Source organism: Lissotriton vulgaris, chromosome 8 (assembly GCF_964263255.1).
Source record: "Lissotriton vulgaris chromosome 8, aLisVul1.2, whole genome shotgun sequence".
Lineage (NCBI taxonomy): Eukaryota > Metazoa > Chordata > Amphibia > Caudata > Salamandridae > Lissotriton > Lissotriton vulgaris.
In genome coordinates this window covers 1,442,669,910-1,442,814,088 of record NC_141696.1, presented here as the reverse complement: position 1 = coordinate 1,442,814,088, position 144,179 = coordinate 1,442,669,910, and the positions used below count along the sequence as shown (strand labels likewise).

Below are 144,179 nucleotides of genomic sequence, written 5' to 3'. Positions count from 1 at the left end.
CACATACAAATAAAGCGCTGTAACAGGCTCAACCCGGCGACGTTGTTGCCAACTCATATGGAATCAGATGATGCACCACCACATGATTGTTATTTGCGAACTGAGGAAAAAACGAAGGGTCGTGTTGACCTAAATAACACTCCATTGGCAGATCCTGATAGTACTTTGTATGTTGATGGTTCGTGCTTTAAGTTGCCAAATGGTGATGTGACGACTGCGTATGCTGTGGTGACGTTGAGTACGGTTGTGGAAACTGCGAGATTGAGTCAGAATTCCGCACAGGCAGCAGAGTTGATTGCATTGACGAGAGCGTGTGTTTTGTCGAAGGGAAAGCGAGTGAATGTGTTTACTGATAGTCAATATGCTTTTGGCGTTGCACACAGCTTTGGTCGTTTGTGGAGAGAAAGAGGATTTATGACATCGCATGGTACGAAGATCCAACACGGACAGCTCGTGAACGATCTTTTGGATGCACTTACATTGCCTAAGCAGGTGCCGATTATTAAATGTAGCGCTCACCAAAAGGTGACGGATGATGCTGGTCGTGGTAACGCGTTTGCGGATGAGATTGCTAAAGAGACCGCTAAGAACCTCGCAACCCGAATGTACGTTACGAGTTCAGTAAGGTGGCCGACAGAGACTGGTAGGTGTGAGGACACTGTTGAGAATGTGAAAGCGATTCAGAATGAGGCCACCGAAACTGAAAAGACTAAGTGGGAAGAAAGAACGGGAAAGTTAGATGCGCACGGATGTTGGATTGATTTGTCGGAAAGTCAGAGATGGATGTTACCGGATGCATATGTGCTAGCCGTTGTGACTATGGCTCACGGCTTGTCACATATTAGCGTGAAAGGTATCTGCAAGTTGCTGTCCCCTGTATAGAAGAATGATGGTATCGCTAAGTGTGCTGAGAGGGTGGTTAAGAATTGTATGGTATGCATGATGTACAATCCTGGCAAGGGCACTCCTACTCCACCTGGCCATTTTGCTCCTCCTACATGTCCCTTTGAGGTTATCCAATTGGACTTCATCCATATGGAGAGATGCAATAACCTAAAGTACGTTTTAGTTGTGGTTTGCGCATTCTCTAGATGGATCGAGGCCTATCCTCTCAAAGATAATACTGCCCTGTCCACAGCGAAAGTCCTACTGAAGGAATACTTTCCTCGGTATGGAATGCCACGGATTGTGTGGTCAGATAACGGAAGTGAGTTTGTGGGGAGTATGATGCAGAGTGTGTGTAAAGGCCTTGGAATTCGACAAAAATTCCATAGCGCCAATCATCCCCAGTCAGCAGGTTTGGTTGAAGGGTACAATGGTACTCTGAAACTGAAACTTGCTAAGATTCAAGCTAAGACTGGTCTGTCATGGCCTGATGCCTTGCCTCTGGCTCTCTTGTCGACCAGGGCGACTGTACACTCTCGAATAGGGCTTAGCCCATATGAGATTGTGTTCGGCCGTCCTGCGAACATTTGGGGGGTCCCGAGGCCTAGGGCCTTTGATAGTCTTGAATACCCAATGTTAATTGATTATCTTCATGATCTGACTGCTAAACTGAGGTTAATTCATCAACAGGTCTTTGAAGCTCTACCGGCACAGACTGAGGGTCCTGGACATCGGCTCTAACCGGGTGACTGGGTGGTCACCCGCAACTTCGGCAGGAAGCGCAATTTGGAGCCGAGATTCGTTGGTCCGTTCCAAGTCCTCCTTGTGAGGTACTGGGTTTTTCAGAACCGGTACTGATCCGGTAACCCAGCGGTGTCAGGGATAACACCCGTAGACCTCGAGTACTTTCCTGATTCAGACCACAGAAACACAAGTCTTCTAGGTGAAATCAAGGATCAAATTTATTGGCTGCAACCAATGTAAAAAGCGTCCTAGAAGTACAAAAGCATGTATGTTCTCAGGAGACTGCTCCAATGTACAAAGCCTGGTCTCTTCTTTTATACATCTTTTTAGGCTTCAGGCAACATTCTTAAGTTTACGGTGCAAACATTCTAGAATTTACAGTGGGCTATTCACATATTTTTCATTACAAGAGAAAAAGCAGAGTCATGGTGACATGTATACATTTAGTGTGTCCAGTTCGTGATCAATTACCCAGCCAGGCCCAACATTTCCATCAGATATCGGTGTACCCTCAATAAAACCGGGCTCCTCCTCATCATAAAGCAAAAGAGAAGAAAAGAGCAGAGCCAGGTGTGAGCAAGATTTGGGCAGGGTGTGTGTGCGATGTACGCGATTTATGGCCTGTTGTGTGTTGATGCTATCTCGTTCGGCCACTGGGAGAGGAACTGACCAAACAGGTTCGGCTTGGGGCAATGGCTTCAGCTTGACCAGGTCACAGGGAAGTCGATTAAGGTGTACGTGTCTTTGATATCAAATTCAGCTGTAGTTGCAAGCGTATGTGAAGGGCAACATATAAGATGGATGCCAAAACGCAAAATGGCGGTCAAGGGTTCAGAAACGAAAACGACGATTTCGTGGTGAAATCGTTACCTGATTGTGACGCAAATGCTTGTGCACAATGTACTAGTCATTATCGGTATTTTGGCATAAAAATCGTCAAAATACGACAAAGTTTATTTCACGGGTTCCTGAAATTTTCAGGAACTACAAACCCTACTTTTGCCCTAACATAGGCAATTAAACCTAATCTCATGCTAGTCTGAGTCCAGGTCGATATTCCTAAAGTCATTGAGATGTTGCTGCAGCATCATTCTGGTGCCTAGTTCGTTTTGTGACACAGGCTTCCTTACACATGATGTGCGCAGAGGCCACATATTGTAGGAGCGCACTGCACACATAGACAGAACAGGAAGAGAATGGCTAGAACAATCCCAACGACCATCAGAATTTTCCATCCCCAGCCAGATATCAGTTCCCAGAACCATCCCATGAGAGACCAATCTCCTTTATCTACATGAATTGATTCGGAAATCTTATGCAGTTTGGAGATGGCCTGGTACACTGTTGGAGCGTTATCTGGAATAAATATACAGCAACTCGATTGGATCAGCTTACATACCCCACCTCGGTCTGCAAGAATGACATCTAATGCGACCCTGTTCTGAAGGGTCATGAGTCGGTCCGACTGAAGCTCAGCAGTCAGATTACTAAGGGCACCAGCTGTTTCGATCACGGTGGATTCAACTACTCTTGTCAATTGGCGAATGTTTCTACTGTTCACCATGGGCCCCCAAAATGGCAGAAAACCTTTTGCGAAATCACCAAACTCTTGTCCCGCGGTGTCGTCTTTACTCACAACACCCCTAACTATCCTTGTCCTATGGTAATCTGCCGCGGCCGTGTAGGTGGGTGGCAGCAGGAACGAGATAAAACATGTGCCCGAGAAGTCAGGGGGCAGCCATGTGTATGCTCTATCTTGGCAGATGAAATACGTGCCCTTAGCTGCTGAAAATGAGGGAGAGGTCTGAGACGGGTAGACATATGTTTCGGTACAGACACTATTCCCTAGCTGAGCTTTGGGATTTTTGCCATTTCGTTGCAGACATAGGTAACCTTGGTGGGGCACTATCCAGATTGGGGAGGATTTCTTTGCTCGCTGACTCTCACTTAAAGAAATTCCATACTTTGTTACATTCCATCTACGGTAGGCTTCTAGTTCGTCTCTGGGGAGAATTCTATATGTGTCAATATTTTGGCTCATATTTCTGATCCCCACTAGTAATGCCCCGTTGACTGAATTGCTCCCTGTGGAACGTGGGGAATACATCGGAGTAACCACTTTCTTACCTAGTGTAAGTTGTACTCCTGAGGGAGAGCAGTACAGAGTCGCATGCAATCTTTTTAGCATGTCTAATCCCAACAAATTTTCACCACAACCTGTTGTCAAAACGAGGGGTCCTTCCAATTCACAAGGACCAACAGACAGGGACATAGGAAATGAAATCGCGTTCCTAACCGGGGCGCCAGAAAAACCTACAGAAACATTCATTTCGCCAGACAAAGGTGCGCCAGGGAGTTTTGAGTGCATCATAGAACTCTTTGTAGCACCAGTATCCAACAGAAAACGTTCAGACACAGCTGATGTAATCACCTCAACATATGGCCCACTCTGATCTACTGGAACTAAAACAACTCCCTCTCTTTGTCCATGGCTGTCCTAGCAATCATTACCTCCGGTCCACTCATCTTCTGCATAATATTCATCAGCATAATACTGAGCTGTCCTACCAGATGTGTTATTCTGCTGGTCAAACTTATTCATAGAATACTGAGGCGGAAAGGAGCGTGCATTCTGAGGGACGTTTCCACGTCCTCTACCTCTAGGTGTTTGCTGAACACCCCTACCTCTTGTACCAGAAACACCATTCATGCGTTGTAATAAAACGGGACAGTTATTCTTATAATGACCCTCTTCTTTGCAATACGCGCACTCGTTGGGCCCATATGGTAAACGTTGTTGGGGAAACTCTTTTCTTTGCGAGTTCCCCGAATACTGTTCAGGCTGCTGGAAAGTATTCTGATAGTTACTTTGGCTACCATTATTCTGACCATTACTGCCACGTGGCGGATATGCTTGCTGTAATAGGACCTTCATTTTCAATTCCTTAGTTTTCTTTTCTGCTCTATCTTTCTCATCTTTGTCTCTATTTTTGTAATATTGTGCAGTAGCCAATATCTGTGCTGAAGAGGAAACTGCCCATGAACTTTCTGAATCCTTCAACTTCTTACACAACTCTGGAAGCAGATTGTGCACGAATTTATCGACGAACAGTCGCTGACCACCTTCTGTGCTCATATCTTGACCACTGTGGTCAACAAACGTTTCTTCAAACCTGGTGAAGAAATCAGACACCGTTTCATCTTTCTTCTGCTTACACGCAGACAACTTATCCCAATTTACACGCAACGCAGGCATCATCGTTTTCATGTAATCTATGATCTTACAAGGGGGCTCAGTAATCAAATCTTCGGGCTTGGCGCCGCCTACTTGTCTATTGTCAGCATCTCTAAGGTTAACCCATGTATCACCCAATTCAACCACATGATCTGTATGACGAATCTTACTCCAAATAGGTTGTGGGACAACATTGCCAAACAACATGTCGATGTCTGCCAAATTCATAATACACGAACCCACAGTCTGAGTAAATTCTTTATAGTACCCTGCTGGGTTTTTGCGTGAGTCAGGCAAAGACTGCTTAATTGCTAACACTTCTGCACGTTTCCAGGGGACATGCACCCAAACACGTTGGAAATAAGCCGGTACAGCTGGTGGATTATTGGCCGGACCAGCGGCCACTGCTTCCTTCCATACAGGAGGAACCTCTCTCAGTGGGTACTATCCTTTTCTCTTAACGGATGAATCTTGTTCAAACAACGACTGAGAAACACCCTCATTCCTAAATGACAGTAATGTTGCAACTGCTTTGTCTACATCAGAACCCACAATCGTACCTTTTGCAAACTCAAACCGGACGCGACACAACTCAGGTGGAATAGGCTTCAAATCATTTTCCTCCAAATCCTCATAAAGAAAAGTACACATTGTATCAAAGACGTACCTCTGCTTCCGTTCTTCCCATTGGCGGAAAACATCCATAACAGACTCTAAGTCATATCTTGCGGGGTCGTTAATCCATTTACCCGCAAGACGATCTAATATTTCTTTCTCTCTAGAATCAGGCAGTTGACTACGTAACTGCGTGCGTTCCAAATCAGGGGTCGTACTATGTGACCCAAAGAAAGGAGAGAAAAGACTAGCAACAGTGTTTGTCATTCTCTGTCGAACCGAAGGAGAAGTCGACAGGACAGGAGATAAAGCAGATTGAGAAGAAGCTAAGGCAGGAGCGGTAGCAGAGGAGGTGGCAAGAATATGTGAAGGTAGAGACGGAGCAGGTAGCGAAGTTGGTGGCCCTAGAGAAGGCTGCACCGGAGGAACAGGAGCCAGCTGAAGAGTAGCTGGTGGGTGCTGTGGAGGAACAGGAGGCACAACAACCATGGGTTGCATAACTAGAGGTTGTGGAGGTGCGGTAGCATTTTGCGCATATGGGGGTGGTGAACTTAACAAATGCGACATTAGGGAATCTTTTCAAGCTCTTTTGCTGCTTCTTGCTGAAGAGGCGGCAAAACTGGATAACATTTATCTATTACCATTTTACGTTGCCTGTACAACTGCTCGCTCATCTGTTCTTCTTCATTGTCTTTATGCTGCCTGGCAGCTTGCATTATCGAAATACCCCTTTCTCTCTTAATCCTCTTCTCTAATTTAATTTCTTTTTGTTTGGCCTCCTTACGCCATAGGCGGAAAGAGTCAAACATTGCCGGCCGGACTTTCCTCTTAAAAAGTTTACCTTCGAGATTATCTAGTATTTCCGTATCAAAACTACCATATTGGGGCCATTTTAAAACACCATCCTTTCTGGTGTATTTGATCCATACTTCATTGTATGTGATGGGGCCTACCCCATGTTTCACATAAAGTTCATATGTTGGAGTTCCAATCAGAGGAACCGGACATGAGTCCTCTAATCGGGAATCCCTATTATTACAACCAAGGCAAAACAAATTTCCAAGTCTGCTAAGACCAGGCATCTTCGCTCACTAGTCTAGCTCCAAACTTCAAAGGATTATCGATTACGATATTTCTCGTGAATACACGAGTCCTTCGGTTTTGGTGCTTGCAAGTACCAATACAAAACGGTCCAAAAAGGACACCAAACAAACTAAGGACTGGGAGGCGCTCCACTTATACTTAACTGAAATATCGATGACGTCACCAGAAGACTCGTCTATCGTTTCGCTCTACCAAACATCAAGGGTCCAAATCAGGGCGGCAGTCAGGGCAGCAGTCCTTCGTAGCCGTCGGGACGCGGAGAACCTCGCAGCAAAGACCTTCGGAACCACGTCGACATGCAAGGGTCGCTGAAGTGGCTGGCCTTCCTCCGGAATTTCCACACGAAGCTCCTCACGAACCTCTGCCTTGGACCGGTACCGCTGATACCGCCCCACGTTGGGCGCCAACTGAGGTACTGGGTTTTTCAGAACCGGTACTGATCCGGTAACCCAGCGGTGTCAGGGATAACACCCGTAGACCTCGAGTACTTTCCTGATTCAGGCCACAGAAACACAAGTCTTCTAGGTGAAATCAAGGATCAAATTTATTGGCTGCAACCAATGTAACAAGCGTCCTAGAAGTACAAAAGCATGTATGTTCTCAGGAGACTGTTCCAATGTACAAAGCCTGGTCTCTTCTTTTATACATCTTTTTAGGCTTCAGGCAACATTCTTAAGTTTACGGTGCAAACATTCTAGAATTTACAGTGGGCTATTCACATATTTTTCATTACAAGAGAAAAAGCAGAGTCATGGTGACATGTATACATTTAGTGTGTCCAGTTCGTGATCAATTACCCAGCCAGGCCCAACATTTCCATCAGATATCGGTGTACCCTCAATAAAACCGGGCTCCTCCTCATCATAAAGCAAAAGAGAAGAAAAGAGCAGAGCCAGGTGTGAGCAAGATTTGGGCAGGGTGTGTGTGCGATGTACGCGATTTATGGCCTGTTGTGTGTTGATGCTATCTCGTTCGGCCACTGGGAGAGGAACTGACCAAACAGGTTCGGCTTGGGGCGATGGCTTCAGCTTGACCAGGTCACAGGGAAGTTGATTAAGGTGTACGTGTCTTTGATATCAAATTCAGCTGTAGTTGCAAGCCTATGTGAAGGGCAACATATAAGATGGATGCCAAAACGCAAAATGGCGGTTAAGGGTTCAGAAACGAAAATGACGATTTCGTGGTGAAATCGTTACCTGATTGTGACGCAAATGCTTGTGCACAATGTACTAGTCATTATCGGTATTTTGGCATAAAAATCGTCAAAATACGACAAAGTTTATTTCACGGGTTCCTGAAATTTTCAGGAACTACAAACCCTACTTTTGCCCTAACATAGGCAATTAAACCTAATCTCATGCTAGTCTGAGTCCAGGTCGATATTCCTAAAGTCATTGAGATGTTGCTGCAGCATCATTCTGGTGCCTAGTTCGTTTTGTGACACAGGCTTCCTTACACATGATGTAGCGCAGAGGCCACATATTGTAGGAGCGCACTGCACACATAGACAGAACAGGAAGAGAATGGCTAGAACAATCCCAACGACCATCAGAATTTTCCATCCCCAGCCAGATATCAGTTCCCAGAACCATCCCATGAGAGACCAATCTCCTTTATCTACATGAATTGATTCGGAAATCTTTTGCAGTTTGGAGATGGCCTGGTACACTGTTGGAGCGTTATCTGGAATAAATATACAGCAACTCGATTGGATCAGCTTACATACCCCACCTCGGTCTGCAAGAATGACATCTAATGCGACCCTGTTCTGAAGGGTCATGAGTCGGTCCGACTGAAGCTCAGCAGTCAGATTACTAAGGGCACCAGCCGTTTCGATCACGGTGGATTCAACTACTCTTGTCAATTGGCGAATGTTTCTACTGTTCACCATGGGCCCCCAAAATGGCAGAAAACCTTTTGCGAAATCACCAAACTCTTGTCCCGCGGTGTCATCTTTACTCACAACACCCCTAACTATCCTTGTCCTATGGTAATCTGCTGCGGCCGTGTAGGTGGGTGGCAGCAGGAACGAGATAAAACATGTGCCCGAGAAGTCAGGGGGCAGCCATGTGTATGCTCTATCTTGGCAGATGAAATACGTGCCCTTAGCTGCTGAAAATGAGGGAGAGGTCTGAGACGGGTAGACATATGTTTCGGTACAGACACTATTCCCTAGCTGAGCTTTGGGATTTTTGGCATTTCCTTGCAGACATAGGTGACCTTGGTGGGGCACTATCCAGATTGGGGAGGATTTCTTTGCTCGCTGGCTCTCACTGAAAGAAATTCCATACTTTGTTACATTCCATCTACGGTAGGCTTCTAGTTCGTCTCTGGGGAGAATTCTATATGTGTCAATATTTTGGCTCATATTTCTGATCCCCACTAGTAATGCCCCGTTGACTGAATTGCTCCCTGTGGAACGTGGGGAATATGGTTCGAGGGAGAATAAAAACAACGTTTGAAATGCCCACAAAGATCCGTAATAACTAAAAGGTAGGACAAAATACGGGATACCCTTATCAGTCGTGTGTGGCATGAGTCCACATACCCAGCAATTTGTCGTGTTTATTACAACCTGGTGTTGGTGTAGAAGTTGAATGAATGAGTTATTAATAAACTCTAATCTCCTAGCTGACTCATGCTCAGGAAGAGGTTGAAAAGAATATGCAGAAACAGTAGGAGGAGGTATGGGCGATATAGTCGGGGCAAAGGACACTTGTAAAGAAAACAGTGTGTAACCTATTAAAAACATCATTGTACTCAATAATAGGAAAATGCATAATAATAGAAAACTTTTTCTTGTCACCACTCCACATATTTTCGTTTTAAAATTTACAGTTTTGGCAGGTCTCTCCATGTTGAAAAACTCCATCCTCTATGTTGCTGCCCGCGGTGGGAGGTTGCTTCTGTCAAGGAGGGCCTCTGTTCAGTCCAGGGTAATTCAATCAATCAATCAATCAATCAAAGACATTTATAGAGCGCGCTACATACCCGTGGGGTCTCAAGGCGCTGGGGGGGGGGGGGGTGCCGCTACTGCTCGAACAGCCAGGTCTTCAGCTTCTTCCTGAAGGTGAGGTGGTCTTGGGTCAAGCGCAGGTCGGTCGGGAGGGAGTTCCAGGTCTTGGCGGCCAGGTAGGAGAAGGACCTTCCTCCTGTAGTCGCTTTTCGGATGCGGGGGACGTCGGCGAGGGCGTGGTTGGCTGATCGGAGGAGGCGTTTGGGAGCGTAGAAGTTGACTCGGCTGTTGAGGTAGCTCGGGCCTTGGTCGTGTAGGGCTTTGTGTGCGTGGGTGAGGAGGCGGAAGGTGATTCTTTTGTTGACGGGGAGCCAGTGAAGGTCTCTCAGATGTCCGGAGATGTGGCTGGTTCGTGGGATGTCGAGGATGAGTCTGGCTGCGGCGTTCTGGATCCGCTGGAGTCTCTTCTGGAGCTTGGCGGTGGTACCGGCGTAGAGGGCGTTGCCGTAGTCCAGTCGGCTGGTGACGAGGGCCTGGGTGACGGTCTTCCTGGTCTCGGTGGGGATCCACCAGAAGATCTTCCGTAGCATGCGGAGGATGTTGAAGCATGCCGATGAGACGTTGTTGACTTGCCTGGTCATGGAGAGGGAGGAGTCCAGGATGAAGCCCAGGTTGCGTGCATGGTCTGTCGGTTTGGGTGCGGTGCCCAGGGCGGGAGGCCACCAGGAGTCGTCCCAGGCGGAGGGTGAGGAGCCCAGGATGAGGACCTCCGTCTTGTCCGAGTTCAGCTTCAGGCGGCTGGTCGTCATCCACTCGGCTACCTCTTTCATCCCTTCGTGCAGGTTGGCTCTGGCGGCGGCGGGGTCGTTGGTCAGGGAGAGGATCAGCTGGGTGTCGTCGGCGTAGGAGATTATGTTGAGGTTGTGCTGGCGTGCGATGGCCGCGAGGGGGCTCATGTAGACGTTGAAGAGGGTGGGGCTCAGAGAGGATCCTTGAGGGACGCCGCAGATGACTTCGGTGGCCTCTGACTTGTACGGTGGTAGACGGACTCTCTGTGTTCTTCCGTCGAGGAAGGAGATGATCCATTCCAGCGCTCTGTCCTGGATTCCGACGTTGCTGAGGCGCTGTACTAGGGTGCGGTGGCAGACAGTGTCGAAAGCCGCGGAGAGGTCTAGGAGGATGAGGGCCGCTGTTTCTCCGTTGTCCATCAGGGCTCGGATGTCGTCGGTGGCGGCGATGAGGGCGGTTTCGGTGCTGTGATTGGCTCGGAAGCCGGACTGTGAGGGGTCGAGGGATCCATTCGTCTCGAGGAAGGCGGCCATCTGCTTGTTGACGGTTTTCTCGATGACTTTGGCTGGAAACGGGAGGAGCGAGATGGGGCGGTAGTTCTTGAGTTCGGTGGGGTCCGCCGTGGGTTTCTTGAGAAGAGCGCTGAGTTCGGCGTGCTTCCAGCTCTCAGGGAAGGTGGCGGTGTCGAGGGATGTGTTGATGATGTCTCGCAGGTGGGGTGCGATGACAGCGTCAGCCTTGTTGAAGATGTGGTGAGGGCAGGGGTCAGTCGGTGATCCGGAGTGGATGGAGTTCATCGTGCGGATGGTGTCTTCGGTGCTGATCGGGGTCCAGGCGTGGAGGGTGGTGGTGGGGGGTGGTTGTTTGGTCTTGGTGTTCGTTGGTTGGTTGTTGAAGCTGTTGTGTATGTCCGCGATCTTGTTGTGGAAGTATGAAGCGAGGGAGTTGCAGAGGTCTTGCGATGGGGTGATGTCGTTGTTTCCTGCGCTGGGGTTGGATAGCTCTTTCACGATGTTGAAGAGTTCCTTGCAGTTGTGTGCGTTGTTGTCCAGCCGGTCCTTGAAGGCAGTTTTCTTGGCGGCGCGGATCAGCTGGTGGTGCTTCCGGGTGGCCAGCTTGAAGGTGGTCCTGTTGTCTGGTGTAGGATCCTTTCTCCAGACTAATTCCCTTAGACCAACCAGAACTGTAGACCTAATCGTCTCCAGCTGTGCTCCAAAGACTGCGTCAACCGCGGCCTTAGCAGCAGAACCCAGGTGGCGGTTCGAAAAAGCAAAAATGAGCAAGTATCTCGGGTGGAGAGCTGCGTTTTCAAAAATAGTTCTTAAAGGGAAAAAAATGCTTATTAGGTTATTTTTATTAGTTCGTATTTCACGGCCTCAGATTATACCGTTGCTTTCCCGGTATTGTATGATCTTGAAACAGAGCTTCAGGGTCTGAGGTATCCAATCGAGATGATGATGGCACAGCTGCTTGTAGCAAATTGTCACTTTCTGTCTCTGTAATTGTTCCTTTTACACGAGCATCACTGAAAGGGATGAATCTTGGTACGGATTCTGTCTCTGAGTCAGCGATACCCTCCTGGACCCACCGGTCATAAGGCAAAGGCAGCGGGACCCGTTTAGTGTGGGTCCCGTGTATCCAATGTTTTTTTCTCTCCACTCGGACGGCAGATCTCGTCGAGAGAAGGACCAAATGAGGACCAGTCCACCGGGGCTGGTCGTTTCTTGTCCTTTGGAAATTTTTCACGAGGACATATGTTCCAGGATCAATAGGGTGTCCTGGGGTTTCAGAGGCTTGAGGCAGTGAGTCGTGAACCTGTTGGTGTAAAACACGCAATTTAGCCGTCAAATCATACAAGTAGTCAAACAAAACAGGATACTCTATTTCTCTAAATTTGGTGGGTCTAGGTACTCCCCATATATTGGCCGGGCGGCCAAAAACAATTTCATAAGGGCTAAGTTTTACTCTGGAATGCACTGTCATTCTGGTGGATAGGAGCGCTAAGGGCAGAGCATCAGGCCCTTTAAGACCAGTGCTTTCTTGGATCTTGGCTAATTTTAGTTTTAGGGTGCCGTTGTAGCATTCTACTAATCCAGCTGATTGGGGGTGATTTGCAGCGTTGAACTTCTGCCGGATGCCTAGCCCTTCACACACTACTTTCATCACTCGTCCCACAAATTCACTCCCGTTATCACTCCAGACCATTCTAGGCATTCCAAACCTAGGGAAGAATTCTTTCACAAGGGCTTTCGCTGTGGACAAGGCAGTGTTGTCCTTTAGGGGATATGCTTCTACCCATCTGGAGAAGGCACAAACAACAACGAGTACGTATTTTAAGTTGTTGCACCTCTCCATGTGTATGAAATCTAGCTGCAGAACCTCAAACGGATACGTAGGAGGTGCAAAATGACCAGCTGGAGTTGGGGTTCCCTTACCAGGATTGTGTTTCAGACATATCATGCAATGTTTAACTACATTCTCCGCACACTTAGGTATACCATCATTCTGCCATACCGGGGCCAACAATTTGCAAATCCCTTTCACACTGATATGGGCCATTCCATGGGCCATTGTAACAACTGCAGGCACGTACGCATCTGGTAGCAACCATCTCTGATGCTCTGACAATTTGACACAACAACCATTTGCATCCATTCTACCCGTACTTTCTTTCCACATGTTCAACTCTTCCTCTGTAGCCTCAGATTGAATCGATTTTACACTCTCTATTGTGTCCTCACACATTCCAACATCACCTATCCATCTGGCAGGGCCTGCAACATACATTCGGCTCGTTAAATTTCCTGCGGTTTCTTTCGCGACTTCGTCAGCAAACGCATTTCCATGACCAACATCGTCAGTCACCCTCTTGTGAGCGCTACATTTTACAATCGCAACTTGCAGAGGCAAAGTCAGTGATTCAAGAAGCTCATTCACCAACTGACCATGCTGGATCTTCGTGCCATGCGACGTCAGGAACCCACGTTCACGCCACAATCGTCCAAAACTGTGGGCCACACCAAACGCATACTGGCTGTCCGTGTACACATTCACTTTCATTCCTTTTGACAACACACACGCTCTTGTAAGTGCAACCAATTCCGCAGCTTGAGCTGAGTTAAATGGAATACGTGCACTTTCAATGACTGTATGCAAGGTGGTGACAGCATATGCTGCAGTCGTGTCACCATTCGGAAGCTTGAAGCATGAACCATCCACCCATAAGGTACAATCACATTCAGCAAGAGGAGTATCTTGGAGATCTATTCTCCCTTTTGTTTCTTCTTCTGTTCTAAGAAAACAGTCATGCTGTTCCTCAGCATTCTCAGTCTCAACTGGGATTGGCAATAATGTGGCGGTGTTTAGTGTACTGCATCTTTTGATGTGAACATGGCTCGCTAACAAAGTTAGTTCGTAGCCAGACAATCGAGCACTAGTTAAGTGCTGTGTCTTGGTTCTGTTCAATAGCGTGTCCACTGCGTGTGGAACCATAACCACTAAAGTGTTATTCATCAGCAAACCAGCAGACTGTCGAATAGAAACAGCTGCTGCGGCTGTGGCTCTCAGGCAACTCGGCAATGCTCCAGCTACCGGATCCAAAGTCGACGAAAAATATGCACATGGACGCTGCTTATCTCCAAACAACTGTGTCAACACTGATAATGCACAACCCTCTCGCTCATGGACATATAATGTAAAGAGCTTACTGTAGTTGGGGGTACCCAACACAGGAGCCGAGCATAATGTTGTGCGCAATTCAGAGAAACTTTTCTGACACTCTTCGGACCAGGGCACGGGATTGGGTGTATCTTTACATGTTAATGCCACCAATGGTTTGGCCAGTAAAGAAAAATTTGGAATCCACTGTCTACAGTACGATGTAATACCCAAGAAAGCACGCACTTCTCTCTGTGTTTTTGGCACACTTAATTTTGCTATTGCCTGGATTCTTTCTGGGGTAGGTTTCCTTCCCTCCTTCGATAAGAGATGACCTAAGTAGGTCACTTCTTGTCAACAATATTGTAATTTAGACAGGGACATCTTGTGATGCAGATCACACAAATGACGCACCAATGACAATGTGGCTTTTTTACATATTTCCTCAGAGTCTGCAGCGATAAGCAAGTCGTCGACATACTGAATGAGGGTAGCACCTTCAGGTAAAACAATCGTATCAAGCTGTGTTTTTAGAGCTTGACTATATATTGATGGACTTTCACAGTAGCCCTGGGGAGCGCGCTTAAAGCGGAAACTTCATCCTCCTAAACTGAAGCCAAAAATATCCCTGCTTTCCTCAGCAATAGGGATGCTGAAGAAAGCATTCTTCAAATCAATCACCGAAAACCATGTTGCAGAGGCTGGGATCATAGTCAATAGGGCAGTAATGTCAGGAACAACTGGAAATTGTGGCACCACTATTTTATTCACCTCTCTAAGGTCAATCACAATTCTGTACACAGGTGGCTGGGACGGGTCAGTTCGTTTCAAAACAGGAAGAACAGGACTATTGCAAACGTTGCCTCTTGTCTCTTCAATCACATCTTTTTCAATCAAATCGTGAATGATCGCTAATAACGCTTTCTCACCTTCACTGGAGATCTTGTATTGGGGAATGCAAGGCATTCTAACATTAGCTCTTAATGTCACAACATATGGTGGTATTTCCAAGAGACCCACATCGTTAGGACCAGTAGCCCAAAGAATATTAGGTAGAGACAGCAATTCCGCCGGGATTTTATCTTTCGATAAATACATCGGAGTAACCACTTTCTTACCTAGTGTAAGTTGTACTCCTGAGGCAGAGCAGTACAGAGTCGCATGCAATCTTTTTAGCAGGTCTAATCCCAACAAATTTTCACCACAACCTGTTGTCAAAATGAGGGGTGCTTCCAATTCACAAGGACCAACAGACAGGGACATAGGACATGAAATCGGGTTCCTAACCGGGGCGCCAGAAAAACCTACAGAAACATTCATTTCGCCAGACAAAGGTGCGCCAGGGAGTTTTGAGTGCATCATAGAACTCTTTGTAGCACCGGTATCCAACAGAAAAGGTTCAGACACACCTGATGTAATCACCTCAACATATGGCCCACTCTGATCTACTGGAACTGAAACAACTCCCTCTCTTTGTCCATGGCTGTCCTAGCAATCATTACCTCCGGTCCACTCATCTTCTGCATAATAATCATCAGCATAATACTGAGCTGTCCTACCAGATGTGTTATTCTGCTGGTCAAACTTATTCATAGAATCCTGAGGCGGAAAGGAGCGTGCATTCTGAGGGACGTTTCCACGTCCTCTACCTCTAGGTGTTTGCTGAACACCCCTACCTCTTGTACCAGAAACACCATTCATGCGTTGTAATAAAACGGGACAGTTATTCTTATAATGACCCTCTTCTTTGCAATACGCGCACTGGTTGGGCCCATATGGTAAACGTTGTTGGGGAAACTCTTTTCTTTGCGAGTTCCCCGAATACTGTTGAGGCTGCTGGTAAGTATTCTGATAGTTACTTTGGCTACCATTATTCTGACCATTACTGCCACGTGGCGGATATGCTTGCTGTAATAGGACCTTCGTTTTCAATTCCTTAGTTTTCTTTTCTGCTCTATCTTTCTCATCTTTGTCTCTATTTTCGTAATATTGCGCAGTAGCCAATATCTGTGCTGAAGAGGAAACTGCCCATGAACTCTCTGAATCCTTCAACTTCTTACACAACTCTGGAAGCAGATTGTGCACGAATTTATCGACGAACAGTCGCTGACCACCTTCTGTGCTCATATCTTGACCACTGTGGTCAACAAACGTTTCTTCAAACCTGGTGAAGAAATCAGACACCGTTTCATCTTTCTTCTGCTTACACGCAGACAACTTATCCCAATTTACACGCAACGCAGGCATCATCGTTTTCATGTAATCTATGATCTTACTAGGGAGCTCAGTAATCAAATCTTCGGGCTTGGCGCCGCCTACTTGTCTATTGTCAGCATCTCTAAGGTTAACCCATGTATCACCCAATTCAACCACATGATCTGTATGACGAATCTTACTCCAAATAGGTTGTGGGACAACATTGCCAAACAACATGTCGATGTCTGCCAAATTCATAATACACGAACCCACAGTCTGAGTCAATTCTTTATAGTACCCTGCTGGGTTTTTGCGTGGGTCAGGCAAAGACTGCTTAGTTGCTAACACTTCTGCATGTTTCCAGGGGACATGCACCCAAACACGTTGGAAATGAGCCGGTACAGCTGGTGGATTATTGGCCGGACCAGCGGCCACTGCTTCCTTCCATACAGGAGGAACCTCTCTCATTGGGTACTGTCCTTTTCTCTTAACGGATGAATCTTGTTCCAGCAACGACTGAGAAACACCCTCATTCCTAAATGACAGTAATGTTGCAACTGCTTTGTCTACATCAGAACCCACAATCGTACCTTTTGCAAACTCAAACCGGACGCAACACAACTCAGGCGGAATAGGCTTCAAATCATTTTCCTCCAAATCCTCATAAAGAAAAGTACACATTGTATCAAAGACGTACCTCTGCTTCGGTTCTTCCCATTGGCGGAAAACATCCATAACAGACTCTAAGTCATATCTTGCGGGGTCGTTAATCCATATACCCGCAAGACGATCTAATATTTCTTTCTTCTCTAGAATCAGGCAGGTGACTACGTAACTGCGTGCTTTCCAAATCAGGGGTCGTACTATGTGACCCAAAGAAAGGAGAGAAAAGACTAGCAACAGTGTTTGTCATTCTCTGTCGAACCGAAGGAGAAGTCGACAGGACAGGAGATAAAGCAGATTGAGAAGAAGCTAAGGCAGGAGCGGTAGCAGAGGAGGTGGCAAGAATAGGTGAAGGTAGAGACGGAGCAGGTAGCGAAGTTGGTGGCCCTAGAGAAGGCTGCACCGGAGGAACAGGAGCCAGCTGAAGAGTAGCTGGTGGGTGCTGTGGAGGAACAGGAGGCACAACAACCATGGGTTGCATAACTAGAGGTTGTGGAGGTGCGGTATGGGGGTGGTGAACTTAACAAATGCGACATTAGGGAATCTTTTTCAAGCTCTTTTGCTGCTTCTTGCTGAAGAGGCGGCAAAACTGGATAACATTTATCTATTACCATTTTACGTTGCCTGTGCAACTGCTCGCTCATCTGTTCTTCTTCATTGTCTTTATGCTGCCTGGCAGCTTGCATGATCGAAATACCCCTTTCTCTCTTAATCCTCTTCTCTAATTTAATTTCTTTTTGTTTGGCCTCCTTACGCCATAGGCGGAAAGAGTCAAACATTGCCGGCCGGGCTTTCCTCTTAAAAAGTTTAACTTCGAGATTATCTAGGATTTCCGTATCAAAACTACCATATTGGGGCCATTTTAAAACACCATCCTTTCTGGTGTATTTGATCCATACTTTATTGTATGTGATGGGGCCTACCCCATGTTTCACATAAAGTTCATAGGTTGGAGTTCCAATCGGAGGAACCGGACACGAGTCCTCCAATCGGGAATCCCTATTATTACAACCAAGGCAAAACAAATTTCCAAGTCTGCTAAGACCAGGTATCTTCGCTCACTAGTCTAGCTCCAAACTTCAAAGGATTATCGATTACGATATTTCTCGTGAATACACGAGTCCTTCGGTTTTGGTGCTTGCAAGTACCAATACAAAACGGTCCAAAAAGGACACCAAACAAACTAAGGACTGGGAGGCGCTCCACTTATACTTAACTGAAATATCGATGACGTCACCAGAAGACTCGTCTATCGTTTCGCTCTACCAAACATCAAGGGTCCGAATCAGGGCGGCCGTCAGGGCAGCAGTCCTTCGTAGCCGTCGGGACGCGGAGAACCTCGCAGCAAAGACCTTCGGAACCACGTCGACATGCAGGGGTCGCTGAAGTGGCTAGCCTTCCTCCGGAATTTCCACACGAAGCTCCTCACGAACCTCTGGCTTGGACCGGTACCGCTGATACCGCCCCACGTTGGGCGCCAACTGAGGTACTGGGTTTTTCAGAACCGGTACTGATCCGGTAACCCAGCGGTGTCAGGGATAACACCCGTAGACCTTGAGTACTTTCCTGATTCAGACCACAGAAACACAAGTCTTCTAGGTGAAATCAAGGATCAAATTTATTGGCTGCAACCAATGTAACAAGCGTCCTAGAAGTACAAAAGCATGTATGTTCTCAGGAGACTGTTCCAATGTACAAAGCCTGGTCTCTTCTTTTATACATCTTTTTAGGCTTCAGGCAACATTCTTAAGTTTACGGTGCAAACATTCTAGAATTTACAGTGGGCTATTCACATATTTTTCATTACAAGAGAAAAAGCAGAGTCATGGTGACATGTATACATTTAGTGTGTCCAGTTCGTGATCAATTACCCAGCCAGGCCCAACATTTCCATCAGATATCGGTGTACCCTCAATAAAACCGGGCTCCTCCTCATCATAAAGCAAAAGAGCAGAGCCAGGTGTGAGCAAGATTTGGGCAGGGTGTGTGTGCGATGTACGCGATTTATGGCCTGTTGTGTGTTGATGCTATCTCGTTCGGCCACTGGGAGAGGAACTGACCAAACAGGTTTGACTTGGGGCGATGGCTTCAGCTTGACCAGGTCACAGGGAAGTCGATTAAGGTGTACGTGTCTTTGATGTCAAATTCAGCTGTAGTTGCAAGCCTATGTGAAGGGCAACATAAAAGATGGATGCCAAAACGCAAAATGGAGGTCAAGGGTTCAGAAACGAAAATGACGACTTCGTGGTGAAATTGTTACCTGATTGTGACGCAAATGCTTGTGCACAATGTACTAGTCATTAACGGTATTTTGGCATAAAAATCGTCAAAATACGACAAAGTTTATTTCACGGGTTCCTGAAATTTCAGGAACTACACTTGCCACGAGAACTGCAGTTCGTTTGGAAGGCCGGAAAAACTGGGTGCATGCCACCCACACCAAGAAGGTGCCTATTCCTTTACCAGCAGATTCGTGGGTGAGGACAGGAATCGCCGCAACGGAAACCGAGACCCCAATAAAATTTGTGCCACTCAGTGATGCTCAACTTGTAGGAGACACTTCATTGCAGTCAGATACATTTGGTGAATCTTTGCCATTGGAGAACTCGAGACTTAAACTATCATCTGATCGACAGGACTCTGTTCCGCAATCTGAACAATTATTTGAAGAGCAGACTCGTCCAGGAAGAAGCAGATATTTTCTTCGTTCTCACAACAAAGACTAATAAAACTTTTTGTTTTTGCCCCTTTTTGAATTCATATTACCCCTTATTGACATTTTGAACATTATGAACAATTGTATCTTCCATTAATTCTTGAGTTCTTTTTCCACGTATGTTTTTTTCCACAGCTAGGAGATTCGCATTAAGAGCGAATGTTTAATTAAAAGAAAACCTTACATCCGGGTTGACCGTAGGGCCGTGCGGGTACTTCCTTCTGTTTAGCAGGTTCCTGACACTAGGTCAGTACTTTTGTCGATTCCTGGGAACTCCTGGGAATTGATAATCGCTACTCAGAACGAAGTGCGTCAAGAACGTCGCGGACGGTTTTTAGAGGATGGAATTCTCAAAGTTGTCGGAAGTGGAGAAGACGCTAGCTCAAAGATCGACATTACATAGGGTTGTACGATCAAAATGCTTTCTGTTTCAGGTGTTCCTGCTGTTCTTAACTGTTTCCATGCTACTGGTGGGTGGAGTGTACTTTGGAATACAGCCATTATTACCTTCTGCTTTACCTACTTCTTCTTCTGAACCGAAATCTACTCCCACTGTTTCTCCACATTCCTTTCATCCTCTACCCCAAAACGAACAGATTAGACGTGCGGAATTCATGAACAACTCCTTTGTCCAGCTTCTTCATCAGCATCAGTTGGTGATGAACACTACTAACTGTTGGGTGTGTGGTTTAATGCCACATACCATGGATCGGGGAATTCTGTATTTGGTCCTTCCTTATAGTTCCCAGGGGTCAGCTCGAGCATTCCAAACTATGTTTCGTAGCGCACTAGATTCCTACCCCCATTGAGAGCCACGCACTGCAGATCATGGTACTGGCCCGTACCACAAGCCTTTGGCAAGAGCGATTGCTGATTTAGATAGAGATATTTTTGATGCATCGCTTATCCCAGAAGGAAGAGGTGCGAGCGTACAGGGATTTGAGTGAGGCTGAGTATAGCATGTCAGTGGGTGATAGACAGCTTAAAAGCTCGTCTCCAATCTGGATCGTACCCCATCTCGGTAATTTCTGCTTGAAAGGTCTTGGCCGAAGCCCGCGAGCTCAGCTTGGGAGGAGTGCTTGCACTGAAACGTATGTTTTACCAACGCTCTCTTCCCCTGTTCTTCTGACTTCCAAGGGTACATACTTTGTATGTTACGACCGCGCATATACATGGTTGCCCCGTGATTTCTCGGGCACCTGTTATATTGCGAATCTGTTGCCGCCGACCTTTGCAGTTGGGTCGAACTATCACAAGACTAGAGTTGTGAGAGGTGTTATTAGCGAAGAGGATACTGCCGGTCAAGAAGCGGGAGACTTCTTTAAGGGTTTTCTGCCGTTTTGGGGACCTATGATCAATAGTAGGAACCTGAGACAGTTGACTCGTGTGGTGGAATCGACTGCTAATATAACTGCGAGTGCTCTTGGTAATCTGACAGCAGAGCTTCAGGCGGACAGGCTTATGACGTTACAAAACCGTATGGTTTTAGACGTTGTTCTTGCAGATAGAGGTGGTGTATGTAAGGTGATCCATTCGAGTTGCTGTATTTTCATCCCTGATAACGCTCCAACTGTCTATCAAGCCATCTCGAAGTTGCACACGATCTCCGAGTCCATACACGTGGACGTAGGTGATTGGACGCTACTCGGATGGTTTTGGGGCCTGATGTCGACGTGGGGTTGGAAGATTTTGATGATCATTGGGGTTGTTGTAGCATTTCTGTTCACGTGTTGTCTTTGCGTACAGTGTGGTCCTGCCTTATGTGGCCTCTGTGCTACGACGTGTATAAGACGGCCATTTGTTACCAAGGAAGCATTGATGGATAGAATGATGTTGCAGCAACATCTGAATGATCTGATGAATATCGAGATCGATTCTGATATTGACTAGTGCTTGCCTACATGAGGGCAAAAGGAGCGTCTGAGGTTCCGTGACAATTATAGTGGTGTTTTTAACTCGTTCGAATATGGACGAGTCTGGTATCTATGAACCGCAAATGACGAGTTCAGTGGGTATGTGCGTTTTCGCTATGCTGACCTGAACCGTTCGTCTTATTCGTGGGTTTCTTCATCTGAACCCACGAGTTCCATTTTAGATACGGCATCCATTTTGTCTCTTGCCCTCAAGTAGCCAGCGAACGGACACTGTCCGCTTCGTGACCCTGGGATGCCCAAGCTCTTACGGAAGACACGTGTTCCTTTGAGGGTGTCTTTATGACGAGGGGGATGATACCGCAAAGGCAGATGGCCCCGCTCGAGGCTCATCTTGCTGTGCCAGCCTATTGTTTCAGCCGTGCATTCATTAGGCACGACTCCTTTGATCCTGCAATCATGTTTCCGATATCGCCCCCTACACCAATCTGCTGTCTATCTTTGTCTTCCTTCCACCTGTTTCTGTTTTCTCTCAAACTCGTTTACAGCCGGAATGGAATGTACTTAATGTTGGGATAATGTACTTTTACAGTTGGGAACCGGCGATGCTACTGTAATTATGTTCCGGGATCCTGAATACATGAAAGCAGCCCTTTTTGAAGTTTACTGTGGAAACTGAGTTGTAACCTTTTGTTCGCCATGTTGTGCTATGACGGAAATCTGTATAAAAGGAGCGATCCACTATTGCAATTTGAATCAGTCTCCTAGAACCTACACATGTTGTACTTCTTGTGACTTCTGTGTTCCCTGCAGTAAATAAACCACGATCTTTGACGTCGAAGGAAGTGTCCTGTGTCTCTGTGATTTGTACGCCGGAACAGTTAACCCACGAAGGTTTCAGGTGTTGTCCCCTGGCACCGCTGGGGCTTAGAATAGCCCAGTCCTTCAAGTTCACCCCCCATGGAAAAGCTGGCGGAAAGGGACATTGGGGGACCATAGCATGCCCCTTTCCCCCCTGCTCCCAGTCATGGGACCTGGGGGTCATCTAAGATGCCCCCCTACATATCACTGGACCAAGTGGCAGGCACCGCATTTCGCCTGCCACGTAGTGCAGTGATATATGTAACATGCCAGTTTTTACATTGTGGCGGATGATGCAGCCAGCAGCACCTGCTGCAATGTAAAAGATGGGCACTGCTAACGCCATAGTGGCGGTCGCATTGTAATGCCTATCGTGGGGCCGCAACCTTGAAGGCAAGCGGTCCCGTTCCCCAATTCGATGGGGACGGAGTGAAGTCCGACTGCCTTCGTTATCAGACCCTAAGTTTGCAAACTTCATGGTCTCTGCTTCATGCACAAACACTTTTAACATGTGCAGCCTGCTTTCAGGCCACTGGAGTTATGCAGCAATGGAGGCCAAAATTATGTTGCAGTGTTGACTAAATTATGCAACAATAAAAAGGCTGCAGCGTAATGCGGTGCATTTTATGATACTTTATTATTTTGACATATTTATACGTACTAGCAAAGCTTTTGCCTCATTAGTATTTGTGTAACATACAAATGCAGCAGTGGGAAAGGTGACCAGTCAACCGTTGCAAAGGACCCTACACTTCACAGCAACATAAATCACATTTCTTTTTGTAATTTTTGATCCATTTGAGCTACAAAATTGTTTTGGGTCAAATTGTTACTTTATGCAGCAAATGATGTATTATGTGGCAAATATGATACAGCTATAGTTAAGTGGAAAACATTTTTCCACTTAATTTTGCCCCAGCATTGTAGTTGATCAATTTGTAAGTTCCCCAAACCCAAAAGTCGAGTTTGGGCACAAATTGCATTTTAAAAGCAGTCATACAACACAGGGCTACTTTTAAACTGACATCAGGCTTCAGGAGTGCACACATGCAAATGCAGAAAGGGCTGCCTGCCTCTAAACTGCTATGCCCTGTTATATTCTAGGGACTTAAAGGTAGTTCTAATCCCCTTGCCCTATTATGTACTAGGGCCTTATAGGAGAGGTCTCGCCAATCATAGGGGTACCCTAACCCATAGTGCACCCTAGTGTATGTAGGTGTTTTCACTGTATTTTTAAGTATCTCTTTCATCATAGCACTGGCCCTGGGCAGGCAGAGCCCAGTGTCTGTCAGTTACCACCAGTACCATTCAGCAAAACGTTGGGGAGTGACCAGGGCACAGGATAGCTTTGCAACACTAAAGAAGCACAAACTCAGAATTTAAAACATAACACCATGGTTGAGGGTTTCTCTTTAATAATCAGAATTGATTTTTATCCTAATGAACCCATTTTCCAGCATTAGGATAAGGAAAGACTGGGGAAAACCATACCGTTCTAATCTGTAACTTGTAGTTTTCATGCAGCTCTTTGATGACGGTTAATAGCTCACTGTTCACTGCTAGGATTTTAACTTATAAACTGCAAATACCAAAAGAATCTCTCAGACAAAAGCAGTAACTCACTGACCTATTTACATGATATGCATTTTGTGATCTGCGTGGTACACGTTCTTTGGAGCAGGCATATTTCCCCATGGTGGCTACCTTACCAAGAATCAAAACTTCCACTAGACAAATCTCCGATCTCTCTCAATAAAGAACATTAATCACTGGTTATCTTCACATTTTTATTGTTGCCTGAAAATTGCTGGAGACCAGGAATGCAGCAGCAGGTACTTTGCAAACCATAATGCACTTGCAAACACAACACTCCCACCCTAAGTCAGCGACCTTTGTTTGCTTGGTGCATGAAGATGCAACATTCATATACATGTTTTTTTAACATTTGGTCTGATTACTATATGAATGTAAATAACAATAAAGCACACATGCAAACTGTGACAACATGCCTGCTTTTCTCAATATTTTTAAGTATGCGATTGTATTTGTTTTCCGGGCAGTGATTTGTATAGGGTAACTGGAAAGTCCACAAGGTTGTCCCAGGACCCCCCAGAATTTTAGTGTCTCCTACGCCCCTGCCATAAGAACCCTGAATGATCGATTGATAAAGGCAGAGTGGTGCCAGCTTCCTGAGGTGCTTGCAGAGGCTTGCCTCTAGACTCTTCTGAGGAGCTCTTGAGTCAGATATGAGGGTTTTCCATGCTGAGTGTATTTCTGAACCTGTCTCCTCTGAATTTTGGAGTCAGACACTATTGTTTTTTGCTCTTGGTGGCCTCCGAAGCTTGCCTGATGCTATCCATGCTTTCTTTATGTGCCCAATTTAAGTAGGCACTTAATGCAAAGTGTGGTACCTTGTGTTTTGTTACTTGAATTCCCTGCAAGCCTACGCCTGGAAGTTCTTAGTGCTTAGAATTTATTCGAGTACAGCAATACTGTTCACCAGGCTAGTTGCCACAGTCTCTTGACATTGACATTGTTTTATACATGACTTGTACTAAGGTGATCTGAAGGTTCCCTCTGCTATCACACTGGAGGGCCCCGGACTTCTCAAGAGTCTTTTCGTGGCTTCTTTGTTGTGATTTACTTGTGATAGCGTGATATGTGTTTGACACCAGGGTACTTGCTACAACCTTCTACATTACCGCTCACCGGCTGAATGGAAAGGGGAGACCACTCAGTCATCCCGAACATATGGATGGGTGCCCCGATCCCCCGGGAAGCCGTTGCGGGCGGGGGGCGTGTCCCGGCCGGTATGCCCATAGCGGCGTGGCTGGAGCACGCCCCTACCACCCAAAAAGGGTTGTCCTAAACACCCGCCCGGAAGTCCGTGTACCGATGGTTGTGATGGGGGCGCGGCCCCGCCTTCCCGCTGCTGGATAAAAGGCGCGGGAATCCAAGGAAGCGTCCTCTTGTTCCTGCGCTCTGAAGGCTGCACAACTCGTCGCTCGTGAGCCCCTCAAGGGAACAAGCTGCAGTTTTTTGAACGTGTAATTGTTGTTTTTCTGTTTGTCATCAAGGCGTAGCTGGAGTTCGAGTCACTTCGGGAAGGCAGGCTGAGCTAACGTTGAACGCGGACATGCCTGGCAAGAAGTCTGGAAAGAGCTCCGAGATGGAACGTATGCTGCGTACATTGGTGAACCAGGTATCGGCGATGGACCGAAAGTTCGGTAAAGTTGACCAGCTGGGTCACGGCTTAGCGGCCCTTAGGAAACAAGTTGAGGCTCAAGCTGGCCCCTCAGGGCGACCTAAGAGGGTCATAGGGCCTGCTTTGCCAAACGTTACCCCAGGGGGGGATAAGGGGAAAAAGAAGAGGGTGAAAGCGGGTCTTAGCGAGGCCCCAATCCCGATGGAGGTCCCCCGATCCCAGTAGCGCCAGCATCCAGCCCGGTAACAACACCGGATGGGGGATTGCCAATCCCTGTGGTTATCACACCGCTGGAGGACGATCAAATGCCTCCTGAATTAGCGCTTCAGTTGGCGGCTGTGTTACCCTGGTTGAAAAAGGGAGCGGAGGGATCCGCGGCTGTGGAAGACCCGGCCGAGGAAGCTAGACTGATTATTGAACAGTTACGGCAGACAAGGGGTGCTGGGGCAGCGAACGTGCCTTCTATTTCCCCACAGGTGGCGAAGGTGGTCCCGGCAGATAACCAGAATAAGGTGACGGACGCTGATGGAAGTGCGGCGGGAGCCGGTAAGAGATCGCTACCGATGATGGGGGAGGGCCCGGTACCCTCAAGGCGGGAAAGCTTGGTGCAACATGTTCCCATGGTTACTAAGGAGATGGTGTGGGCCAACAAATACATTAATATGTTTTCACTGTTGACTGATCATCGAGAGTTAGAATATGCCAAGACCCAGAAAGATTTATGGCACCCCAGTGTATGGCGGGCAAAAATGGCGGAATTCAGGGTCGAGGAGTCGATGATAAATTGGATCAGGGCCTTTTCTATCTTTGTAGCCATTATCCCTGAACGTACACCAGAATTGTTGAGTGACTTGGCTTGTTATCAGAGCAGAATCACGAGCTTCCATGGGAAGTATGGAGGTGAGGAGTGGAAAGGGTATGACATGGCTTTTAGAAAAGCGAAAGAGTTTAACGAAGCATTGACTTGGGATTGTTTGGATACGGTATCATGGCATGCGCAGCTCTTGCCAGGATCAGCGAGTGGTTCGGGGTCAAGCACGAATGGCTCCAGGGCATTTCCACAGAGACAGTCACAGCTCTTTCGTCAGAACTACGGGTGGAGTCTCAGCCTAGATCGGGCGGGAACGGAAATAAGCGAGGGGTGTGTTGGGGGTTCAATAAGGGAATGTGTAGCAGGCCGCAAGGAACGTGTAGGTTCAGGCATGCGTGCTCCGTTGTGGTAACACCTCACACCCTGAAACTAGCTGCCGATCCAGGGCCAATGGCACCGGAGGCAAAGTGGGTACCAAGCAGGATTGATACGGTGCCCCGGAAGTCCACATCTTCGGCCGTAGATATCTTGGCTTTGACCCCTTGGCTGAACAGATACCCTGATCATGCGCCCGCCGGGATTCTGCGAGATGGCTTCTCATATGGCTTCAGGATCCCGGCGGGTGATTTTCGAGGGACCGCTTCTTGTAAGAACCAACTGTCTGTTCAGCACAACCCGGCGGTTGCCGCCAAAAAGATCGCCAAGGAGGTTAGCTTGGGGCGAGTGGCAGGACCTTTTTGTGAACCACCAACGGCTGATTTTGTATGCTCCCCATTAGGGGTGGTGCCAAAACGGGACCTGGGGGACTACAGGCTCATTCATAATTTGTCGGCACCAAAGGGGGCCTCCGTCAATGAGGCGATTGATCCTGAGATTTGCAGTGTAAAGTATGCATCTTTCGATGACGCAGTGGTGCTGTTGAATCGCTTAGGCCCCAGTGCAATGTTAGCAAAGTCTGACATTGAATCTGCATTTAGGTTGCTTCCGGTGCATCCCCAAGATCAGCGCTTGTTGGGTTTTACGTTTCAGGGGAAATACTACATGGATATGTGCATGCTAATGGGTTGATCAATTTCGTGTGCCTATTTTGAAATGTTTAGCTCATTTCTGGAGTGGGTGTTCGCAAAGGCCACAGGGCACCAACATGTGATGCATTATCTTGATGATTTCCTCTTTCTCGGCCCAGCGGGCACTCGGGACTGTGCACGGGCATTGCAGGACTTCTGCGTGCTCATGCGGGGTTTCGGGGTTCCATTGGCGCCAGGTAAGACAGTGGGGCCGACTACCTCCCTGGAGTTTTTGGGCATAGAACTAGACTCCGTGGAGGGGTGCTTCCGCCTGCCGGCGGAGAAGATCGCCAAATTCAGGGCTTCCTTGTTGCAGTGTCTCCGGTCCGAGAAAGTGACATTGCACCAATTGCAGCAGACAGTGGGTCAGCTTAACTTTGCATTAAGGGTGATACCGATGGCTCGCCCTTTCTCTCGATCCATTGCCCAGTCCATGGTTGGCCTCAAGGAAGGGCACCACCGCACGAGACTGTCGGCGGAGGTTCGCCAGGACATGCTCATTTGGCTGGCATTCCTGGCGGACTTCAACGGCCGAGTGGTCTGGAGCAAACCCCCAGCCTCGTCGGCGGAACTCGGCTTGTGGACCGACTCGGCGGGCAGCGTGGGGTTTGGTGCGATCCTCGGAAACCGTTGGTCGGCACAAAGATGGCCGGCATGGTGGCAAACAAGCGGTTTGACGAGTAACATTGGCTTTCTAGAAATCTTCCCCATCTGGGTGGCTCTGTCGGCATGGCTGGAGGATTTCAGAGACCGCTCGGTGGTGTTTTGGTCCGATAACATGACTGTGGTTGAGTGCATTAATCAGCAGGCAGCACGCTGCAAATGGATATTGCGATTGTTAAAAGAAATTGTGTTACGATGCTTGAGATTAAACGTACAGTTCAGGGCAAAACATGTGCCGGGTGTACTGAATAATTCAGCTGATGCGCTATCTCGTTTCAAAATGCAGGCTTTCAGGGATTGTTTACCCTCAGCGGAGCTAGTGGCGGCACCATTTCCCGAAGCACTATGGCAAATCGGTGCCCCAGACTACAAAACCTCGTGGCAGCCATTTTAGCCCCCAGGACAAGGAGAGCTTATGAAGGGGCGTTCTGCTCGTACTGCGCCTTTTTGGGTCCGTCAGGGGAGCATAGATGGGGGCAGGAGGAGTGCTTTGTCCAATTTTTAGTGGCACTTCATGGAGAAGGCCGGTCGGCGGCAACCGCAATTCGGTATAAGGCCGCCATATCATTTATGGCTCAGCTCCACAGGATCAGGGACCCGACGGACTCCTTTCTAGTCAGGAAGGCTCTGTGCGGTTGCTAGCGCATAGAAGGGTGCAGAAAGGATAACAGGCACCCGATAGGATTTGATAAATTGACCACCTTGCTGGCTAAACTAGAAGAGACATGCTCCTCACCTAACGAGGTAATACTATTCCGGGCAGCGTTCGCATTAGCGTTCTATGGGGCCCTGCGGGTGAGCCAACTAGTGGTGGCAAATAAGAGAGATACGGAAGGAGGTCTGTGCAGGGATCACATCCAAGTAAGGGGGGATTCTCTGCTGATCTCGATAGCCAGGTCAAAGACGGACCAGGAGGCCCAGGGGAATAGTGTTGTGTTGCAGCGCGCTCCAGGTAGTCCCGGTTGTCCAGTGAGGCATGTTGAGGCCTACCTAAAACAAAGGTTGACAACGTGGGGGGGGGGGGAGCCTTGCTGTGACATACGGACGGCACCCCGTTGACAAGGTTTCAGTTTCAGAGGGTGCTGGCAATTACGATTGCAGCAGCGGGCTTGAACCTGAGTGATTTTGGGACACATTCATTCAGGATAGGGGCCGCTACAGAAGCTACGGCTCTAGGTCTGCAGGCAGACGAGGTGAAACAGTTAGGCTGCTGGTCTTTGAATTGTTTCAAGAAGTAATTGCGACTGCACATGTTATAAGTTACTGATGAAGTGCACGCACGCTTGTTGTCTTTTGTTTGGATTACAGTTTCACGAGCCTGTGACGCAGGGCGGAAATTGGAACCGGCCCAGTATCAGCTAACCACCGCATCAGGATTACGGAATGTAGGACGTGTGGTCTGGGTCGTGGGCCACTCATACGTGAGGCGTGCCGGGGACATATTCAAGACAGGTGATGCGATCCACACATCTGAGGAATATGGGTTCAGGGTGTCCTTCCATGGGAAGGGCGGCCTGTGTATTGACCGACTGCAAAGTTTTGTGGAGGAATTATTAGGGCGGCACAGGTCACCGCCATCTGTAGTCATAGTGCACATTGTGGGCAATGACTTGGTAAAACTGGGCAGACGAGCTTTAGTTGAGCAAATACTTTCTGTAGTTAGCTGGCTAGCAAAAAGGCTCCCGGGATGTACGATTGCTTAGTCTCACATGATTCCGAGGAGGGTATGGCAGGGTGGTTTGTCCACAACAGCGTTGAACCATTCGGTAAAGAGGGTCAATAATAAAATGGAGAAATTGTTTCGCTCTGCTCATCTCCAAAGCATATCTCATGGGTGCATCTGGGGTGATCACTGTTATTCTGATGATGGGGTACACCTGTCCAGGGTGGGTAATGACTTACTGATAGGAGACATGATAGCTTGGCTAGTGGGTTTGGGGAGACATGGCCTATAGGAGGTGTGGGGGGGCCAGATAGTCGGTTAACTATCTGGCCTGTGGCGGTAAGGTCATGATCGGTGAGCAGTGATTTCAAGGTCCCTAGGGGGGGCGCCACCCAATATGGATAGGAGCGCCCGGGGGGAGGCGGCCATTGGCCCCTCCCAGAGGGAGACGGCTAGATGCCCCTCCCTAGAATTTCCCGGGGGCCGGATATCCGCTCCGGCGGAAGAGAGTGCGGGGAAAGGGGGGGAGTCCACGCTGTCCTTCTTACGGATACCTCGCACGGAAACTCGGACAACCTTAAGATGGCGTCGAGTGAAAGGGGGCCCCCACGACAAGGGAAGTTACAGTTGGCTGCAAGGGTAAAGTCCTCTGCTCATGCGCCACTCACACGTGAGGGCGGGAATTTGGTGATAGGGATCTGACACCGGTTAAGACCATGCCATTGGCCCTTAATGTTAAGATGTACAAATTCGAATGTAATGCATTTGTCATGATTTTAGACTCGGCTAGGAAATCTTTGTATTAGAGATTTGTTAAGGTTAGCCTGAATACCTGTCTTCATCAAATGTAATTGAAGTTGAATTCGTACATGATACATGAAACGTTTTAATTTAAAGTTTTACAATTTTGTTTCATATTTTAGTAAATACGGCCGGGTTGGTCGTGAGGCCCCCCTGCCTTCCAAAAGTTCAAAACTGTGTCTGTCTCCTCCCATTGGGATTGGTGGTGGAAGGGGTGGCGGGCATCCCGGACCATATGGAAAGGGGAGACCACTCGGTCACCCCAAACGTATGGATGGGTGCCCCGATCCCCCGGGAAGCCGTTGCGGGTGGGGGGCGTGTCCCGGCCTGTATGCCCATAGCGGCGTGGCCGGAGCACGCCCCTACCGCCCAAAAAGGGTTGTCCTAAACACCCGCCCAGAAGTCCGTGTACCGATGGGCGTGATCGGGGCGCGGCCCCGCCTTCCCGCTGCTGGATAAAAGGCGCGGGAATCCAAGGAAGCGTCCTCTTGTTCCTGCGCTCTGAAGGCTGCACCACTCGTCGCTCGTGAGCCCTCAAGGGAACAAGCTGCAGTTTTTTGACCGACCCACCAGCCCCTGTTGCAAAATATTTGGAATGAATAAAGTCGTATGTTGCTATTTGATTGTAATAAAATATGTTTATTGGAATCGTTGCTTTCATCGTGCATTGATGACAAGAGTATGCATGTAATTGAATACTTGCTTATAGGCCTTTTCTCCCTTGTAGAAATGTTAAGTAATGTATGCAATAAAAAAATTTCTATGCTTTAGGACCTTTTTTCCTTTGTAGCAATGTTGAAGTCAGTGGATTTATCATGCTGTTTACAAGAGTAAGCATAGGTTTTCTTTCCCATAGTAGGTAACTAATTGTCGTATTTATTTAGTCTTCGGTCGGGCGGTAAGGTCATGATCGGTGAGCAGTGATTTCAAGGTCCCTAGGGGGGGCGCCACCCACTATGGATGGGAGCGCCCGGGGGGAGGCGGCCATTGGCCCCTCCCACGGGGGGCGGCACCCATTACGGATGGGTCGCCCAGGGAGAGACAGCCATAGGCCCCTCCCAGAGGGAGACGGCTAGATGCCCCTCCCCAGAATTTCCAGGGTGCCGGATATCCGTTCCGGCGGAAGAGAGTGCGGGGAAAGGGGGGGAGTCCACACTGTCCTTCTTACGGATACCTCGCACGGGAACTCGGACGATCTTACGATGGCGTCGAGTGAAAGGGGGCCTGCACAACAAGGGAAGTTACAGTTGGCTGCCAGGGTAAAGTCCTTTGCGCATGCGCCACTCACACATGAGGGCGGGAATTTGGTGATAGGGATCTGACACCGGTTAAGACCTTGCCGTTGGCCCTTAATGTTAGGATGTACAAATTCGAATGTAATGCATTTGTCATGATGTTAGACTCGGCTAGGAAATCTTTGTATTAGAGATTTGTTAAGGTTAGCCTGAATACCTGTCTTCATCAAATGTAATTGAAGTTGAATTTGTACATGATACATGAAACGTTTTAATTTAAAGTTTTAGATTTTGTTTCATATTTTAACCCCTTCGAGGCTATTGACGAGCTGGGCTCGTCATCGCGCTTACCTGTCGTGCGCGGATGACAAGGCCAGCTCGTCACGTAACGCGGTAATTTCAAATCTGCCGCGCACAGCGGGAAAAGCCGCCGCAGCGATGCGGTTAATAAATACGGCCGGGGGGGTCGTGAGGCCCCCCTGCCTTCCAAAAGTTCAAAACTGTGTCTGTCTCCTCCCATTGGGATTGGTGGTGGAAGGGGTGGCGGGCATCCCGGTCCATATTGGGGATTTGGTCATAGTAGGGGCCTAATCTGATATGATACATTTGAGATCCCTATGTGATACCTCAGCCGCGTGCTGGTCCCTTGCTGGTTATCTCTCTGTTGCAAGCAGAAGGGTCGTACCAGAGTCCCTGTGGGCTCAGGATACGATATCACCTACCTTACACTTGGATGATGTATTGGCTTGTATCAGCATGTTCTGTGCAGGTTAAATAAATGATTCAGTATTTTGTTTTTTAATTAGATCCAAAATCAAAGCCAACTTTTATAATGACCTGTTAAATTGAAAATCGTATGAGACAAACAAAAACAATATTCTTTTTTTATACGTGTTAAAATTAAAATGTGCCTCGGTGCAGTATTATTAAGAGTTTGCATTTTTGAGGTTTGGGTCTCTTTTGTGTAGATTAGAATATGAAATGAAATGCGTCTTTTAAACTACACGCCTAGCTTCCTTTGACTGCTCTTTCATTAGTTAATACTCCTTTACGATTGTAGTATTTATATCTGTCCTGCTGTAATGCTATGTACTCTATGCATGGCACCTGTTCAGACACACGCACAGCAATTATTACAGCGATGGCGAGAGACACACCCTCTCAGCCTGGGGTTTCGACGAGGGCCCGCTTTATAATTTGCTGCTGAAAAGAAAACCTCATGGCCTGGGGAGATCGGCTTCCCTAGTCTCTTGTTGTATACAGAAAGGTGCCTTTTCTTCAGACAGCTCATGACTTTAAAATACCAGTGGTCATTGTGCAGAAGCTGCCTTCCGGTATATTTGCACCCCACACACATGGTGTTACAGCTCTAATGTGCATGGACCGTGAAGCAAAAACATTTTTATTGACAGGTTCTCCAAAGAGACACGGGCCAACCAAAACACTGCCAAAACGACATCAAAGTTTGCACAGTTCCTTCATGTTTTATAAAAGCGCGTTTCACGCCCTCACCCGTCAAAAGCGTATATCATTTTTACTCGCCATTTCTTCCTGGCGTACTGTTTAACAATACGGCTTTATTGATAATAAGCGCAGAAAGAAAGCGCCCATCCCACTGGCGATCAAGTAGAAATCGACATTGTCCCGACAAATTAACAAACGTCACAGCCCCGGTACCCTGCTGCCCTTTCAACAGCCCCACAACCTCTGTAAAGGGCGACTGTGAATATAATGGCGCAATATCATAAACGTAAATAAATAAATAAGCATATTCATGAGATTTAAATGTATGCAGGCTGGAACAATACATTCCTCTCTCGGTGGAGCTCTGAAATAAAAGAAGGTGGGGCCGGCTGCTTTTGGGAGCCCTTCTGCTCGCCTAGCTTTTTTCGTCTTTCGCTAGTCGAGGAGCATTTTCAACCTGTTGCTGCTGCCGCGTTAGCTCGAGTTAGTATTTTGGTCGCTAGATAGCGAGGAAGAAGGAGGACTGTCTGCTGTCTGGTAGGAGGGCTTTGTCTGTTGTGCCTTTCCCTCTCTCTCTTCCTCTCACACACGCTCCCTCTTCCTCTCCCCCCGTCTCTGTGGTTTGTAAGGTAGGTTGCAGTGTGTGTGTGTATATACACATCTAGAGCAGGAAAATGGACTCATTAGGGAGGCAGGCGGTCATTACCACTCACACTGCACTTCCAGGGGGACTCCGGCTATAGGAAGAGAAACTCAGCCCTGGGGGACGAGGTAGGCAAGCTAACTTGTTTTAGGAAACACGAGCCCCTCCCCCCGAGCTGTTCACCTCCATTCCTAACTGTTAATCGCAAGTTTGGCAGCCTAAAATGTTGGCCATCTGGAAATTGTACCTCTACCCGCACCCCCAAAAAAGTGTTTAGTTCTACATTTTGTGATAAGGATGCAAAAGAGATTTGTGTCTGTTTTTCCCTTATTGTTTTCTAAAACAAGGACGTGAGCAGTTGTGTTTTGTTCTTCTATGAGTTTATTGATGCATCAATATATTTGCTTTGTGACAAAAGTAACCTTCTCTACTTGTTTCATGTGCTGCCCGTTGTATTTTTAATATGCCATATCTCTGGCTATGTATCATATTATTATGTACAGTAACAAAGTTGTTTTTTCAGCGTTTGCTTTTTTTTTGGTCGAACTTTATAACCCTGTCAAGCCTTGCTCTGAGGTTGTTTCTTTTGGGGTTGTAGCAATTTAAGGTGTTCATTTCTATTATACAATCTCCAGTACATACTTCTGTACCGAGCAGCGATTTTATTGTAAGTTTTGGAGGCTCCTGTTTACATAAATAAATACCTTTCTCTACCCTTGTTAAATAGTTATGGCAATGTGATACTCACATAAATATTATAGGGAAAATATGCCGTCGCTGTGTTTGTGTTACCCCCCAGTCTCTCTGAAGTGGACCTCAGATGCCATGTGTTGCTGGATGTAACTCATATAGAAACGCATAAATATTTGCTTGGAGTGTGTAGATGTTGTCTGGCAACTTTATATGTATAGCCATATATCACTCTATATCAGTATAAACAGGCAATCTGTCGTTTTGATTTTGCACAGCATCCTGTATTTACTGCTGTGGTTTGTATCAAGAGTATTTTCTTGCTGTATCTCCCGAGTTTTTTTGCAACGGCACAGATTGTTCAGGCCACCATCAGACGTGGCATTGATACTGGCTCTGAAGCAGAATGAAACAGATCTTTAATACAATTAGCTTTCTTTTCTTGTCCCCGAGATCTCAGATTAATACTGCTGCTTTGTTTTAGAAAGGCGAGCACAGAGCAGGGCCGATAGAAGAGAGTTACATAAACTGTTTGGAAAACTGCTCACGCATTTTATATAAAATGATGTCGGATAAGATGAGGCATGTAGGGAAAGAGTAATGTAAACACCCTTTCTATTTTTTGCATTAACACATTCTGTATATAGGAAAATGCCGGACGTCTTGTACTTGTTTCTTTTGTATATACAATGTATTCTTGTAGGCCTCTGACCGAGCAAGCTAGAATTGTGAAGCAATATTTCTCTGCACCTTCTGCCAAGGTCTCCGGGCTGGCATTCAAGATTCAGATTCAGTTTAATTCTCGTTAAAATACATTTGTCACGAGTCATTCTCCACAACTGAAGAAGAACATTTTTACAGCCAACAGGTTCCTCTCCCAGCCCCTGGGACTATTTCTTCTTGCTCTGCTCAATAGGCAGTTTCATTTCTGTGCCAAGTGGGTTAGCAACAGTTGAAAGGTATGCCGGCTCTTCATTTGTTGAAATAATGGCACCTGCTCGACTGATAAACACTAACGCGCTGTAAAAAGTTCTGCAGGATTTTTTTTCAACATTTTGCTTACATTGTTGTCATAGGTTTTTTTTTTCAAGCAATACTATCTTGACTTCAGGTGTATCTTAATTAATTGCTTTTGAAATCGCAAACCTTTAAAACGGGCACAGGTGAGGTATTATTTCCATATTGTGTATGCATATATATTTATATACATGTATGCATGTGTGTCTATATTTATTTATTTATATAATACGTATTTTTTTTAATTCGTTGACACTTCAGCCATCTAGCATGCCTAAAATGTCATTCCAGAGGGCACACGCATCGCTGTATACTGTAGCCTCTCACAGATATTTGACGATAAAACTAAGCGGGTCGGTCCACTGGCCTGGGCTCTCACTGCAAAGCCAGTTGAAAAGAGTCGGCGAAGGCCGGGAAAGAAACTGGGCATCCGTGCTCCTTACCTTGCATTTTCTCAAGTTTCTTTCTGTTTTTATTGGAAGTATACACACTGTGGAATGCTTTTCCAAGATGTTCGCCGAAGGAGGCCGAGATAAATATGAAACAAGAAGAGAGGTTTGTGCGAACGGATGGAGCTTTGAAATGGAGGCCATTGTAGCTTGATCAGTTGTACCTTGTATCAGTCCTTTGTTTGCAGGAGCTTGTGCTCAGTTTCTAAATCTGTAGAAAGAAAACATTTTGATTTAGGACCAGAGTAGCTGAAGAGCTGCATTTTTTGGCAAAAAATGCCCTTCCTTCTGTGGTCTCTTTTTCACAATAATGATCTCAATTCAGATTATTTTTTTGTAAATAGTTCTACAGATGTTTGCCTAAAACTTTTTTTCCTGGTCAATTGTTAATTTGTTTGTATGATTTAATTTTTTTTTTTTTTACAGTTTTTAGTTTAATTAAATTTTTTACATTGGCCATCACGTTAAACTGAAAGTAATATTAACCATTTTTTCCTTGGTTAGCCTGTCAGTTGACCAGACGTTGAGTAAGGGATGAGGAGAAGACAGGATGAATGTTTTTGCAATATAACTACTTCACGTGTATTGCTACAGAAATTACCTAAATCACACGGACCAGGTTTTAAATTTTTAAAGGAAATACAGCATTCAAGGAATATCCTAGAAAATGGCAGTCGTAAATTTTCAAGAATGTACTAATGCATAGTATTCCCTCATGCACAATTTTCATAAACATTTTTATGAGTAGCGTAACAGGAAATGTCTCCGACTAGCTAATCAATTTTTCCCTTTGGCCATATATTTTTGCTATGATTATGGCAAAGCCCTCACACTTAACCTTCTGTGCTGCACCTGTTTATGGCCATTCACAGGGCTACCGACACTTTATTGGTCTGCCCACCCTGTAGTGTAGGCGAAGTCATCACCCTTTGACCTCTTTACACAGTTCTTGCCTGCTGTTAACATTGTAGGCTTTGGAATGCACTAGTATAACCCATGTGTGATGCCTACTTGGCCCCCAGTTACAAATTGAGTGGTATGCGACCTGTGGGGGCCCACATTTGTATGATTGAAAGTCTTTGCAAACATTTGGTAATGCTTTAGAACATGCGCACATATGAGTACATTTGCAATCACAATCCAGGTACCTGTTAAGGTAAACCATAGCGGATCACATACATCTTTATATTTGAAAGAATGTTATGTTATGTTACATGTATACCACACAACTCATCTGGGAGGGTATCCTGGTGCTGAAGCAGGCACTGTGTGGGCCGAGCCAAGGCCAGGGCTAGATGAAGAGCCAGGTCTTCAGTTTCTGGTCGAATTGAAGAACTAAGACGGAGGCTCTGATGGGCACGGGCAAGGCGTTACAGCTTTAGGAGAGGGGTAGGAGAAGGTCCAACCTCCAAATGTGGTTCTGCATGTCTCGGTTGTGTGTGTGTGTCAGTAGGAGTCCGGCTGAGCAGATGTGTCTGGTAGGTTTGTGAAAGTTTATGCAGTTGTTGAGGTACGTGAGACCATTCTTGTGTAAGGCTTTATATGTGAGCATGAGGAGCCTGAAGAGTGCTTGTTTTTGGATTAGGAACCAGTGGAGCTCTTTGAGGTCCAGGGTGATGTGAGTGCAAGGCGGGATGTTGAGGGGGGACCTTGCCACAGAGTTATATATGGTCTGGAGTCTTTAGGTCAGTTAAGAATTGATCCCAGTCTGTTGCAAGATGTATGATGGAAGCTGCCTACAAAAAAACAAGGATAGCCCATCTATCCCTTCTTCATACCTTGTATCATTTGTTTCCATGACATGTTGGAGGGGAATATATACGGTTTCCTACCAGAGCCGAAACAGAACTTCTCTTTTCCATTAACAAAATGTATGGCGGTTGCACTATGGTTATCAGAGTGCATTTTGGGCAGAGACTGAGCTAGAATGTTCTTTCTCAGAGGCCTCTATGAAGAGCCAAATTTGTATGACTGGATTTTTGAGTTGGAAAGGATGCACGGACTCTGGTTAGCTGTGGGCTGCTTCCCATCTGCCAAGGCATAAAAGTATAATTTAGAGTTTCCCAACAGCTCACTGAACACCTTCCATGAGCCAGCTCTGCACAGAGTCAGTTGCTGGGGCTTCCAGACTATGGAGCTGAGAGCTGCTGGTTTGCTCTGGATGGAAACAGCACTGAAGCGCTTGCTGAAACTGTTTGCTTGACTTTGGCCTGTCAGTTTCCAGAGATGCTGACTAAGCATTTAGAAGCGTTACCTACCCCTTTACCAGAGACCGGAGGAAGGCTGCCTCAGGAACTTACTCCTACAATGGAGGGTGAGCTGAGTGGTGACTGCCTCGCAAGCAGATCCCTCTCCACACATACATTTAGTCTAGTGTTTTCCCTTTGTGTTCATTGGGTCCAATCTCTCTGTCCTTCAGCCAGGCTGTGGTCTTAAAATCTCATCATCCGATAGGTCTCCTCTGAGTGAGAAGCAGTTGACCCTGATTCCATAAGTTCCTCAGGTTGTAAAATGTCCACATTCAAAGGCAATGGCACAACTAATCCTAATCAGGAGCTAGTTGTTGCTTCAGGGTACTTTAACCCATTATTCAGAACACTCGTTTTCTTTTTACAGTGTTACTGTAGTGCTACAATTTTATTTCCTACTTTGTATCTTTTGGCTTAGTTGTTGTTGTGTTCTTTTATTGTTCTTGATCACCAGAATGGTGATCCCATACCAAAGTGACAGATTTTGGTGCATTCTACACAATTAGCGTTTATGAATGCTAGATGTTAGTAAAAGCTTTATAAGTCATTCTACTGTTTTATAGTATGGCTGCACAGTGTTACCTTAGTGTTTTGTCTTTTAGAGAGGGTTGTTGCTGTGTTGGCAATTTTTAGTGATGGCACCCAGGGGCCCAGGTCTTCATCCGATATTTTCATTGTATTACTGTCATATCGTGTTTGGTGATGTGTGTTTATTACTGTTAGGCATTTTTTTATAAATATATTGAGATATTTTGAGATATTTCTTAAGTATTGTGTAATTAGAAAAAACTTGCAACTCTGAATGGACAGCTATTAATAACATTAGTCAAAATTGTGTCGTATTTTAATGCACACAAAGTGTGGCAGCTTTTGCACAATCAAAATGCACATACTCCAGTAGCGGTTTTCAATACTGTGGTGCTCCACCTTTTATGGGTTCAGTCGCATGTGGACCCCAATGTTTCAAACAAAATTACAGAGTATCTAATAGGGATCATTCAGGCGATTTAAGTAAATATCAGTACATATGACTAACTCAAATATAGTTTCTTAGTCCAACAGAAATATTTTCAACATCGCAGTTAATTCTTCTGACTCGTTCATTTGAGGTTCGCTTCTCAATGGAATGTTCCTGGATGCATAAAGGATTCCATTGCCAGTCTTCGTATCATACAAAAATTCCTTTATTGTAAAGCCAAGTTTATAAAAAGCCGCCGCCCAGCCAAGACATCTAAGTGGTCTTTTTTAGCTTTTCTATTATTTGTGTTGTATTATATCTAATCTTATCCATGCACCATATTCTGTGAGATAGGCCTTGATGCTCCTCCACATCAACCCAGTGAGTTTTAAGCGGCTAACTTTTCATTACAGAACAAGCACGGAATGTCCTGGTTAGTTCAAAACACCAACATTGTTGTGGTTGATAGAGTTTGGTTGTCCATGCGACTGCAGAGTTCAAGGAAAAAGCAGTGCAGGTAAATAATGCAGAACTGTGCCTTTTGCATGTGGCAAATGAGGCAGACATTGTCTGGCACCATTTCCTACAGATTCAAGAAGCTGAAACAGGAGTTTTGCTGTCCAGCATTAAGTCACAGTCATCTGTACAACCTTGCCATGTGACATTCTGGCTTACTCTTACATCTACTATCACCAGTGCAGTAACAAAAATCATCATTGCAAGCCTCTTGCTTGGAATGATACCCAACAAATGAAAAATCGACCTTCTCTCCTCACTCGTTAAAAAAACCTAGTCTACCCTCTACAGCTATGATGATTTACAGACAAATAATCTTACTTTCTGCCTTAGGCAAGACAGTCGAGTGGTTGTTTGTGTACTGTCCAGGTTGGACTGTTGAAACTGCCTATATTTGGTAATACCCGACTGTCTTATTGCAGGGCTTTAAAGACTTTCTCACACAGTAAAGGTAAGAGGGTTAAACAGCTACTCTACGACTCGAACCCCCTAAGTCAAAATACTACACACGTAAAGGGGTGAAGAGGACAAAACCACAAATAATGAAATGTTAGAAACAGTGACAAACTCATATGTTTGAAAAAACTGCCCTCACTCACACACAAATGTGTGTGGCATGCTTCATCATCTGGTCTGCTACGACGCCCTGGGGTAGCCACACACAGAGCGGAGCATAGGGAGGGGGAACATATAACATGAAAAAAATTACAAACACTAGACGTGACAAACAATGTACTAACCAAGACGTGTCAGTACAAGACTGGGTGCAGTGATAGGACAAAAAAACGCAGTCAAAAAAGGTAGTTTAAAACTGTCTCATGGATACTTAATATCCCTTCCAAGGTCAGGATTAAAATTCAATAACGGATGGTGGTGTTAAGGAAGGAAATTTAGGACCCTATAACACCCCTCCTAAACTGCTGGAGTCAACATGTTTCGACCTAAGCGTGCCCCCAATCAGTAGGTCACATTGGTCTTCATCAGGACATCTATCAGTCCCAGTCCCAAATGAAAACTCCTTACCTCGATAAGTATTCAAGGAGATAATGATAGATCTAATTGATCTTGTCCATGTGGAAGAAGTTCCATCAACACGGAGTAAGTTCAAGTTCAAGTTCAAAAGTTTGTATAGCGCACTACTCACCCAGAGGGTCTCAAGGCACTTGAGGGAGGTGCTTTACTTATCTAATAACCAAGTTTTTAGATGCTTTCTGAAGGAGAGGTGGTTCTGTGTAAGGTGGAGGTGGGTGCGGAGAGAGTTCCAGGTCTTGGCCGCCAAGTAGGAGAAGGATCTTCCTCCCATGGTGGATCTGTGAATTCTCGGAATTGCGGTGAGGGCTTGATTGGACGATCGTAGCTGGTGGGAGGGGGTGTAGAAGGATAGTCGAGTGTTGAGGCATTTGGGACCTAGGTCGTAGAAGGCTTTGTGTGCGTGGGTGAGGAGACAGAACGTTATTCTCTTGTTGACAGGGAGCCAATGGAGATCCTTCAGGTGGCCGGAAATGTGAGCTTGTCGAGGGATGTCCAGTATGAGTCTGGCTGAGGCGTTTTGGATGCGTTGGAGTTTTTTCTGTAGTTTGGCTGTGGTACCTGCGTAAAGGGTGTTTCCGTAGTCCAATCGGCTTGTGACCAGTGCATGAGTGACCGTCTTTCTTGTTTCGGTGGGGATCCATCGGAAGATTTTTTTAAGCATGCGTAGGATGTTGAAGCATGATGATGAGACGGCGTTGACTTGTCTGGTCATCGAGAGGGAGGAGTCCAGGATGAAGCCCAGGTTACGTGCGTGGTCCGTAGGTGTGGGTTTGGTTCCCAGGGCCGGTGGCCACCATGAGTTGTCCCAGGCAGAGGGGGATGACCCTAAGATGAGGACTTCTATTTTGTCCGAGTGGAGTTTTAAACGACTATTCTTCATCCACTCGGCTACTTCTTTCATTCCTTGGTGTAAGTTGGTTTTGGCGGTGTTTGGGTCTTTGGTGAGGGAGAGGATCAGCTGAGTGTCGTCTGCGTAGGAGATGATGTTGAGGTTGTGTTGGTGTGCGATGGATGCGAGGGGACTCATGTATACGTTGAAGAGGGTGGGACTGAGTGATGATCCTTGTGGTACGCCGCAGATGACTTCGATGGCCTCTGATTTGAAGGGGGGGAGGCGGACTCTCTGGGTTCTTCCGGCCAGGAATGATATGATCCATTCCAATGCTTTTCCTTGTATTCCGACGTTGCTGAGTCGTTGTATGAGGGTGCTATGAGAGACTGTGTCGAAGGCTGCGGAGAGGTCAAGTAAGATGAGGGCAACTGTTTCTCCGTTGTCCAGTAGTGTTCGGATGTCGTCTGTTGCTGCGATGAGGGCGGTTTCGGTGCTGTGTTTAGCTCGGAAGCCGGATTGTGAGGGGTCGAGGGATTTGTTGGATTCGTGGAAGGCGGCGAGCTGACTGTTGACGGCTTTCTCAATGACTTTGGCGGGGAATGGGAGGAGCGAGATGGGGCGGTAGTTCTTAAGTTCGGTGGGGTCTGCTGTCGGTTTCTTTAGAAGGGCGCTGAGTTCGGTATGTTTCCAGATTTCCGGGAAGGTTGCGGAGTTGAAGGAGCAGTTGATGACATTGCGGAGATGGGGTGCGATGATGGAGCTTGCTTTGTTGAAAATGTGGTGTGGACATGGGTCGGTTGGCGATCCTGAGTGGATGGAGTTCATCAGGTGGATGGTGTCTTCGGTGGTGATGGGGTTCCAGGCGCAAAGGTTGTTAGAGGGCGGTGTTGGTTCGGAAATGGGTGGAGTGGACATATCTTCGGACTGGTTTTCAAAGCTGTTATGTATTTCGCCGATTTTGTTGTGGAAGAATGAGGATAGAGAATCGCAGAGGTCTTGGGAGGGAGAAATGTCGTTGGTGCCGGCGGTGGGGTTAGTAAATTCTTTGACGATGTTGAATAGTTCCTTGCTGTTTTGGGCATTGTTGTCAAGTCGATCCTTGAATGCTGATTTCTTGGTGGATCGGATTAGTTGGTGGTGTTTGCGGGTGGCGTTCTTGAAGGTGTCTAGGTTCTCAGTGGTTGGGTTTTTTCTCCAGGTTTTCTCGAGAGTACGACAGAGCTTCTTGGATTTCTTAAGGTCATTGTTGAACCAGGGGGCTTTTTTGCTACCTTGCTTGATTCGATGGTTTTTCAAAGGTGCAAGTTCGTCGGCACTATGGGTGATCCATTGGGTGAGGTTAGTGGCTGCTTGGTTTGGGTCCGATGATTTGGTGGGGGGTTTTGGTGAAGCGATGTGAAGAGTTGTTCAGTGGTGATTTTGTTCCAATTTCTTCAAGGAATAGGTTGTGGGGGTTTGTGGGTCGTGGACTTTTTGTAGGTGAAGTGAACGCAGCTGTGGTCCGTCCAATGGAGAGCTGTGGTGTGATCAAAGGAGATGTGCTTGCTGGAGGTGAAAATAGGGTCGAGTGTATGTCCGGCGTAGTGGGTGGGGTTGTCAACAAGTTGATTGAGTCCTAGATTGGCCAGGTTATCCAGGAGGGTAGTGGTGTTGTTGTCGTTTTTCTTTTCCAGGTGGAAGTTGAAGTCTCCCAGTAGAATGTAATTCTTGGAGGGGAGGGCATGTGGGCTGATGAAGTCAGCGATGTCTTCCGTGAATTGTGTGCGGGGTCCTGGTGGTCTGTAGATGAGGGTGCCTCTGAGAGTGGTTTTGTGGTCGGTGTGAATCTGGAAGTGAAGGTGTTCGGCGGAAGCGAGGTTATCATCGGAACTGGTCGTGATGCGGATGGTGTTCTTATGGACGATGGCGATGCCTCCTCATGTTTGGTTGGTGCGATCTTTTCGGATGATCTTGTAGGTGTCCGGGATGGCTATGGCTATGTCGGGAGCTGATGAGGCGTTCATCCATGTTTCTGTAAGGAAGGCGACGTCCAGCGATGTAGTGTCGAGTAGGTTCCAGAGTTCGATTGAGTGTCTGTGGACTGAGCGGGTGTTGAGCAGGAAGCACTTTAGGTGGTTAGTGTGGGGGATCTGTTTGGAGCTTGTGGATTTGGTGTGGGTCCTGATGCAGTCGAACTTGCAGGAGTGGCAGGTGAAGGGTCCATGGGTATGTCCTGGGGCGGCTTGGTAGCAGTTAGGTGGTCGGCCGGGGTTGAGGGCTGAGAGGGTTGCGGCGTCATATGTTATGCGGGTGGAATGGGAATTGCGGGGGTCTGGCGCTGGGTGCGGTCCGGGCGCGGACGGGCGTAGACGGGCTTATCTTTGGCGCACCTTCGGCGCGCATGGGGCGCGACCGCTGCCCGTGAATGCTGAGCGCGAATGCATCTGTCATATGCGGATAGTGGAGGGGAGGGGCGAGGAAGGAGCAGCTGGGAGGCGGGAGCGGGGTGGAGAGCCGGGCAGGGAGGCACAACAAGAACAACAAAAACAAAATGGCAGCAAGCCAAAAGCGAAACAGGATTGGGGCACAATATGTAAGAAACGCGATGTGAATGGCAGTGGAATCAGGCACAAAACCAAAATACAGGCAGCACAGTACAATTGAGCAGAACGTTGCAGCGCACTTTGGCAGACTAGCGCTACCATAATATGCAAATTAGCGATCAGGAAATAGACAAGGCGGCGCAGCACAATTGAGCAGATATTTAAAGCACAATATGGCGATCTAGCGCTACAAAAGTATTCAATTAGTGATCAAAGCAGGCAGTAGTCTGGCAGTAGGCGCTACAATACCAATTTGGTATGCAGGGCAGGGAGCAGCGTGAGGAGCAACCGCTTCTGAAGAAATCAGGACGGTCACAGCTTTACAGCGGGAGAGCGGAGCCTGACTATCAGTGGGAGGGAGGAGCAGCTGGGAGGCGGGAGCGGGGTGGAGAGCCGGGCAGGGAGGCACAACAACAACAACAAAAACAAAATGGCAGCAAGCCAAAAGCGAAACAGGATTGGGGCACAATATGTAAGAAACACGATGTGAATGGCAGTGGAACCGGCACAAGGCACAATCAGGCACAAAACCAAAATACAGGCAGCACAGTACAACTGAGCAGAACGTTGCAGCGCACTTTGGCAGACTAGCGCTACGATAATATGCAAATTAGCGATCGGGAAATAGACAAGACAGCGCAGCACAATTGAGCAGATATTTAAAGCGCAATATGGCGATCTAGCGCTACGAAAGTATTCAATTAGTGATCAAAGCAGGCAGTAGTCTGGCAGTAGGCGCTACGATACCAATTCGGTATGCAGGGCAGGGAGCAAGAAATAATCAGTTCTAGAGTTGCGCGCTTCAGCTACCATAGGTTAAATATAAATTATGGGTTCCCAGAAACTCTAATGTGGAATATAATGATTTGAGACCGACAACACAATCGATTATATCCAAGACTGTGTTGCAATAGAAGTTTCTCTATCAATCATACACTCTGTGAAATAGCCAGATGTTGTCACGAGTTGGCATCCACTTATCAGGAACCTAGATACGATGTTCCCACTAATGTCTTCTATCCAAACCAAATTTGGAACCTCAAAACAGGGGTCCATATTAGCCTTTGTCAATCGTTAAGTTCTATATAATGGATGTTCTTATTGAATCATGTATGGTGATCTAGATTATTTGGTTCATTTACAGAACATAGAACTTTACCCTGTTGTCTCATTCGCTTGCACACCAACGGTCACGGGCCCGGCTGGGTCGGAATTATCACCAGCTGTGCGGTGAGCCTCTATTCTCTTTATAGTATAGCCTCACTAGTTTTGTTTTTTGCCCAGCTACCATGACTGTGGCATAATAGTGATGAGTTTTTCCTTCTTTGTTTTTGGTCAATTTTTCTTGAATATACAGACCTTCTGATCTTGACACAGCCATCTAGGTATGTGCCCTTTTGTGCATGTAGTCACAGTTTTCTGTGACTTTTTCACACATCACAAAGCATGTAGTATGAATGAATCGTGCACGGATAGAACACCTTTTGTCCGTTATGGTATGTTTTACAGTACATATCGCTCACTGCAAATAATGACATCTAGATTCCCTCAACGTGTCATCACAAACTCACTGGTCACCAGCACGTCGATAAGAGAACGGCATTCAAGCACTTTCGACACGAATGTGTTCGGGTTGCACTTAGATGTAATCAGGTGAATGGATGTACATCCACTGTAGTGGAAGCTAAATTCAGTATTTACAGACCACTTCTAAAGGTCTTATTGTAACTATACTCATACATGATACATGCTCTATTGTTACTTATCTGTCTGTTTCAGCCCTGAGGAATCGCGAGTGCGATGAAACACGTGTCGGCTGGCTGTATACTTCATTAAAGGACTCCACGAATTACCCTTCCACTGGAGTTTCTGAGAAAGACTTTTGTCATTTTGATTTCTGTACTAAGTGTTGTATTGTTACATAACAATCTGTATACTGTTGATTTGAGTGCATCGGCAACCCAGTCAGTTAGTAAATTGGTAGTTTATCTACTCAATCTGAGTGGTTCTAAGGCCTTCCCACTCGCCGGTTTGCACCTTAGAAATCTTGTGCTCTGTAACTTTTGTGCGTATAAACAGGCAGTGCACCCAGTGCTGTAACTGAACAAAAAAGGCTTGCAGGATCCCTACATTTTTGTTAAGTAGCATGGAGTTTGTGATCTCATGTCACATTTATATTATCAATCATGATCAAGAATATAATTCGGCCCATAGTATCCTACCCCCTTCATTATATTATGCATATTTACTCACCAAGTTTATTAGCAATTTAAACTCGAAATGGCATCGTTGGGGTGGAGTTCCAAAGAGCACAACCTATGTTATCGGGGCACAAAAGGAAACAGATATAAGTGTACCCGCAATCAGAGCATCGGGAAGGTTTGTGCTTTGCAAAAGTTATGTTGTCCCCGGGTGTTTCAAAAGTAGGGCAGGGCAGAGCCCCGTAGGTTATCAGGGTTCTCCTTAAGTGTACCACGAGGCACCATGCTGAAATACCACAACCTAGTTTTAAAACTCAGTAGTAATTCACTTACGAGGTTATTCTCAGGTATTTAAGTTGTATACCAGAATTCACAGTTTCGCTCTTCCTCGGTAGCGATCCGTAACGATACCCCCAACGGTAAACCCGCCGCTATATTGCAGCCCGTGGTCGAGCACTCCAAGCCTTACAAAAAAGCCGTTACTCACCCCAGGGTGGATCCTTAGAGAACGTTACACTATTCACACCCGCACTGAAAGCCCAGTATCCCAGTGCCCCTCTTACTGCTCTGCTGGACGCCTCCGTCACCTCTCGTGCCCCTTGATCCAATGCCACGAAGGTGAGCGTGTTATGAGGCGTCCGCCATTGTATCCTTCTGTATCATCAGTATTGCACGTCCCCTGACGCCCCGATCGTGTTGACGTCAGTATGCGTCCGCGCACTTCACCAGGCGTGATTCATGGGAAGTGTAGTCCCGCCCGTTCATAGTCATACGTTAATACCCATAGACTGTTGATGCATAGCCCTGAATCAACAGAGGGTATCGGTGGTTATTGTAATCCGTTCATTTAATTAAATCTGGCCAATATTTATTAATTTTCCACATAACAGGGGTCAATAGAAAGAGGACCAGCAACTAAGCAGTATATTATGATCCCTTTATGCCCTGTCCCAAATACCCCATGGACATGAGTGGAGGCCTTACATTCACACCCTTTACAGCAAAAACTAAGCTTTATGATTTTATGAGAAAGGAAGAGTCCTCACACCACCAAGGCAGTATTTGCTCCTGTTTTAAAACCGTCTCTCACACTCGAACCACACCCCATGCACAATGTCACACTCCTCCTTTATTCCTGGGCCGTAATACGGAGGTAAGATATGAACAGTGGCAAACAAGGTATAAGGCATATGGTTTAAGGTTCTCTATGGCCCCTTCATAAAAGCTCCATGTATGGTCAAAGGCTCAGCACACAGTATCATATGTATACAATGGGACATCACTCAATCATGCGTCTACCTCCCGTCCAGCTTCAGTGACTGGGTAGACCAGGACTTTAAGAAGCCAACCCTGGATGTAGATCATCTACTCAGCGCATGCCAGGGTATGTCATCATTGAGTCCATTCAAATGGCTCTTGAGCCGGAACACCCATTTTTGTTCCCGTACAAATAAAGCCCTCTCGGATGGATGTGGTCCTAAAGATGGTTTTTTCAATGATTGTCCATCTAAGGTCATCTGGGGTATGGCCCGCCTCACAAAAATGGGATGTTAGCCTCGTATTAGATCTGCCACATCTAATCGTGCTCCGATGTTCAGAGATGCGGGTCTTCACCTTCCTGTTAGTCATTCCCACATATTGTTTCGCGCAGGGACAAGTAATTAAATAAATCACTCCCTGCAAATTACAATTAGTGCGTCCTCTTTGTTCCCAGAGAGTGGATAACCCCAGGTCAATGCTTTTGGTATTAGTGGTGAGGTGGCATACACTGCATGCCCCACACTTGAAGTGGCCAATCACTGGTGGTAAGCCCGTGACAGTAGACCTTCGCCCCAATACGGGTGGGATCCTAGGTTTTGTATGGATCAAGAGGTCCTTCAAGTTCTGGCTGCGCCGGAATGAGAGCAGAGGTTTTTCTATCACCATATTCCCCAAATTCAGGATCCTCCAATTTTTTAATACTGTTCTTCTTGTTGTGTTTTATCTAGGACCCTAATCAATATATCTCATATTTAATAATAAGCCACTGCAAACCAAATACCGCAAGGCTACTTCCTTAGACTCCTAGAAAGCACAACGAGTTCTTACAATATACCAAACCTCCAGCAACCTGGGAATTCACCGTGCCTCTGTTTTGATTTGTCTTAGAACTCCTACAAGCACTGAAAGAACGGTCAGTTCTTAGTGACATCTTAAATTGACGTCTTATGTCTAACCTTACGTCAAACACGGCACCTTCCAGGTATAAATATACCAACATTTGCCTTAAGCAAGACACGGTGGTGTGGAGCAGAGCGGCTATCTACTTATCCGAAGCCCAGCTGATGCGAGTGCCGAAGGTAGCCGTCCCTCCCATCTGATGCACTAAGAAAGACGCTGTCTTTTTCTCCTGCTGAGAAAATCCAGCTCCGGTGTTTCCAGTCTCCCTCACGGGGTACTGGGAGATCGAGTCCTGAGAGCAAGATACAAGACCTCCTCCATTCTAGAAACCAAGGTACGGAGCTGATTAGATCCTTAGAGAATTCTTGGGTCCGATACTTGGCAAAAAACTAACTTAACTTAAATTGCAGCCCATCTACTCCTTCCCACGTACTAGGCTTAGGTTAGGTACACCGGAGTAGGCGTATTTAGAAGCACCAGTTGAGTACGTTTAGTCAAGCTTTTATCTTTGTATGTAACTGTATATATTTTATACCTTTTAAGTATCATATGGCTCAGAAACCATATCAATGCTTTAACAGTATTATTTCATAATACTCCTTTTACTGTACGCACTTTACTTTATAACAAGTATTGCAATCATGGCAATTCATTTCTCTTGCATGAGAAAGAAGACTGTTCAATAAATAACACCTTTTTTTGAAAACGCCCGTCTCTCTATTTCTCTGCACTCTGGTGAAACTAAGTATGCACAACTGACTGAGTGAAATAGCTATCTATGGAGGCGCTAGGGGGCGCACAGCGAGATGGCTGCCTGAGCAGCAGCTCCGCCGGGCGATCATCCACTTGGTGTGATCTCGCCGGTATCGCCCCGGCCTGCCGCTCCCTGAGCACATCACCGGATGGGGGAAGACCTGCTGCGTGGTATGCGAGGCAGCGAGCGCCCCACCGAGCGAGGATTGCCGGCTTAATCGCCGAGAAAAGCGGAGGCGCGTCGGAGTGCCTGACAAAATGGCCGATGCTGTGGGACAAACGCGCATCTAACGTGGAACCGGCGGAATGCGATCGTCCCTCCGCACCGACTACGGCGCTGCTGGGGTAAGACCGTGCACTATAGACATTCCGGTGCCATTATCTCGCGCCCCCAGGCTGCAGGGCGCCAGGAACCTTCGCAGCAGCGCCAATGACCTTGCCTGACAAGATGGCGGCGGTCAGCACGAGTCGGCGTAAATATTAGCCACCTCTTCAAACGGCGCGCTTGGGCCCAAGCCCTGTGGGACTGCCGGTGTACATGCCGACTTAGCTGAGGCCTGAAACGCGACTGTGCTGGCGTAAACGGTGTGCATACTGCGCTGGATGAGCAGTGCAGGTTGTGCACAGCAAGCAGACGTATGGCCCACTGCAAACACGTGCCACCCCAATGAGCGGCGAGACCCGGGAGCCAACTGCCATAGTGCGCTGCCACAGATCATCGCAAATTCACTACGGCCGCGTGGCCGGTTGCTGGACACGTTAAGAAGCGCTTGTGAGTGGCGGGGCCTCTTGCGATTCACCACATAGCCACGCGCCCAGGCACAAACCGATTCTATCCCCTTCACGGCTCTGTGGGGTAGCTTAGCGCACGGCTGCCATACACCTTGTGGGGATCACCACGGCGACGGCGGCAAGAGTCACAAGGGCATCGGGGCCCGCAAGTAAGAAGACAGTGTGCCCGGCCACCGCCATGGGTAAACCGGACAAGCAACAACAGAAACTGTCGTTTGAGGCCAGAAAAGCGCAGAAACCCACAGACGATGTGGTGGAAGATGGCGATAATGCAGGGCCCAGCAATAACATTGAAAAGATTTTATTGGCAATCCAGTCCAATTTGCAGGACATTAATGGAAAGCTGGATAATCTAACTTGCAGAATGGATGGCATGGCGGCGCGGCAGGAGAAGCATGGCGAGCGACTGGACGAGGCCGAAACGAGAATCTCCGCGGTCGAAGATGAGGCACGGGCCTCCACCTCCACGTGCGCTGGTATAGAACGACTTCTGGAAGTAATCAAGGCGAAGGAGGAGGATTTGGAAGCGCGCTCGAGGCGCAACAACGTACGACTCACGGGCCTGCCGGAGACTACCAGCACAGGGCGGATGGAGGCCTACGTGGAAACGCTCTGTAAAGACCTGTTCGGAGCTGAGGCCTTATCACTACTTTTCATCATGGAGCGGGCACATAGGTCGCTGGCCCCAAAGCCACCTCCTGGCGCCCCGCCGAGGCCAATTGTGGCGCGCATCCTTAACTACCGCGACAGGGACACGATCCTTCGACTGGCAAGAGAAAAAGGGAAGATACAGCATCAAGGAAACTCATTAGAGTTTTATCCAGATCACAAGGTCGCGGTCCAGCAGGCCCGGAAGGAATACACCAACGTCAAGGCCAAACTGCGAGACCTGAACATTGTGTACTCAATGATGTATCCGGCACGCCTCAGGGTGGTGTGGAAGGAGAAAGCGACTGTACTGGCGACTCCGAAGGCAGCACAAGAATTTGTTAAGAAGGTGCAGCGCGAAATGAGAGACAACACGCAAAATGAACGGCATCATGAATCGGACTGAAGACATCGGGTTGACCCCTAGTCGACCAGCGGTGAGTTCTTTTCCTGTCCGCTTATTTGCGTTCTAGCATGGCGACTATTGTCTGCACTGGTAGGCCCAACATGGCGCAAATCTCCTGAGTGAAGAGCCAAGGTACTGGTGCAGCAAGAACTGCATGGCTGGATGGCAAGGACCCGTTGGGGCAATGAGACTGCTGCTCGGCTGTGTGGGGGTGATACTGACTATGGATTGTGGACACTCTGCGCTGCCAGCCCCCTCCGTTGTGCTGCACTATCTAACGTTGGCGAGGAAAATTGGCGCCTTGTAGCGGTTTGTACTGTGAGGCCCGGTTCGCACACTGTGGGCCGCAGGACCTCGTGATATGTAAGCTGCCCACTAGGCTCCCGCTCTTATGCGCATCATACTGATGCTGTCTTTGCTGTTTCCCATGTGCGGTGAATGGAGGTCAGCGGTCGGGGGGGGGCGGAGGAATATATTATTTAATGTTGGACTTATGACATCACGGTGTGAAAGTCTTTTCCTAGGAATGTGGCTGTTCTGCAGCGCTGTTGATGTGTCGATGGGGGGCGGTGGGGGGGTGACGGCGGTTGATCACTTGAATTGCGTTCATCATAGTTTGTCTAGTGTCGCCCACACCCGTCCATCGGGTGGAGAGTTGTGCCTCCAGCGGACCTCCGTGAGGGTATAACCCAATCAGAGTTCGGAGCTGAGCACTGTAGTTATGGTTCTGAGTTCAAGGGAATGGTGCACTGCAAGGGTAAGGCTTCGGCAGGTTGGGGTTGCTGGAGTGGGTGGGATAAGGGGTGGAGGGTTGCCTAACTGTATGAATGGACCGTCAAAGTACGATATACCTCTTCTTTTTGGTTCCCCAATGGTTCAGACTGCTGTTGTACAATTCGGACCTCCTGAGGAGGGGAAGCTGGTAATCCCTACACAGTTGACAAATGTGGCGCTGTCATGTATTGTATTGATCAAACTTGATGGGTTCGAGGGAGGCGGGTAGGAGAAGCTTGAACATTATTACTTGGAATATTAGAGGGTTCTCACAGCCTCGTAAAATCAGACAGATCTTCGCAAGCCTGACTAGCTGGAATGTGGACATAGCGTTTCTACAAGAGTCACACCTAGCACCACATTCACACGCTCAGTTGGGGTCGAGGTGGGCGGAGGCAGTCCACAGGGCTTCATACTCTTCCTATTCCAGGGGGGTGGTCATATTGATAAAGCGTGGGGTAGGTTTTGAGACTCAGACAGTGACACAAGATCCATCTGGGAGGTATGTGTTGGTATCAGGTACACTAAGAGGCCAGCGTGTGACGTTGTTGAATGTATACGGTCCAAACACGGACGCCCCGGACTTCTTTAGAGAAGTATGGGACCACTTGCAGAAACACAATAGCACACACATATTATGCGGGGGTGATTGGAACATGACCCTCCGTGATGGATTGGACCGTTCATCTAACTCATTGGAACAACACAAACAATCACGCCTAATGGTGGGTCACATGATGAAAGACCTGGGTTTAGCGGACCTCTGGAGGCTGAAACATGCGGACGCATCTGGGGCCACGCACATAACAGCTTCACATAACAGCTGGTCCAGACTGGATTACTGGCTGGGCACTAAGGACCTAGCGTTGTGGGTTCGTCACCTGCAGGTGCTGCCCCGCACACTGTCAGACCACAATCCCGTTCTGCTGCAGTTGGATATTCCACGGTATGCACCCCCCCCCTTCCAATGGCGTTTCAATTCGCGAGCCCTCACTGACACGGTATATGCTGATACCATACGAAAAGCGATAAGGGATTATTTTGAAATTAATGATCAATCGACTGATGACCCATGCCTCCTTTGGGAGGCGTTCAAAGCCACGATAAGAGGGGTCTGTATTAGTACCACTATAGGGGTTCTCAAGGATATTAGGGGCCAAATCCGCAGGTGCGAGCAGCGGATGAGAGACCTGGAGTCCCTGTATGAGACCACTAACGATGTCTCACATCTGTCTGAACTGCGTGTCATCCACACTGAGCACGCAGAATTTCTTGAATCCGAAATGAAGTACCTGAATCGCACGCATGTGGCTAGAGCCTTTGGGGAGGGAGGTAGGCCTGGGGCTGTGTTGGCTCGGAAGATCTGTGAGGGCCGTGGTCCGGCTGCTATACTCAGGGTGAAGTCCAGGGAGGGGGACCCACAAACACATGCTGCGGACATATTGAAATGTTTTGTGGACTCATTTGGGTCATTATACCAATCCCAACCTACAGCCCCAGCGGCTGATACGTATGACTACTTACACGATGTAGCAATTGGCTGGCTGTCGGATGCGCATAGGGAGTACTTAGCTCGGCCTATCACGGCGGAGGAGGTGACTGAGGTAATAAGCTCGCTGCCAAATGGTAAAGCGCCAGGCCCGGATGGGTATACCTCGGAATTTTATAAACAATATGCTGATATTGTCGCACCGCACCTGGTGGACATGTACGGCACCTCCTTTGAAGAGGAGCTGCTTCCCCCCACATTGCGCGAAGCCATGATCATCGCTCTCCTTAAACCATCTAAGGATCCGGAGGAGTGCGACTCATACCGACCACTGTCACTGATCAATGTGGACTCAAAAATCCTTGCGAAGCTTATAGCGAAACGGCTATCTCCTCTGATGACCAGTCTGGTCCTACCGGACCAGTCTGGCTTCGTACCCTCCAGATCGACCACGCACAACACTAGATCCCTGTTTGCACTCTCACACTACCTGCAGCCCTCGGTCAAAGCGGTGGCGGTCATGCTCGACGCTGCAAAAGCGTTTGACTCCATCGAGTGGCGATATATGATCACCGTCCTGAATAGAATGGGGTTTCCTAAGCGGTTTGTGCAGTGGGTCTCCTTACTTTATACAAAGCCTTGTGCAAGGATTAGAATCAATGGCTATGTATCGGATCAATTTGCTATTGAGCGAGGGACAAGGCAAGGCTGCCCGCTCTCGCCCCTATTATTCGCCCTAGCGCTGGAGCCTCTGGCTTGTCTGATAAGGCAGAATTACAAAGATTCGGCGTTAAACTTCATAGCCAGGCCGCTTCACATATCATTGTATGCGGACGATATGTTACTCTATGTCCGTGACCCTGAAACTCACCTGAACTCGCTACTCAGGGAATACATCAGATTCGGAGGTCACTCAGGGCTGGCTATAAATTGGGCCAAATCCTCTATAATACCCCTCACTGACACTACGTCCCAATTTGCGGTGGACTTCCCGCTGGAACGGCAACAAGACCCGATCAGATACCTAGGGATAATGTACCATAGAGACCCAGAAGAGGTACTACGGGCGAACTACGGTGTGGTACTCTCGAAATTGGAGGATAGTGTCCAGCGATGGATACATTTGCCCCTCTCGCTGGCTGACAGGATAGCTATTGTAAAGATGAACGTGCTGCCCAAATTGTTATACCTATTTAATAACGTCCCGATTACACCACCGCAGGCTATATTCCGTCGCATTAACTCCTTGGTTAGGACCCTGATATGGGCTGGCAAACAGGCACGTGTGGATCTGCGAACTCTTACACTCCCCTTTGCGCAGGGTGGTTTCAGCGTGCCCGATTTTCTCCTATACTACCTTTGTGCGCAGGCGCAATACGCGGCGTATTGGTACCATGCGGTCCCATACCTCACACATGCGGCTATTGAGGAGAGTGATGCGCATCCTATTCCCCTCTCAGCGATCATTTCACACACACGTCCACCGCTGCATACTAGGGATATTAACACAGTGGACACCACGGTCAAAGCATGGCACAGGCTAGGACAGCTGACTCATAAAACCCCACTGTACGCACCGGCCATGTCATTACACCATCATCAGGAGCTGTCAGTCACTAGGGAGAGTGTCGGAATGTCCCTGCTGAGTAGAGCTGGCATTGACAGGATGGGGGATGTGTTTCAAGGGGGCACATTTGTGGGCCTAGACCAGTTAGGTTACATCCAGAACCAGACTCCCATGTTTCACTTTACATATTACAGACTCACAAGGGCTTTGAGGGAACACTACCCGACGTTCCCATTGGAACCAGAATGCCTTGCACCACTACAATTATTGATCACAACTACCGATTTGTCGCACCTGGTGTCTAGACTCTATTCAACTGCACAGTCCGAATTAGCAGGACACGCATTGAAGGCCAAGGGGCGGTGGGATACACTGTTAGACGCACCACTGACAGACGACGAATGGGCTGGCACCTGTGCACTGACTCAAATTCTGACACCCAACGGCAATTTGCGAATCATTCATTTCAAATTCCTTCACCAACTCTATTACACGCCGACAAAACTGCTTAGATACGGGTTGCGGGAGGAAGATAGGTGCAAAAGGTGTAACAGAGAGGGAGCGGGCTTCGCTCATCTGGCATGGGACTGCGCCAAAATAACGAGTTACTGGGTGGAGGTCACCGCAATGTTGTCTATCATTCTGGAGGAAGAGGTGCAATGCACACCCAAAGTCTGCCTGCTGGGAATAGTGCCGCAGTTCAGGGCGTTGAAACGCAAGTTCTGTGTCATAGCTTTGTTGTTGGCGAAGAGACAGGTGGCACAATGCTGGCACAGTCGCAAGGTGCCGAAGGTGAAAACATGGTTGCATGACATGTCCACTTGCCGGGACAAGCTACAAACATACGAGGAGCTACTGCCGGCAAAATCCAGGCCCAAGAGTATTTGGGGTTATTTAGAGGAGTACCTCGCTTCCATACAGGATGATGAAGAGAACCGACCACTGGATTGAATCGATTGGGGTACTGTGTAGGTAGACAACACATACATGAGTCATGTAGCGGCGGGAACCTGGGGGGAACTGTGACTACCATTACAACTGAAGTGTAGTATGTGCAGATAGCACTGTACGGTCTAAGTTGGGGAAAGTTGTTCTTTTGTTCACTGTTGAAAAATGTGAAAAAGTGAGACTCATTTCATTTACCAGCTAGTAACCATATGTGGGGCATGCGGAAGGACTCTGCGTCATACTGCAGAGCTGATTATGCACAACGTACTTATCCTGTGTTGGTTGCTGATATTTACGTAGCGAGCCGGCCCCAGGGTTGTAGGCTCATGCTGTGTCAACTGCTATGTGTTAATAAAGGTCTTGCGAAAAAAAAAAAAATAATAGCTATCTATGATTTTCACCCGACTCTGGAGATATACTCCTTATTCTGGGGGAGCAAAGTTGTCATGTTTATGGGGTTGTCAGAAGCTGAATCCCTTCATGTCTAATCAGGGAAAGTTCACTCCTCCCTTTTCATTCGAGAAAGTTTCTAGTGACCTCTGAGCTAGCTGGCAAACCTAAATTAAGTCTAACATATTCAATAGAGACCTAGTCGAGCTCAGTCCTACGTCTAAACTATCGTTTATGTTATTCCAATGCGCAGAGCCTATTTGGAAAATAGGAACTACACTGCATTTTTACTTGTTGGGAGGAAGTACTGAATGTGGTAACAAACACTGTTTTTTTCACTGCTACTCTAGTAGATTTAGACAGCAAGGACTCTCTGTTCGTATTGGATGCCCTTTTCTTGGCCCTTTTGATTATCCTCAGAGGGTAACCCCTTTCTATAAGTTTGCTTGATAAAAGAGATGCCTCTTCCGTGAAATCATTATGTTCTGAACAGTTTCGTCTTATACGGAAGAACTGTCCCACTGGTAAGTTCTCCCGCAGCAATCTGGGATGAAAGCCGTTAAACGCCAAGAGGGCATTTTTATCAGTTGGCTTATCTTACACTTTGGTGTGTAGAACGCCCCCATGGGGTTCAGTAACCAAATCCAGGAATGGGAGGCTGGTCTTAGTGATGGTGGAGGTGAAATGTAGTAGGGGGTTTATACTATTCAGCCAGACCAGGAAGGCATCGACTGAAGGTTTATCCCCTTTCCAAATAACAAGGACATCATCGATATAACAATGCAACAGTCTCAAGTGCAACCTCCATGGGCAAGCGTTATCGTATATAACTGCATGTTCGAATGCCCCCACATATAGGCCTGCCAGACTTGGCGCGAAAACGCTGCCCATGGAGGTGCCATGAGTCTGGAGATACACTGTCCCTGCATGCTCAAAGAAGTTTTTAGTGAGGGCGATTTCCTCAAGATGTAAGATGAATGACCTCAGTGTCTGGTACTGCCAATCCTCCTGGAATAATATGTCCTCCAGGACCCGGAGAGTTTTATTTGTATACAAGGCCTCGATATCAAGGCCTAGAGGTATTCCATCTCCGGGTCGAATGGCATGTTGTTTATATGGTTGAGGATATCCAGGGTATCTCTCAGATATGCAGGGAGCTTTTGAACCAGCGGTTTCCAAAAGAAATCACAAAATTGTGATAAAGGTTCCAGTAGAGACCCCATCCCGGAGACAATAAGTCTCCCGGGAGGGGGTCTCACTGGTTTGTGTATCTTTGGAAGAATGTAAAATTGGGGCATTTCAGGTTGTTTGTTGACCAAGAATGTTGCCTCGTTATCAGAGATCCAGTCGTTGGATCTAGCTTCCTCGACCACTGTCAAAATCTCCTTAGTGATGTCCTCCGTAGGGTCCCCTACCAGTCTCGAGTAATTTCTCTCATCGGCCAAAAGCCTGAGGCATTCGTCATTATAAGTGGTCCTGTCCAGCACCACCGTTGCCCCACCTTTATCAGCTGGCTTGAGGACAATTTCTGTACAATCCATGAGTTCTTTGAAAGCCAGTTTCTCAAGGTTGGACATGTTGGAAAAAGAGGAACCCGGTTGTGACAATCTCAATCTCTCCAAATCGTTTGTTACCTCCTGCTCAAAGGCAGCGACTTCCGGAGGAAGCAGTGAAAGTTGGGGAATAAATGTAGATTTTGGCCGAAAAGGGGTGTCTCCTCGATGGGGATCCCCTGGATCTTTATCTTGGAAGAAGACCTTCAGTCGTAAGTTACGAAAAAATACTGCAATATCTTGTCGCAGCTGAAACAGGTCCAACCGATTGGTAGGGACAAACCCAAGTCCCTTGTTTAGGAATTGTTCCTGGACTGTGGACAGGGTCCTAGAAGATAAATTAACCACTAGGGATGGGCCCTGCTGGTCACGGGGGTGTTGCTCGTGGCCATGCTCCTGGTCACTTGCTGTGTTATTTCTTGGTCCTGGTTGTCCCATGTGACCCGCTGTTGGCCTTTCTGCTTGCCTCTGCCTTTGCCTCGACCTCTCCCTAAAAAAGGTCCCTGGAAATTAGAGAATTGTGTATACTGAAAGTTTGGAGCCTGAAATCTAGGGTCCTCAAAATTAGTATTGTGAAAGGCTGGTTCTGGAGGATACCCCATTGGTGGCCAATTGTACCTCTGGCTTTAAAGATCACAGGATCACATAGTAAGAATAGTATGCAATTTGTGTATGACAACATCTCAGAAACTCGTAGAGGCCTTCATTGATTACCCATTGAAGAGCGTGTCCAGTTTAGGATCTTTGTTTAGGCCATAGCATTTTCTTTGGCTCAGGAAAATCTGAGAATTCTATGCTCTTTGACATGTGCAGACTTATGCAATCTGCAACTATCTATTTAGAAAGTTCCTCGTATGTATAAGGAGCGGATGTATGACGTTAAAACGCATACTTTTACATCGCATACCATTACAACGCGATTTTTACAACGCAGGATACTTTACAACGAATGCCTTTACAACGCATGTCATTACATAGCAGAAGCTATTACAACGCATGCCATTACAACGTAAGTATAGGTAAGTATATCTTTTTTTTAAAAATTGTAAATAATAAATATTTAATTTATTTAATTTATTTAAAGTAGTTTTTTTGAAAAAACTGAACCCTTAAAATACCCCGGTACCCCTGTACCCAAAACCTATCCCTAATCCCTAAAAATACCCCTGTACCCCATAACCCAAACCTAGCCCTGAACCCTAAAAATACCCCTGTACCCCATAACCCAAACCTAGCCCTGAACCCTAAAAATACCCCTGTACCCCATAACCCAAACCTAGCCCTGAACCCTAAAAATTCCCCTGTACCCCAAACCAAAACCTAGCCCTGAACCCTAAAAATACCCCTGTACCCCATAACCCAAACCTAGCCCTGAACCCTAAAAATACCCCTGTACCCCAAAACCCAAACCTAGCCCTGAACCCTAAAAATACCCCTGTACCTCATAACCCAAACCTAGCCCTGAACCCTAAAAATACCCCTGTACCCCATAACCCAAACCTAGCCCTGAACCCTAAAAATACCCCTGTACCCCATAACCCAAACCTAGCCCTGAACCCTAAAAATACCCCTGTACCCCAAAACCCAAACCTACCCTGAACCCTAAAAATACCCCTGTACCCCAAAACCCAAACCTAGCCCTGAACCCTAAAAATACCCCTGTACCCCATAAGCCAAACCTAGCCCTGAACCCTAAAAATACCCCTGTACCCCAAAACCTAGCCCTGAACCCTAAAAATACCCCTGTACCCCATAACCCAAACCTAGCCCTGAACCCTAAAAATACCCCTGTGCCCCATAACCCAAACCTAGCCCTGAACCCATAAAATACCCCTGTACCCCAAAACCCGAATTAAATAAATGTTTTAAAAAGATAAACTTACCTATACTTACATTGTAATGGCATGCGTTGTAATAGCATCTGCTATGTAATGTCATGCATTGTAAAGGCATGCGTTGTAAAGGATCCTGTGTTGTAGTAGTTGCGTTGTAAAAGTGGTCCGTTGTAACAGTTGGGTTGTAACTGTTGTTTCCCATAAGGAGCATATTGGATTCCACACCTTTAGCTACTTGACCTCAAAGCTATGTAACCAGCTGGGTAGCAACATTCAGAACATCACCTCCATTTTCATAAGGCCCTTAAAGTTTGTCTCTTTGGTTAAGATTTCTCCTTAGATGGGCTGTTCACTCCCTTCTTTTGTTGTTTCCCTTGTATCTGTTCAGCCCCAGGAAACCAATTTATGATATTGGTGTCCCTTATCAAATCAATTAGTATATAAACACATAAATAAATAAATAAATGTAATGCATGTGTAAATGCACACATTTATCAAACAATTGAATTTTTTTTCTTTTGCCAAAATCTTCACAACATTTCCAAAACTAATGGGGCGGTCAGGTCAGTTGTTGTATTGAATGTTTTGGGGTGATTTGTCAAGCGGGGGCCAACAATAAGGGGGGAATCCCAAAACACGTTTTCTCCAAGTTAATTTCTATGGGCAACTTTAGACACGGCTACAGCCTGAACTGCTGAACGGAATAACACCAAATTTGGTACACAAAGCACTCTTTTTGTTAAATGGTGTAAATCTGTTCATTAGTTCCTGAGAAATGTAAATATTTATCGATATCCAAATATGGGCACGGAGAATCCACAAACCCTCCCAATCTCGAGCCTGCAATCTGATTGGCTGTCAACCCTTCAAACTAGGAAATGTTGGCAGCCATCTTGTGACTCGGTTGAATGCATCAGCGAGTGCGTTTGCAGATTGGTGGACAAAGGGGGTGTGGCCTGCTATCAGAAACTCAGCAATGCTGCAGTGTGGGACTTACCGGAGGTAATATGAGAGGTAGTTGGCCCCCAAGGACGTTCTTGGGGGCCAACTACCCCTCATATTACCTCCAGTAAGCCCCACACAGTGGGATTGCTAGAAGGTCTTTGGAGGTCATGCCCCCTTTGTCCACCACTCTGCAAACGTGCCTCTTAGCCCACAGCTGGTAGTGGGATGAGGTTCCCTTGAATCCTGTGGGCCTTGGGAGTAAAGAGGACTTCATCCCCCAACCAGCAGTGCGCCAGGAGGCGCGTTTGCAGATTGGTGGAGAAAGGGGGCGTGGCCACTTGTCACCAATCCAGCTGTGAGGGGCTTACTGAAGGTAACAATAGGGCTTGTTGGGCCCCAGGGACCGTCAAGAGGCAAGGCTTCTTACTCTACCAACCAGGAGTGTGCCTGGAGGTGCATTTGCAGAATGATGGAGATAGGGGACATGGCCTGCAACCACTTCTCACCAATGTTAATGTGTGGGGCTTACTGAAGGTAACAGGAAGGCTAGTTGACCTGTAAGGATCCCCAGCAGCGATGCGGCCTTCATCCCCCAACTAAGAGCCCGCCAGGAAGTGTGTTTGCAGAGTGGTAGACAAAGGGGGCGTGACCTGCTATCAGAACTCAGCAATCCTGCTGTGTGGGACTTACTGAAGGTAATAGGAGGGGTACCTGGCCCCCAAGGACCAGTAGGTCCCACACAGTGGGAATGCTTAGCGGTCTTCGGAGGCCATGCCCCCTTTCTCCACCACTCTGCAAATGTGCCTCTCGGCGCACAACTCGTTGGAGGATGAAGTCCACTTTACTGCAGAGGGACCTTGGGGACCAAGAAGCCCTCCTGGTACCTCCTGTAATTCCAACGCCACAGAATTCCTGCGAGCTGGTCAGAGGCCCAGAACTCTTTCTCCACCACTCTGTAAACACACTCACTAACCCATACTGCTACTATCACAATTTTTCTCTCTACACCTCATCTCTCTCTTTTTATCAGATTCAGAACATCTACTTCCACTGTTGAGGCAGTTGTAGGTACTTTGCCTAAGAGTCGCTCTCTCTCTATTTCACCCTTCTTTTTGCCTACACCTCATCTGTCTTTCTACCCTTCACCCCCTTCTCTCTGGAGTTCTCTCTGCCCAAGAACCCTCTTGACATCACCTGCATGTTTATGCTGTTTCCTGTTTTGCCACTTTCCTATCTGTCTGGTGTCGCTTTGCATCTTTCTGTACATCTTTTACTACCTCTTTACGGCTACCTCCACCTTTCTAACTCTGCCTTTCTCTAACTTTTACCATACCACTTCCTGTACCTCACCCTTTAGTGAACCCCACCCCCTATCTCTCATCAGCTCCTTCTCTCTATTTCTAGGTTTTTCTAACTCACTATAAACCTTACCTATCTCTTGATCTCTTCCTTCTGTCTTCTTCTACTTCATGCCTCTTGCTATACAATTCTTTTTAGAGCTCTGCCCTTTTACTGTCTTATAGCCCCTCTCATTTATCTTTTTGACGCAGAGTCAGAAGTCACTGTCTGACCAGAGCTATGCTCACATAGAACGAGGGGAGGAAGGGTAAGCCAGAGGAATTGAGTTTGGAGACAAATATCAGTAAATCCTCAAACTCTTGTTTTAATCGTAGCTGTGGAGTGGCTTCATTTGTGACTACAAGCATCCAACAACTAAAGCTACTATTAAAAGTAGTAAATGCATATGCCTTAATTTGATATTATGCAGTTATCAACTAAATATCTGCCAAGACATCCTTCTTTCCGTTAATGAGAGAAACAGACTGATTCTACACTGAATTCCATGTAAAATGTTGTTGCAGGACAACAAAAATTCCAGAAGCAATAAGAAATCTCTCTGGCAATGCTGTTTCATGCATTCTTTTGGTATGATTTGGTTGGCAGAAGCAGGTAGCTTGCGCTTTCAGCTGTTCCCAATTTCTGAAAGTTTAAGGTATAATTCAGTGTCATTTAACATGAGAAGGGTTTGAATTTATTTTGTAAATACTACAGGCTTTGTTATCTAATAGATAACATGTAATTGAATGCCCCATACCTTCACTTTCTATCACCCCTTCTTCAGGATTCTTCATGTTCTTTTTAATGCAGTTATATGTCTCGACTGGATACATTAACCTTGTGTATTGGATTTTGCTGTGTTTCGCTCTTTTGAATCCACTTTTTTTGCATACATCGATGGTATCTAGGTCATTTTGAGATGTAGTGGTAAGCTTGATGAGCTGAATGAGTTTGTTGCTCAATTTCGATATTGCATGTAGTTTTTTGAGTCTTGCATGGTACACCTCCTCCATTTAGACTTTTACAAAACCGAGCTTTTGATTTTGGGTAGACATTGATATTTCATTCTTGCTCACCCAACCTTGACACTCCTCCTTTTCCAGAGCCCAAGGTGCATTACCTCCATCCAGAAAATATTCTGTTCATATCAGCTTATTTTATCACACAGGGTATTGAGAAAATAGCAGAAAATGCTAGTCAATGTCACAAAATCCTTAAAAATTAATTATTAGAATGTCCACTCTTTGATTCTTCACAGATGTTTGTTGACTTTTGGTGGCCTAGATTATGGCATCAGATTGTTTTTGTCTTCCAAATTGATAATATATCTCAGGCCATTATACCAAGGATATATCATACCTTGCCAAAATAGGCTTAGTACTGTAATTGTAGGATAATAAATTATAAACAATTTATTTTACAACTAAAATATGACAAATTCAAAATACAAGCATCCTCAAGTTTAACAGCACTCTTAAATAATTTGATGACTCTGAGAGGCTTCCCAAGTTTAGATATTTCATTCCTCCTCCTTTGTGGGCGTTCCACACACAACTCATCCCTACCTTGTACACTAGAATTGTGCAAAATCTTTCTGATATCATAAATGGTCTTCATGGAAATCTGTATGGCCAATTCTTTCTCCCTACTTAAGTCTATTGATCTTCCTTCAAGATTTATCATTTTCTCTTTAACCTATGGTGGACACATCTCAGTACATGGCTTCCTTTTTCTGAGCAATTCAAAAGTTGTGACTCCAGTTGTGGAATAAACCTACAGTTTACACTCAAACCTTATTTTTCTTATTTCCAATACCTAGCCACACTTTTAGTAAGTTGAATACTTTCTTTAAATGTTCTGTGAACCTCTTGAGCATGCTATTCGTTTGTGGGTGGTGAATAGACCATTGTTTTATGGGGTATATTCCTAGCTTTTTAAAAACTTTCCATTTCACAAGATGACAACTGAACAGTTGACAGTTGACAGTAAGGATGGAATCTCCTTAAAATATTGATAACTGAAGAGATGGTCATGGTCTTCGCAACAGCTACCTCTGCCAACAGGAGAACATATCTGTTAGAAGGTGGTAACACTATGAGCCGCCCGGATTTTTCGCTTTTTGAGCACCTATTGTTGAGCTTTTACTGTGGGAGAGCCTCATAAGTTGGGACTCGCCCACAGTAAACTCATGATGAAAGAGACTGCGTGTGGATTTTACTGATGTCCCCCTAGCTTGATAAAGCCGCTGCTCAGCAGCTGGAGTAAGGGACACTGGGCTGGTTACATGCAGACACATGTGTACATGCGTGTGTACATGTGTGTGGGCTACGCAGGTGAGATTCCTGGTGTGCGCAGTCCAGGACCTTTGACCTCTGCCATGACCAACGGCGAAGCACGTGGGGCTCTGCCGCCGATCCAAGATGGGCCCTGCGGGTGGGTCAGGTCCCGGGGGCTGCCCCTAAGAGAAGATGAGTCAGGAGCGCCGTCCCGCTCCCCGTAAAGGTGCCCCTGCGGGGTGCCAGGAGCCCACCCTAGCCCCCGCCGAAAATGAAGCCGGGGAGCACCCATGAGCTCCCCATGAAGAATTGCAGGGAGAGGGATCCAGGCCCTGTGTGAGGCAGGGGTGCGCAATCGCGCCCCTCGAAGATGAAGGTGGGGGAGCGCCATTGCGCTCCCGGTGAAAATGTGCCCAAGGGGCCAGCGACCCCAAAGAAGAGGAAGTGGTGGTCGCAGGGTGCCAGGAACTTACCCTGGCCCCCACAAAAGAGGCAAGTCAGGGAGCACCGGTGCGCTCCTCGTGAAGCTGTTTTGGGGACCCGGGACCCCATCTCTGTGCCCGAAGCAAAGCCGGGAGGGGCCGTTGCGTCCCCATGAAGATGGCCCAGGGGCTTGGGACCCCATCCCTGAGTCCAAAGAGAAAAAGGAGGCTGGGGGAGGGCCACTGCACTCCCCAGGGTCAGGCGGGGCCGGCGTGAGGTCTCGAGTCTGGAGAGGGCAGACCAGAACTGCAGGTGCCAGCTCCCGCTGCAGCAGGCAAGGGTGCTGGCTGGGCGGGGAGCCGGAGGGCGCAGCCGGGGGTTGCGCTCCCCAGGCTGCCATCCAATTATGGGGTGAGGCGGGGTTCCGGGGTGGGACTGGGACCCCACCAGGGTGAAGAGGAGGCGCAAGGGGCCCGGATGTTACTGGGCCCCCAAACAAAAGACGGAGCAGCTGGGTTTTGACCAGGCCCGCCCATCAAAGAGGTGAGGCGGCACAACAGACAGGACGGGCAGAGCGGCTCTCCCAGGAACAGCTTGGGAGCCGCTGCTCTAAAATGCACGGAGAAGACGATGAAGTGCCCCATAATGGCTTGCAGACTAGGACCGGCCTGCAAGGGCAACCAGGGTTTCCTCTGCTTGTGGCGGCCCTAGGAGAACGGGGTCACCACCACATGTTTGACAGGGTGCAGGGGGAGCAGCAGGAGCAACGCAGTCTCCCTCAGCACAACGTGAAGAAGTCCCTCCCTAAGTCTCATGGGGACTAAAAAGAATAACCCCTCAAGGGCTCAGCAAGGAGTCATCTGCATCCCCATGGCTGGAACTTTTGTTCTACAGCTGGGGATGCTTTAGGGACTGTCTCAAGGAGTGAAATACTGAGTTGGGGATGTCTGGAGAAGGGCATCCCCTGGAGGTGAAGAGGTGTAATTGCACCTGTAGGGCATTTACTAATGGCATCTGTTTCAGATGGACTGAAGGTCACATGTGTAATGTGAAGAACCTGTGTAAGGTGATGTCATAAGCAAAGTGGGGTTATGTTGCCAGACATTCCTGCTAGGGTGTCTGGCTGTATCTGCTTAATCCTGTGATTTCATCTGTAATGCCTTTAGGGGCTGTAATTGCAACACATTCTAATGTCCAACAAATGTGATGAGTACTGTCATTCTAAAGTGTTGCTTAAACATGTGTCCTTGCTGCTGCACTTAGGTGAAGAACCCAGACTGTTAGCCCTTAAGATGTAGAGATGTATACTTCATGGTATGTAGGAAATGCTCAGTCAGGGTTGTGTGTCACCAGGGCAGGTGTACCTATTTTAAATGCTTGTTGAGGTAACGGGGTCGGTCACCACTGGGATGATGCCAGTGCGCGGGGCCCTCGCTTCAGGTTAGGTTCAACTAACTGCATTTGGGGGAAAGATGATGTGCAAACATTGGATTGGTGGTACTAGACCCCACACCCCTGCGGGTGGGGTGGAGATGTTATGCAATGTCACAAAGTAATTCCAACAGCTTATGTTTATTTTTAAATTGGTGCATAGTATTGAGTAGTGTATGTGTTTAATAAATGTACTCTTACTTTTATAAAGTAAAGTACAGACTTGACAATCAATATGGAGTGGTATTGCTGCGCACCTTTAATGGCGATTACTAGCCCACACCACCTCCCTTGAGTAAGCCTCAGACTGCTCTGCAACGCTACCCTCTGAGAGTCAGACACTACAATTGGGTGTTTGGTTCCCAGTGAAGGACAAATGTAGTTATATTATGTGTGCAGGTCTCACAGATACTGCCTCGTTTTCCAACAATGTACTTTAGCAGAAGACAACACACATTAGAGGCTCCTGGTATCAGTTCTAAAATGTTAAATGAAACTTCTTCCCAAGGAAAGGTAGGCAAACCTCTACATATCATGGGAGGCACTCTAATCTTCCTTAGTCTATCATTATGTTGGCAATCCACACAATCTCTCACCTTCTCTTTACATTTAGGCTAATTTCTGGCCACCAATAACTTAATGATAGCCTTCTCTTGGTCTTACAAATGCCTTGCTGACCTGAGTGAGTAAACCCAATCAAACATAGTCTCAAGGTAGTAGGAGGAACAAAATTAGTTCCATGTAGAAGTAAGAACTCTATTTTTCACCTTTTCAAAAACACATCAAGATGTTCAAAACACCCAGGGCCCGATTCACACAGCTAACTTAAGACAAAATCCTAAACTTACTACCATTTTGGTATTCACAGAAGGCACTTACTCATTTTTGTATTCATAGAAGACACTTACTCATTGATGAGTAAGTGCCTTCAGTGAATACCAAAATGAGTAAGTGCCTTCTGTGAATACTCATTTTGGTATTCACAGAAGCCACTTACTCAGTTATGAGTTAGTGCCTTCTGTGCATACCAAATTGAGTAGGTGCACTTACTTACTTACAATCTCCTATGCCGAGGACACACAAAATATTACTCTGTCCCATCAAATGGAACCTACCTCCACTAGTCTTAACTGCTGTCTTAACACTTTCGCTGCTAGGCCTCTCCCCTCCCCATGGAAATAGCCTTTTTTGGCTATTTGGGGTAGTGGGTGCTTAGGCCCCTGTAACTTTTTGACCAAATAAGGTATCCACGTCAAACTTGCGTCCTTTTCTTCCAGCATCATGGGGATTTTAAAGGTACTCAGGGTTTGTTGATTCCTTCTGAGGGGGACCCAGAAATCAGCCAAAATACAGCTAAATGTTGATTTTTGGTGGGAAAAATGGGGGAAAAGTGCTGCTGAAGAAAATGTCTGGTTTTTCCACAGCAAATGGTATTAAAAAGGGTTTGTGTTGCTAAAATCATTATCTTCCCAGCTTTCAGAGACAGGCAGACTTTTGTCAGAAAACCACTTTTTTTACACAGTTTTGTCATTTTACTGGAACATGGCCTATTTTACTACTTTTTGTGCTTTCAGCCGCCTTCCAGTTAGTGATAGAAAAGGGTGTGAAAGCAATAAAGCTATACTTTTCTGAAAAGTAGACACAATTCTGAATTCAGCAAGGGGTCACTTGTATAGATCCTTCAAGGTTTTTTGTTATATAAACTAACATTTGGATATAGGAAAAAATGAACATGAATTGAAAAAAACAGCCATTTGTGTCAACGTTTTCACCTGTAACTTCATCTAAGTATGACAGATATTTTAAAGCAATATACCATTGCATCGACTGGACCCTTCTAGTTGTGGGTATATATGGGACTTGTAGGTTTACCCAAGAACCTGAGGAACCCAAAGCCTGTCTTGCAGTGGTTTTTCATTGTGTACCGGGTATATAGCAATTAATTTGGTAAAATATAAAGAGTGAAAAATAGGTATCAAAGACACCTATGTATTTTCAAAATGAGAACAAAATATAGGGTTTAGAAACAGTAGCTATTTGCACATCTCTGAAATAGTGCTTACCCATACTAGCCTTTGCATTGTAGGACTTCTTTTTAACACATTGTCTTACATAAGGAAGGCAGACATACATGGAAAGTCGATAGGTAATAACAGCTGTTCCCATAAGTCTCCCAATAGAAATGGTACCGCACTTGTGTGAGTAGGCCTAGTGCCTGTGACAGGAAACGACCCAAAACGCAATGAGGACACACCATATTTTCACAGTGAAAACTGACCCTTTTTTTGCCTAGCTGTGGATTCTGAACCCTAGCTCAGCCAGAGCTTCTGCCCCAATCTGCCCCCCAGGGGGGAGGTTTGGCACAAAGACTGAATCCACCTAAATTATATGGAGGAGCAAAGACCCTTACCCAAGGGGCCGCTCCCCCCTCCCTGGTGCCTAGTGGGTGGATTCGATCCCAAGCAGGGATCCACTAAGGAAGGATACCATTGGAATGGGGAGATTATCCCCTTTCCAACTATACCTCTCCTGACTTTCTACATGCTCAGAGGGCTGAGATAAACTCGCTGACTTCACACTGCCTCACCAGTCCGACGTCTCACCGCTGACGCCAACTACTTCCCCTGTCCTGAATTTAACACGCCCCCTCCTCCCAGATGCGACGCCTCAGCCAGGAAGCCAGCCACAACCTCGGCACTGATGCCTCACATCCAAGACACCGTGCATCGTCAGAGACTTAATTTTCCAAGATACTATTTGTTTAGGGGTGTGTGTGACTCCGTGCATGAAGACAGGCACCTCGCGGGAGCGCTATACTTTGGATTTATTGCTGTCATGACATCATAATAGCCCCAGGTGGAGCTATTTGTTTTCTACACGCTTTATGTTTTACAATATCTGTTCTAAAATGTTTATTTGATACATGTATTTTGGGTTTTTGTCGTTTTGGTCTTCTTGAGTTTAGATAAAGTTACTTTATTTTTCTAAACTTCTGTGGTGTCCATTTGTGTGGTTATCACTGTGTTACTGTGTGTTTTGAGTACAAATACTTTACTCATTGTCTTTGGGATAAGCATGTATGCTCGTGTGGAACCACCAAGAGGGTGAGCAGGAGTTATCTGAAGGGTGTATCCCCCTTACCCTGACTAGAAGCAAGGATCTTTATTTGGACACAGGTACCTACCTTGCCAACTAGATAACCCCATTTTAACAGTTTTGATGGAGTGAAAGTAGTATTGGAAATTCTGGAAGAAAGTGGTTTGACTTTTTAAGCTAGCAAGAGTAAATTTCCCCTAACTGAGATAAGTTAGTTGGGTCATCTAATCACTAGTGAGGGCAATAAACCAAAATTGAAATTGCTTTGAAGCATTAGAAATGTTCCTGATGCCATCCTCTTTGCCAAATTGTGCTTTTCCAACTGAGATAAATGAGGTCCACTCAGCATTCATTCATTCATTTAAATCTTTCCTCAGCTATTACGGAAAACAGCCATAAAAGTAGACAAAAATAATGTATCTAAAAGAGAATTAAAAGGCATATAATTACAGTGACAATTATTAAAATAAGTTCTTTAGCTACACTGTAACACAATACTTTTCCTTGCATTAATCGATTACAGGAAGAACAAAGCAACATTATAGCATGTTAGAGGATCCTCTAATGTCACCAAAAATGTAATTGTTACTTTGTGTGACCTAATGTTATGGTCAGCAAACAATGTTTTAAAATAAAAACACCTAAAATTATGATAAAAGTTACAAAACAATGAAAAGTACAAAGTGCTTTGTTTACTTTTGCTATCACAGGGGCATGGTTCCATATCAGATGGGCGGGAATTAATTTTTGGAAATGTAACAAGATAATAAGTAATGCTGCATCTCAGTTTCAACTGTATAACACACAGCTGTACATAAGTCACATGTGGCAAGTCATTATTAGATCCCTCCTCTAAATGAAAAAATGTGTACACGGCGACAGTCGGTTTATTCTGCTCAGCTATTGTTCTAAGATCCAGTCTGTGCTGCGAAAAAGGAATCTTTAATCTCTTTCTTTGTATGAGACAATATTTTTGAGGTATCCGACCAGACTGATATATTGAACAGCCTTTCTAATGTTGAATTAATATATAATAGCCAAGGAATTCTTAATGCATATAGTATAAAATAATTGATCTAATGATGGCCATTTCTACCCTCTTCCTAAATGAGGCACACAATAGCAGTGCAGTGCCGGGCTATTAGCATAGCCCCAGAGACCCGCCAAATAAAGGACTGTGCTTACACCTTTTGCTTTGTAAATGGCGACCATTTTGTTAATTGGTCGCTTCCCTAGTTTTGAGGAGAATCGAAATTTGCCTAGCCTAGGTAACAGTAAGTTTCAATTCTATTAAGGACACGGAGGCGAGGATTATGCTTTTTTTCTCCGCTCTTTATTCTTAGAACAAAACACAGCAGCCTTAGAAAATCTCCAACAAATGTTTATATCCCCCAAACACAGGATCAAAAGCATTTAACAAGGAAAATCATATAATGTGCTCCAATGCAACTACAACTCCCATCAGTCCATTATGACCGTCTATAACTCTAGGCCTTCCACAGTGTCCATGAGGGTTACATAGAGTGTCCCTCTTCTGTCTTCCTCCTATTTCTTCGTGCAAGTTACGCCAACTTCTTACTGGTCCTGTTTTGAACCATCATTTCCTAACAGAAAAACACAACAGCGTAAGTGTTGTAAAATAAACTACACACTTACGATACGAATCAAGACTACTCCAACATTTTAAAAATATACAATACAATACATCCCAGCAAAAATTGTAAACCTGATTACTTACTGCCATACGGGCGGGATCGCACCCAAAGGTGACCTGGGAGGGATAATCCTCACCTCCCTGTCCTTAATAGAATTGAAAGTTACCGTTACCTAGGCTAGGCAAATTTCGATTCTATGTCAGGACCGGAGGCTCAGATTATGCTAGTTCAAAGCTTACTTACCACCAAATGAGCGATATCCACATCTGGTTTAAAGTAAAACCTTTCAAATGTGAAATGTGAGGACCAATCCTCAGCCCGCATCAAGTCTTCTAAATGAGCTCCCACAGAAAAAGTCTTAGAAACCATGGCTCAACTGGCAGAATGTGCACCAAATAGTTTAGTGTCTATACCTTGCATGACCTCTTGCATGACCCAGCACACCCACCTGGCTATGATGGGGTAAGAGACTGCTTTGTGTGGTTTTCATAAGGGAATGAGCAATGGTCTTTCGCCCAGAGGACAAATATCTTATGTCATATCTTCATATGCCGTCAGGCAGTGAACAACATACAACTTGGGGATGTCTACAAAAGCTGGGTATGAGATTGTCCTTGACGCAGATTTAATACGATGTTCCCCTGTAAAAGCGACACCGTCCGGGGAAAAAACTCTTGCTGAAACGTCTAAAGCCCGGACATCTGACACACTACGGCAAGACACCAAACACAAAAACATGGCTAACTTGGCCTAAAGTTCCTTCAAGGAAAGATGTGCATTGGGTTGCCATGACACAAAGAGATTCAGAACAACATTGACGTCCAAAAGGACCGAATAGCGAGGTTCTGGAGGTAATGAAAGACGAATACCTCGTAAGAGTCTACAAACAAATGGATGTTCCCCAACCGGTGCTCCCTCAACCGGGTGAAGAGCCGCTGAAATCGCTAAGTGCACTGCGGTAATCATGCGGTACTCTAGGCCGTCTGTTGCCAGTTCCGCCAAAAAATTCAGAATGGGAACAACGCCTGCGACCAGGGGATCCAAGTCCTGTCGAAGACACCAACGCATCCATTTAGCCCAAGCGGATCTATAGAGCTTTGCAGTACTGACTGCCCAGGCTTTCGATAAAAGGTCTTCAGCTGATCTCGAAAGGCCTGGAAAGCCTCCATGCCATGAGGTGGAGAGAGCTCTCAATGATGAGATGATGCGGTTCCTGGTCCTGATTGAGCAGAAGATGAGGAAACCTGGGGAGTAGGATTGGAGAATCCCAAGAAAGTTCCAGAAGAACTGAAAACCAGACTTGGTACCTCCAAAGTGGTGTCTTCATCACCAGCTCCACATTCTGGCGGCGAATCTGAGCCACCGTTCGCACCACCATCGAAAAAGGAGGAAACGCATAAGGCTTCTCCTGACTCCAATCCTGGCATCCGTGACCTCTGCCAGAGGGTCCGGCCTCCAACTGAAGAACTGCACAGGCTGATGCTCAAAGCGAGCCGAAAACAGGTCCACTGAGAAGGGACCCCATAGGTCATTCAGCCACTGGAAAACTTGAACATCCATCCTCCACTGGCTGGAGTCCCGCAGGTATCTGGAGTGCCAATCCGCCACCTGATTGGCTTGACCCGTTAAGTAATCTGCTGTCACGGATATATGATGGGCCAGACAGTAATCCCAGAACTCATTTGCTAGATCCGCAAGAGCTCGAAACCGTGGACGGCCCAGATGGTTGACGTATCGAAAGGCTGAGACATTGTCCATCTTTAGCAGAACACACAACCTCGCTGAATACGTGGTCCAGCAGTGTACTGCGAAGGAAACCGCCAGAAGTTCCAAACAGTTGATGTGCAATTTCTGTTCCTCCGACGACCAGGCGCCACCTGTGGAGAAATACCCGCAACGGGCGCCCCAACCCGACCTGCTGGCTTTGGAATCTATCACGAGTTCCGGGACTGACCCGAAGATCGCCCCACCATTCCAGGCCTCCATATGGGTAAGCCACCAAGACATCTCTTCGTTTACCTCCTCCGAGAGAGGAACTGTCTGATCGTAGAACATGCCTTTCCGGAGATGATGTGCCTTGAGACGCTGGAGCACCCGGTAATGAAAGAGTCCCGGGAAGATTGCCTGAATGGAAGAGGAAAGTATCCCCATCACTCTGGCAATCTGCCGCAGGGAATTCTGGGACCTGGCAATTGTCTGTCGCAGAACATGTCAAATCTTGGACTTCTTTTGCGACGGAAGACTTAAAGAGGATTGGAGGGAGTCTATGACAAAACCCAGTAATACCACCCTTTGACACGGTAAGAGGACGGACTTGTCTCTGTTGATGACAAAACCCAGCCCTTGCAAAAGGGAAAGTGTCTGCTGAAGCTGAAGGTTCAATTTCTCGGGACATTGGGTCATCAACAGGATGTCGTCCAAATAGACAATCATCCGGATACCCTGACACCGCAGGAATTCTACCGCTGGGTGAAGCACCTTCGCGAAACACCATGGGGCTGAGGAAATCCCGAACGGAAGTCTGGTGAATTCGAATATCTGATCCTTCCAGATAAACTGAAGGAACCAATGGTGAGGAGGATGAATGGCACTACAAGGTAAGCATCCTTGAGGTCCAAACTTACCATCCAGAGGTGTGTAGAAGGAGGACGTCCTGGAGGAGATGGATCCCCTCCATCTTGAAATGCCGATAAATCAACCCATTGAATTCCTTGAGATTGATCACCGGCCGTCTGCTCCCATCAGTTTTGTCCACCAGAAAAATGTTGCTGAGGAACCCCGAGAGATGTGGAATTGACCAACGAATGGCTCCTTTGCGGAGCAGTTTTGAGACCTCTTCGTTGATAAACTGCGCATCGGACATTGAAAAGACTATAGGGCGTGAAGCTCCTGCCTGCTTTGGAAGATCATAACATTCTATATGGAATCCTCGTACAGTCTGTAGAAACCCATGCGTCTGCAGTAATTGCTGCCCACGCATTGTGAAAAGCCGCTAGCCGACCGCCAATTCGAACCTGGTCTGCAGGAATGACACTCCCCATTGGAACTGTTGTTGCCTGCGTTTTTCTTGAAGCCTTCTCAGCCTCTGAAGCGCTGCCCTCTGGTTGGGTAGAAATTTGTGTAGTTGGCTGAGGTGTTATATTGGCCTCTCCCGGAGCCTTGACCTTTATTGGTGAAATATCTGACCGCAACGGCCGGTCGTGCGGCCCCTACCACGACCGGCCCATAGGGAGAAATGCTGCTAAAAGACCCTCTTTATGCTGGACTGGGCCTTGTCCAGGGAAGTAAAGGTAGAAACAAATTTGCCTAACTCTTTTATGAAGGGCTCTCCGAAGAGACCCCCTTGGGCCACCGCTCCTGCCTCCGAGGAGGCCAAATCTCCCAATTTTGGGTCTAATTTAATCAAGGGTGATTGCCGGCTTTCCGTCGATAGGGCGCAATTGGTGTTCCCTAGGAAAAGGACCACCCTTTGCGCCCAATTCAACAGAACGTCGGGAGAAATGGCGTAACCTGACACCTTCGCCTCCTCCGCCATGTCAAGAATCTACGTGATAGGCCCAATCGCGTCCAATAGCTTAACCTGGCATGACCGCCAAGAGCGGTCAATGCCCTTGCGCGGGTCTTTTATGAATTTCGCCAGGAAGGTGGCCATTTTGGCATCTAACTCTGGTGTCAAGGCCACCTTTCCTTTCAGCTTGGGCCTCGAACACTCCCCACGCAGACACCCTCTCGCTTCTTTCTTTAAGGGTTTGCGGAGGCGACTCGCCACAAACTTCACCAGTTTGTCCCCCGGGGTCCAGGCTGCAAACTGCGGATGGATGATGTCATCCGGATCCAGCATGCTTGAACTATCCTGGGGTAACTCGGCGGCTAAGCTAGACGGGCGCCAACAACGCTCTGACTCCTCGTCGTCGTCTGTATCTGGGGAATCCTCGCCCGGGGATGGAGGAGCCGTGCCCGCAGACACCGAGGGCTCGAGGACCGAGAGTGATGCTGGGGTGGTGGCGGTTGCCTTTGCTAGCAAAGCGTCATGCAGACGCTCAAAGGTGCCCCTATCTACCCCTGCACCCCCTCGGTACCCCCTCCCTGCAGGATTTCTTGGGGCCCTCTCCCAGGCCCTTCAGGAGGGCCCTCTCCTGAGGGGCCTGGGAGCATGACTGACACCCCTAAATGGGCCTGTGCTAACTTTGCGCACTCCTCCACAATGCGGTTGGAAAGGCGCTCTTCCATGGGGCCCACCACTTCAGTGACACAGCGGTAAATGGAGCTGTCAACAGCATTAAAGAACTCCTCATCATTTAACCCCTTCGATGCTCATGACGAGCTCAGCTCGTCATGAGGCACGGTTGAGCTGTGCTGATGATGAGCTGAGCTCGTCATGAACAATGGTAGATCTTGGAATCCAGCACCGGGGGGAAAAACCTCAAGCAGCCAAGATGTTAAATACTGATGAGTCTCCTCCTCATAATAACCTTCTTGCTCCATGGCAGGTGTTTAAACAATGCTGCAAGCTACAAATAAAAAACCGCACGAAATCCTCCTATTTACTGCACTAAAATGCTGTGGGGATCAGGGTATTCTTGGGCAGGCCGGAGGACTGCAAACCTTTTGGGCTGGTTGAAAACTGGCAATTAAGGCAGCACTAAACCTTCAAAGCGTGCCAACCCTCTTTGAAAAGACAGTGCCAAACCACCCCCCAGCGCGCTACCACACACACGTAACTCCTAAAGTGCTGGTCTGCCCGTAGGCGATTAACGCGGTTCACACCGCAATACAGACCCCCCTATGGGGCATTTTAATTGAAAAATTAGGGGCAATTACAGACATGAAGCGGGGGTAATGAGAGGCGGCAGGGGGCAAGGCTCTGGCGTGGTGAACTTCTCAGCGCGGCTCCTCTCTGTGAGGAGAAGCCGCGCTGCGGAGCAACGAGACGCCACAGCTCCCCCTAGCCATTGTCTGTGCACCGCAAACAACATTCTGGGCGATTGCATTAGGAACGGAAAACGTTCCCGCAATTAAACAGGGGCTCTGCAAGGGAAAACGCTGCAACAATAGAACGAGCAGTGCGCGAAAGCCCCCACACAAACGCCTAATGAAAAACACGGCGTGTAAGCACATAAAACAACATCACTCCGAGAAAGAGAAAAACCAACTTAACTGGCAGCGTGAGCAGCGAAGAAAGAGGAGGAAGACAGAAGAGGGACACCCTACCTAACCCTCATGGACACTATGGAAGTACTAGAGTTATGGACGGTCATAATGGACTGGGAGTTGTAGTTGTAATTGCATTGGAGCACATTATATGTTTTTCCTTGTTAAATGCTTTTGATCCTGTTTTTGGGAGATATAAGCATTTGTTAGAGCTTTTCTAAGGCTGGTGTTTTGTACTAAGAATAAAGAGCAGAGAAAGAAAAGCATAATCTGAGCCTCCGGTCCTGACATAGAATTCAAAAATCCCATAGGTTGCCCTACTCATTTTAGCTCTAGTATTTAAAATATGTTGACACCATGAGCCATTTCCTGAAAATAAAATACCATGAGGCATTCACTGTTGGAATTGGAGTACTGTTGTAGTGTAGTTCCTATATTCCCAATAGGCTCTGCGCATTGGAATAATATATCCTGTAGCTTAGACGTAGGACTGAGGTCTACTAGGTCTTTACCTGTTATATTAGACTTAATTGTGAGTGCCAGCTAGCTCAGAGGTCACTGGAAACTTTCTCGAATAAACAAGAAGGGATTTGTTTCTGACAACCGCATAAAACAAGACAACTTTGTTTCCCAAGAATAAGAAATCAAATCTCTAGAGTCGCTGAAAAATAGATAACTATTTCACTCAGTCAATCATGCATGCTTAGTTTAACCAGAGGTGCAAGAGGAATAGAGAGATGGGCGTTTTCAATAAAAGGTATTTATTGAACAGTCTTCTTTCTCAAGCATTGAAAATGAACTGCTACAATAGTAAAGCTTACTATGAAGTACAATGCATATAATACAAACAGTAATATAAAGTAGTACTGTAAAAGCATGATATGGTTTCTAAGCCATAAAGTGCATAAAATGTATAAAATACATAAAATACCTACAGTGATAAAAGGATGACTAAAAGTACTCAACTGGTGCTTCTAATTATGCCTACCCCGGTGTACCTAACCTATGTCTAGTACGAGGGAGGAAGTATAAGAGGAGTAGCTTAAGTTGTAGGAGTTCTCTGCCAGGAATCGGATTCCAATATTTCTCTAAGAGGTCTAATCAGCTCCGTACCTTTGGTTCTAGAATGAAGGAGGTCTTGTATCTCGTTCTCGAGACTCGATTTCCCAGATACCCGCAAGGGTAGCCTGGAAACACTGGAGCTGGATTTCTCGGCAAGAGAAATGACAGAGTCTTGCAGTGCTTCTGCTGGAGTGTCGGCTTCCTTCGGCACTTGCTGCTGCAGGGCGTTGGGCAAGTAGATAGTCGATCTGCTCCAAACCACTGTGTGTTTGTTTAGGCAAATCAAGGCATATTTATACTTTGAAGGTGCCGAGTTTGATGCATGTTTGGACTTAATAACGTCACTCAAAGGCTCATTTCTTGGAAAACGCCAGGAGTTCTAGGAGAACTTAATATTCAAGCAGGGGGAAGTCCCGGGCTACTGAAGGCGGGGTTTTGCAAGAAAACATTGTTAATTCTTGAAGCTTAGTGGAAGTATCCATGCCGTATTTGGGCTGTATGGTTTAGGCCAAATATGGTAATGATTTTTATGCCTATTTAAGGAAATGATAAAGTATACCTATATAAGGCCATGAGCAGGAAATTTATACTAGGGTCCGAGATTCATTTACAACACCCACTCCACGATTTTTATTTCCATAAAGCTAACCTAAACATACCACTGAACATATCTAAAGCTAGTGTTTACAATCCCACCCCAATACATAAAATGCATTTGAACTGGGTATGCAGAAAAAATATGTTTAGCTTTTCTACAGTACACAATATACTTAAGGGAAGAATTTCTAAGCATACAGTCTTTAGTCTAATTTATGCAATTTGAAAAGAATCATGAGATTACATTTATGAAAACGTCTCTTAAATACAGAAGAAAAGTCGAGATCATTTCATAACATAACATGTCATAGCAATCTTTCTATTAGTAGGGACAAGACCAAATAGTTCTTTTAGTCAGTCTTCAAAAAATGACTTGAATTTCTTGTTCTCTAGGAATAGTTCTACTTTAAGCAGATTAGTCTGTGCTAAAAAGTTAAATGTTCTGGAAAGAGAGAAAAAATTGAATTTGTTGTGAAAAATAGAGTTCCAAATGTTAGAATTCTTTGTTTTAAAAAAAAGGAAGGCCGAATTTCAGAGTTCAGAGAACACTGTGTGCATGATTCAAAAGTTATTCTCGGTGTCAGGAGAAAACATCAAGTCGTCTAGGCTGGCAAAGAAATCATCTACCACAGTAGGTGAAAGTGGAACCACTTGATCTAGCAGACCAAATAGATAAGAAGCATTGTCATCAGCGCTTTTTGCCGCGTTAGCAATGGTCATATCAGATGGTACCTGTGTACCTGGTGTTTCTTGTACCTCACCCTCAGTTAGACTTACTGGTGAGATCTCAATGAATGCCGTCATCAGGATTTGTAGCCGTTGGGGACAACAGAATGCATGAGTCGTTACCGGACCTAGCAAGGCATCGACATCCGATGGCAGGACTGATGGAAGTGTAAGACAAATGTCTAACACGCATTCCTCTCCGCAAAGCAGGCATTGTAGAACAGGTAAGATGCAATCTTGCCAGATTGGTCTGAACAAGAGAAGCCATGTCGTATTCTGATCTATTAAACGAGCCAAGCCCAGAATCTGTGTTATTCTCTCACGATACCGCTGGACACGGACCGTTTGTCCATGAGGTTCTGGGTATCGCCGGTTACTGGACTTGCCATATCGGAGCAGAAGAAATAAAAATAGTATTCCTGCTATGAGGCCCAAGATGAGAGGCAGGCCGCCGAACACAGAGTACACGAAATTTTGAAAAATGCCATGGACTGCTCCAAATGGTGCTAATTGCCCTGAAAAAATTGTTTTAAATACATGTGCGATGCCACTGGTATCCGACATGTTTAAGATTTGACTTAACATTTCTGTGAAATGTACAGGGGAATTTCTTGATAATAAGGCATGTATCTCTGCAGATGTCCTTGCAACTTGCAGATCATAGGTTTCTTTTGATGATGTCAGTGGCACAGATTTTTGCAAAAGAATAGACTTTAGTCTGCTTAAAGTATCAATTCGTATAGAAGAGATATTTAGTGAAGGCCATATTTCCGTCTTACTGTCTGACTTGCGAGTTGGATACAATACTTGCATACAACCCGTGACCATGGACGACACACTAACCAGATACACTTTTCCTGGCACCATTCCACAGCAGTATGGTCATTCAACATAACATAACTGCCATTAGATAGCTGCCTGAAAACGGGTTCTATCAGTGTGGCGGGAGTACCGTGCAGGTGGCATGAAAGGTTATTCGCAGAACCATCGCAGGCTCCGTGTAAATTAATACCCTGGCACAGAAGTGTACCACTTAGTGAATTTTTACAATTTTTCCCACTAAGGAATACTTCTTTCCCCTTATTCCAACATTTGTGTGTATATGGTAAAGTCCATGTTGACTTAATGTATTCTTTACCCAAACTTTCATACAGGCCTTCTGGTATATGCTCTAGACAATACTGAAATTCGAAAATCGTCACTGGAATGATGATGGTGCCTTGAGTTATCCATTCTATTACAGGTTTCTCAGAAACTGTCAATGGTAATCTTTCCAGTTTTTCAATGCTCAGCACCGTATAGTCTGCTCCTCTTTGTGCCAAAGAGATTTGTTTATCTGTAAGGTTAAACCCAGTAAACAAGGATGTTGTGTTGATAAGCCTACATGGCACGTAGCCTGAACGCAGATGTTGCAATGTCCCGCCTAGCTGCATTATAGAACGTAATTGAGACTGGCCATGTTGTAACATTAGCAAGTCTTGTTCCATTATGTCAATTGCAGAGGATACAATGCTGTCCAATGAATATATTCTGGAGGACAGAGTAACTAACCCATTGTCCACTACAGAGAGAGCTTTCTCCAAGTTAATACGATCAATTTCTCGTATTCTTTCTGCAGTTTCTAATTGTGTTAATTTCCAAGCTTCGTTGTATGCAGCATATATACCGGTGTATATGAAATGTTTTTGCCGTGGTTTCCGAGGTCCCAATAAGAAATCTTGCAAATCATTGCTTTCTTTAAGTAAAGTTAAGTGTTGTTTGATTTCTTGAAGTGTAGAAGTTTTCAGCCATTCAAGGTACTGTTTCCATACACTATATGTTGTTACTATCCCTGGATGTTGTCTCTGGGAGTATCTTGGATCTGGGCTGTTAAGAATTAAACCCTGTGTTTTGTTCAAGAATCTATCTTGACAGTTGTTGGTGTCTGTGGGCCAGATTAACCATTTTTTTCCAATTAGGACTAGTTCTATTCAATTTGAAAACATATTGTACGTCTATCTCCCCTTCTGTGGTTTTGGTATTTTCAGGTATGGGCTTTGGTATAGACGGTTTATTTAGATCTTTTATTTTTGCTATGCCAAGACAAGATGTTTGTTGCACAGTGTCATTTAAAAACATTATTTGTTCGGGTATAGTGCAGGTTCTGAATAAAGCTTCCAAACCTTGCACCTGCCATTCTTTTGTGCCCCAGACAGTTTTTGTCTCGATGTTGTCTTTCCAGAAGTCGTAACCCAATGTGGACAACTTAGCATAAAAGTTTGCAGAATAAATTTGTTTGGTATTGGTCAACATTGTTTTCAATCTTGTCTTATTTACATTTTTGAAATAAAACGTTTCTAGATCTGTAACATTAAACCCTGAGAAGGAAGGAAACTTTTCATAAAATGTTTTAGAGCTGCCTTTTGATGGTGTTGGACTATGTTCCCATTGATTATACATAAAAACATTTCTATGGCTTGCAGATTTGTGCAAATAGTGATGACCATATTGATTAAAACAATACATTTGTTCATAGTCTGATGACCCTTCTAAATAGTCATGTTCAGTATATTTCGCAGACATTTCTAAATCTGACATCATATTATTAATTGTCTCAAAGTCCCAATCATCAGAGAATGTGCTGGGTGTTACAAAGTCATTCAAAGAAACCTTGAACTGATATGGAATCCTCAGCATCTCTACCGGGCCAAAGATATCATAATCAGTTCTATCCCATGTATACCACCTGGTATAGGGATGGCTGTGATGTTTACTGATGACAGTTCTCTTTTTTCAACATGTGATGATTTGTGCGGTTTTAGGATCAAGTTGATTTTCTGACTTGCTGTGTCCATTGTACTGTATTTTCCATCTATCATTTGTCCCAGGCTTAAAACCAATATTAGCCAGAGCAGGAGAAAAATACACCTAAACCAATCCAAAATTCAGTCCATGGTGAAACCAGATATATTTTTTCAAGTTCATGAAAAAGTTCTGTCGTTTTTTCTTTGACAGTTGTCTTTGTTGTTGTATCTTCAGGTCACTTGGATCCTCAGAGAAGTTATCAAAGTTGAATAAATATCCAGATGCAGTTCTGTCAATTGTTTGAATGGCATTGGGGTTTGTTGAAATCGCTGGAACTGATTTCTCCTTTGTCATGTTAGTGGATTCAGGTGCTCCATCATTGTAGACTGGTGTTTCTGGTCGAACAGATATTTGGGTCTCAAGAGGCACGAGTTCCATTCCTTTATTGCATAGTTCTTCTTTTCTTACTGCAGGTTTATTGAAGGTGATAAGTCTCTCAGTTTGAACCTCTTGGATTGTAGCAAGATTTGGCTGTCTGCTACATCTTGGGAGTCCACTTGGCCTACTACTTATTATTGGCCACATGTTGTGGTTTTACCAGGTCGATGGACATGACTCTGTTCTCCTTTCTATCAGCAAGGAGCGGTAGTACTATTGATCTCGTTCCTTGTATTCTCAAGACAGGTACCGCTTTTCTGAAAGAAGGCCCAAATTCCTTCTTCACCGCTATCTTTTCCCTGACTAGATCCCCAATCTTTGGAATCCAGACAGGTCTTGCTGGGACAGGTGGTTTATCTTCAGTGACTGTTAGCTTCTGTGTAGTGTTACTCAGACTTCTTCTTGTTTCATTCAAGTCCTGTAAGACAGACAAACGATCTTTGATATCAAAGAATTTCAGTTTTACCACTGAAGTCTGACAATCGAGATCCTCAATCATCATTCTTGTACCAAATAGTAGCTCATAAACAGTGATTCCCCCCAGAGAATTTCTTGGCAGATTGTTAAGACTACGTTGGACACTTATTAGATGTTTGACCCACCCATCACCCGAACCTAATACCTTTGCTGTTATGGATTGCTTTATGTCACGTTTTTTTCTTTCCTATACCGCATTACCCTCAGGATGGAAGGGACTAGAATACCGCAATGCAACGCCCAAACTAACCATGGCCTCCTTGTAAGCTCGAGAGCTAAACGCAGTACCCTAATCAGAATGTAGCGTGCCGATTGCGTATGTGCCGATAAAGACTCGCAGATCCTTTATAACAGTTCTGGCGTCAGCCGAGCGCTGGGGCCATAACCAAATAAATCTCGTCCTAGTAGTTGTGGGACCGCATTTGTCTGTAGGGACGCCTGCGGGTAGATAGCCTAATGCGGTCTAACAGAGGTGTCTGTATCTGGCCGGCTACTATGTAGTCAGGTGTCTGGGGCGGTTCATTACTGCGATCTCTGTTGCAGTTTGGGCAATTAATTGCAAATTCGTTGCTGTCCAAGCTCATTCCTGGCCACCAGTACACTTTGTCTAATTCCAGTATGTAATCTATGATCTTTTGATGTCTTAGACCCTCTCCCATGTGTGCTTCTTGTATCAAGAAAACTCTCCGCTTTCTGTTTGGAATTACGCTGTCCCCCACTCCAGGGATCCGAGCAAAAGGAACGGAGTTTGCATCAAAATATGTATGTATTTCCGAGTGAATAGTTTAGAGGTAACACTGCATGATTGCCATCCATTGAGGCTTTTGCTGCTAATAGCGTTTCACCATCTATCATTCTTCTTGAGCGTTTAATTGTAGCTATGGAAGCCGCTTGCACAGCTGACCTTGCGGCTTCATCAGCCAATGAATTCCCTGCAACGTGAACGCCATCACGCTGATGACTCAGTGTATGTATCACGTGAGTCTTTTGTAGTTCTTTCTGTAAAAGAACTAGTTGTTTCCAAAGCAACTTACGCTTGATTGTGCCACCTTTAGCGTCTTTGAATCCATTTTGAACCCAGTTCTGCAGATACTCTTCGTAAGATTGAACGCAGTAATACGAATCGCACACTATAAGTGTGGGGAATTCGCGATCGGTATTTTCAAGCGCCATCTTGAAAGCCTGTAGTTCAGCTCGCTGAACCGTACAGTCTCCGAGTGATTGAGTTTTTGTGACCACAGGTCTAAATTTGGCTTTGCGCCAGCGACCTTTTACAATCACGCACGCAGCACTATAGGCTTGTTTACCCCTAATTGCGGGCTGTGCTGATCCTTCTGTATATATTATACAGCCATAATGTTCAAGAGGAAGAATTTCGGTCAGCATAGGACATTCGTGTTCATATTGGAGAAATTCTTGTGTCTTTAGACTAGGGTCAAAAATGTATTGAACGTCTGTTGCAGCAAGAGAGTTAACCCATTGTATCCATGTCGGATGTAAAGCGTCAGAATTAGGAATGCTTGTCCTTGTCACTGCCTCTAAGGCAGGTACAGGTGTAACGATCATTATGCGTTTACCCTACGCGAGAGCTCTCTCTTTTGCTACAGCAGTTTGAACCGATGTCAGAATTTTCTCTGTAGAAGTGAACTTCATTTCTGCTTGTGTGTACAAGTGTGATTTGTAAGCTATTGGTACAGTTTCTCCTTCATTAAATGTTAGGTACGTGAATCCGCATCTTCCTGGGATGATTTGGATTACAAGGTTGCGCACGTTTTCACGTGTGTCTAGTTTAGTTTTTGCTAACATGTCTGTTTGGATTGAACACAAAATTTCTGTGTGTGTTTGAGTCCAATGTTTTGGTTTAAAATCAGGTTTGATTAATTCGTAGAGAGGTTTAACTATCTCTGCGTAATTCAGAACGTAAGTTCTTCCAAAATTCAGGAAACCTAGAATTGATTGTAAGTTTTTCAGCGTCTTTGGAGGTTGGAACAGTGCACATTTCTCTAGAAAGTTTGCAGCTAGGCTTTTACCTTCACTTGACAACTCATATCCCAAGAATATGACATTGAGGTAGGCAATTCTTTGATTTTATACCCCTCAGAAGCGAACCCAAGTATTATGGTGTTCGCTCTTTTCAAGTGCGTGTCCAAGTCGTCATCTGTAAGATAGATGTCATCGACATAAGATAATGCCTGATCATCGTACGTTTGGAGTAACTCCGTTACTCTTGCTGAAAATAACCCTGGGCTATTCTTGAATCCTTGGGGGAGATGACAAAATTGTCGCTGTGTCCCCAAAATTGAGAAAGAGGTCAAATGCCTGCTTTGTGGTCCAATATTTGGACAGAAAAAATCCATTTGAAATATCTAATGTTGTTTTATATTTTTTGCGCACAATGTTATTCATCAGTGCTGCTCTGTGTGAATTTTGTACTGCAAATGTTTTGCAACAAGATTTTAAGTGTCTGTAATCCAATACTAGACGATATGAATTGTCTGGTTTGGATACAGGAAACAAAGAAGTGTTCATGAATGAGGTGCATGTTTTAATCACCCCTTGGTATTTAAGTTGATTTAAAATCTCCCTGACCTGTTCTTTAGCTTCTTGGTTAACTGGGTACTGCCTTTGTGCAGTGGGCTGGTTTTTTAACTGGATTTTATGGTGAGGAGAACACTCATCCCATCCTGCATGTTTTTTATATAATGCTGGAGCTTGGGCTACTGCCCATTTCCTGGCATATGTATATTTTTTATGTATTGGAATGTGATTAGAGAAGGCTGGCATAATTATCTCTTCGTCATGCACATAAGGAAAGCAGATGCACACCTTCTTTTACAATTTTCTCTTATTTTGCTTGTAGACTTTTCACAGTTCCAATTCTTTCTCATTCTTTTTTATTCGTAAGTTTTCACAGTTCATTCAGCTTGACTGATTTAATTCACGATAAAACTGTCCAAACTCCCATTGCTTCACACAAGGTGGTTGTGCCAATCCAGGCCTCTTACCATGTCACGTACGGGACATTTTAATTCATGAAGAACATTTTTAATTTTCTTAATCCCAATGCATTTCAGGCCTTCTTATTTGGCCCTTCTTCAGGTGAGCTGTTAAAATTTAAACGTGACATAAAGACCCAAATTAGTCTTACATGATACTACATTGCACATCTATACATTCTCCACTAATTTTATCAATATTTTACACTTGTGAACAAACCACATTCCCTCAATAACATTCAAACTCTGCCGAGAGCTTACTGCCCGCGATAACCTCCCCCACTCCATCCTCGATGTTAAACCTACCTATATACCCGCGTAGCTAAGTAAACAATCTACCCTCCCTCTTTCTCTCTATGAGCACTTAGTGATGCATGTTCCTTGAGTCCCTGCAGCCAAACTTTATACAATATGCCAGAGCCCGGTATCCTCAAAGCTTAACCAGGTAATATCCCACAGTTCCATTTTCATCTAATTTACCTGCTGATCTTTCATTGCTATTCGCGTTCGCTCTAGATGTGCCCCTCGTTGCGGCTACCATTTCAACCGACTACTCGAACGTATCAAAACACGTGATTTTAAACTGTTCCTCTGGCTCCAAAACCCAGCTGCTTAATTAACCTCAACAGCATCCAATTAAGGACTCGCAAATCATTCCCCGCTTATACTTTGTTCCCAACTCCTTCTCCGTTCCCTTTTACACTAAAAATCCCATAATCCCTTGTCATGGAAAGAATCTCGTCCCAAAACATTTTTTCATGGAAATTGTCATCCCTTACATTTTGTTGTGTGTAAACATTGTATGATGAACCACAAGCTTGCAAAAAACAACTACGTTTTCATGCTAAAAACAACGTGCAAGTGTCCTTGTATCTACGTAATGTCTACTTTAAAAACCAATGTTAGAGTGACGAAAGCCGAACAAACAGTCCATGGGTCCCTTGTATTTCTCCATAAGGTAAGACAGTTTTTCTCGGGATTTGGGACGTGAAAACTTATGAATAAAAAAGAATAAAAAAGAATTGGAACTGTGAAAAGTCTACAAGCTATTTCTTTCGGAGCTGTGCGATTGGTTAAGCAGCACAGAAGTGCTGCAATCATTGTTTGTATAATTATCTCTTCGCCATGTGAGCACTCCCTGACAAATTCAGGTGGCCAGTCTTGTTCAGCTAGAAGAATGTCATAGCCCTTAGAGAGCTTCTCCCAAAAGAGCGCTCTTATTTTTCTAGTTATGTCCCCCTCCATCCGGAGTGTTACTTCATATAACTTATGGGGTACACTAACCCTGGTGTCTGCAGTTTCAACCTGAATACATTCATTCAAGTCAACTGTCTCCAGATGATCCTTCAGGATCCTGCGAACTATGGTTACTTCTGCTGCACTGTCTTGTATTGTCTGAGCCCACTCCCCGTTCTTTAGTTGTGTCCTAAAGATCCTCGGCATGTCTGACTTTTATGCTTGCTACCTTCTTTTTGGAAAATTGAGCTTTTTTACTTTGGTGAACGGGTTCCTTGCATTTGGACTTCACACGTTCTTCCTTGTGTTCTGACCGGCCTCTTCTCTCTGATTTCTGCGAGGAAGTCTGAAAAGATCGAGAGGGACGTGTATCATTATCTTGATATCTATCAGGTTTTCTCAAATTATCCCTATTCCTAAGATTTTATCTCTTTTTAGAGGGCTCCCTTTAGGGAGACTTGTCTCTCTGTTGGGGAGATCTTTCTCTGGGTTGAGACTATTTTTCTCTAGGAAGAGTTTGTTTATTACTCTCCCACTTCTTCTTTGGAGTAGTGAGATTATTCTTAATAAATGTTTTTTCAGTATTTTCAGTTAGTTGGGGCTTCAATGGTTTTTGACCCAAACTATCTCTACCTAATTCTTCATATGATTTTTCAATAATTCTAGCAAGTTCATATGGTTGGTCTACTATATCTGTTTCTTTTAGCTTTTGGCGGATTGCCACAGATGCTGCTTCACCTCTAATGTTAGCTAATAATATAGCTGAGACCTGTTTGAAATCTTTCAGTAATTTCATACCTAGATTTAAGGCTGGTTCTGGGCCATATTCATTCTGAACTTGTCTCAGAACGTCTGGTATTACCGCCATGGACGGTACACCATGTGTTTTTGTGTAGATTGAAGCAAAGACTGTACCCCAAGTGTCACAGTCCTCCACATGCGGTGCAATCCCCATTGGTAAACAGATTGTCAGAAGCCTGTGTTTTTCATGAGGTGTACTATCGGGAAATACTGCCTCTATTTGAGTAATTTTTTGTGCTAGCCAAAACAGAATTTGTTCCCTTTTGGCGGGTAACTTGCCAATGACTGACTGTATAGTCTGTGATGTAATTATGTTTGTGTTCCCCTGGTACGGGGTGTGTCGCGGAATTTTTATTGCTGGTTGGACTGTTAAAGTCCTCATGACATATTGAACCAATTGTCTATGTATTTTTGATAATTGTTTTAGCTGAGCTAAAAGTTCTCTATCTGACATTTCTTCAATGTCAGGATGTGGTGTATAGCTGGCTAGTACCGGCCACGTAGCTCCTGGTCTACCTACTGGACCGAGCCTGGTAATGTGATTTTGATGTTTATGGGCGCCATTAAACCAGAGCTGATGCTCTTTCTAAGTTAGTGGAATTTCAACGTCCTCGAAAGGAACGTATTCCGCTGGATGTTCCTCTGCTTTTTAGTAGTGGAACTCCCGTGTTACTGGGTTTGCTTGTGGAAAAGTAATCCATGAATAGAATACCTCTGTCTGCCGATATTCATGTGCCTCTATCACAAACATAACTTTACTACCTCTCGATGATATCCCATTTTCTATAAGTTTTATAGTTATGGTTTTCCTTACATTTGCTGGGATGAATATAGCATCCGGGTCATTTTGTTGGAGGGTTGTGTCATCTAACGCCGCTGGAGCTGCTATTCTAGCTCTCTCCCTTTCGTCGTCACTCTCCGACATTTTTATTTACTGAAAGTTTTGCAGAACAAGTTTCCAAGGAAACAAAGATTAGGTGCACAATATTTTGGAACACTGTAACTTTAAACGTTTAATAAACCGAAAACTAATACATAGGTTTCTCGTCCTACTAAGTTTTGGCGGATATTATGTTCTTTTACCCACTCCAGACGTCTATTGGAGTTTTTACGGGAAAGAGGGGAAAAGCACAACTGAGTTACTCTAGTATCTAGTGTTAAATTATCGCCTTACCAAACGTTGGGCGCCATGTAGTGTAGTTCCTATATTCCCAATCGGCTCTTTGCATTGGAATAATATATCCTGTAGCTTAGACATAGGACTGAGGGCTACTAGGTCTTGACCGGTTATTTTAGACTTAATTGTGAGTGCCAGCTAGCTCAGAGGTCCCTAGAAACTTTCTCAAATAAACAAGAAGGGATTAGTTTCTGACAACCGCATAAAACATGACAACTTTGTTTCCCAAAAATAAGAAATCAAATCTCTAGAGTCGCAGAAACAATAGATAACTATTTAACTCAGTCAATCGTGCATGCTTAGTTTCACCAGAGGTGCAAGAGGAATAGAGAGACGTGCGTTTAAAAAAAGTTATTTAATGAACAGTCTTCTTTCTCAAGCATTGAAAATGAACTGCTACAATAGTAAAGCTCACTATGAAGTACAATGCATATAATACGAACAGTATTCAGGGCTCGAGAAATGTACTCGCCCGCTCGCAAATGCGAGTCAATTTCTTTCAGGGCGAGACAATTTCCAGGCCTACTTGACCGGCTTGGCGAGTGAGCTCTGTCACTGTGCTAAAGTGTAGTGACGGTAGAAGACTCTAGAGGGCAGCTGAGTGAAATGTTCAGGAACTGCCTGACAAAATGCGGGGAAATCAAAGGTGTTGATTGGCTGATTGCAACTAGGCCTCAGCAGAACGAGCCCGCGTTGCAATCAGCCAATCAGATGGTAGCTAATCTACGCACATTAAAGTGTTTAGCATGTTTACACGCTTCTCATTGGCTCAAAGCCGCGGCAGGAAATACTGCCGGAGAAGCATGTAAACTGCCTTTGCCAACCCCTGTACCCAATTCACTTGATCGGAGGCAGGCCATGAACGACACTGGTGCCCTAGCGGAGCAGAAGTTGACCTCCTGCACTTTGGGTGTTAAACCATGATCCTGGGAGCCCTGCGAGTGGAGCTCTGCCCCTGATGTAAGCCTGCACCTGCCGAGAACGGCTCGATCTCTCTGCGGGGGTCCCTGCGGTAGGTGCGCTTGGATGGGGACACAGCCGCAGGTCAGAGGCTCTTGCTCCAGTTGTTGGGGATGGTGGCTTTGAAGGGGATTAACGCACAGCAGGGGCTATTGTTACCCTTGTTGTTGTTTCAGACTTCAAGTCTTCTATCCTGGAAAAGCCCAAACTTACCGGCAACGTAAATAATGCTAGTTGACTAGAAATTAGGCAGTCACGTTGGGATAATAATTAACATGTGCGATCATATTACCACTGCGAACTGACTTTTAGGTTGCTAGTGCTCAGAGAAACACAGCTAGATGAGGCACATGAGAAAGGTGACGTTTTAGATTACGAAACTGCAAAGCAGTTATGAAATTACTTAGAGATTGGCACTGGCGGCCAGAGGGCACTCACTGCACGTGTCTCTTCCAAGGGTAGGTCGTGAGGTGCCAACTAGCTGCCTGCGATGCATCAAGGAGCCAGATGTCAGCGCAGGGAATTTTGTACTTTCGCTTAGTTTAGAAGTTGGATTGCTCATCTCTACAAGGCGTGCAATCGGGGTGCACCTGCGAGATGCAGAGGATAAACGGCGCCCTACGATTCCCTTTATCCTAATTACAAAAATATTTAGCTGCATAATACGATATATAGTAAGGAAGGAGAGAATGGGTGAGTTGGCAAAGATAAAAGTGGTACAAATATAATAAGGAGGCTGGAGAAAAGTGGACAAAAACGAAAATATATGTCCAGTCCAAATTGTCAACCAACCACTTTAAACGCATATCTTTATTATTTCCCTGGGTGATTCTCTGCAATTAACTGAATATGAAGCACGACCGTTCACGAGGCGGAACTGGCTGGCGCCGACTTCATTAAGTTGAAAGGCCAGGCTGTGAAGTCCACCAGGAAGTGAAACAGATGTAGTGGCAGGTTGTAATCACAATCTATGGTGTGAAATCGCACTAAGCTGCCTCACCATCACCTGACAGACATGTCCCCATGTCAATTAAGTGTTAGGCACCAGGACGGTGCCCGAGAGGTAATAATCGTGAATTCGGCTGTAGTGCTCAATTATGCAGCATTGCTAATATTCACATAAAATGCCTTCCAAAGGAGCAGAAAATCCTTTAGTTCTGCTCGATTCCTAAATACCCTGTTTACACCAAGTGCAGAGTTTATTTTCTAATAAAACACTGATGGAAAATTACAGTATCATGTCACGAGCAAGCAGGGCAGTATTGTTTATCTGGTCCTAGTTGTGCTTACACATCATGCCTGTTCTGATAGCAGGGACATAAAATACAAATGCAAGACCTCGTAAAAACGTTCCAGTCATACAGTTACTTTTGTTCCAAGCCATGCTGCTATCTGCCCTTTCCTACGCCATGTTCTAGTATGTTTAAGGTACAGCGGTGTACAAGATTACTGGGAAGAGTGTTTATCTGGGGCCGTACTCTCTTATGTTTAAGGTACAGCCGTGTACCTGAGGACTGCTAAGAGTGTTTTTTTTTTTGCAGATTTGTATAGCGTTTACTTGACACAAAGGTATTGGAGCGCTTTACACGAGCACCAGTTACATTACACAAGGACACACTCATTTGGGCACTGGGAGATTACATGATTTTCTCAGAATTACAGGATGCTGAGCCGCCGGGGGGTGCTGTAGTGTGTTTAAGGTACAGGGGTGAACCCAAGTACTGCGAAGAGTATTCATCAGGGGCCACGCTCTACTATGTGTAATGTACAGTAGTGTACCGGAGTACTGCTAAGAGGAAGTACTTTTTTGTGGGTCAAGTGCATTGATATTAGGTCGAGTAGAAAATTCTAGTCACTAGACCTGCAGGTCAAGTAAGATTTAAAAGATTTGTCGAGCCCTGGTATTATAAAGTAGTACTTTAAAAGCATGATATGGTTTCTAAGCCATAAAGTGCATAAAATGTATAAAATACATAAAATACCTACAGTGATAAAAGGATGACTAAAAGTACTCAACTGGTGCTTCTAAATACGCCTACCCCGGTGTACCTAACCTATGCCTATTACGAGGGAGGAAGTATAAGAGGAGTCGTTTAAGTTTTAGGATTCTCTGCCAGGAATCTGATTTCAATAATTTTCTAAGAGGTCTAATCAGCTCCGTACCTTTGGTTCTAGAATGAAGGAGGTCTTGTATCTCATTCTCGGAACTCGATTTTCCAGATACCCGCAAGGGTAGCCTGGAAACACTGCAGCTGGATTTCTCGGCAAGAGAAACGACAGAGTCTCGCAGTGCGTCTGCTGGAGGGTCGGCTTCCTTCGGCACTTACTGCTGCAGGGCGTCGGGCAAGTAGATAGTCGATCCGCTCCAAACCACTGTGTGTTTGTTTAGGCAAATCAAGGCATATTTATACTTTGAAGGTGCCGAATATGATGCATGTTTGGACTTAATAACGTCACTCAAAGGCTCATTTCTTGGAAAACGCCGGGAGTTCTAGGAGAACTTAATATTCAAGCAGGGGGAAGTCCTGGGCTGCTGAAGGCGGGTTTTTCCAAGAAAATGTTGTTAATTCTTGGAGCTTAGTGGAATTATCCATGCCGTATTTGGACTGTATGGTTTAGGCCAAATATGGTAATGATTTCTATGCCTATATAAGGAAATGATAAAGTATACCTATATAAGGGCATGAATCGGGAAATTTATACTAGGGTACGAGATTCATTTACAACACTGTCAATGAAAAATTATTTGCAGGATTTAGGTTTAGGCCCACAGACCTTAGTTAATGTTTTTGCGTTATTGACTTACATTTTCCTTTGTGTCATAAAATCTAACATAACATCCATCAGACTCTGCAGGCCTACTGGGGTCCGTGCTAATACTACTGCGTCGTCCGCATATAATAGTATAGGTATGGGACGACCAGCGCCCAAGGGGCATCAGCCTTTATCGTTTGTTAGTGGTCATCTACCCCATTAATAAAAAGGGAAAATAAAATTGGCGCTAGCACACACCCTTGTTGTATACCCCGCCCTACTTTAAATTTAGGTGAATATTTCACCCGGGGGCCAAAGCGGACTTGAGTGTTTATCTCATACAGACGGGATAGAAACCCAATGATCACCCTCGGTGCTACAATAGAAACCAAAGTTGACCAGAGAAAATTGCGGTCGACCAGATCGCCCCTCGCAGCGGGATGCCTGGCTTTCACCTTGGGGATGCCCAGTATTGGGTTATCTAACAGGGGAATACCAGGACGGGTTCCCTAAGCAAGCGCTTAGAAACCGGTCGGTGATACAGCGCTATATAAATGAACTACGTTTACATTTACAAATGCACTACTTAAATTGGCAAAGCATAGATAAAGAGTACCTGTCTTGGCCCTGGTATGCTTGCCGATAAGTACTTTAAGTTAATGCATTGCTCGATCGTCCCAAGTCGAAAGGATCAAATTCTCTAGTGTCCATTCTTCCAATCTTAACACCAGAACACTACCCATCCCTCTCAAAGCAATTTCAAGGAGCGAATAGGGCGATAGTTTTTTGGGTCTGTTGTATCCCCTTTTTCAAATATGGGTACGATGATGGATTCTCCCCATACCTGGGGGATTATATCTGTTACCGCTGAATTAAATACTGGTTAAAATAGGTCCCCATAATTCAGGGACAAATTTGAAGACATCAACTGAGACACCATCCGGGCCTGAGTCCCGTCACCCGGCGCTTGCCTGAATATCCTAGAGAACTTCTTCATTAGTGATATTCAGAGGGTGACCCCTCCCCTCATGCAACTCCCAATCAGACCCTACCATCCTTTCCCTGCTAATACTAAAATTCCAGATATCTGCGACACCCATGTTTCTGAGGGAACAAAACAACAAAACTCTGGGATATCATAATTCTTTAGGAAGGGAGCGTTTACTGTATCCCAGAAAAGTATGGTATTCCTAGTTTTTGCCAAGATGGACAAGTTTTCCCATGCTTCAGCCTGAAGTGTCTTTTTGTGGGCAACTATGGCTAGTTTGTACTCGCTCCGTAGTTGGTATTTCTGACAGGGATTTATACAGGGCATGCTTTAGTAACTGTAGTGCTTTAGTGCAAGTACCATCAAACCATCCCTTTTTGTTACTAACTGAGGTCCACTCATTTAAAAGTTTTCAAGTAGTTTAATCCAAGTCAAAGAACCCCAGCCGTCTTCAAAGCCCCAACAGCCTGTATTGACACTTTTGGAATATACATTCCAAAGGAAACATTATACGAATTACTGTGTCATTTGTTCTAGACACAGCTAGAGTGCTACCACTGGATACCGCAGAAAGCTAGTGCAAGAACATTGTGGGTTGTCGCTGACGGATAATGGGTATGAATTCCCAGAAGAAGGATACAGAACAGACCTCTGAGGCACCACATCAATGAGCTGAGTGAAAATGCAGAATCAAAAGTGGAGGAAAAACGGTATCTTGGTGCAATGACTACAATAGACAAAGTGGACCACAATAAAGGGTCTGCAAAATGGTTGAACACCTTGAATCATCAGAGTGAAGTGTTCCAAACACGTGTGACTATCCTCATAATACTAGCACTCTTGTGTCGGCCACCTGGCAAAGGCATTGATAAAAGAGGAAATCTTCGGGTAAGGCAGTTTCATAGCAGTTATCCAGGATATTCGAGAGCTACATGAACTACACGCCAGGGTCAGGAGCAGTGCTGGGCCACATGATTGCAGGGCAGTGACTAGAGCCCAAAGAAAAGATGCTGAGGGAAGACATGCACTCAAAGCAAAAACAACTTGAACAAGCCGCCCATGCATGAAACACACAAGGCTTGAAGTGCAAGGACAGCTTCTCCAAGGGCATAAGTGAAGACTACCCTAACAATCCACTTGTATTCTGTAGACTACAACAGTGTTGGAAAACAGTCCAATTCAGAGTGTGGCCCGTGGTATGGTGTCAAACAAAGGAAAGTAAGACCAAACCATTAAGGCCATACTGCAGCACAACACAACAGAGAGAAAATGGACATCCATAAAAGTGTAAGAGAAGCACTAACCATAGACAAAATGGACTCCCAGGTCACCCAAAGGTTTATGAAACAACTATTTGGGAACCTTAAAGAGAAAATGTACTATTTCAAAATGGAACTGTAAAAATGGTTTAAGGAGATCCAGAGAGATGTGGCAGAGCTGGGTACGAGAGTAAATGCACTGGAGGAAAGAGTGGATGGTTCAGTTCTGAAACTGGAACACCATAGATTCCGAAATAATTGGACTAGAGGAACAAAACATCATACTTCAAGAAAAACAGGATGACCCAAATAACTATTTAAGAACAGGCAGTGTTAAGATCAGAGAAGTTTTGAGTAGGAAAGAAGGCCAAAATTTCTGGAAAGCTATGTGACCATTGCCCCAATAGAGGCTGGACAGGATACATAGAATGGCCACCAGTAATAGATCTGACTTTTCTAGTGATATGTTAGCGAGTTTCAAATATTATGAAGATGAATAATAGGGGCCGATTGCGATCTCGTTAGGAATGCCACCAGACGGGTTCCGTAACGAGCAAATCCGATTCGGAGCCTATGTATCCGATCGAATCTTCCCCTGTTCCGAACGACCAAGTACAATGCGAAGATCTCGCCTGCATTGGCCAAATCGTTTCTGAACCCAATCCTGTCAGTCTGACTCATTCATAGCCGAATCGTGCCACGCAATGATGCCGGCTTCCGAACAAGTGAGTACAATGTAGAATATGGACAGCCCTATCAACTCGGTCTCAGCAAGACAAAACTGCTGTGGGAATCGAACTTTGGGGGGCTGAAGCAGGCCCCCCCCTTCACCCAGGGCCCTCCAAGTCAGTCCCGTGGGGGTACCCACCTGCTCCGCTTTTCATGCATGCACAGTATGGTGGGCACCATGGGGTGCCTGCCACAGGGTATACCCTTTTCCCCACCTACCCCTTTTTGCTATGGGAGCCTGTGTACACTTTCGGTACACAGGCTGCCATAGAGTTCAATGGGAGTCCGAGTGACAGATCTGTCCATCACACGTCATTCATGCTAGTAAAAGGCTTTCTCAGGAGCCACAATGTATGATGTCTGTGGGACAACCATTTCAAAATATTTTCAGCTGAAAAGGATTGCAACTATTGGGATGGAAAAGTTCCCTTCATGGTTACAGACTTTCACCCCTACCCTGAGTGGTCCTACTGCATGGATATCTGGGTCCGTGGTACTGATTTCTGGTCATGGGTGAACACCAATCATGTGTGTGTGCCATGAGCTAGGCCTTTCTCATGCTAATGTGGTCTTTTTAGGCTGCGCAGGGGTGCATCAAGTTCTACTCTCTTAATGGTAGAGGGTTACGACGGAGCGGTGAAACTTTTCAGACACTCACCCCAAGTCACAGATCTGGGTCCCCTGCTCATTTGCCACTGGATTCAAGCTAGCCTGGGTAATGAGGGCTGTTAGCCTGAAACCGGTCCCAGGATGCTTGTTTCCGGTCCAGGGAAGACATGGCTTGGCAGTTCGGGCTGGACTGTTCCCATGAGGCAAAGGGTTAAGGCCGATTTGTATATAGCTGTGTCTGAACTTGGGTGGCGAAGTGAGCTAAAGAACAATGATGAATTCAAGTCAGATCTGTGACTGAGGTTGAGTGTCTGAAAAGTTTCAGCGCTCGATCCATCATCTCCTTGTTGTTGCTTGGTTTGCCCCCAATTGGCAGGGTATGCCCAGACGTGGGTCCCTTGCTCACTTTGCCACTGGATTCAAGCTAGCCTGGCTGATGAGGGCTGTTAGCCTGAAACCGGTTCCATGATGCTTATTTCCGGTCTAGGGAAGACATGTCTTTGCAGTTCGGGCTGGACTGTTCCCATGAGGCACATGGTCAAGACTGATTTGCATATAGCTATGTCTGAACTGGGTGGCGAAGTGAGCTAAAGAACAATTGTGGATTCAATACAGATCTGCGACTGGGGCTTTGTGCATGGTGCATAACATATAGCCCAGTCGTGTTTGGAAGCTCAAGGACTTGGAAGGCTAGTGATGTTGAAGACTGCAACCCCCAAACAGCAAATGTGGATTGCTGACATTTCTGAGGGCTGGGGTGGAAACAAACATACACTGAAGGAAGGAGAGCAGAGCATCCTTTGTTCCCTTTAAAGGTCACTTTGATCCTAGGAAGAGCACTGGTCTGAGGGGGCTGGGCTCATTGTCAGGGAGATGGTGGGTCTGATAAGATTAACACGGTAGGACCAGGCAGGCATGAAAGAGGGTAAAGATTAGGCCTTTGATCCTTTGTGAGTTATTGTTGGACCCGGCATCCTTGGTGTGGTTTCCCATTACATTTTGCCTTTAGAACTAATGTTTTGCTGGCTTTAGGACTCTGGGAACTTTACTGCTGCTAACCAGTGCTTAAGTACATGCACTCTCTGCTTAAAACATGGTAACATTGGCTTATAAGTCCCTACTAAAGTGCACTACTTGTGCCCAGGACCTGTAAACTAAATGCTACTAGTGGGCCTGCAGCACTGACTGTGTTTCCCACTTCTGTAGCGCTTCAAGCATGTCTCAGGCCTGCCGTTGCAGAGCATCTCTGTGCAGATTTAAACTATCATGTCAGCCTGACAAGATAAACCTGTTGCCAGGCCCAAACCTTCATTTTCAATACAAATAAGGAACCTCTAAGGTAAGACCTGGAAAACCCAAGGCCAGGGTGCAGGGTACTTAAAAAGTAGGACATGTACTTTTATTTTACCTGGTATTGAAAAACTCTTACATTCGTTTTTCCCTTCTGCAATGCCTATCTCTCCCATTAGATAACATTGGGATTACCTCATTATATTTCAAAAGTGTAATTTCTAATTGGGAAGCAACAGGACCCATTATTTGGTGTCTTTTGAATCACTTTTTACAATCACAACTTATGATGAAGTTGGATTTTAAATTGCATTTCTGAAGATGCAACTTTTAGAAAGTTGGCATTCTCAAACTTTAGCTATTTGGTGCCGTCTGTCTTTCTCTTAATGCGTGTCTGGGGTGGGTGACAGATGGCCTTGTGCATTCTCTCTAGAAAGCCTCACACAAAGTGAGCTTAGGTGTGACCAATAGGCCATCCACATCCTGATGGGCCGTCTTGGGCAGGATGAGAGGAGGGTGCTGAAACGTAGACATGAAGAGGCTGTGTCCTGTCCTCACACACAGGACTACATACCCTCTGGTGTGAGTCTGGATCCAGGGCCAGAAAGACAGTGACTCTGTGCACTTCAAAGGCTTCTATTTGAAGTCTCCCCTACTTTAAAGGCACAACTGGAACTTCTGACACCACCAGTGCACTTCTGGACCTGTGGATACTCTGCCAAGAAGAAGACTGCTGTGCTGCTGAAAGGACTGCCACTATTCTGAAGTCCTGCTCTGCTGTGCTGGTCTGCCACCCTCTTCCCTGCGAGAGAGAAGGACTGGGCCTGCATCTCTTCAACCCAGAACCAAAGTGACTTAAAGGGCCTGTCTGGTTGCCCCCTGTTTTGAAGTCTCATGGACATTAAAGACTTCCAACCATCCACCAACAGCACCTGAACTCTGCCATTTGAGAGTCTTATCCCGCCAATTGGTGCCACTGTAGTCCAGGACCCTTGGAAGTGGGACTAAAGTGCTATAACTGATGGAATCCACGCACCAACGGCATTGTGCCGATCGGAATCGTGCATCTCCCTCGACGTAGATGCACCACCACTGCTGCACTGACCTTGCATCTCCGACTGCATGGAGCATTGCCTCCATGTCTTGGTGCAAACACATCGCTTCATTCTGTCCGCATCACCTACAACCCATCGGTTTAACGATGATGCATCACTTTGGTGTTACTCGCATCTCAACTCTCGATACATCTTCGACTCTGCGCAGCTCAGAACCGACACATCGCCTTTAATGGAAAAATCAACTGACACATCTGCTTCCTTGCTCCTCGGATCATCTTTGACATTGAGGCATTCAGGTACTGTTTCAGCAGGTTAAGACCTCTCCCTGTATCTCACCGAGTTCCATCGTGGTCGGCCTGAACTTTTGAATTTGACCGGGTCTTGTATAACCAGATAGACCTCGTTGGCACTTTGCGCTTTTAAGCCGTACATTCCAGTTACCTCTTTCAAAATTCATACCTCCAGTTATACGTATTGGATTTTTGTCATTTTAGTGTTGTTGTGTTCATTAAATTAGGTTCTAGGTGCCTAACCAGATTTGGTATCTTTTTGTGTGGTGTTGTCACTGTTTTACTGGTTGAAATGTTGCACAAATACTTTACACATTGCCTCTTAAGTTAAGCCTGACTCCTCTGTGCCTAGCTACCAGATGATGTGTACAGGTTTATTTAAAGTATGTTTTTGACTTACACTGACTAGGATTGTGGTCTCTTCTTGGACAGGGTGCATACCTCTGCCAACCAGAAACCCAATTTCTAACATTGGTGATCAGCTGTGAGGATAGGAATTGTCCTTGTGAGTGCCATACATTGACTTGGTGTACACTACTGTTCCACATCTAAGATCATTTTGAGTAGGAGTGGGTGCCAAGGGGGAAACTTTGCTACGTGGTGGAGGCAGTGTTTTTTTGTCAACTTCTCAAAATTCTGCAAACTCCTCTGTCGGAGCGGAGTTCCCCACTCACCCTTCATTTTGAGTTGATTTTCCCAGATTGGCCTTTTTGCTTTTCCAAATTCATTTTTACTCTACCTGGCTGTTGTGTCTGTGACCCCTACCTGCAAGGATGAAGTTTGGGCTGGCCAGCATTGAGAGCTACACAATGGACCAGCTCAAGTGGTTTTGTCATCACAAGGGGCTGCCTGCTAAGAGGAGCATTACAAAAGCAGAGCTACACAAAGCCTTGAGAGGATGGGCAGAGGCCCACCAGACCCCAGCAGATGAGGAGGAAGAGTTGAATGATGAGGAGGAGCTGGAGGATGAGGAGGAGTTGTACCAGGACCAGCAGGAGGGATTTGGACTGCGCCCTGTTGGGGAGGGGTGATATACTCCCAGGATTGAATATCCTTCCAAGGACGGGGAGCAGTGCGCCTTCCATGGGCCTGTCCCCAGAGGAGCTGGAGTATTAGCGGGAAGTAAAAAAACTCAATTTTGAGCTTCCCAAGTTAAAAACCTTGGAGGAGAAAAGGCTGGCCATTGAATGGAAGAAGAAAAAAAGGGCCTTGGAATGCGCCTTGTAGGAGAAGAAATTGGCCATAGATGAAAGGAAACTAATGTTGGCTCATGAACTGAGTCTCAAGCAGCTGGACATTAAAGCCAGGCAGGCAGAGTCCAGCAGTTGTGGTGGCAGCCTTTCTCAGTGGCCTCTGATAAGATGGTTCATATTCCCAAAGGTCTTTTCCATGACTTTGTGGTGGCAGATGACACAGATCGATTTTTAGATGACACAGATCGATTTTTTGAGGATTGTGAAATTGTTCTGCAGATGCGCAACATCCCTTAGGGGATTAGGGAGCTAATTTGTGGAGGCACTTCCGTAGTGAGGAGAGGGACACCCTACTGCCCTAGATGCCAGTGGCAGGATGAGGTACACCCCATGAAAGAATCCCTGATCAGAACATTTGGTTTGACCTCTGGGAATTGCAGGCAGAAGTTCTGGGGCAGTAAGGAACTATCCCACTTCAAGGGAGATGCCAAGTGTCCCAAGCGGGCACAGCCCCACCACCGGTGGGCAGTCACTGGGGCTGGCTAGTGTAGCACTTGGAGAGGAGATTGTCCCAGATAGTTTGGGGGACAGTAGATGTTACCCTATGGTACCTGGGTGATGAAGAGATGGTGCAGATAACCCACATGCCTAGTAATACTAGGAGGTACAGGCAGTGGGTGACTATTAATATGCAGAGGATGGAGGCTCTGACAGTCCCTGTAGCCAGCATGACAACCATCAGGTGTCCTTTGGTGTCCTCAGAGCAGGCAGTCCCTAATGTGTTCCAACACGTTGTTGCAGCTTACAACCATTAGAGTCACTATCTGGTGGCTCTGGTCCCCTTTGAATGGGGGGGGGGTGGTTGTTCAGGTTCCTGTGACTCCATCCATGCCTGTGGATTGTCTGCTTGGCATTGACCTGGAGCATACCGCCCAGAAGGAGGTGGAGCTCAGGTTCCACTTGGAGATGTTAGGTTTGCCTGAATGGGTGTGACTTTCTACACAGTCCATGGCAGCCCGAGAGGTTAATCAAGAGGACCTAGAGCCTGGAAGAATGGCCACAATACTTGCCAAAAAGAAGAAAGGCAAGCGACGTGGGAAACCTGCTTTTGAAACTCCCATGGCCTAAGGAGTGTGACTGCACTTGCCCTGGCCCTGGCCAGGAAAGGCTGCTATTACCAAAATGCCACTCTGGTTGAATTTCAGCCTTGCCAAAAGGTGTGGGTGAGGGAGCCTGTGGAGTCCCGGGGCCTGTTCCGGGCCTTATGAGGTAAAGAAGTGCCAGAGTAATGTCATCTACAATGTGGACCTCAAGACGCCCAAGAAACCTTTAAGTGCCCTTCATGTCAATCACATGTCGAGAACTTCAGTGACACCTACCTAGAGAACATTGGAGTTTTCAGTACTAGCTGGGATGACCACCGTGCCACCTCCAGGGAGTGCTTCGGGCTCCCAAGTGGGAGGTGACAGGGTGAGCCCCTGTACGCTAAAATGTAAACCATTCTGGCTTGAGAACCTCCCCAAGACCCATACAGAGATGAGAGCCTTCTTAGTCCTTCTCTGGCTACAACAGGATAATTGTCAAAGGGAAATTGAACCTTTGTTGCCCCTTGACAGAGCTGACTTCCTGGCATGTCAGATGATCTGTACAGAGGTGTGCCAGAAAGCTTTAAACACCCTGATGGAGGCCATGGGCACAGCCTTTGTGCCCATGGCCCCTGACTTCTACTGAGATTTCATTGTACAGACAACTCAGAGCATAGTGTGGGGCCGTGCTCACAGAGTTAAATGAAGATGTCTTGGATTAGCCTGTAGCCTATACCAGTAGGAGGCTACTTTCTAGGGGAACAGAGGTAGAGCTCAATAGAAAAGAAAGCCTTTGCTGTCGTCGGGGCACTGAAGAAGCTGAGAACATACCTATCTGAAAGAGACACGTGATAGATTCCTTACCTTAGAATATCCCCAGGCGTCAGACTGGATCCGGAAATTTTTGCATAGCAATACCCCTGCGCGCCGGCTGCCGTCGCCCGCGGCTCCGCGTCCATCGACAGCGTCGTTAGCGCCGGAATGACATCGTCGGAGTACTTAGATGCTGCCCATGCGCGCTGATGTCAGTTCTTCTTTTTTCCGCGCCAGCTAGCGCAGATCCTGAGAAGCTCTACCCCTTAGTCTTTTTTTACTAAACTTTTTGATCTTTTTGATGCCCAGGTTTAAACCCTGTTCCAAGTGCGACCGACTGATGTCGGTTACCGACCCCCATCGCCGGTGCCTCAAGTTTTTAGGCCTAGACCACGACAACCGCACCTGCTCCGACTGCCGGGCCCTGACGTCTAAAGCTAGGCGGGAGCGGTCGCGCAAGCGACTGGAACTCCGGCATTCAGCCCCGCGCCATTCCAGGTCCCGGTCCCAAAGGAGGTCGAGGGACCTGTCGCGGGGTCGGAGCCCTCGCAGCTCCAGGAGTGGACATCTTTCGTCAGGATCCAAGTCCTCAGGTAAGAGGCATGAGAGGTCGGAGAGACATCATCGTTCCTCCGGCCCACCCCGTCGCTCGCGCGATGTGGCCGGGGGTTCGGGTGACACCACCCACGCGGCTCAGACGGAGTCGCGGACGTCGCCGCCTGCCCCACACCTTCGGGTCCCTGGGCATGACGCGACGCCTGAGGAGATCTAGCGGTACCTCATGGCCATGAAGTCCCTCCCTCCACAGCTGGGTTCCGTGGCGCCTCTGGGCCCAACGGCCCAGGCCGGAGGACCTAGCGGGTCGGGTGCTTCGGCTCCGACGCCGCCGGGTGCTTCGGCCCCAGCGCCGCCGGCGACTTCGGTCCCGGCGCCGCAGGCCCTCCCTGGATTTGCTTCCGGATCCGGGTCGTCGCCGGTGGACCTCACAACCTCACCGGCGCCAGCCCTGCGGGTGTGGCCCCCGGCGCCGGCTATGGGCGCCGTCCCCAATCCTACCCTCGGTCCGGTTCCAGGGCCGGAGCGGCACCGCTGGGCGCCGCTTCCGACGGCATTCAGAGATTTCTATTTCCATGAACTGGCCCCATCTGTTGACCCTGAATTACAGGAGATGGGTGACGAGGGTGATTGGGAGGGGTCTGAGGACCCTCTGGCACGGTAGTGCCGGTCTCAACAGGACTGGACATATGAGCTAGGGGAGGCCAGTGGACTTGACACTTCGCCAGACACTGAATTTGTCTCCCCTCCCACCGTGGCAACGGAGGAGGGGACTGCTTATAGTGTAGTGTTGGCGCGGGTGGCCAAGGCCTTAAGCCTTGAGCTCCCTGTCGCGGCCGTGAGGACTAACCTCCTCACTGAGGTCCTTAAACCGCAGGCAAGCTCCAATGAGCCTCTGCTGCTGTTTAATGAGGCCTTGTGTGACGTTCTTGTGGGCACTAGGTCCAAGCCTGTCACTGGTCTGCCTGTGGATAGGAACGTGGCCAGACACTACCGCCCGGCCCCGGGCGACCCTTGCTTTTTGTCCACCCATACCACCCCGAGAGCCTGGTCATCCAGGCCTCCAATTCCCAGACAGCATTCCAGACGGCTCCGCCCGATCGGGAATCCAAGAGGTATGAACAGTTCGGGAAGAAGGTGTTCTCGTCCCTGAGTTTGGGACTGTGGTCAGTCTATACCGCATGCCTCTTGGGCCGCTACACCCACACCCTGTGGGACACAGTCGCAGACGTGCTGCCACAATGTCCAAAGGAGGCCCGGGCAAAACTCGCCCAAGCCCTTGCTGAGGGTCGAGATGCAGCGCGGTATTCCATCCGGTGTGGGCTGGATACCACGGACTCACTGGGCAGGGTGATGGCAACGACGGTGGTGGTTTGACGCCACGCCTGGTTGAGGTCCGCCAACTTTTCGGCCGATGTCTAGGCCACTTTTCTGGACATGCTGTTCGATGGCCGTCGTCTCTTTGGCGACAAGGCCAACCATGCACTTGAGCGTTTTAAGGAGTCCAGGGCTACGGCCAAGTCCTTGGGCCTCTCGGCCCCACGCCAGCAAACGGGTGCCTTTCTCTTTTTTTTTGGCCACGGAAGGGGCGCCCCCACACGTGCTGCCACCACGCGCAGCAGTATGTTCAACAGCGTGGTGGCGGCCGTGGAATCTGCCGTATCGGCGGTCGAGGACAACGGCGAGGCCAGTCCACACCTTCCCGCGCAGCACCTGCCTCAAAACCCTCCTAGTCCGTGCTTTCAGGCCCAGGTGACGCCAGTGGGGGCAGGGTTCGCCATCACCTCTTCCACTGGCGCACTGTCACGTCGGACAGGTGGGTGCTGCAAATCCTCCGAAGGGGCTACTCTCTCCCCTTCGAGGCGACCCCTCCAGCCATGCCATCGCAATTCCACCGCGTGTCGGGAGATCACTTGCAACTTCTGCAAGAGGAAGTCACAGCCCTCTTCGCCAAGGGGGCCATCGAGCGCGTTCCTGGGCCAGAAGTAGGGTGTGGTTGTTACTCCCACTACTTTCTGGTACCCAAGAATGGCAAAGGGGGCCTACGCCCTATCTTGGACCTACCGAACGTCAACGGCTTCAATCTCCAGCACAGCACGTTTGTACAAATAGCCACACTTAGTTAATCTCGATTCCCTGTACTTGATAATTTGCTACCTAGAGAACTTACTTTTAACATGAATACCTTATAACATACATTTTTGAATGGCCTCTTATGGTCATGCTTGATAAGTACATTTGCATTGTTTGAGATAGATTATATTTTTTCCACCAAATCATGCGTGTTTTCTCTGCATAGATGTAATTTCATTATATGTTATTAATTCCATGCAACACCGATGTTGCCTTTTACCATCATATTGGATTGGCACGCAGGATCTTACAGTACTTATAACATTCATGCTATTTTATTTTCTGAGTCATTGTATCTGTATGTAACATACTGTCATGCGAATTGATTACATGAATGTTGTTTTCCTATGTATACGATCTTTTCAGACACGCTTTATGATTGAAGCTCATTTTGCCACAAGTTGACTGTGCGAATGCGTGTCTAAACTGTGTCCCACGTAACTTAGCAACGTGGACCCAGCTCGCGAGCTGGGTTCCACTATTTGAGTCTTTTTTTCATTGCGGTTGGCCCACTTCCGGGTCACGGGACCGTGGTTGCCTAATACAGGGATTTAGCCTTTGGCCGGCCGCTACTGTGGACCGCATCATACAAAAATCTTTCCCGTCTATCAGGTAAACCTGCACTCACGCTACTACGCCAATTTGCCTGAGAATTCCACGCAGATTAGCCCCTTATGCTCTGTTGGCCCCCGGGCTTTTGTGTCTTTTCAGATTCCCGATCGGTAATCCGGCGGGATCTATGTGATACTTCTTCCCACTCAGCATTCCCGGTAAACAGAGCCCCAGCTTGATGTACCATTGCTTTAACATACATGGCAACCAACTGGGACCATTTTCTAATGCCCTACGGGCCTTTGGCCTTTCTGTTGGTTTTTTAGATTCCTGATCTGTCGGCGGGATCTGTGAAGCACATTTTGTAAGCATTAAATGTGAGGGCACGCCTCCCATTTCTCTGTTATTCTCGTATTTCTCTTTTGCATTGCAAGTCCTTTCATGGCTAACTCCACACGGTTCTGTCTGCTTATTCCTACAGAGAATTACATCTCTCAGACCGTATGACGCCGAGTCTATCCATGACCCTGAGTCAACTTGTAAGTTTGCCTTCCAGCATCTGAACGACCCAATTACTTTTTTGCATCTGCTTATGATGCGTTTGTGAATTAATTATCTCTTGTTCCCTCGGTAGGACGCTATGATGTTCCTCGCCCATTCATGAGATACCTTTTACCATGATTCGAGTACTACACACCTCATGGTAATTTAGCCTTTAAACAATTATTGTTGTTTTTAGAATAAGATGCATCATTTTTGACCGTTGTCAATTTTGACCGATGCCAATCTAATCATCTACCCTCTGTTTAGGTAATACACCCCTACCCCCGTCCTGATGAAGACCCCCTAGCAAAACACCATCCATTGCCTGCAATTATCTGTGGGTCGAAACGTCGACGCCTCATTATATTCAGCTTCCTCCCATATATATCATTGATTGTATTTTTTTCGGAAGCATGATGTACATGTAATGAACTTGAACCTTTGGTCTACATTCTGTTGATTTACCATTGTATTGCATACTAAGGTCGTTTTTCCATTGCTATGTCACTTTTTTGATTACCCTACACTCCTTCCTACACTACACCTTCCCCATCCCTTCCCACTTGGGGCACAAAATACGTTGAAATGTTGCCTATTATTAATACTTACACATTGTGATTAAAAACAATGTTGGTATCATGTTTAAGATTTATGTCTCCAATTATTAAGTTTGTATACTCTTTCTAATCTTTTTCGTTCTGGGACCCTTTTCTCTTGTACTTAGGACTCTGGGCACTTAAACACTGCTAACCATTGCTAAAGTGCATGTGCTCTCTGATTTAAATATGGTAACATTGGCTTATCCACAATTGACATATTTAATTTACTTATAAGTCCCTAGTGAAGTGCACTACATGTGCCCAGGGCCTGTAAATAAAATGCTACTAGGGGACTGCAGCACTTATTGTGCCACCCACTTCAGTAGCCCTTTAAACATGTCTCCGGCCTGCCATTGCAGAGCCTGTTTGTGCAGTTTTAAACTGCCATGTCATCCTGCAATGTTACCCCTCTTGCCAGGTCCAAACCTTTGTTTTCAATATATATAGGTTGCCCCTATGTTAGGCCCTGGACAGCCCAAGTGCAGGGTGCAGTGTATTTTAAAAGGTAGGAAATGGTATTGTTTTATATGTCCTGGTAGTGAAAAACTCTTACACTTGTGTTAGAACTGTGGGTTTCTGGTTTGCAGAGGGATGCGCCCTGCTGAAGCAGGAGCCACTATTCTACTCAGGGTAAGCTAGATACACAATAAAAGATAACCTGTGCTTACCCTCTGGTAGCTTGGCACAGAACAGTCAGGCTTATCTAAAGAGTCAGTGTGTAAAGTGTTTGTTCAACACACACACACAGTAAAAAAATGAAAACACCACAACACTACTCCGCAAATTGTTAAAAAACAGTAGGCTATATTTGTATGAGTAAAACAAGATCAAAACAACAAAAATCCAATTAGTAGAACCGCAGTTATGAAATTCAGAAAGTAATGCTTAGAAACATTTAGTTCTTAGGGGTTGCTTGACGTTACTACAGGACTCATGCAGGTGCTACTGACAAGTACCTTGAATGGTGCAAGCATCAACATTGAAGACGTTGGTTCCGATCTGCGCAGCCAATGAAGGCTTCTTCAACAAACTCCTTTGCGTCATTGTTGATCTGCGCTGTCTGTCCTTGTCAAGCCGTGCAGTATGTCGAATTGATGTCGTCCATCAGCTCCTGTGTCAGCGTTGAAGGGCAATGCGGCAGGTCTAATCGGCCCAAAGTTGTCACTGCATTGATTTTGAAGGTTCTGTATATCAGAAGTTACATTTCAAGGGCCTAGGAATGAAATGGCTCCACTTGGTAGGGCAGGACTCACAGATGGCAGAGTCCAGGTACTGTTGTTGGGTTGAAGGAAGTCTTTGATGGCCCTGTGACATCAAGAAGAAGGGGAAAACCAGCAAGCCCTTGGATTCACCCATTGTTCAGTGGGATGGGTCCAGTCCTTGTTCTCAGCAGGGCAGAGATCATCAGAGCAGCACAGCAAACTGAAAATCAGTTCTTCCAGAGCAGCAGTCAAGCAGCGTGCCAATCCTTGTAGCATATCAGTCTTTACTCCTGGCAGAGTTCTTCACAGGTCCAATAGTGTACTGTCTTGGTAGGGTCAGAGCCCTAGTATGTATACACAGATGTGGCTTTGAAATGGGGGTGACTTCAAAGAAGGGTCTTTGAAGTGCACACCGGTCCTTTGTTCCCAGTCCTGCCTTCAGACTATCAGTAGGTGGTAATCAGTTTGTTGTGTGGAAACAGGATACTGCCTATACAGGTGTACGTGCCAACTCCCTGCCCTTCCTGCACAGTATGCAGATGAGATCTCTGTGAAACCAACCCTTCCTGTGTTTTTGGCTGTCTAGAGCAGGGATATTCAAACTGGGAGACAAGCGGCCCTAGTGGGGCATCAAATAGTCCCGGGAGGGCACCAGATTTTAGCCTAAAGAAGCTTTATACTGATAACTGTACTTTGTTTCCAGGGGGAAGAAATGAGCAGCAGTAAGCCACACTGTAATGAGCCACCACTAACATCTTTTTTCATGATATACTGGCTGGGAGAAGGTGTCAAAAGGGAAGGGACTCCAAATGTTCTTCAAAATCCCCACCCTCATATCTAATAATCACACCATGAATACTTTTACACTTCAGTAAAGCCTGCCTGACCAGAATAGTATGTTGCATTTTTTAAAAAGTAACAGAACTTACCTGCAATGTTTAAATAAGTCTAGACATATTTAAACATTGCCAGATTAGTAGAATAATTGTGAACAATTTTGAGGGGTGGCGATGATTTTCGTTTCGATGAGGCTTAAAAAAGTTTGAAGATCACCTGTCTAGAGGGAATGCACAAAGTATAGCTGTCACCCACCCCAGACAGGTATTGGAGACAGGCTCCAGGCACACAGAGCAGTAAGAGCAAATACATGGCCAATTTCTAAAAGTGGCAATTTTAAAATAGTAATGTTAAATCCAACTTTTCCATTAAAGAGGATTTATCATTACTATTCCAAAGATATGAGACATGAAGCAGCTACTCCTTTCTAATCAGGAATTCCAGCTTAAAATGGTATTAAGGACTTCCCAATGCTAACCTATGAGAGGAGTAGGCCTCACAGTAGTTAACAATGAATTTGGGTGCTTCTCACTATTAGGAAATGCTAAACTTACCAGTACATGTTCTCCCTTTTACTTACACAGCCCCTACGCAACCTAGGGCCTGACGTAGGAGTGACTTATGTGAAATAAAAGGGGAGTTTCAGGCTTAGCAAGTAGTGTTAAATGACAAGTGAAGTGGCAGTAAACTGCAGACAAAAGCCCTGCAAAGCAGGCCTGAGACAGATATTAAAGGTTAGTGGGGTGGGTGGCACAATCAGTGCTACAGGCCCACTATAAGCATTTAATTTACAGGCCCTAGTTATATGGTTTACCACTTTACAAGGGACTTAGAAGAAAATAAAAAATGCCAAACAGGTGTTAACCAATTATACCATGTTTAGAGAAGAGAGCGCATGCCCCTTAGCACTGGTTTGCAGAATTAAGTTGCTTTGACTCCTAAAGCCAACAAATAGATCAGAAAAATAGTAGGAGGAAGGCAAAAAATGTGGTGTAACCCCTTCGGAGAAGGTCATTTTCCAGCAATTTGTTTTTCACTACTGCAAGGTCTATTCCTCCCATAGGATAAAATTGGGATTACCTTATTACATTTTAAAAGTGTAATTTCCATATTGGGAAGAGATGGGACCCCCAGGATTGGTATCCCTGGAATCACAATTTAAAATCACAATTCATACTGAAGTTGGATTTTGCTTTGTAATTCTGAAAATACCACTTTTAGAAAGTTGGCATTTTCTTACTTTAGCCATTTAGTGCCTTCTGCCTGTCTCTAAATGCATGTCTGGGCTATGTGCATTTCATCTAGGCTGCCACATACAAAGGGAGCTTAGGTGTGACTGATGGGCCATCCATAACTTGATGGGCTATCCTGGGCTGGATGAGAGGGAGGAGCTGACACTTACTCTTGAATGGGCTTTGTCCTGTCCCCAGACAAAGGACTACATACCCGCCTGTGGCGAGCCTGGGACCAGAGTTGGAAGGGCAGGGCCTCTGTGCACTTCAAAGGCCTCTCTTTAAAGTCTCCCCCACTTCAAAGATACTGGACCTTTGACAGCACCAATGCAGTACGCTTCTGGGCCTGTGGATACTCTGCCAAGCAAAAGGACTGCTGCCCTGTTGAAAGGACTGTCACTCTACAGGACTCCTGCTCTGCTGTGCTGACTTGCGGCCTGATGCCCTCTTGCCTGGGAGTAAGAAAGGCTGGACTTGCATCTCTCCAACCCAGATCCAAATCGACTTAAAGGGCTTGTCTGCTTGACTCTATTTTTGAAGACTCAGGGAAATTAAAGACTTTTATCCATCCACCTCCAGCACCTTGACTCTGCCATCTGAGAGTCTTACCCCAAGTGGTGCCAATTCAATCCTGGACCCTTGGAAGTGGGTATAAAGTGCTGCAACTGCTGAAATCCACACATTGCCAACCTTGAGCTGATCAGAACCAGCGCATCTCACTTGTCATCAATGCATTGCAGATGCTGCATTGACTGTGGACCTCACATCACTGAATGCATGGCACATCAACTCCAGGTCCTGATGCATTCCCGTCTATCCCCTGCAGGGCGCCAATGCATCACTTAGTGCTGCCCCCATCTCTCGCCTACATACCAGCAGTTCAACAACGATGGATTGCTTTGGTGCTCCTGGCATCTCGACTCTCAATAAATCTTTGATGCTGCGCAGCTCAGAACCAATGCATTGCCTCCATCGGAAGGATCAATGGTGATGCATCACCTTTCCTGCTCCTCTCATCGTCTTCGACGTCGATGCATACAAGGTACTGTGCAAGCCCCTGTAGCCGACCTGCATTCCATCACGGTCAGCCTGAACCTTTGGATTTGACCAGGTCTACCACGACCAAAAAGCCAGAGTTGGCGTGTTATGCTTTTAAACACCACATTTAAAGTGTGCTTCTGACTTACACTGACTAGGATTGTGGTTCCTGCCTGAACAGGGTGCATACTAGTTCGCACTATAAAACACTTTATAAAATAAAATAAATAAATAAATACCTCTGCAAACCAGAAACTAAGTTTCTAACATATATTTTTCAATGTAAGCAGACAGTGAGGTGTGATCCAGATCACTTCCTTGGCTGGATACTAAATCACACTTAATGCTAAAAGGGTCCCCCTTGAAGCAAAAGCCGTTATCCATGCATACGCTGAGGTCGCGACCCCCCTGTGATAGGAAAATGGCCACAGTGAACCACATAAGGCAATCCCCTGCATGCAAGTCAAATTCAGCTGCCCTGTTTGACCAGGAGGAAGCCTCCGTAAAGATAAGGCCATTGCCTGTGTGCGAGCCGAAGTAAGCACTCCTGATGTGTAAGATAACCTGACAAGTTATTGCGAAAATACCGCAAGAGGTTGGGGGTCCTCAGCATCAGAAAATCAGAGCTCTTAAAGAAGCATCTTGGTCTGCCTGTGCTTGCCGGCTGCCATCGGGTCAGGTAAAACTCTTCTAGGCTGTCAAGCTTGTAGGGAACTTATGCGCACTTAGCACTTAACACTGCTACTATTGACTCTTAGGGCCATACTTGTTGCATCGTGCTAGCATGGGCCACATGTTGGAGTTCCCTCCATTATTGAATGGGAAATAATTAACCCCAGCAGCCAGGAAAGAGGGACTCTGTGAATCTACCCAGGATGACACTAGCACGCCGACCTCGACAGACTGTGGAAATTATTTAGTATGTTGATTATATGCTTTATGTGCTCACATTAAAATATTTCTTTTTTCATTAAAAGCAAATACCTGACTGGACAATCCACTAACAACGGTTACTAGTAATTCCTGCTTTTCCCATGGCTCTCTGAAAAGGGTTCTGACAACATAATATGACAATAGTAGTGGAGGAAACATGTTGCTTCCTTAACTTCTCAGAGAAGAGGAAGCATATAAAAGAGATACACAATAAAAGCAGCATCCTATAATGACATTTGGAATGGCAAAGGGGCCAGCTACATCAGAGTACAGGAGGTCCATCAGAGAAAGAACAAGAAAAAAATGGAGGAAGCCACAGAGACAAACCAAGCATGTTAGTATTGGACAAGTAGAAGAGAAAGGGGTCTCAAACTCTGACAAATGAACATCTGCACTGTACCAGAAACCTTACACTATGAAGACAATGCATAACACTTAATTGTGACAAACATTGCATAGCCTTTGTGTTAATGGTTTGATGCAGGAGCTGGGCAGTGGGCGGCCACGGTATAATAGGTACAGGTAGAAAGTGATATGTCACTGGGGCATTAGAGAAATTGTGGATGTGGACTCACTCTATACCTATACAATAGCAGAATGGGGGAGGAAATAGACCAAGAGTTTCTGAGGGGAAGAAAGATGACGGGGTAAGGACACCATTTGATTTTTTGTTTGTTGGAGGGATTACGTAAAAGGTTGGGTTCCGAAGAGGGGCGAATGTCGAACAATGGAATGGAATATGAGTCGGGGGATGGAGAGTGTTCACCCTGAAGGAAGCAAACACCAGAGGAAAAAATGCATATACACCGATAACCTCTCTTTAGATAGGTGCTTAGTAGGCTAAATAAAAGGAGCTGATCAAGCCCCATTTACTCTATTAGATCACAGACCCTTCCCAGTGCTGGTAGATGACCAGAGGGGCAAGACTAAGTGGAAATTGAATGACTACTTAATAAAAAGGCCCAAATGTTGTATAGATTATTATAGAATGTATTGAATAATACACATACTGTAACAGATCTAGAGAGGTATCCATAGCAGCAAGATTGGATATACTATAGAAAACCTCTTAGGGGCCACTTCAAAAAAGGTGCAACTGTTAAAAAAGGGAAAAGGTAGCCTCGCTAATATCTATGAAATGGGAACTATTGGAATTAGAGAAGTTTCACAAGAATCATCTATTAGAACGCATTTGGCTCAAGATCATGTCCAAAAGGGCTAGATTAAAATAACAGAACCAGAGAAAGCAGAACACAGGCCTAATCACAGAACCCTTAAAACAATGAAAGGGCCATAAAGGAGGGACCGTGTTTGCTAATCATTTTAAAGTTGAGTATTTAATCTAGTTACGGAAGTACGCGAAAAAGAATGGCTGTGGGCCACTTCCGAAAATAACAAAAAAGAGGGGCATTCTGAGAATTCTATCACCAGCTATATCAAATGGAAGAAGACGATGAGGGGCGAGGAGAAAGTACCTGAGGGAGATAGCATTGCCCAAACTGTCAGAGACAAAAAATGAGGGGTTGAATCACCTAAACAAAGGAGAAAATTATGTTGAATGCTGGCTGCAATTATTTTTAAATTAGGAAAGTCACCATGCCCAAAAATGTTTGCGCCAGGATTATTGGGGATGGCACGAAGCATAGACGATGCTGTTATATTTCACCTGTTGAAACTGAGAAAGGAGCCATGGGCCTATTCATGTTATAGGGCAATATTTGTTTTAAACATAGACTATAATTTGTCCACTACCACTTTTGCACCTACGTTGGAAAAACTAATTCCTGATCCCGAACATGGGACACACAATGCAAAAGGCAAGGGAGTAAGTACCTCGTCCCTGTCACCCTTCATGCAATGTTGGGAAACCTGTAATTTACCCCCGAGGACGCACAGGGATAGATTCAAGCATGGAAAGAGACTTTTCAGGCTGAAGGTTAAATTCTGTAAAGTTCAACTGAAGGTTTTTGAAGTACTCAAGTAAGAATAATCGATTACCAGAAAGGCAACGCTCGTGAAATGCAGAGATCAGACACTGGTGACTCCAGCAAGATGTTAACAGGAGGGATATCAAGAACCGTGCAGCAATGAAGAGATGTCTGCAAGAACAATGCACTATGGCATACGTCATTACTATATTTGACGGACCCATCACAGGAAGAAAATTGTTAGAGAAGACACTACAATAGCGCTAACTTATCCCACATACTATGGTCTTTCCTAAAAAATCTGGAGTGCTGGGAAAACGTATTAAGAGCCATCATGGAAGTCTTATTAAAGCAAATATCCAACAAACCAGAGGTGACTTGATTTGGGAGCCCGTCAGAAGGATTTTACCCATTACGTTAAAAAAGGCAGGTTTACAGCAAACCTGTTACGTGCAGTGAAACAAGTAATACTAGAAATGTGGGGGAAAATGAGTGCCTACTATATGGTTCTAGTGGGTGAGTAAATGGCCCCTACTGAGTATGGGAAAATTTGTGTATAGCACCCAAAACAATGAGAAGGCATTTTTAAAGATCCAGTACCCACTAGTGATTACCTGCCTAGATACATAAGAGAGCTGCAGTGCCCAAAGGGATTACATGCACTATGTATCATTGAAGGAACGCACAATAGGAAACTCTAAAGAGAGAACAGGGTGAACACACATTTGGAGAGTGTCTGAAGGTTGGGAAAGGCCGGTGATGGGAGGCGTGTTGGGGGGATTCTTTTAAGTTGTAATTGAGCAGACTGTAGTGTCTGTAAGATTGTTGTATCATATGCATTTAAAAATAAAAATAAAATATTGAACACTAACATTCAATAATTCAAAAGTGAAGCGATTAAAATTCACACATGATCATATAAACCATGATCTAGAGCAATTCTTGAATCTGTCAGAGGGTTGTGTGTGGCTTTTTGCCAGGGGAATGAACAGTGTGTTGTGCTGTTGTCTACAAGCTGACCCAAGAGGGTTGAGAATCCTATAATTACCCCAAGAATTGTTGTTAATTGAGGAGGTGATCATGAATAGGTTCCTGGCTAGCTTTTTCTTTAAAGAGGCAATTCCTAACGACCTTCTCCATGGTATGAAATTTCATCTGTGATAACAACGTGTTCCAGGCTCTGCCTAATAGTAGGTGCACCCTCACCCTGATAAATGGCACATTGGCCACACAGAGCATATTATTATCCAGAAGGCTTGATAAAGTCTTCAATCAAACTGGGTTGAATATGAAGTGAGTCATGTGCTTTAGTCACCTGAAGCCAAGTTGAACAGGGAGCAATAATCGATGGCACCACAGCACCCCATACCACTCTGGCTGTAACATACCTCTGCTCCAACAAGTAACAGTTCTGTAAGGTCCAGGTCAGCTGTGACTCTGGACTTCCAACCAACATAAAATCAAGTTAATCGCTTAGAGAATAAAACACAAGGCCATTGGCCCATTTGCTTTCTGACGTTTGTGACCATATTGACCCCATATTACTTGGAACAAAATACTAAGGAGGCATTCCGATGGACCTAGAGGAAGATCTGTCACTGACTCAACTGAGCATTGAAGCCAAGAAGGTGTAGACAAAGCACTCTCAGGCAGAGCCACCCAATTGTGAAATATAATGACACGTAGAACTGTGCTATAGTGAGCCCTCTGAACCATTAGCAGAGGATGGTAGATCCATCACACATACAGCAAAAAGACCTTTAAGCTAGCTAATTAAATTTGCTGGCAAATTGGTTTGGATAAAATTGGAGCCATGATCTGTAATAGTTTTTTTGACTTACCATTGAGAATAATTTAAAGACCTGGTTCAAGAACTGACAAATATGTGAATTGGCTAATAGCCATTTGACAGCTAAAATAATTGTAAAAAGTGCGGCTGTAAAGAAGGGTAATTGGAGTGATATAATAGAGAGAAGAAGAATCTACAAGAAGATGCAGGATGAGGCAAAAAAGGAACTGGGCGGTAGAGAACTGGTGCACCTCAGTAGAGGCTTCCAGACTAAAGACTGCCAGTTATTCTGGCACTTACTCTCCAAAGAGGCAACACAATTGGTTAGAGAAGAGGATTTCTACTACAGCATATGTCTGGGAAGACCACTTTTTGAATTTATCTTCTGGAGAAGACAGGGAGTCTGTGCCTGAGATTGCACTGGCTTGGAGGGATTGCCCCTTGGAGCCAGTTGTAGGGGACATAGTCAGTTTCACCTTAGAGGAAACTATGAATGCTGTTAGCACACTTCAGTCTGAGAAAGCTCCGGGGCTGGAAAGAATACCAGGAGCTTTATATCACGCCAAGCCTAACATTTGGGGCCCTTTACTACACTTAGGGGCCCATTAGGATGGCGAACGGACTTTGTCCGACTGCCATCCTATTGTGAAATGGGACCGCCCGATATTAGGGCGGGGGTCCAGTAGGGCCCATTAGGATGTTTCTGCCACAGTGGCGGGCACATCCTGCACCGCCCGCCACAATGCCTGGAAGGCATGTTGTGCACTTCCATGCACAACATGTCAGGCATGGCGTGGTGCTAGCCATGTTGTGCATGGAACTGTGGGGGGTCCCATAAGTACCCCCCATGTGCACCCCCCATCCCCCAGAGTCCCTAGGGGCCCGCAACGGGCCCCTGCAAGCAATCTCGCATGCCTTTCCGTGGCAATACCGCTACGGAAAAGCATGTTTCCGCCCCCATCCTAATATGGCTGGCGGTGTCTAACAGTCACCCCCCCCCATATTAAACTCTTTTCCGCCCGGATAACTTGTTGACCGGGCGGAAAAGCGGCGGACGGTCTTCCCATCCGTCGAGGTCCCCCGCCATAGTAATATGGCAGGGGGGAAATGGGTGGCGGGCGGGGAAGGATCTCAGGCGGATCGCCACCGCCCTCATGGCGGTGGCGATCTGCCCGAGATCCTAATAGGCCCCTTAGTCTTCAATTCTGTAATACAGGGAGGGGATATCCCTGAGACCTGGAAGGGGGCAGAAATAATACCCATATTCAAGAAAGGGGACAATGGTGATTACTCTAACTACGGCTCTATTAGCCTTATAGATGTTACTCAGAATTTTTTTTGTAAAATGATATTGGTACATCTTCAATGTTGGATAGAAGAAATAGTATACACTCTCATTTGCAGGTTGGCTTTAGGGCTCACCCAAGCACTCTGAATCAGGTGTTCCGCTTCCTTATGCTTATTTGGAAGGAAGTCACGATCAAGAAGGGACACCTGTACTTTGTGTTTGTTGATCTTAAATCAGCATTTGATTCTATCAACCATATTAAGCTATGGCTTGCTCCAACTTTTGGTTTAATTGCATAAAGGAAATTATGCCAAAGTCAGGTGGAACCCCGGTGGAGACTTAACTAACAATATAATTGTCTCAAAAGGGGTGCATCAGGGCTGCATTTTGACCCTAACCCTGTTTACTCTATACATGAATGGGTTTATTAATGAATTTTATGATTATGGTGGTGATGCTACTAAACTTGCTGGCAAACCTATTCATTCTCTTTTATTTGCGGATGATATGGTACTTATCTTGAAAACCCCAATGGGGATTTAGAATGCTTTAAATAGGTTTGCTTCAAACTGTGAGGACCGAGGCCTTGAAAGGAATTGTTCCAAAACAAAATTTATGGCTTTTAATCCTCATAAATCCTTAAAGGGGAAATTGAGGCTGGGAGTAAACCACTTAGATAGATCATGGTTTTTGATTATTTGGGAGTCAGAATTGCTGGTAATCTGGCATGGTCATCCAGATCCAGAGAAGCACCCTTACAATAGTAAAGAAAATCTTACGATCTACTTACCGTCTGATCTCAGCAATAGAAATACACTGGGCTAGACGGTTGGGTGCAGCACTCTATGGTGCTGGATTATAGGGACTGGAACAACTAAATAAATTAGAGGTTGACTATCACTCATTCTGCTGTTCTGAAGGCTCTTGTGTTTTAGATGAGGCTCTGGATTCGGAATTCACAGATCCTGGTAAGGGAAGCAGTGGAAGAATTATTAACTCTCGAAAGACAAGACAGGCATCTGGGTTGGTTTAAGAAAGATCAGGAACTGGCTCTTTAAACTGGGGTTGTGTACTCTGTGGGATGACGCAAAGACCATGACAAAAAAAATGCTGCCCCAGCTCAACAAAAAGATACTGGACTACATTGAGTTCTCATGTACTAACCCCATGGCACCAGGCACTTTAATTATCAGATTTTTAGAATTCAAAAATTGTGTTCAGTTTCATAATTACATGGATGAAGTTGAACCCACTTAGGCACGAGCACTTTACATCCAATTCAGAACTGGGGCTCTTCCACTGAATGCATTGAGAAGCAGTTGGGGACATGCCTTTTTAACTCGACTGTGCCCGGGGTGCGGGCTAAGTCCTGAAACCATGGAACATGTTATGTTTTCTTGCCATCACTATGCACACATCAGAAAAGGTGGATCATTCTAGCTTGTCGATTACTGTAATTTACAAGAACTGCAGATGCACTACGTGTGTTTAGATCTGACGTAACAAGGTGGCTTGTGGTCACATTATCTATATACTTGTGGTATGCTTGGTGGCACAGACCTAAAACTGAGCCATATATTTGGTCATATGTACGAATAATGTGGAGAGGTAGGAGCCAACGTCTAAATTTGGGGCATACTGCAAATATCGATTTACTTGATCTGATTGGTGCTTCCATTAGAGGAATTTAAATAATCATTTTTAATTGTTTTAGAAGGTCTTAATGAAGTTTAGTTATACAAATATTACACATTTTGCTGCCTAATGATATTTAGAATCCTGAAGTTTTTATGATGGAAATATTATTGCTTCTTTAAAACGTTTTAAATGTATGATGTGAACTGTTTATATGTGAATGATCACTATTGATCAAATAAACTATTACTTACTATTACTACTTTAATTATATTCGGTGTTAAACTATGTACCTAATTGCACTGAATGACAAAAAGCAACTGAAGCGAGTGGGCTTTTTCCTGCCCTCATCGAGAGAGGCAGCGAGAGGTTAAAAATAATAGCACCAAATATTTCACCCAGTTCGGTGTCTGATTTTAGTGGATGCAATAATTCTCTTATTTGACACTGGACACTTGGAGTAGGCCATATTAGTAGGTCTTTGTGAATTTACTTGTCACAGCAGTCAACCCAGATGCAAGCATTCTGGGCCTCATTTATGAAAAGTGACGCATCGTTGCGTGAAAACAGTAATGCGTCACTTTTCATTGCGCCCTCCTTGCGACATGCTGGATGTGAGATATTTACAATAGGACGCATCATGTCGCAAGGCGTTACAGATACTTCAGTATTTCTGACATATCTGTAGGCCCAAAAATGACGCATCGCTGGAGTGTGTCACAAAAGTGACGCAACTTCAGCCATGGGTCATTTAACACGGGCAACTCCCATTTCAATGGGCCTGCATCAGTCTTACGCCTGCTGTGAGGCAGGTGTACGATATTGACGCATTTGCATCCTAGAAGTGGCGCAGAGAAATCTCATAGATTTCACTGTGTCACTTCTACGAGGCTTATTTGCGCCAGAACGCCCACCTTGCATACATTATACCTGATGCAGGTATAATGTGGCGCAGGGGTTTACAAAGTGACGCATCTACCTAGATGCGTCACTTTGTAAATATGACAGAACATGGTGCATTTTTTTACGCCGCTGGTGCGTCACAAAAAGTGACGCACTGGCGGCACAAAAGTGACGTAAGGGCTCATAAATAAGCCCCTCTGTATCTAAAAACAGTCAACCACGGCACAAGATAGTAGCATTTTCTATGTGTACCTGAGGGACTTAAAGGATTCTATTGCTAGAGGTTTATGATCTTGCATAGATGTCGATATACTAATTTCATTAATTCATGAAATGTTTACAAGTTACACCTGCAAAACTGCACCTGGTGCTACTTTCAAAGTATAATCTTACATTTTATGAAATCACTTTGAGATCTTTCTACACACAGCTTAATCTGTTTGATTTACTCGTCATCAATTCAACAGTAAAAGAATGCGGTGAGAGTGCACAGTGGTTCAGCCTCATTCAGCCACTGACATGTTTTTTCATGGTTAACCATTTCATGGATCATCTGTCCACCAAGGCTATAGCCTTTCGAGGGTAGTTACAGTAGGCATTTGTGTTTCCCATTAGGAGTTGATGGTGAGGCATTAAATAGTCCTTTGTTCGACGGCAGATGCGACATGTAGCTTCCAACTGAAACCCAGTATTTTTCAGGTACTTACTTTACTGAGGCAAAGACATATTTTTCCTGCTGATCTGTGGCATTTTCTTTGTTAGCGTGTGTTAGTTGAATACCTTACTGCATTATAATGTTCCAGTGCTAGCAACTGATCTGCGTTGCACATTAATTTATTTCATTTTACTGCCATGATACAGGTTTTAAGTTTTTTTTTTGTTCAGAAGTTAAAGATGTGCATGCCTTTATGCTTTCTTAAAGATGCTTCCAAAATGCTGGTCGGCCTTTGTCAAAAGAATCTGCTAGGAAATATTTTGACGGTATGGCGTATAAGTTCACCACTTGCAACATAAGCCTCAAAGGGCACAGCTTAACTTTACTAAGTGTAGTCTGTTCAGCAAAAGACTCTTACTCTCAGAATTCATATTCTTGTACCGGCTATTGTTACTTCATTATGGGATTTTATTCCTGATAGTTAGGAGCACCCCACACAAGCACCCAACTAATAACAAACACTCCACCTAACAAAACGCAAGACCTATTGCCTTTGTTCATGCTTGCTTTCATTTGAAGCTATGAATAAATATATGTTCACATGCAAATATGAATTGCATGCATAGCTCACAAAACAACGCACAACGGACTCCCATTCTACATGTTTAAATAACAGACTAATTTCCAAAATATTCATAATCAAGAACGAAAAATACCAAAGCAACCCTTTTCATGCATCTCGTTCTCTGACCTCAACCTTTTAGTGAGGGCATATTGTGTAGAGGTTGTTGAACATGATACATTACAATTGTGCTTACCTAGATAAGATACTCTGGGATGTCTGAGAAAGCACAGTAGCGCAAGTTTGGCCTAGGGCATGGCTGAGGTAAAGGTTTTTTGAAGCCTGCTTAGCCTAAGCTCTCATACCCAAAAAGAAGGTGGGGCCTCCCTTGGCATTACCGAGTATTTCAGGGGGTTAATCTCTGGATTTAGCACAGTTACAGCCCTCAGAAGCATTGCTTAAAAATGCTGCAAAAGAAGTGAGTGGTATCCTACCTCGCACCAGCTAGTAAACTGTGAAAGAGTCATATGCCAAGCAATACTACTACACAAAGTAGTGTTGACCCAGAGAAGGACTTCATCATCATTGAAGATGTTAAGGTATTTGGAGGGATTTTCTCTATTTAGGAGTCAGAGGAAAGCAAATACATGATTTTTGTACCTTTTTTGCAAGGGGAAACATCATTTACCACGAAGGCATTACCACTACTAACGTTTACCACGTGACACTTACCACGCAAACGTCTTCACAACGAGGGTGCCTTCCACGACGTCTTTACCACGGGCTGGGGGGGAGACGTGGTATTCCTTCAAGTCGTTCTGCGTGGGCTTGGGGGGGCAGAGGGGGGGGGGCTCGGAGGGGGGCTGGGGGGGGTCTCCCCCCCAAAAAATAACAAGCAGGTTACTTTAAAAAAAAACGAACATAATTTTAGAAGAAAAAGGAAAGAGCCACTCCCCCAAAGACGTGCTGTGTACGTCAAAAAAGCAGTCCTTTTTTTATTTTGGTATACGTGTTTTGACGCTTGTTTCCATGGAGGATGGAAGTAAGGGCTCGTAGAGAAAGACGTGCAGGTAAGACGTTTCTACGCGTTGTAAAATCCTACGCTGTAAATACCAGCGTGGTAAAGCCACTTGCGATGTAAAATTCGCGTGGTAAAGCCATGCGTGGTAATTGAAATCGTGGTATAATCATATATTCTTAAGCAAGTGTACATAGAAATAAATGGTTTGTGACTCAAAAAGCATGTCTTGCGTGATGAACATAGAGTAGAGAAAGCGATGCACATCTGGTTTTATGGTATGTGAAGATGCTGCACCACTGCTTACATATGAAGAGGGAAACATTGTAAAGTTGAATGAGGCTGCGTCTCAAACCTTTTAGGCACTGATCAATTATTTCTAGCAGTTGTGCAGATCAGATACACTATGGTGTTTGAAGTCACATTCTATTTTATCTTGCTTTTTCAGTAGTGATACGTAGTTCAAGCATGGTAATGTTCATCTCTTTCAAGCATAATAATGTCTGACATACTCTTCTCTGTCCCAAGGCTTCTCAGAGAAGTTTACATTATCTTGTCCGTTTTAAATTAGCAAGTTGTGCCATTTGTGCTGCCTCATGTTTCGAACCACTAATATATTTCACAAAAGAGTGGAATGTTGTCCCTAGGCTCCAGGAACCCATTCTTTGCAGCATCATGTTCATGACAACCACTCCAAGTCGAAGGCTGTCTCTGCATCTAAAAAGACTGCTGCCGCCTTGACCTCCGGGTTAGTGTGTTCTACTGCTCCAAAGAAGGTATGCAAGTTGTATGTCAAATTGCGCCCTGGGACAAAGTCTGCTTGTTCTGTGCTGGCTAGCTTTGGCACCAGAGGGGCAAGACGGTTAGTGTGGACTTTGGCGTATATTTTGGTATCAACATTCAGCAGCGACAATGGGCGGAATGAGGAGCACAGTTTTCAATATCGTAACTATCAGGGCTTCTTTCATTGTAGGGGACATCTCGCAAGATTCACTTATTTCTTCAAACAGTGTCACTAGATGACGTACTAGACGATCTCTGAATTCCTTATAAAAGGCAACTGTGAGACCATCTGGCCGGGTGCACCTCCAGAGAACATACTTTTCAAAGCCTCATTTATTTTTCCAGGACCTCAAGCGGTCTCATAAGAAATTCGTGATGTTCAGCCAAGGTAACTTAATGTGTTCGAGGTAGTCTAAGATATTGCTCTTGTTTGCTGACTTCCGGGAGAGATACCGTTAAGAGTAACACTGACCAAATTGTTTTGCAATATCTTCAGGGTCAGTCAGAAGTTCCTCCGACTCTGCACAAATTGAGTGACCGCAGTGGCTTCTCTCCTATTACGTAGTTGAGCTGCCAGTGTTGGCCCAGGGCGCTCCCCCTTCGCATGCACTCTGGCTACTGCATATTTACCCATATGTTTGACCTCACTATTAGCTACTTCATGATATTCTTCTAGTATCTTTTTTAACTCTTCAGAGGGGCCAGCTTCCTCCCTGCTTAGTAAGGCCCTTTCTAGGTCAATTAGGTGCTTCTCTAAACTACATAGGCGGTTTCTGATAGAGCGCAGCACCTGAGAGTACTTGGAGATTGCAGTGCACCTTATATAACCTTTGAAGGTTTCCCATATTGTGGAGAAACTATTAACTCAACCAACATTATTCGTAAAAAAGTCTTCAATTGCCTTGAATATGGCAGTTTTATAGACACTATCCAACAATGAATAAGGGGCGAATTGCCACGTGAACAGGGCTGGTCTTTTCTGCGGGCAAAGTAGCTCAAATACTATTGGTGCATGATCTGATAATGTCTGTGGGTGTATCGTGCATTCCTTAATCATTGGGTATAATGCTCTTGTTAAAAGCTAGTAATCTATTCGCAGGTGTAATTCATGAGGGGCTGAATTTTGAGTGTGACCCCCCTATCCTGGGAAGCGAGTGTGTCAAATGTCTACCAGGTCCAGGCGCACAATGGAATCCGCTTTGAGTTTTGCAGAGGACGAAATACGCCTTGATGGACCTCCTGAGCGGTCCAGTGCTGGATCAAGAACACATTTAAGATCTCACCCCACTATGAGCGGTAGGTTGGTATTCATGTGTGGGCATGTTAAAAGAGATTGATAAAATTGCGGGCTGTTGAAGTTTGGCCCATAAATATTAACCACAAGTAGATCTAGGCCTATCCCCCTGCATCTACAGATTGTGTAGCGTCCTTCAGTATCTGCATCAATCATAACTAATGTAATTCCTGATTTCGGGTTGACCATTGTGAGCATTCCCCTTGCATGGGTCAAGAAGCCAGCAGCATGAAAGTGACCCTGTTATTTCCTCTGTGTTAGATTCTTACTGTCTGCAGGTAGGTGAGTTTCCTACAGTAATGCAACATCTACGAAATGTTGTTTGAGATATGCATACATTTCTTACTTTGCGATTATTATTAAGTCCCCGAACATTCCAAGTGAGATATCTCACCTTGTTTCATTCTCCTTGTGTCATCTTTAAGTGATCCAGCAGTCTAAATTGAATCCCCCTATTCCAATCCTAACTAGTGTAAACAGCAGCCTGTCATCACTATTGTAGGTGATAAGATAATCAATGTGGTTAAACAACTGAAGTCTCCCTCCCCCATCCACGTCACGTCATCCCCAACTTGACGTGTACGAGATAGCCCTCCCTCTTGTCCCTCAAACCAAAAAGCATAACACCATCTGGTGGAACACACCCTAGGGTGTATGTTGCCTCTCCAACTGCTCTCACTCCACCACTGCAGAGTGAGAGTTAAAGCTTAAAGCCATCTAGAAACTTATGTGGCATTTCGCTCCCTCTAGTACAGTAGCTTATCCTTGTCATAAGGCAGGGGAGGAATATCTTCCTTCCTCTCCGCAAATGTAGGCTCTGCGATAGTTCAAGGTCTGCAATTTAGAGCAATTTTAATCCTACCGGTAAGTATCACTGGACAGGGGTATAAGACAAGTTGGATTACATCTCTATGTCAGAATAGCTGGTTAATTAACTTACTCTTTAGGGAGTGGCTATCAATCAATCCCCACATAAACTGCATGTCAAGAACCTACATTCCCCTCAAGCTTCCATGACAACCTCATATCTCTTCTAATTGTAACCATTGGCTGAGAATTTGTTAATAAACAAAATAGACCCTCGCCCTTCCCACTAATTCCATCTCGCATAAAAGCACGCCATCAGTTCGCGTCTCTAGTCCTGAACATCCAGATTCCCCCCGCTGCCTCCAGGAGTTGTTCTATTTCCCCCTTGCTTTTTTGTTTTTTGGAGTAGTCCTCCAGTGCTTTCTCTAAAGATTTAGGGTCAATGAATATCTTTGATACGCCGTTCATCATTACTCTGAGTCTCGCGGGATAGAGCATGGCATACTCAAGGTTTTGGGCTTGTAGTGTGCGTTTCAGTGGTGCAAATTGACTCCTTGCCTTTTGGACTTTAAGAGTAAAATCAGGGAAGAGTGAAATGGAGGAGCCCTCATATTGTAGGTCCCCTAATTCCCTAGCCTTCCTGAGCGCAGCATCCCTGTCCCTGTAGATCAGGAATTTGGCAATGATTGGGCGCAGAGGGGCTCCTGGAGAAGGTTTAGGACCTAGAGAGCGGTGAGCTCGCTCAATCACAAATATGGGGGAAAAAATGTCTCTGCTCAAGTAGAGTCACCAGGAGCTATTCTGTGAAAATCTCCATATTCCCTGTGGCAGTGGATTCAGGCAGCCCAATAATACAGATATACGGATATTGCTCCTTCTGAGCCTGGCTTCTAAATCCTCTGCTTTGTCCTGTAGTTATTTTGAGACCTAATTAAATTGTTTTTGAGCTGCGTCAGTCTCCATATGCACCTCCACCACTTCTGTCACGCGTCTCACTGCCTGTCCAGCAGCCTGCTTATCTAATCGCCCAGACATACGGTCCATGCAAAAAAACAGTGAATCTATTTTGCAATCAGTTGTGCTCAGTCTTAGCTGCATGGTGGCTAGGATCTGAAGAGAATCTGCAGGTGTGTCTTCAGACAAGTCGCACTATTCAGAGGAAGGCTGGGAGTCACCCTCTTAACAGGATCTAGTTTTTCGTTTGAAATGCAGTTTGGATTGGACCTTATCAACTTTCCCCATTGTTAAGTGTCCGCATCGTCCCCTGCCTCACTCGCAGACACCCTATCAAGGGCTCCCACAGCTTACAAGCAGGTCTGAATGGGGCAAGAGCAATCCAGGCACACACTTCGCCTCTGTTGAAAGTGTGCAATGCTTAAGCTGGATGGGATAAAGAGCCACACTTCCAGCTCCAACGCACTTAAAGCTGTCAGTAGATTAAGTAAACTTCTATCACCAGCCGGCACAGGCCGCCATTATATATGGAAAGGAAGCGCGGAATCAAGAATCCTGTGTTAGCAGTGTTTGGGTGTCACAGGAGGCGTGCCACTGATTGCTTTGACTGGGGCACGATAGGGAATGCCAGCAGTATCTGTGGGGGAAGCTTACTCACGGCTCAGCTGATGTCTTAGAGTAGACCGTCGTAACTGCAACACAGCCCCTCCTTTGTCTTCCTCTTCAAGGCTTTGCACGCTCGAGTATAGTACCTTCCCTCTCACTCACCAGATGTCCCCGCTTTAGCTACAAGTCCGATCCAGGTGGGGTGATGTCCCACGCCTCTCGCAGGACGACTGAGCTCTTCCACGGGCAGACGCAGGCCCGCGAGCAGGCATCGCTGTGTCCCCCACCCCCCGCAGTGGCACCGGCCGTTAACCACCTCTGGGGCCGGGCAGAGATCGGCGCAAGACTCCCAGCCGGCGCAGGGGCTCCAAGCAGTACCAGTGCCCTCTCCCGGACTACGCTTGTCTCACCTTCGGTAAAGTGGAGAGGACCCGGGCACATCCGAATATGTGCGTTCCCTTCAAGCCGGCTGCAGGCCTCAAGAACAGACAGGGCAGGCTTCTCCTCTTGGCACGATTTATGGCACCTCTTCTCGATTTCCCAGGGCAGTAGAGGAATGTGGCAGCTCTGCAGCGCTTCAGCAACTAGATCAGCTCAGACAGCGGCTGGAAAGGCAGCTAGATGCTCGGATTAATGACCAATAGTGGTGATGGCTTAACGGAGCTCTGCTACGGCACCGCCATGTTCCAAACCGCAAGCTCCGCCCCTCTCTTAGAAGTAACTCTCATCTCTATCAACCTCTGCTTGGCATCTCAGGTTGGCATTATACTCAAATCTTCCCTCCGCTTTCTTACTAGGATTTTGTCTTGTCTCTGATTTCTATAAGGAGTATACATAGTCATTGTCCTTCGTTTTCTTACGTTATCCAGATTTAATTATGACGGTGGCTGGAATTAGGAGTACCTAATTGTCTACAGCAGATTCTGAACACTATTGTAAAACATAATTTGCCTGAGTCTATAGTTTCAATGTATCATGTGCAGTATTGTATATATAACAATTTCTTCAAATCTAGAGTGGACCTAGTGCTGCTGCAGAGTAAGAATGGAAAAGCCAAGCTCTCTGCTGCCTTCTAATTAGAAAATTAACTTGGTATAATTCTGGTGTCCCCACAACTTAGCATAAACTGGATTTCAAACTGCAAATCAATTCAGCCCACCTTTCCTCAGTTGATACCTTAATATCGTATCACCATTTACATCTCAGAATAGTCAAACACCCACCACTGCACAATAAACAGAATCAAAGACAAGCTCTTGGAAGTCTTAATAAATGCTAAGCCCTTCCTGCTATATGGCTGCTAGTACACAAGCAGCACTGAGAATCCTCACATGACAGACTTAGAGCCTGACTTAGAGTGAATGTACGTGGACCGTGAAAAACCATCTGATCACTTGTTCGCCTCCTTATTATATTTTATTTATTTTATGCAACTTATATAGCACGCAAATACCCTGGGGTGTCTTGGCCCTGAGGAGTAAAGCAGAAGGAAAGCAGCTGCGTGTGGTGACTACTGGTTGAAGAGCCAGGTTTTTACTAGCTTCCTAAATGTCATGAGGGTGGGACTGGTTTTAATGTGGAGAAGGAGGGTATTCCAAAGTCTGGCTGTGGCAACTGTAAATTGTCGGTCTCTCCAGGAGGTTTTCTTAGTGCGGAAGACAGTAAGTAGGTAAGCTGTGGAGGAGCGCAGGGTTCTGTTCGTGTGTGTGGGCATAGTACTTTTTAGAGAAACTCTGGTCCTGTGTTGTTGATCGCTTTATACGCAATGCACAGTGCTTTAAATTTGGTTCGGCTTCTGATATGCAACCAGTGGAGTTGACGTATGACAGGTGAGATTGATTTGAACTTGGGGGTGCCGGACAAAATTCTGGCTGCTGAGTTTTGAACTAACTGCAGCTTGTTCAGGACTTTCTTCTGGGCATTTGGGAGGAGTCCGTTGCAGTAATCTACTTTTGACATGATCAGTGTGGACATCAGGGTCTTGCCAGCGCTGGAAGGGAGGAATGGTAGAAGTTTCCTTATCATTTTTAGGGTGTAGAAGGAGGAAGAGACGACTGCATTTGCATGGTGGATGAACGAGAGCTTGTCATCGAACAGTACTCTCAAGTTCCTCACCTTAGTGACAGGTTCTGGTGGGAATCTCAGATCGCTTGGCCACCAAGTGGTTCCTCGGTCCAATTTAGAGTATGGTGGGTTGATGGACAAAAGTTCATCAAACGCCAGCTTTCTCTGCCACATTTAATCCCTATGTCAACTGCATTAAACCCTAAACACAATGAATGGAGCAATGGAAAGACACTATTTTGTCTGTGCTATTTAGAGTATAATTTCCATCATCTGAAGCATGGTAGTTCATTCTCCGCACCAGAGTTGGAGGATCATAAATAGCCCAACTCTAACCACAACAATCTCTGAACCACAGAATAGGAAATAAGTTTAACTTGCATATTTTTAATGGCGAATGTTAAGTTCAATGACAATAAATTATGTTATGATTCTCAAACCTCATCTAACACCAATCAACCTACTCTCTCTGTGTCAGAATATATACCTTGAAGAAATATTAACCTAATACCTTTTAATGTAACCCCTAAAACTCTAATTGAGAGAAGAAAACATTGTTTTATGAAGTATACATGTTGTACAAACGTGTATTGTTAACACTCAGTATTTGAGCAGTTTTAAATGTAAGGAGAAATAATCCACGTTCACATTTTACAAACGTATCACACTTGGCACAATTAAATGAGACAACAATTAATCCCAAGTGCAGGTTTATACTACTTGGTCACTTATGTTATGCCTCAAGCTATCTGGTGCAGGATATACGCACTCACATGCAAAACATTACGCTCCTATTCTTAGCCTAGGTATCAGCATACATCATGCATTACATGGACTATTTCTGGACCACAACATCATAACATATTACAACATTTGCAAGGTTTATATATTGGTGTTAAATGTAGTCACACACAATACCACCAATAGTAGGTGGTTACAATAACGCTACCACTTTTTTTAACCCACATGTAAAATGATAGTGAAATACATCTCCCACAGCGCAATACGTTGTAAATGGCAATACCTAGACATGGAAGTAAATAGTTAACATTTGCAACATATTGTAAAATGCAGTCGAATAGGGCAAGCACTTTTATATATTTGTAAATACCATATAGATTCAAGAAAACAACAGACAGCAACAGCAGTAATTGATTTATTTATAAAAAAGGAAACAACAAAGAAAGTGGTTTGGCCAGGTGGTCCTGTGGAAGGAGGGGAAGACAGTATTTTGGGATATGGGATGGATTCTGGGAATGGATAGGTTTAGAGGTTTTGGGAGTGGTTAAGCCAGATGGTTCAGTACAGGGAAAATGTTTGAAAGGTGGAGTTTTGGGGAATGGGAAGGTTTCTGGAAATAGGGTTAGGGGCTTCGTGAGAGGTTGGTACTGGTAGAATGGGTGAGGGAAGTGGAGGGATAGGGTCAGAGGAGAAATGGGGATTTGGGGTCAGGTGTTAGAATAGGGTCAGGTTATGGAATGGTTATGTTAAGTTGTTGGAATGGGGACAAGTGTGAAATAAACTTTTTAAGGCAGACATGGCAGAACACATGCCAACCAGGTTTTCAAACACTTTACCCATTTGCTGACTGATACCCTGGACAGCATGAAACAATGCTGCCTGCAACATGGAAAGGTTTGTAAGGACTTTCATGGCCTCCTCTGAGACCAGTGCTGGCAGGACGGGAGAAGCGGGAGAAGATCCCAGGGCAAAGGAGAGCCCAGTCTTGAAAGTGTTTACAAAGCAGGAAACCCTGTATTTGACTATCAATAAGTCACTCCTAACTTAGACCTTGTTACCCACAAGGTAGGGTGCCTGGAATGTAAAAGTTTAACATGTGCAACATTAAAATTTACATGTTCCTTCAGTTCCTACGACGCAGTGAGAAACTATTTTCACTGGCAGGGCTCCAGCTTAATCCTAGAAAAGTTCAAGTACAGATTGTGAACTTTCATGTGTAACTGTGGGCAGGACACAGCTACACAAATAATTCTAAGATGATGTTTAACATTTTTAAAACAATCCAATTTAATGATAAAGTCTGATTAAAAACACATATATAATTAGTAAAAGTACATTTTAGAAAATTTAATTTTGACTGCCTGAACTTCCACTATCCATAGTTTTTTCCTTCTGACGGGGCTCACCTACAGAGATTGAGCGGTGAAACACAAAACATAATATATTAGAATATGTTGATTGAAACTACACAAGTAAAGAAACAGATGTATGTCTCTTCATGTTCATTTCTTACAATTGTTGTGAATGAAAGTTTGTTAGATGTGGTTGAGCTTTACTACAGTAACAGAAATACAATCCACTTTATTCTAAGTAGATCATGTACAATGCTGTATTTTGAATGTTTGTTGAGTTTTTTGTTATCTTTTTTGTCCTTCTAATATGTTTTCAACATTACTTATTGGGTAGGTATGGAGTTTGTCAGATGGGTACTCCATCATAAACATGTATCCTATGACACTTCTAATAAGGAGGGCGGGGCTAGCATCACATAAAAAAAAACACAATTTACTGATGCATATGTAGAGATTCGACACGACCCACGATATAAAACATTATATATATCATATGGAAATGAATAAAAAACATATATAACAGTCAAGAAGCATTGCAATTACATAGTCCAAGACGTTCGGCAATTCAATGAGTGATATGTGCATTTTGGCCATGGAATGTTTTGATTTCTTTATCTATAATTTGGTGAGAGTTTGGCACTAATTCATTTCTCTGTCGTCCGCCCTCTGCTTCCATATTTTCCGGTGTTTATGGGGGCATCCCCTAGCTATCTCCATTCTCATACAGTGATCCATGTGATTTTTCAGACCAAATCAAGCCGATGCCCTCCACATCTTGACTATTTCACATTTAGCGAGCGTCAGTCTTAAACTGAGAAGGCATAATTTATATCTATTCCCTCCCACATCCTCCGTGAGGTGAAGAAGGGCCAGCCACGGACTACACGGGATTTGCCATGAAAGGACCTTACCCAGGTATGTAACCACCCCCGCCAAAACCTTTCCAATGTTGGGCAGCTCCACACTGTGTGGATGAAGGGGCCGCCCTCCACACCACATCTGAGACACTGGGGGAAGCAACAGACCCATATGCCAGAGCCCGTGGTGCGTTATATGCACTCAGTGGGTATACTTAAATTGTATTAGCCAATTCTCTAGGGGAGCCCAAAATCTCTGTCCAGTCTTCATGTCCTAGTTCACCCACATCTGCCTCCCAAGCTGCGCGCAAGGCACCAAATGTATCAGGTTGATTAGAAATTATGTTCTGGTAGATCTTGCAAACTTTATGATCAACCAAATCTCCCAGGAGAAGTTTGCCTTCTAGTGAGTTAAATTCTGGGAGGTCCTGCAGTGCCGCAATGTGAAGAGTTAGCAGTGGCAAACCTGCAGGAACCTATGGAACTATCTCCAGTACCCAGCATTTCCAGTTATCTCTGACTCACCAGACCCCCACTGTGGCTCCCAGGACGGCACTAGCAGTCCAATCTCAGACCGATCAATGGCACTGGCCCCTGCAGTAACTGCGCCAAGGCCAAATAACCCCAACTTCACTATGAACGGGGGGGCGAGAGGGGAGGATTCACTTCATCGCAAACCACACAGATGTTAGTGCGGTCCGCTCCACAATTGATGTGACCACCCCGTGTTACCTCCTAATGGGGTTCAGTTAATTTATGTTCCCGCTATGGGCCGCGGCGTGCACTTCCCTCATCTGCTACAACTGCTTGGTGTAGGACTATCTCCCAGTGTTCTTGACCCTGTGAGGCCTGTGCAGCAGGATAATGACCAGCAGAAATGTAGGGGGCCTTTATTTCACCAGTCGGCACACCCCTACCGCAAATGAAGGGCGTGGCCCTGCGGGGCTCAGCTAGCCGTTGGATGAGCACCTGCACCACAATATGTATGGGCCTGTTACATGCTCTGTGACCCCTTGCAACAGGTGATGTCATCCATCCCGGCTCCTCACCAAATGGAGGCCCATTCATATCCACTGCGCAATGGCTGGTGGCTATTTCCCATAGAGTGGGGAGTTCAGTGGAGCTGTTCCGGTCAGCTGTAACAATGCTGCGGCTCCTGGGTATCTGTTGACTCCTCTGGACGGCCACAGGCCTGCATCAAACACACCGCCGCAGGCCAGCTTGTTCAGCGCACCCTGCAACTGGGCCCAGCACGTCTGCCTCAGGATCAGGGGAGGCTGTGAGCTCACTCCTCCCAGTCCGCATGTCTTCCTGACACCTGGTCCCACCTATTGCACTCTTCTCCACCTCGGATGAGTACCTGTGTGACACTCAGAGGGTCCCAGCCCATCCCGGGCCTCGAGCCTCGGCCTGCTGGATCGATAGGCCGCACTCTGTCCACTGCGGCTGGACCCAGGCAAGAAACCTCGGGATGATCCCGCACCAGAATGCGGGTATTCCGTAGGTACCCTGTGTCCCTTATATGTGGGAACCTCATTTGTATACTGCAGGATACTAAAGGATGCAGGGTGGCTGCGCAGAACTGATCTAAGGTGCATCCTCCATTTCTCTGCATCTTAGCCACACCCCAATAGCTTCACATTTTTTATAACGTTTCTGGCCCTCAATTCAAAATCAGAACAAATGTTTTTCATATTGGCCAACATCTAAATGTTATGGGAGCCTTTTGTTTTATTTATTATTTTTGATTTAAAAAAATCAATGTTATTCCATAAGAAAGAGACAGATGGGCAATACAACGTATTGATAAACACCTGATATATTTTTGGTTCTTATGGGCTTAATTTCACATTGTGATGGAGCTGATATAGAGCCTAAAAATGTATCAAAAAGTCATAAAGTAGCTAGTCAACAAATTAAAAAATGTAATGCTCTTTGGAAAGATTTTTAAAAGGCTCTTATGAGTTAGAAAAAATATGGTTGACATTAACCACAATAACCAAGGCACCCTTGCCTCCAATGCTGCCATGTCTTAAACTTAAAAGTTGTGGCAAAACCATCCCACTTTAAAATTAAAATGAAATGCTTAGTGACACTAGTGTAATTTGGCAGGCATGGTATATCACACAGCCTCCCCATGCCAACAAGAGGGCCTGCATGTCCTAAAACATTAAATATCTTTGTGTAATGTATAATATATAAATATATATATATACTAGCAGCCCGTCCCGACGTTGTCCAGGTATGAATAGCTGCAGGCCAGTAGTATATTGTTTTGTAGGATTTCGTTTTGATAGCATTTCCTATCTGTGACAGGCCTGTGAAACGCTCCGATTCACAGTGCACTACTGATGCACTTAAGAGTGTGCGTTGAGTAGTGTGTGAACTCGAGTTTCCCTACTTTATTTTTCCTTGCAATATTATATAGCGCAAACTCGACAACATGGCATGAGCACAATTTACATTACAGAAGAACACATTCATTTGTGGTAGGCACGGGGAGACAAAGCGATTTGCCTGGATTCACATGATGTTGAGCTGAAGCGGAGATTCAAACGTAGCTCCCCAGCTCTAAAGTTCGCAATTCTAGAACTTGTGGCGGGAGGTATGTCTAAAAGTGTATGTCGGTGCTGGCCATCAATGAGAGAGGCCTGTGCATTTTTCAAATCGGTGGTGAAAAAATATGAGTATGTTGCTGGAGATGTGGGCTGCCATGCCACCAATGTACTTACTGGGGGAGGGTAAACACCCATTGTTCCGCAACTTTCTTTCCGCATAACATCACTCTGCATACTTTCATTGCGAAAGTACCATGACTCCGCAATGCCATAATAACGCATGGCATTACATTTTATATGCTTTTACCACACATACATTTACAACAAAATTCATTGTAAATGCATGAATGGTAAAAGCATGTTTTTTTTAATGTTTGGATAAGGTAAGTATGGGTATAGGGGTATATGTTTTGGGGTACTGAGGTATATGTTTTGGGGTGTTTGGTTACTTTAAGGGTTCAGATATGGTTTTAGGTTATGGGGTACAGGGGTAGTTTTAGGGTTTAGGGATAGGTATGAGTTTTGGGGTATAGGGTTATTTTAAGGGTTCGGGGCTAGGTTGGGTTTTGGGGTACAGGGGTATTTTTAGGGTTCAGGGCTCGGTTTGAGTTTTGGGGTACAGGGGTATTTTAGGGTTCAGGGGTAGGTTTGGGTTTTGGGGTACAGGGTTATTTTTATGGTTCAGGGCTAGGTTTGGGTTTTGGGGTACAGAGGTGTCTTTAGGGTTCAGGGGTAGGGTTGGGTTTTGGGGTACAGGGGTATTTTAAGGGTTCAGGGCTAGGTTTGGGTTTTGGGGTACAGGGGTATTTTAGGGTTCAGGGGTAGGTTTGGGTTTTGGGGTACAGGGGTATTTTTAGGGTTCAGGGCTAGGTTTGAGTTTTGGGGTACAGGGGTATTTTTAGGGTTCCGGGGTAGGTTTGGGTTTTGAGGTACAGGGGTATTTATAGGGTTCAGGGCTAGGTTTGGGTTTTGGGGTACAGGGGCATTTTTAGGGTTTAGGGATAGGTTTGGGTTTTGGGGTATAGGGTATATTTATAGGGTTAGGATGGGTTAGTGTTTAAGGGTGTTGGGGTATTTTAAGGAGTAAGGGTGGGTTATGAATATGGGGTGCAGGGGTATTAAAAAGGAGCAGGGTGGACACCCGGAGCTGGAATGTACAGAATCTGGGAAGAAAAAACAATGAAGTATTGGGTACAACGCTTGCTTTTTTTCCCGTAATCCCGCGCCCCGCACACGCCCACAGCACACGCCCACAGCACACGATATGAGACATGGCATGAAGGGCGGAACGTACCACACGCCCCCAGCGTTTGTCACGCCCCCAGCACACGCCCACAGCACAACGCAGACACGCCCACAAGGGACTATTTTGCTGGCACGGTTCATTTACCTTTTAAATGTATATGGTGGGCGTCTGCATAGCCTATGTTCTTTTGCTGCAACTGCCCTTTCCAACGCTGTATTGGGTGTTGTGATTGGTGCTGTGGTTCCTGAGATTACCCGCCTCAAAGGTTTGGGCTCTCTCTTTATTATATTAGTATAGATATATATATATTCACTGAAAAAACCATAGGTTTGACATCAGTTATAGTTAGCTGGAAATTTTACTGACATAAAACCATTGAAATTCCCACGTTATAGTTAGTTGGACTCACTATAACTTGCGCGCCAGCAATGCACTGCTGATGACGTCACATATTACATCACTCATGACATGGTCAGTGGCATCACTCATGACATCACTGATGACACCATTCTTGTGACAGAGTGATAGACCTCCTTTCAGTGTAATGTAACCCTTTTATGGCCCCCACATCAAACCTAGGGGATCAAGGGGGGGTCTACTCTGCCCCATTATGGTCAATTCCCCCTTTGTTTTAGCCACCTCTTGTGTCTCGATCCTACTGAGACACAAGATGGCGGCCGCTCCGTACTGTTTGAAATGTTTACAGACACCCGATGGCCAATCAGCTTTCCGCACGCAGGTCGCGTAGCGCGCCCGGTACGCGCCCCGGTGCGCATACCGGGGCGCTGCCATAGATATATATATTTTTTTGAACCTAAATTACTCAAAAAAAACTGGAGCACATATCTTGAGACATAGCAAAGGCACATCGGGCTACCAGTCCCTACAATTTTGCCAAGTTTGGTGGAAATCCATTCAGCCGTTCGGGCTAAAAGTGAGTTCGACCGCCCTATGGAAATGAACATGGGGAAAACACGTTTTGGGAACCCCCTTTTATCTCGGCCCCCGCTTCACGAATCCCCCCCAAACTTTCAAGGAAGGACCGGAGCTCCGCGAGGCAAATTTGAGGACATTTTTAGGCAGATTCGTCAACCGGCGCCAAAGTTATTCCAAATAGAATTTTGAGATTTTGCATTGAAAAAAATCCTTACTATAACTACCTACTGGCGACCGCCAGTAGGTAATATATATATGTATATGTATATATATATATGTATATATACATATATATATATTTTTTAGAAATCATAACTGCAACTGGAGGGCATTGATGTCAACGTAATAAGATTCTTTCTTTAGATATTTTAAATAAATTATTGTCATATATATATAAATTATAATGTTGCATTTTTACACAATTTAATACGCATGCATTAGATTTAACAGGGAAAAGTTTGGTGGGTGTCCAACACGCTATGTTTTTAAAATAATTTCGGTCTCAGCATCATTGAAAATTATATTAAAGGCAAACAACATTTACATATAATTATTATATTAAATGGGATTACAATTTATGTTAGGCTCAAAATATGTTATAATACTAGAAATCAAACATGGTCTATTGCCATATTTTAACTTTTAGTGATTTGTTAAATCAATCACAATCTTAAAAAATACAACATTTCTATTTAGTTGCATAGCATGTATTGTGCTTGGTAAACAACGTTTACCACGCAACTTTTTCCCCACAGGGAATCACAACGCGGTTGTTACAACGACCGCATTGTGATTCCGCATGCCATTACTCCGCAAGTCGGAACAACGACTTGCGGAGGGGCGGGAGGTGTTGGATTTAAAATCCAACAGCTTCCCTAGTGTCCGCACAAACTGGAGTTGCAATAGTAAATTCTACAATCCCAACATCCAGTGCCCCCCTCCGCAAGTCGTTGTTCCGAGTAATGGTATGCGGAATCTCAACGCAGTCGTTGTAACAACCGCATTGTGATTCCATGCAGGGAAAAAGACTGCGGATTAATGACTTACATTCATCGTGCTTGCCTGACTATTGGCTGGATCATACCTTAGCTGGCTGTGGTTGATCAAGGACCCTTACACAAGTATTTCTAGTTCTTCAACAGTGACGTTGAAGGCGCTGTCACCTGTACCTTCAACCTTGGTGGGTTTTAGCAGCAGAATATGAGCAGAAACAGTTGTGTAGGTCTTCTTCAATTGTTGGAGACAAGTGACTAAATGACCCTAAATCGTGTATGGCAAAACATAACAGAAAATTATGTCAGTGTACGTGGAGTTTGCAAAAAAACATTTCAAAGAAAAACATTAAGAAAAATACATACATTAATGTGAGACATTAATAATAGACTTGGAAATAAAATAATAATATATTGTACTTTAGAGAGAAATGATTCTGTTTCTCTCTGACGTTGTTAGTGAATACTTAAAGGATTACTAATGGGAGAAGAATGACATTACTTAATTATAAAAAAAGCCCTAAAAAGAGTATATAGAATTGTTTGAAAATAAAACAAGTAAAATCATTGTTCAATGTACATGTCCTCAGTACATATATTATTTAAAAATGGTCATTCACATGTTTGCAAATATTTGCACTATAAATAATGACTTATTTCACTATTCACAGCCCTATGTCTATCCACCAACCAAAGGAAAAGGGAGGTGGATATATTAATTAGCAATAGGAGTGTACAAAGCATGTCCTAATCTAACACCCATGTAGAAAACGCATATCATTCAGAAAAAAGTTGAACTGAGACACTAAAGAAGCCTTACCCTTACAATTTAATTTAGTATTTTTACCAGATATTAACATCCAGATAACCATTACACCTATTGTGAAGGTAATGGCAGTTTTATAGTAGTTAAAGAATTATTTAAAATTTTGTTTCCTTTTGTCCTTAATCTTGTCAGTGGGCTCTGCTTCTCCCAGTCAAACATGGCTTTTAATCATACTAAGAGACGAGTTATACGAAATAACAAGTACAAATCATGTTTGTTAAATACTTAGCACAGTTAGAGAGCTATATATGAGGATGTTAAGAGACAGTGTAAGATTAGTGTCCGCAGTGTTTAACGTAGTGACAAAAAAAATTAAATCAACTTGAATCTTGTGAAAAGCAGGATTTCGGATATGGGGCTGTCCTGAATTGTGACTGTATAAAAAGAGAGTAAATTCAGAGTTTTATCGCGTCCCAAAGTAGTTTATGTTTAGCATTCATCAGTGGATCGTCATGGAGCCAGTATCAGGTGGTTGGGGTGTCGAATTGATCTTCACTTCCTACATTTTCAATATCTTGTCTACTCAGATAGTTTTCTCAATAAGTACCATTTTCTATGTCCTCTATATTTGTACCGATTGTGCACATTTTATTTTGTTTCAATTTTTGGGCGGTTTTTAGCACATTCTATTTTGCATGTTGTGTCTCTCCCATTCTCATTGGCGACATTGTACTCATCCTCATTTTTATCTAGATTTAAAAGACTGGATCTCCTTTTAAACTTATGTGCATTGAACACTCTATTAACTCCTTAAGAGTCATATGCAGAATTTACACTGCAAAGATTTTCAAGAGGACTAATCATAAAAATAGTTTAAAAAATATTTCCAGTGTGACAACTACATTAAGTTTTTGAGAGGTAAGTACTGAGTGAGGGAGAACTTATTACTTAAGGTAATTAGGTAAAGGATTGAATATACTATGAATGTTACAAGTTTCTTTTCTAATCGGGTATTGTTTTATTGCAGACTTCCGCAAGCAGTTTTAAAAGAAGTGTGACGAACCTCGCATGAGTGTTTTCTCTCTCTTCCCCTTCCCCTTCTCCCCCCTGTGTTGGCTGCTGTGATTTCTATTACAATTAGAAGTCATGGTCTCTCTTCATTGCATTCTTACAAACCAGTAACGAATATTCATGAACTACAACACTAAGGAACCCAACAACGCGAAGGGATGTCTGCTTCAGTGAGGCCATTGTGTGAACCAGGGGACCTGTGGAACAGACGTTTGGGATACTTAAAGCATGATTATGTTGCATGTACAAGCCTGGAAGATCCCCCGTCTACTCTCCAGGGAAGATCTGTGGTATTGTGCGCTATGTTGTATGGTGTACAATATTGCCCTTCGTCAAAACATCAACTTTATCCCTGATGACGACTATCAGCGGGAACCACAGGATGATGTTGGTGAGAAGCTTCAGCATGATGACAGTGATGAGGATGAAGGCAGTGACATTAGATGCGAACCAACTGAAAACATCTTTGTCAGATGGTAAGAGGCATAAATGAGAATTGAACTCTAAAATTACTTATATAGACATCTCCTTTTTGAAAATGGATGTAACTAATCCAATATTGTGTTTATTTTAAACATCATATTGTTTATTTATTTGCAGCAAAGTAGTTCATATGTTAGAATTTTAAATAGTGAGCAATGTACTGTTATGTGGACAAGTTTCTCCATCACAAAATTCCCAAAAAAATCACATCAGCCTTATTGCAAATGCATTATATATGTAACTTGTAATAGATAGTAGTCCGTTTGATCTTTTACCTTCGTGACAGAGGACCCATTGAGAAAAGCAAACTGACAAATTGTCTACAACTGACAAATATTTATGAGCATGTAATGTGAAATTATCTTTGTTACAGTTCTAGAAGTTTTTTAATCTGTGGGGAAAGTAACATATTTGAATGTTTAAAAAATCTATTTCTCACAATCGCATTAATGTATATTTATTTCTTCCTAGGTCATCTCATCCTGTCATCTGCTGGGACAGTAGCAACTAATTTCTTCTGTCTTGTAAAGGACGTTTGGTGGAGAGATCTGCAGTGTAAGTTACCTGAATATTGGTGCACTGGTTCTGAAAAAAAGGATATGGACACACTTGTTTTCAGTCATGGTGTGATACTAGTGCAACTGAGATTCATGTAAAATAACTGACAATTATGCATCTCTATGTGTAGAACTTATCCTTAGTAAGGTAATGTGTAGCATATCTGTAGATTTCGAATTTGTTATGAATGCGTTTGAGCATAATCCCAGTTGAAAAGATTAGAATATACAAAAGTGTGGCGGTAGACTCCCATTGTTGTTAATTATGTATTGGTTGCGTCAGTAGTTAGGTAAATGTAACACTGAGTTGTTATCTTCAAAGTGGATGTTTTTTCCCATGATTTCAGTTTGACTATTTTGTTTATTTTGCATTTAATTTTTCATAATTGTTTTCCTGTACTTCCTGTTGTGCCCTCTTGGTATGATTTCACACATTGTTGCTGTATCTTTCCCCTGTAGTAGATTACTTATTATATTTTTCTCAATAAAACTATGAAAAATAAATAAAAAATCTGAAAAAGGGGTCTTAGCCATTGTATTTAAGTTTAATTCATAAACTTTTTTGTATAGCTAATACAACAGGAAATATGTCTTGTTCTTTATACATTTTTTATGTGTATATTAATAACACCAAATAGCATAATATATTATTCTTTCAATAATATGACAACTCAGTAATATTATTGTTGGACCAGATACTCCTCAGGTAGCATTTTCCTAAATGTTTTGCTTTTTCAGCCTGGGTTTTAAATTATCTTGTGGGCCTATGGACTGTTGGCACTTTCCCAATGTAAATACAGTGTGAAAGTGTGTGCACTATTCCTACCTATGTTGGGAAGTGGCGCTGACATGATGTTCTGAACCATGGGGCGGTTAGCCTTCGCTGACCAGTGTGTGCACATTGGCAGCTTTTGTGATTAAACTAATGAGCTGCCTGCCAGGACAGGCTGCTGTATGTGCCTGGGCCTCCTGCCATTGCAGTCTTGTGCTTAAGCACTGTCAAACATATTAGTTAAACCGATGTCCAGTCTGATGTTGCATACTTGGGCAAGAGCACCTGCACCCCTGGTGCTAGAGACTATGTGTCTAACTTGCCATAGCAGGTCTGCGGTGCCGTAGTGCAAATGCAACCGGTAGTGAGGAATACCTGTGTGTGTTTTCACTACCTATGAGGCTTGTTCTTCCCATATGCTAACATGGGGAAGTGGTTGACTTCACTTCAGGTTGCAATAGTGGATAGCAGTGGAGCAGCCTCATGATGTTTCCTATCAATGGATTTACAATGCCAAACACTTTCTAATGGTAAAGGGGGTTTTGGCATAACTCGTTAAGAAATGCCCCTTATGGAATATGGACATTTCTATGCTCTAAGGGTCTTGTGTGTCATGTTGCCTGGCTCCAGTGTCCGGCAGGGGCTGTGGGAGCACATCTGTGCATTCCCCAAGTGACAGCCATAAACCATGGGCATCCCACGAGAAAGGCAGACGTCTGCCATTTGAGGACCAGATTGGATAGAGAGGTTCCGACACTTAGCCTCTAGGGGTCGAATCATGGCCCCACTAAAGATTAAGCTCTACATTCCATGGCCCCACGACAGACACGCCAGTTTCATCAATCGTACCCCAACTCCCTCATAATTCTTGGCCCTATGGGGCAGCCCCCGTTAGGTTTCTGCCCATAGTGGAAACATTGATGGATGTATCCTGAGCCTTCTTCACTGCAGTGGGTCCTGCCTTATCAAACTAGCGCGTTTCTGCATGGCCTTCTTCAGGACTCTGTCAAGTCAAGTCAAGTCAAAGATAGCTTTATTTGGTTTCATGTTAAAATCATAAAAGCACTATAAAATACATGCCCACAATAAAAACTCAATTATACAATCAAAATATTATTATTTTTTAAATAATTCATCCTCGGACATTCTCTAAAAGTGCATTTAAGTGCATTTAGGTTCAATGATATCACGCCTCATTTCGTGTAGGTGAAGTACAGTCTTCTAGAGGCATTTTCTTAAAAAATCAGTTCAAGCATCAAGGTTGAACCATGGTGGATCTGCATCTGATTATACATTTTACGAACTTTGATACAGCATTTATGGTCATTTCATCTTGCAGTAGTAGTATTTTAAATAGGGCGGGTCTGCACTGTCTCATGCCCCAAATCTTTAACAGAGGTATTAGATATCTCTTCCTTCCCCACCCGTAAAATTTACAAAATAAGACACAGTGAAATGTTGATTGCGTGGAGGAGTCGTCGCATGGGCAATTAATTAAATTTTTCGACCAGTCATTTGGTAACCAGCCTATAATAACTACCTGTTCTCAACCGTGCTAATAACATTCTGTTATAACTGGACTGCTCGGGAGACAAATAGATCTGCAAGCCCTGGCCCTGCAATAAGGAGTGATGTTGGATAACGGAAGCCTTCTTCCCCTCTACACACCAACGTTGATCTTCCAAGAAAGCAAAGCAACATTCCTTTAGGGCTTTTCGGGAAATAGTGGATAGTGAGGAGGGCATGTTATAGAATTCAGGGTGACCTAAGTTTGTCAAGAATTCCTTAACATAAGAAAGCCACTGGATATTTTTAGACCCCTCATGTTTAATAAAGTCCTTAATGATCGCCCTATTAAAGTCAGTTGCAGAGGAGGTCCATATCTTGTACCAGAGCAGCACTGGACTTATCCTGATTAGATCTGATATGTGGACCAAGGCAAGTTCCTTGTGGCAAACGTATGTGGAGGTAGATTTGGGTACAGCTAACAGATAACGCAGGAAAGAATTTTCCTTTACTTGAATTTCCTGACAGTCTGCAACCCCCCAGATGCCAGCCCCGTATATACCGGTTGACACACATTTGGCCTTATAAATATCGAGCAAAATGCGTACGGGCCTCCCCCCCCAACTTATTGGCGAACTGTTTCAATGCGCCAATAGCACACAAAAAAGCTAAATTCCTGGTAGTAATGGCTGAAGTCCAGGTACCTTTTTTGTTAAAAACAATCCCTAGGTATGAAAAAGTACTAGTGGATCCTATCTTTGACTGATCTATAAAAGTATTGCAGGAAATCTTATTTTTAGATGAGCAGCACATGGTAAAAGTTTTCCGAATATTGATCTTTAGGCCCCTAGCTCCCATATATGCTGAGAAACTAGTTAACGCCTTCTGGAGGCCTACTTGGGTTCTCGCCATTATGACCGCATCATCTGCATACAATAAAATGGGCACTGCAACACCATCGATTTGGGGATAATCTGCGTCTACTTTAATTAAATGGTCTGCCACGCTATTGATTTACAAATTGAAAAGTAGAGGTGCCAGGATACAACCCTGACGGACACCTTTCAATATTAAAAATTTTGGTGTACACTCGCCCCTCTTTCCGTAGCGCACCTTTGCCCCAGCCCCTCTATACAATTCTTTGAGAAAGTTAAGAATATTAGGATCAATGCCGAGACCTGATAGGGTACCCCATAAAACTTCGTGGCTCAATCAATCGAAAGCTGAGCTAAGGTCAACAAACGTCATGAACAAATTGCCCTTTTTTGCCACCATAAATTTGCATGTTAGCATAGCCAGATTAAGTCCTTGTTCAACGGTGCCTATGCCTGACTTGAATCCATACTGGAATTTGGAAAGAACACCTGCGTCATTAGCCCATGTTTGTAATCTATTTAATATGAATCTACCTGCCACTTTCATCAAAGAGTCGAGTAATGAAATTGGCCTGTAGCATTTAGAATCGTTTCGATCACCCTTTTTGAATATTGGCACAACTATTGCTTCCTGCCAAGTGGGTGGAAATCCTTTGTAGTTACAGTTATTGAGCACATTTGACAAGAGCGGTGCCCATAAGGTGATATTATCCTTATAAATGTCTATAGGAAAACCATCTCGCCCTGGCGCTTTGCTATTTGTGCTTTCTACAATTGCCAGTTCCACTTCGGATATGGAAAAGACTATCTCCAAAGGAAACAAATCAGAAGGGGCAGACTCAGCAGTTGCCCCAGTATTGGAACTTTCATAGATTCCCATGCTTTGTATCATTCCCCGTCGTCGGAATGGGAGCCTCAGTAAATAGAAAATACCATAGTAGTAAGCACAAAGTGAAAAAATAGGCCTAGGCCTCATCTCATTTTGTAGCTTATCCACCTCTTTTTGTAAAAGAGACCAAAATTCTGCAGTAGCCAATCAGAGCAGCCTCACCCCATAGAACCTTCCTGAGAGAAGCTCAGAGCCTCAGATTTTCAACCGCACGTTGTGCAAGGGAGTCTCCATTGAGCTCTGCTCAGTTTTCTTCAGTTTTCTTGTTATTTCTTCAACTACTTGGATATTTTCTCATCATGTCGGAGAGGAAAGCCCTTTTTAGAGCCTGTGCCACCTGCTCTAAAAAGAGGTTGTTTGCCGAGGACAAACACAAGGATTGTATCTACTGCTTGTATCCGGACCATAAACCAACAGGCTGTCCGATTTGCAGATCCTTCTCAGCAAAGACCTTGAGGGACAGGGAAGGACGTCTCCTCACGTGGCTTCAAAAGATGAAGGACCGGAAGGATATTATCTCTTCGGACAGTGAGGGCTCCTCGTCGATGGTGTCATCCAGGAAGTCTCTGAAGAGGGGTAGGTCCCCCTTTCTGCTTCAGACGAGTCCCGTCACAAGGCCTTACCAGGGACCTCTGATAGGTCTGACAGGCCTGCTGCCCAAAAATCTCCTCACCACGGTGAAAAGGAGAGGCAGGGTAAGCCTGAGGAGCAACAGTCCTCAAAGAAGGTGAAAAAGTCTTCAACAATCTCTTCACCTCCCTCGGAGAAGGATCGAGGGGTCAAGAAGCCTTCAACTCCTGTTCAGGAGGTCGCTTCAGACAAAAGGCAGAAGTCGTCGACGATTAAACTATCAGGTACGTCGTCGACGAGTGTTAAAAAGGACTACTCTGCCAAGGTTGCCTCGTCGACGGGCTCGTCGACGACGGCTGTGTCGACGACGCCTACACCGTCGACGGTTTTCAAGGCTCCAGATTCCTGTTCTTCGTCGACGAGGGTGACCATCTCCACGTCGACGACAATGACTGCAAAGCTGGCGTCGACGGCGGTGTCGACGACGAGGACGACTTCGACGACGACGATGTCGACGACGCCGGTTACCATGTTGCTGACGACGAGCTCGTCGACAATCCCGTCGACGATACCACCATCGTCGACGATGAGTTCCACCTCGTCGACGACGCAACCCCCGACGACGGGGACAGTGTCTACGTCTGCACTTCCACCATCGACGCAGACCCATAAGAGCTTGCCGTCGACGACGGCCTCGTCGACGACGACCTCGTCGACGACGGAATTTTCTGAAAAACATGTTTTTTCGCGTAAAAGGAGGCAAATAACGCCAGAGA

General features: G+C 45.4%; 1 long non-coding RNA gene across 2 annotated transcripts; it reads left to right on the top strand.

Annotated features, from left to right (window-relative positions):
* The first annotated feature begins 33,855 nt into the window (after nucleotides 1–33,855).
* On the top strand, nucleotides 33,856–139,313 carry LOC147698907 (uncharacterized). Of its 2 annotated transcripts, none has more exons than XR_015299379.1 (3): nucleotides 33,856–33,972; nucleotides 137,708–138,227; nucleotides 138,706–139,313. It is a non-coding gene; the product is annotated as an uncharacterized LOC147698907 (long non-coding RNA). The 2 variants fall into 2 exon arrangements; XR_015299380.1 differs by lacking the exon at nucleotides 33,856–33,972 and adding an exon at nucleotides 122,604–122,803.
* The last annotated feature ends 4,866 nt before the right edge of the window (nucleotides 139,314–144,179 follow it).